At 60.1% G+C, this 109,174-nt stretch overlaps 4 protein-coding genes and 1 long non-coding RNA gene across 24 annotated transcripts; 2 read left to right on the plus strand and 3 right to left on the minus strand.

Annotated features, from left to right (window-relative positions):
* Nucleotides 1–10,872: 10,872 nt before the first annotated feature.
* TP73 (tumor protein p73) lies at nucleotides 10,873–80,168 on the minus strand. Of its 10 annotated transcripts, none has more exons than XM_033844554.2 (14): nucleotides 80,017–80,162; nucleotides 57,814–57,902; nucleotides 57,288–57,408; nucleotides 30,800–31,048; nucleotides 18,573–18,759; nucleotides 18,107–18,222; nucleotides 16,465–16,574; nucleotides 16,015–16,157; nucleotides 15,573–15,661; nucleotides 14,687–14,808; nucleotides 14,097–14,269; nucleotides 13,694–13,832; nucleotides 13,232–13,325; nucleotides 11,395–11,875 (listed from the first exon to the last, which is right to left on the minus strand). In XM_033844554.2, the coding sequence occupies exons 2-14, from the start codon at nucleotides 57,870–57,872 to the stop codon at nucleotides 11,537–11,539; spliced, it is 1,941 nt and encodes a 646-aa protein (XP_033700445.1). In that variant the 5' UTR covers nucleotides 57,873–57,902; nucleotides 80,017–80,162; the 3' UTR covers nucleotides 11,395–11,536. The 10 variants fall into 10 exon arrangements, with proteins under 10 accessions (XP_033700434.1, XP_033700443.1, XP_033700454.1 ...); XM_033844562.2 differs by having other exon boundaries at nucleotides 14,097–14,245; nucleotides 80,017–80,161; XM_033844543.2 differs by lacking the exon at nucleotides 13,232–13,325 and having other exon boundaries at nucleotides 10,873–11,875; nucleotides 13,788–13,832; nucleotides 80,017–80,163.
* Nucleotides 22,413–24,713, minus strand: LOC141277147 (uncharacterized). Its single transcript, XM_073795867.1, has 3 exons — nucleotides 24,549–24,713; nucleotides 22,825–24,412; nucleotides 22,413–22,515 (listed from the first exon to the last, which is right to left on the minus strand). The coding sequence occupies exons 1-2, from the start codon at nucleotides 24,711–24,713 to the stop codon at nucleotides 23,492–23,494; spliced, it is 1,086 nt and encodes a 361-aa protein (XP_073651968.1). The 3' UTR covers nucleotides 22,413–22,515; nucleotides 22,825–23,491.
* Nucleotides 31,006–42,865, plus strand: LOC117309030 (uncharacterized). Of its 2 annotated transcripts, none has more exons than XR_004523281.2 (3): nucleotides 31,006–34,251; nucleotides 34,795–38,590; nucleotides 41,626–42,865. It is a non-coding gene; the product is annotated as an uncharacterized lncRNA (long non-coding RNA). The 2 variants fall into 2 exon arrangements; XR_012328377.1 differs by having other exon boundaries at nucleotides 34,795–35,292; nucleotides 37,256–42,865.
* Nucleotides 80,169–81,880: 1,712 nt separating the features above from the next.
* Nucleotides 81,881–99,059, plus strand: WRAP73 (WD repeat containing, antisense to TP73). 9 transcript variants are annotated; one of them, XM_073797105.1, is made up of 13 exons: nucleotides 81,889–82,787; nucleotides 85,634–85,802; nucleotides 86,087–86,239; nucleotides 86,737–86,853; nucleotides 93,255–93,327; nucleotides 94,562–94,665; nucleotides 95,388–95,474; nucleotides 95,749–96,045; nucleotides 97,049–97,154; nucleotides 97,526–97,669; nucleotides 97,778–97,903; nucleotides 98,273–98,464; nucleotides 98,699–99,059. In XM_073797105.1, exons 2-13 carry the CDS (start codon nucleotides 85,737–85,739, stop codon nucleotides 98,839–98,841), a joined length of 1,608 nt encoding a protein of 535 aa, XP_073653206.1. In that variant the 5' UTR covers nucleotides 81,889–82,787; nucleotides 85,634–85,736; the 3' UTR covers nucleotides 98,842–99,059. The 9 variants fall into 9 exon arrangements, with proteins under 9 accessions (XP_073653215.1, XP_073653212.1, XP_073653220.1 ...); XM_019930981.3 differs by lacking the exon at nucleotides 85,634–85,802 and having other exon boundaries at nucleotides 81,894–82,787; nucleotides 95,749–95,883; nucleotides 95,968–96,045; XM_073797097.1 differs by lacking the exon at nucleotides 85,634–85,802 and having other exon boundaries at nucleotides 81,890–82,787.
* A 1,365-nt stretch (nucleotides 99,060–100,424) lies between these two features.
* On the minus strand, nucleotides 100,425–104,075 carry TPRG1L (tumor protein p63 regulated 1 like). 2 transcript variants are annotated; one of them, XM_019930985.3, is made up of 5 exons: nucleotides 103,761–104,075; nucleotides 103,565–103,659; nucleotides 103,312–103,488; nucleotides 102,331–102,484; nucleotides 100,425–100,981 (listed from the first exon to the last, which is right to left on the minus strand). In XM_019930985.3, exons 1-5 carry the CDS (start codon nucleotides 103,971–103,973, stop codon nucleotides 100,787–100,789), a joined length of 834 nt encoding a protein of 277 aa, XP_019786544.2. In that variant the 5' UTR covers nucleotides 103,974–104,075; the 3' UTR covers nucleotides 100,425–100,786. The 2 variants fall into 2 exon arrangements, with proteins under 2 accessions (XP_019786544.2, XP_019786545.2); XM_019930986.3 differs by having other exon boundaries at nucleotides 103,565–103,656; nucleotides 103,761–104,074.
* Between the last annotated feature and the right edge of the window lie 5,099 nt (nucleotides 104,076–109,174).

The raw sequence follows: 109,174 nt of genomic DNA on the forward strand, positions 1-109,174 counted from the left end.
TGTACTTTCGTCAAAAATTCATCTCTCTTCTGGTCCTTTGATCCATTTGCCTATTCCTTCCCCAACACCACAGTATCTTGATTACTACAGCTGTCCAGTAAGTCGGGGTGAAATGAGGTAGCCTGAGCCCTCCAACTTGTTCACTTTCAACGTTGTTTTGCTTATTCTAGATCCTTTCCCATTCCATGTAAATTTTAGAATCACCTTGCTGGTTTCTACAGCAAAAATCCTGTTAGCATTTTGATTGGAATTGCCTCAAATTTGTAGATCAGTCTGGGGAGAGTTGACATCTTCATGATAGTGGGTCATGACCTATCTCTGCATTTATCTAGGTCGTCTTTGATTACTTTCATCACTGTTGTGTACTTTTCAGTGTTCAGATCTTATGCGTGTTTTGTTAGAATTTTTGGTGCTGTTGCAGATGGTACTTTTTTATTTTCCATTTTTAGTTTTTCATCGCTAGTATATAGAAGTACAATTGATTTTTGTATAACTGACCTTGAATTCTGTGATCTTACTAAACTCACTTGTTCCCTTCCTTTGTTGTGGATTCTCTGTGATCTTCTGTGTTGACAACCGTGTTGTTTGTGAATAGAGACAGTTTTCCTCCTTTCTAGCCAGTGTGCTTCTTTTTCTTGCCTAATTGCACTAGCAAGGACCTGCCATGTGATGTAGGATAGGAGTGATGAGAGCCTCCTTTTGTGCCCAGCCCTAGGGCTGAAGCATTCTGCCTTTTACCATGGGTGCGGTGCCAGCTGTAAGCTCTATCAGGTTGAGATCATTGCCTTCTGTTCCCACTCTGCTGAGAGTTTTCATCAGGACTGGAGGCTGAATTTTGTCAAGTGCATTTTCTGCACCATTTGAGATCATGGATGATTGATCTAATGTCGAACCAGCCTTGCATTCCTGGGATAAGCCCACTGGATCCTGCTGTATTACCCTTTTTTATACCTTTTTGGATTCCATTTGCTAAATTTTTAAAGAATTTTTGTCTGCATTCATGAGAGGTATTCCTCTATAGTTGTTGTTGTTGTTTGGTAATATCTTTAACTGGTTTTGGTTTCAGGGGAATGCTTGCCCCATGGAATGAGTTGGGTGTGTTCCCCTCTTCACTTTTTCTGGAAGTGTTTGTGTAGAATAGGCACTCATTTCTCTTTAACGTGAAAAGCATTCTCAGCGCCCCAGGCTGTCCAAAACAGAGACCAGCTCTGGTTTGCCAACCCTTGTCTCTTAAGATAGAAGCAAGGTCACTGTAACTTCCTAAGCTGAAGATTTCCGTATTCTACAAAAGGAGCTGAGTTAAGGCTCTGAAGTCATAAACTTTTATTCAGGAACCACAGGCTGACAGTTGCTTGTGGAAAAGAAGTTTTAGGAACGTTTCAGGGATCCTTGCTTAAGGCCACAGATAATGCTTCTCCCAGAAGTGTCCCCACCCCTGGGACTGACTTCCTGGCCCATTCTGGGGACAGGAATGTTCACCTACAAAATGGGCCTCTGTGCATCTCATGCTGGGTGCTTCTCTTTGAGGCCTGGCATCGTCCTCAGAGGTTCATCATTCGGCATTTGCACTTTGGTGATCTCAGAAAATGAGACCACATTTGGTCATCCATAGGGGCCACAGATTCAAGCCACTCTGCAGGGTCCCACCCTGGCTCGGTCCCCTGAGAGTCGTGTGACCCTGGGTGCCTTTCTCACCCTCGGCCGCATTAGAGAAAAGGAAGCTGGTCCCTGTGTCAGCAGCGCCCCCTTAACAGTACGTGCTCAGGCACGAACGTTAGTTCTTGTCATTGCTCTGGGTGACCACTTCGTAGCCGATAATGACATAATCTCAGTGTCCAGGCTGTCGAGTCCATCAACATGCTGGCATCAAGACATAGACTTTGGGCTTCCCTGGTGGCGCAGTGGTTGAGAGTCCACCTGCCGATGCAGGGGACACGGGTTTGTGCCCCGGTCCGGGAGGATCCCACATGCCGCGGAGCGGCTGGGCCCGTGAGCCATGGCCACTGAGCTTGCGCGTCCGGAGCCTGTGCTCCGCAACGGGAGGGGCCGCGGCTGTGAGAGGCCCGCGTATCACAGGAAAAAAAAAAAAAGACATAGACTTTCATTGTCTTGGGATTCTGTTGTAAGTGGTGCCCTCGGCCCCAGGGAAGCACCTGCAGCAGTTTGAAGGGAGAAAAGCAGCAGGGAGTCGGAGGCCTCAGTCAGGAATTCGTCCATTGAAATCCCCTGTGGACGCTGGCGGAATGACAGCCACTCTGCAGGGGCAGAGCATCTGCACATCAGAGAGATGTTTATTTGGATTTAGTTGGTTTTGTAATATTATGTTTAGTTTATAGAATAGTTTTAATTTAATTATATAAGAGGAATTAGTGGGGTTTCCTTGGTGGTGCAATGGTTGAGAATCCGCCTGTCAACTCAGGGGACACGGGTTCGAGCCCTGGTCCGGGAAGATCCCACATGCCGTGGAGCAACTAAGCCCGTGCGCCACAACTACTGAGCCTGCGCTCTAGAGCCCGCAAGCCACAACTACTGAAGCCCACGTACCACAACTACTGAAGCCCGTGCACCTAGAGCCCGTGCTCCACAACAAGAGAAGCCACCGCAATGAGAAGCCTGCGCGCCGCAACGAAGAGTAGCCCCCGCTCGCCTCAACTAGAGAAAGCCCGTGCGCAGCAACGAAGAGCCAACGCCGCCACACACACAAAAAAAGAATAAATAAAATAAATAAATTTTAAAAATATTTTTTGAAAAAAGAGGAATTAGTGCCTGGTTTTATGTTATGTAGGTTATATTTAAAATAATTTGTCAATGTTGGGAATTCGTGAGAATTTCTTTTTCAAGTTGTCTGTATCTTATTCAAGTTTGAGAAATACTGATAGAAATTACATCTGCATTTACAAATTTTGAGGTGGATGTAATTTTTCCCCTGCCTTGTCCTGTCCCGTTAAAGCAGTGTGCCCGACTTCGCTCACCAGGAATAAGGCTCTGGATGACAGCTGCCCAGCCCAGGGTGGTCTGTGGCTGTAGAGAAAAGCAGGCTGGGGTTCCAGTCTGTGGCCTTCCACTCTCCGTGCTGTGACCCTTGCTTCCCTGCTTGCGATCTCCAGGGAAGGGTGTGCTCTGCGAGAGCCTGCCCTGCTTGGACGGGCAGATGGCAGGGTCCAGCTTCGATGAGGCTGACAGGTGCAGCAGGCCTCTGGTCTGTGTATTTTACAAATAAGAGCATCCTCCTAGCGATTTTTAAATGTTTAAAATAAAATTATGTGAAATACTCATAGTACTTTTTAAAAAATACCAACCTGCAATTTCTAAATGAGATTCTCATTTCCAGGAGTGAGGGATAGATATAATTATTGACTTTTTTGTTTGGCTATTACTTGTTCTAAAGAGACCTGGTAGGGACTTCCCTGGCAGTCCAGTGGTTAAGGTTCCATGCTTCCACTGCAAGGGCTGTGGGTTCAATCCCTGGTTGGGGAACTAAGATTCCACATGCTGCATGGCACAGTCGAAAGGGAGGAAGGAGAAGGAAGGAAGGAAGGAAGGAAGGAAGAAAGAAAGAAAGAAAGAAAGAAAGAAAGGAAGGAAGGAGGGAGGAAGGAAGAAAAGGAAAGAAAGAAAGAAAGCAAGAAAGAAAGAAAGAAAGAAAAAGAAAAGGAAAGAAAGAAAGAAAGAAAGAAAGAAAGAAAGAAAGAAAGAAAGAAAGAAAGAAAGAAAGAAAGAAAAAGAAAGAAAGGAAGGAAGGAAGGAAGGAAGCAAAGAAAGAAAAGAAAGGAAGGAAGAGACCCGGTAGTAGGAGGGTGTCACACGGGAGAAAAGCAGACTTCTGGGGGGTGGGTGGGGGGAGTCCAGCCACAGTCCAAGCCTGTGTTGCGACTGTGGGCTGCCCTCTGGGGCCGATTCTGTCTTCCTCGAGATGCACATACTTCAGGTCACCTGATTGCTGCTGGACCAGAGTGTAGCAAGTGTTTCCTCATTGCCAGAAGCCATGCTGGTGTAACTGGGGGAGAAGCAGAAAGGCCTTTGCTCCCAGGAGCTCACGATCTGAAATGGGGGCAGCTACCGAAGTCAGCAGCCTGTATCTCATCCCAGAGACCACACAGGGTTTGGAACATCGGGATGCAGAAAGGATGGGGTTGGGATTTAAGTAAAGTGGCTGGCGTGCTGCCTGCCGCCTTGCTGCACCCCATGGGCAGGGCTGTTAGTAGCCCATCAGAATGTACGTGTTTGGGAAGGTTTTGAGGGCCGTGGCCCAGAGCCCAGCTGGCCAGATGCACTTCTCCGGTAGATGGGCAGTGGGGACGGGGCTGCCTGGTGTCCATCCTTGCCTTCCAGGTCCTCTGACCCGGCTCTCCAGTTCCTGCACAAGAAGGTCCGAGATGGCCATGCCCCGGGGAGGGTCCCTCAGGTCACTGCCGTCAGCAGTCTGTACCCAGGAGCCTCTCCGGGTTTCCTGAGGACGTCAGGTCGGGGACGCACGGTGGGGAGCGCCCGTAGCCACGCTCCGGACGCCAGGGGGTCTCCCCCTTGTGTCCAGGTAGGATTTTCTACAGCGTTGCCGTGCATGACGTGGACATTGACGTGGACATTGACGTGCACATTGACGTGGACATTGACGTGGACATTGACGTGGACATTGTCAGCGCGTTGCCTGGAGAATCCATGTTTGCCCTGGGGAGCACCCCCTGCCCGGGTGAGAGTGCGGCTTTCCTTGCAAGGTCCTCCCCCCAGCATCTGGGCTGTAGCCCCAGTTGGTGACCCTGTACAGGACGCCACAGCCCCCAGCCCCCCATTTGAGGAGCGAGTAAAGTGATGCGGGACATGATGCATAAAACGGTTTCGAGGGGTCGCGGCTGAGCCGGGTGACCTCACTGAACTCGTCAGCTGCTCCCCAGAGGCTCTGTTAAAAGAGGTGTCGAGCCAGAAGCAGTTCACATCTGTGAACTGAGAGATTCGTTCTTTCAGTAAACGTTCCTCCAGCCCCCGCCGTGAGACAGGCCGTGTGCAGCCTCTGAGGGGGCAGAGGCCCGTGTCCGAGGGAAAGGGCAGCCGGCGGGGCGCGCAGAGGCGCTGTGGGCGGCATCCCGGGCAGGCGGGGGCGGGGGCGGGGGCCGAGGATGCTCTGAAGCCGCGATACGCGCCGCTCGCCCCTGAGCGGGACCCCTTCTGCTGGTCTTCCCCGTGGGCTCCCAGCGAATGCAGTCAGCTGGCTGGTGGCCTGCCGGCAACTGTCTTGCAATCACGTGGGTTCTCTTTTTTTTTTTTTTTTTTTTTTTGCGGTACGCAGGCCTCTCACTGCTGTGGCCTCTCCCGTTGCGGAGCACAGGCTCCGGACGCGCAGGTTCAGCGGCCATGGCTCACGGGCCCAGCTGCTCCGCGGCATGTGGGATCCTCCCGGACCAGGGCACGAACCCGTGTCCCCTGCATCGGCAGGCGGACTCTCAACCACTGCGCCACCAGGGAAGCCCCACGTGGGTTCTCTTCTGTGTGGTCTCAGGGCAGCCCCTCCTTGGGTCTCCCCGGCAGGGTGACCCCACTTCTGACGGCATCTCAGGGCCCCCAAGGGCACAAGAGTGGAAGCAGCTGGGCCTCTCAAGGCTCGGGCCCTGAGCTGGCACGGCACCATTTCCGTGGCGTCCTGTGGGTTGTGGCAGGTCCCAGGGCCGGGGACTGCCTGAGGGTGTGAGTACCCTCGGGCAGTCCCGAGGGAGGTGGGGACATCGGGGCCACCAGTGCAGCGGACGCGCACAGTAAGAGCTGGTCAGACGTCGGAGGGAGGGCGGGAAGAAGGGCCCGGTCAGGGAATGAGGCACCCTGGGGGGCCCAGGCTCAGCTGTGTCACCCTGAACCGCAGGAGATGGGGCAGGGAGGGGGGCCCGAGGGTCAGCCCATGGCTGTGGTCGGGGTCCTGGTCTCTCCAGGCTGCCTGGGAACGTACGTGGTAGGTGACACCCACGAGGCTCACCCGTGTGCGTGTTTGGGCCAGGACTGAAGGTGACGTCTGCTCCCCAGCCGGCTGGCTGAGCAGGTGTGCGGGAGCCGCGCGTGTGGGAGACCAGAGCCCGCCTGGGACAGCACGTCTGGGGCTCCGGCATGGGGGACTTGTCGTGCTGTGTCGCACTGCTGGCTCTCAAGGAGTTCTGTTCTGCTTGGCCCTGAGCTCGATGGCCCGTCTCTCGTCCTGTTGGAGTGAAGCCCGTGAGTCGTCTGTGCTCTTGGCCCTCATCCCCCCTCCATCCTCATGCCACCTAGTTGCCCCGCGGCACGTGAGATCTCAGTTCCCCATCCAGGGATCAAACCCACATCCCCTGCACTGGAAGGCGGATTCTTTACTGCTGGACCACAGGGAAGTCCCCAAAGTTGTTTGTTTGAAATAATCATTGGCACTGCATGTATTTTAGGTGCCATCCTGTAGGTGTCCCTTTAGGGTTGTGTGAATACACCCCGTTGCCTGAAGCGTCATCAGAAATGTTTTAGCTCTGAAGCCTGTGACACGATAGTTACTCCACATTCCTGGGGTCGGGTGAATTTCAGGTGTCCTTGAAGAAAGTGGCTGGGGAGGGAGACCGGATGACCCCGGGGGAGGGATGTGTCAAGAAGAGTCCGTGGGCCTCCCCGGCGCACCAGCCCAGGAGGCCCGTGACCTCTCCATGGCCCCGTGGCCCCAGACAAAGAAGGAATGTCCTGTCCCTGCTTGGGGTCTAGGTTTTCACCCTAACTCTGCTTAAACACACTCTGTCCAAGGGAAGAAGCTCCTGCAGTCACCGGAGAGCTGCTCGTCGGGACACTCCAGGTGGCCGCAGCCTCACAGCAGTCCTGGTGGAGCCGGTCAGCCATGGACCTTCAGCACGAAGCGATCGAGGCCCGTGCAGTCAAGACAGAAGCACCATGAGCCACGGCGCGGCTCGAACACCGGGGCCCTGCCTGAGATCTGACAGCCCGTCCCCACGTACCCGATGCTGGGAGAGATGGGACCTTTGGTGACCTTATCCTTTGGAGACCGAGTGTGTTTCGTTACTGGGGTAACGGGATTGCTTAGGACATGATGTCAGAGCCAGGAGGCAGAGGTTGGCATTGCTGCTCTGTTTGGAGCCTGGGCCTGGTGAGTGAGGGACGCCCTTCCGGCAGGGTCTCCTCCGCAGGGGTCCTGGGAAGAACGCAGGGCAGGAATTGGGCCTCGTGAACTGGCCGGAAGCTGCAGCTCCCGCCCTGAGCAGCTCCTCTTCTGTGTGGTGAGCAAAGCGAAGGCTGGTTCAGCATCTGAGACCGTGTGCCATGCACTCGGGGCTGCAGGTTCCCCTGGGCCCTCGGGGCAGTTGTAGCCGTCTTTAAAAACCAAACCACTTTCTTGAAGCATCTGTGAGTTTGGGCACAATATATAATGCAGCACTATTCTTAGGAAATGTGATACTAAAGAATCATTTTTTTAAATTCTTGCCTGAATATATAGCCTTTCTCTTTGGGTGCCCATGGGGAGAGGAGGGGATGCTGTTTCCTCCCGAGGGGCCGTGGCCTCCTCTGCCCCCTGGTGGCTACTCGGGGCAGTGTCCCCAGAGCCCAGTGCCTTGCAAAGTGCCAGGTCTGCTCTGAACCCAGGTTATCTTTCAAAAATTACACGTCAGCCTATGGGAGATGTTTTTATATATTTGAACGTAAGTGTGTATTTTAAAAGTACCCTAGTTTTTAAAAAAAGGTTTTTTTTCAACAAAGATATTAAAATCGCCTTGTGCTGAACACACTAGCATTACCGTGCTCACCCCTCAAAGGGCTGGTTTCAGGGCCCTGTTGTGATGGCGGTGGCAGTCTCTTTCTAATTAAGCTTCCCGAGTCCTTGTTCCGTCCAGTCCTGAGGTGCTGGCGTCAGTGATGCGGATTCCTGTCACCGCAGTGGGGCGGGGACAGCTCACTGTCACATGAGGTTGTCGGCTCTGGGGAAGGGACTGAGAGGTGCGGGGAGAAGGGGGCATCCAGAGCCCCACCCAGGAAACTGGGGCCAGGGAGGTGGGCGGGGCTCCATCTCGCCTTGTCCTGCTAGGTTTCAGCCCCACGTCTAGAAAGACCCTGGCCTACCTCGAGGTTGAACGGGTTTTGAGAGCCCTCCTTTTGCTGTACCAAGTCCCCAGTCCCTTATTCACAGGTCTGACATCCAGAAACCTGAAGCCTGGAGGGACGGAATGACGCCCGGTGCCCTGGAGCCTGCGCTGGGCTGAACCGAGCTCCTGAGTTTTGCAGAGGAACATGAACTTCAACTCGAAACAACTGGAGGACTGTCTACAGGGACGCCCCGAAGACTTCCTAAAGTCGGACCCGGCCCCTGCTCTTAGGAGGCCTGAGGTGGCTGGGCCGCAGCCAGTCCCGTGAGCTTAGCTGGCGGCGCTCGGACAGAACCGGGTGTCGGTCCTCAGGCTGTCCTTGGACTCGAGTCCCCGCGAGGCACACGGCTCTGAGGCGCAGGGGAGGATGGTGCCTGGGGGTGCATCACACTCACCGAAAACACGGGACAAACCCAGATGGGGCGCCGCTGGGTGTGTGTGTTTGTGTCATGTGTGCTCTCGTCTTTGTATCTGATTCAGTCATAAGTGTCAGTCGTCGGAACATGTGCTTTATTATGTTACAAAACCAAAAATTCCCACCAAAGCACAGCTAAAAAAATACCACATTTTCCTAAGGTTACATTCCCAAGAGAAGGTAATAATATTGTTGGGATAGATCCGTCAATACCGCCTGAAGAAGCATCGCCCGACGTTAACGACAGGGTGGGTGTTTTTTTAAACCTTAAACCGTTAAAGCACTTTAACCGGTGAAACAGAAGCAGGTGTTTGTGTCTGCAAGGCTGGCATGTCCGAGGGGACAGCGACACCGCATTCTTGGTCCCTGCATGTTGGGGACCAGGGCCACTGAAGAAGCCACCCAAACCTGGGCGGGGTGACCGCCCCCAGCAGCCGGGAGGAGCCGGTTGGGACCGGGCAGCTGTGCTCAGCCCGGCCGGCGTCCATGAGGCCCAGCCCAGCCCTCTCCCGGCCGCTTCCCTCCTGCCTCTTCACAGGTTTATCTTCTCGTGATCTTTGAGTTTCGTGCAGCCCGTCTTTGCTCCTGTCGCTGTGCGTGTTCCAACCACGAGGAAGTCCCCATCGGCTCAGTTCTCACGGCCGCTCCACCGTCAGCTCCGGGAGCAAAGGCCCAGGAGCCGCGGGGGCTCATCACGTGGGCCGAAGGGGCGGGGAGCCTGTGCTGGGCCCTCTGGGAGGATGCGTCTCCCCTCCCTCCGGGTTGGGGGTACGCCCGGCCCGTGCCTGCACGTCGCAGCCCCCGGACTTTGGGAGCACCCTGGGGCCCCCGTGGCCTCCCCACCAGCCGATAGGATGAGCCTGAGGGACAGTCCCGGGAGCCCCGGGCACTCAGCTGCTCCTCTGTCAGGTTCGTGGGCCCCAGGGGAGCTGGGGGGAGGGCCTGCAGCTCCCAACGGGGCACGACTCGGGGGCCCAGCGTGTGCCACTGGAGCAAGAGCCGGACACCACGGCAGCGGCTGTGACCCAGGGCTCAGAGCCAGCGCTCTGTGCTTCACCTTCCTTGTCGGGCGGCCTTGTGAGGGTGTCAAGAGGAAACGGGACGGCGCAACGGCCGGTCAGGCGCCGCCAGGGCGTGTGTCCGGGTTGCCGGGCGACCGCAGGCCCCCGGAAGCTGAGCCCGCCCCCCGTCCCCGGGGGCGGTTGGTCTGTTCCCTGTGGCTCTCAGGCCTGGCTGCAGGCGGGGCCTCCTGGGCGCTGAGGACACCCCCTTCCGCCCCCAAGGGGGTCCCCAGGGAGCGCATGGTGGGGGGAGGGGGTGCTACCCTGGACACAGGCACCTGCCTTCGCACAAACGCTTTTTCAAATAAGGAGAGCTGCTGCTCAGTGTTTACGCTCGATGTCCAGGATGAAGCCCTGGTCTGGAGGCCTCCTGCCAGGGGGCCAGGGGCAGAGCCGGCCCTGGGGCTCCGTCCCCTGCTGGCCGGTCCCTGAGCCACTTAGTACAGCTGACACCCCTCTCTCTGCCCAGTGCCCGCCTCCGCAGAGCCTGGGAACCTAACAAGGGAACTGGAACTTGAACACCCAGTCTTGAGAGCTCGGCGTTTGAGTGGACCTGTGTGAGGTCCGCTGCTTCCTAACCTCCCCGGGCCGGGGGCTTGGGGGGTGGTTATAGCAACAGGAAAACCCCCAAAGGGCGACTAGGGCTCCATCTGCACCGCCCCCTGGCCTGGGGGCCTTGGACAGGAGGGCCCAGACCGCAGGACTAACCACAGCGACCCAGGCAGAGTGAGGGACAGAGAGATGCTACGAAAGCAGTAGGCAGCGTCTCAGCGCACGCATTAGTCAGGAGTCCCTTCATCCCGCCTGCCTGGAGCAAGGGGCGTTGCTTCATCCCCTCTTCCACCACCCTCTGTGGTCTTGTTTCCGGCCCTGAAGTTCTCTGGCTACAGCAGCTCAGAAGGCTTCTTGCAGATGGAAATGTCCCCACCAGCTAGGGTGCTGACGCTGTCCCCCCCCAGCCCGCTGACTCCTTGGGGTGTCCCGTAAAGGCCTGGACCCCCTCCACCTGCCTCAGTGCTGTCCCCACGAGGACAGGAGGGCCTCTCCCGCACAGAGCCGGCCTCCCAGGGAGCAGAGTGGGGCCACGGCTGCAGGTGGTGGGCTCTGCCCTCCTATGCCTGCCTCCCGTCCCGCACGCGGAAGCAAGTGACCTACCCCTGCCTGGTATGGACCCCGCCTGGTTTGCCCCTCGGCTTTCTTAGCCCATCTTGTTTACACAGGCCTGGGAAGACGGGCATCCCGCTAGGCTGACCCAACGTGAATGTTAAGAACGAAAGTTAATTTAAAAAAAGGCTCACCCACCATGTAGAAAAGGGCATCATTTTATCAAATATTGACACTTTCCAGTGGTCTGGGGAGCCTGCCGTCCGTGTCTATGCTAAGAGGGCCACTGGAGAGACGGGCTGCAGCCAGCGGCGTTGGCACGGGTGCTGGCTGGAGGCCGCCGACCAGGAGTTTCCTTGCCTCCCCGATTCCAGTGAAACTCTGGTTTTTGTTTGGGGCAGGAAGTGGGAGGTGGCTGCAGTAGGCTTTGCACCAGCGGTCAGGGGTGCAAGGGCAGACTGACCCTCAAGACCAGCAGAGGGACAGCCTCAGGCAGAGATGTGGTCTGGAACCTTGACCCGAGAACAGGAGTGTCTAGGTACAAGCACCGAGCCGGGTTGCTACCCAGAGCCAGAGACATCGGAAAATACTTTTTGGCAGTCGGTCAGCAGAGCCCCAGGAAGGCAAGGCAGGGAGGGGGAGGCCCCCCGGACCCCTGGAGGATGGGTCCTGGGCGCGCAGCTCCGGGAGCTCCTCCTCAGGGGCATCCCCCTGCCCAAGTCCCTTTCCCGGCACAGCCCAGAGGTCCTGCCTCCCAAGGCAGTTGGTGACAAAAAGGAAGCAGACATCCAGCGCGGCTCCCGGGGCTCTCTGCTCTCTGGGTCGGTAGCACCGGGTCGGGGGGCCCTGGATGTGCCGGCCCCACCTCAGTTGGCCTCGCTCTCCGTGAACTCCTCTTTGATGGACTGTTTGCGGGACTTGCAGTCCGGGAGGTCGAAGCCGAAGTCGGCCCACTCGTCGGGCCCCGCACCCCCAGCCGGGCCCCCGCGGTTGGGGATGGTGATGGTGTGGCGCACGCGGAAGTGCACGGCCTCCATGACCCGCTGCCGCTGCAGCTCCCCCGAGCCCCCGATGGCGATGGTGGCCGCGTTGCTGCTGGAGCGGATCAGCTGCTGCGCGCCATAGTCGTGGCTCTGCTTCAGGTCCTGGAGGCCCCTCCAGATGGTCATTCGGTGCTGGTCCGGGATCTTCAGGGCCCCCAGGTCCTGCAAGCGTAGCGCACACGGCCGCCCCTGTCAGAGGGCTCAGCGGCAGGCTCTGCCCTCTCCCCCTCCCGCCAGGGGCTCCGCCTGCCCCCGCACAGCCATCGTGGGACCACCAGGAGGGAGGCGAGGAACCCACACCCCAAGGGCCACCTGTCCGGGCACTGGACGGTGCGGGGGAAGCAGATAGTGCGGTCGGAGGAGGGGCAGTGCTGGGCCTGCCCTGTGCCTGGTGGTCTGGCCGCACTGAATTCTGCCCCAGACAGGTGGCAGGAGAGCTAAGAAGTGACGTGTGGGGACGGGGGGTGGGGGGGTGGGGTGCTGAGGCCACTCCTGGGCCCTGAGCACAGTCAGAGTGACAGATGGAGCTCCCCTCTCCCCGCACGCCGGAACCTAGAGGGCGGGCGCCCCCCCCACCCCCCCCACCCCGGCAAGGGCAGAGCAGATTCTCAGGCTCCTGTCGCCCGCTCCCTCCCCACCCCGCCGGCCAGGCACAGCATCTGCTGGTGAGGCAGGGTTAACATGCACTGAGCTAGCCCAGTAGGGGTTAGCTGCCTGGAACAAGAGGGGTTGTTCCCTAGGGAGGGCATTAGTGGACACACAACAAGGCAGCCCTCTAAGCCACTGGCCCCAGCTCCCTCTGGCAAACCCGCATCTCTGCCCTGTGGCCTTGGCTGGGCACGAGCCTGGACGGGCCTCTGACCCGGAGCCGGCTGCAGAGCAGGGGCTGCGGAGACTCCAGCCCGCTGAGCTGGAGCCCCCCAGGATCCGGCCGACAGCTGTGTCTCCCGGGCTCTGGCTAATAGTCATTACACTCAAGGCAACACCAGGCTACGAGTGCTCGTTGCTGGGACTCCTGTTTAACCTAAAGACAAGCCCTGGCTGTGAGGTCAGGAGTCAGGATGCCAAGGGCGGGGCACTCGTACCCCGCACATCCTGGACCAGACGTTCAGTTGCCGTGCGTGCACGGCAGGCAGTTTGGGCCTCAGCTTCCCCCTGTGTCAATGGCTCTGAGCTAGACCAGCCCCAGGACCCTTCCGGCCTTCGCCTTCTGCACTTCTTCGTGCCTTGGAGACAGCCAGTCCCCCAAATCAAAGGCAGCCGGGTCACAGGAGACAGGACTCAAGTCCAAATGAGGGGCCCCGGCGAGTCCCGTCCAGCCGCATGGAGCCGGATGTCAGCACATAGATCGGGCTGCCGGTGGGAAGGTTTTCTAAATTCTCCAGCCCTCCCTTACACGGGGAGGACAGGACACGGAGGGACTGCCCCAGCAAGGGGAGAAAGCTCCCTGCCCCGCGGACAGGGCCCTGCGCTGGTCTGGGGGTGGGCTCCCTGCACCTGCCCTGCCGGGGCCGTTACCTCTATCGTTAGGTTCTGCAGGTGGTAAATGTTCTGTAACCCCTGGGAGGTGAAATACTCGATGCAGTTTGGACACCCCAAGCCTGTTAAAAAACTGCAGAGAGAATTGGGGAAATAAAGCAGCATTAACTTCTAAGAACCTGGCTGTGCGGCCCGTCTGGGTGGGAACTGGCCACCCCACAGGTCGCCCCTGGCCAGCGGTGGCCGCGGTGCCGGGGACGCGCTCACCGGGGCACAGCCTCCAGGAACCCCTGGCTTTTTTGCTCTCCCTCCGAGCACCTGCTGGATGCTCACTCCCGACATCCCTCTGCCCCTGTCTGTTCTCAAGACGGCAGAGCGTTAGAGCACAGGCTGCGAGGGGCAGCAGGCAGAGACCGCCCCCCGGCTGGGGGCCAGGCGACCAGGAGCCACCAGGGCTGAGGTTAGTGGGTGAGTGGCAGTGGCCGGCAGCGGCCCACGTACCTGACCAGGCTGGGGTCGGCGTGGTAGGGGGGTGGCGGGGTACAGTGGGACCCCGAGACCATGGACTGGGAGCTGGGGCCGCCGTTTATCTCACCGTTGGCTGGCAGGGCGTGGCCGTGGTTGTTGAGTATCCCGGGGCCTGGGTGGGAGGCAGGTGGGACGGTCAGAGGGGGCCGGGCCGGGCGTCCCAGGCTGTGCGGGGCAGGCTCGTAACGCTCGGCCCTCCCCAAGACCGGGAGTGGACAGACGAGACCGTCCGTGGCCGGGCCTCCTGTTCCTGGGCGGGAGCTGCTGGAGGGAGCAGCCGTCGAGAGCCCCGCGTGGCCCTGAGCTGGGGAGTCTGGAGCCCGGCCGCCCGCTGAGCCTCCCCGCCCATCCCGGCCACGCTGCCCGCGCCACTCACCCATGGGCCCCAGGCTGGGCGCGGCCGCCGAGCCGTGCAGGGGAGGCTGGCCCACCAGCTGGTTGACGGAGGGCAGCTTGTTGACAGCCCCGTGCGCTTTGCTCACGGGCGAGAGGACGGGCCCGTAGGACGGAGGCTGCAGGTGGCCCCTGCTTGGAAGGGACAGCTGGGGTCTGTAAGAAGCACCTCCACATGTAAAGCCCCCCTGCTGCGGGGGCCTGGAGCCCCCGCCCTGTGCTGAGGTGTCAGAGCGCCCGCCTCCGCGCCCAGCCTCCCTGCCGGACGGTGGCCACACTTGGCCACGGGCCCGCTGGCAGGCAGGACCCGGGCGATGGGTGGGAGGGGGTGGGGCCCCTGGAACCGGCCCCGCTCTTGGTGGGTCGGCGTCCCTCCCACCACCGCCCCTCGCCTTCACTCGGGAGACGTTTGGGCTGAGACGCCGCAGTTCAGGGAAGGCCTCCCGGGGGATGAGACGCCAAGCGCGGCCTGGTGCTGCTGGCACCGTCCCTGCTGGGTCGCCCTGCCCCATCCTTCTCCCCAGGGCAGCTGGGCAGGACGGGCAGCCTGGGGGCGGGAGGGGCTGCACTCACGGCCTCTGCAGGAGCTGCTGCTGCTGCCGGTAGGACTCGACCAGCTGCTGGGGCACCAGCTCCATCAACTCCAGGCTCTCCTTGACCTTCATCAGGATTTCAAAGTTCTCCCGGCCCCGCACCTGAGCACGGAGAGGTGGACCCTCTGCCCAGGTGCGTGTGGGCACCGCCCAGCCCCAGCCCCCCCGCGCGGCGAAGCGTCTCTCCTTTCTCGGGGCTCCCCAGTCCCCCACGGGCCGGGAGTCCCCCAACCCTACTCTCCTCTCCCAGGAAGCAGGTCTGGGGGAGTCTGGTGGGCGGGTCTCCTGTCTGCACAAACCACGCCCGCCCCTTCCTACCCTTGGGACTTTGCCTCGCGGCCCACCTCCCCCTCCCACAGCTCAGCACACTTGGGGTGCTGGACAAATACGGGGCTTTTAGAGCAAGGAACTCATTCCTTCTCTTTTTTGGAACTCATTCTTGAAAGACTCAAAAAATGATAAGCTCACGTCACGGATACCAGTCCTAGCAGAGCAGGTGGGGTTTTATCCGAGCTGGAATGGCCGCATCACGCCACAGGCTGTAAACTCACTTTGGTGATGTGGCTGGGGCCTGCCGGGCTGTGGGAGCGTGGGATTCCTGGCACGTGCCCTACCCGGCGGTGGGGAGACCTGCACTGCCCCACACGCTGTACCACTGTATCTACGGCGACACTCCTGCGCTGGGAGCTGCGTCAGGCCAGCTCTCCCTCTCTGAGAGCTGGTTCTCCCTTCTAGGCCCTGCAGCCTGCAGAGCTCGGGGTCTCAGGTCTCGGATGTGCCAGGCTGCACCTGCCACCCTGGGGGCCCCAGGACCCCCCCCACTCCCCGCTGCCCCAGCCTGGGGGCCGCAGACGCGGCGCGCTCACGTGGATGTAGTAGGTTTCCTCGTCCCCGTGCCGCTTCTTCTTCCCGTTGGTGCTCAGGGCAGGGAGAGCAGGGGGGCTCTGCTTGAAGGCTGGCAGGGGGGGCGGGGTGGGGCAGCTTCGTGAGCAGGCAGGGAGGAGGGGCCACGCGCAGGTTAGCCAAGCCGACCCCGCCCCCCGGCGTGAGCCGACCTTCCCAAGGTGCCCCTTGTGGACAGGCCCGGAGACCGGTCACCCACTCGGATGAGCAAACCCGGGCGGCCACCCACACTGGACGGAGGGCACCGGGGGCGGCCACGCAGGCGGGGCTGGCTCTGTCCCCCGGACACAGGCTCGTGCGTTTCCCCCGAGCCCCGAGACAGGTCCAGCTGCGTCCTAGGGTGGCCTGGCTCTGACGTTCCAGGGTGGCCCTCCAGCCCCGCACCCCCGGCCCGGCCCTGCTCACCGCGCTTGCTGGCAGCCCCGCTCCTGGCAGCGCTCTCGTTCAGGGCCTGCTGTTCGCGGAAGTGGTCTTCATCCGCCTTGCGGTCTCGGCCAGGACAGGCACAGATGCGGCCCTCGAAGGACCGGCGGCCCAGCACCTGTCCGCTGTCCAGGGGCACAGCCGGGACCGTGAGCCTTGGGGCCCACCGTCCCCACCCACCTCGGACCCCACAGGACCGGCCTTGATGGGCCGAGGGCTCAGGGCTGAGTGCCCAGCTGCTCTGGGACGCCAGGTGCCCTGCGTCCCTCCCGAGGCAGCTCCTGCCCCAGCAGCCCTTCCCAGCACGTGGCCTGCAGGGCCTGCACCTCCCCTTACTCATGGCCTCCCTGTCTCTCCAGCAAGCGCCCCAGAAGCACGGGCCCAAGTCCCTGCCCCGATGCCCCCCCCAACCCCCGCGTCCGGCAGACTCACTCCCGCGTCTCCAGGGTAATGATGATGAGGATGGGCCTCCGGTTCATGCCCCCGACACAGCTGCTGTTGCACATGAAGTTGTACAGGATGGTGGTGAACTCTGTCCCCACCTGCCACAGGAGGGTCAGGAAGAAGCTGTGCTGTGAGCACGTGGACCCCAGTCCACAGGGCTGGGGGCTCTTGGGCTTCCAGGCACCTGCCCCTCGCGTCTCTGGGTAGGCAAGGGGGAGCTGGGCCCTGTCCTGTGGTCCTCTGCTGTCTATCCACCCATCCACCACCCATCCCCCACCCACCCATCCACCTACCTAGCCAGCCAGCCACACAGTAAGTACACTGAGTACCGAGTGCTGTGCTGGCTCTGGAACCGAGAGCCTTGGTCTGGCTGTTCCAACCACCTCCCCGGCACAGGCTGGGGGTTGGCGCCGGAGGCTGAGTGTGGGCAGGCACATACACAGGCCTCTGTGGGCACAGCCGTGGGCTTTGCAAACTGGGGGCTCTTCTGGGCAGTGGGGTGCATGGCACAGCTCTGGCAGAGGGGGGACCAGAGCCGTCCGAGTGGGCTCCCAGCACACACACTTGTTCCGGGGAGTTTGTGGAGACAGTGAGATGTGAACCCGGGACCCTTGACCAGTGGGCATCCCAGTACCACAAAATGGGCAGTTCTCACGGTCTCTCTGGGTCAGGATGATGGCTTAGGAAACCTGGCCTTTCACAAAACTGCTGGCACGTGTTAGCCACCAGGGGGCGGGAGAGACCTGCTTTCCTGGTCCTGGAGGTGCCAGTGAGGCTCCGGGGAGGGAAGGCAGGGTGGTGAGCCCTCCCCGGGCCCCGCCAATGTAAGGGCTGTTCCTAGGGAACCACAGGGGGTCCTGAGGGACCAGGTACAGCGATGGGGTCTGGAAGGGGGGTGCCTGGAGGACGGGGTACAATTCTGGGCAGGGGGCAAGGGCGTCTCAGACCCAGACAGAGGAAAGGTGAGGGCTCGCCGTCACCCGCCCACCCTGGGAAGCATGGCCCACAAGGCGCACTGCTGGGACTCGGTCTCCACCTGCCATCCTGGCAGCCCCACCCCACCGTCACTGGTTGGTGCCACCCCGACTTCTCTCCACCCCAGCTTTTTACCCCAGTCCGGCTCGCACATGAGCCCCAGAACCTTCTGCTGCCTTCAGGTCAAAGTCAGACCCCCAGGGTCTCTCCGCCCCCGCCCACCTCTTGCAACAATCCCCCACAGCCTCCCCCACACCTCCGGGCCCTGCAGTGCTGTGCCCCCGACCGCAGGTCTCTCCTCTCCCCGCGGCCCCCCAGCTCTACCCGGGCTAACTCCTCCTGACCTCAGCCCCTCCATCCCCCAGAGCCCAGGCCGGGCCGTAGGAAACAGACAGGCAGGAAGAGGGGACGCAGGGCCGGGCTGAGGCCCAAGGGTCAGCAGGCCCACCCCCTACTGTAAAGCAAGGGATGTGGATGCCTAGAGAGGGCCGGAGGGGACCCCCCCAGCCCCGCCCACAGCTAGGCAGAGTAGGTGGTCAGAGCCCCACCCACAGGCAAGGGAGGGATGGACATGAGGTCGGGGGAGGATCTGCACAGCTCGGGGACACTTGGGAAGTGACCCGAGGGGTCTCTGCCCCGAAGTCCTGCCCCCTACCTGCGGGGGCTCGTAGGGCACCATGACGCTCTGCCTGCCGGTGACGGGGTCGTCCACGTACTGTGAAAGGTTGTTGCCCTCCACGCGGATGAGGTGGCTGGCGGGGGCAGACTGTCCTGCCGAGAGGGGACGCCGCTTCAGAGGTGCCAGCCGGGGTCTGCGCCCCTGTGCCGGGCGCATCGCAGGGGACTCGGGCCTCCCAGTGGGACTCAGACCCGCCGGCAGCCCTCATGCACCCGGGGCACTTGGCCCAGCAGCCCTGCTCCCCGCTCACCTGCGGGCACCGGCACCCAAGGCCCCAAGCAGAGCTGGCAGGACACGGAACTGGGGAGGGGATGCTGAGCCCACCTGTCAGCCCCTCGCATCGGACCTGCCGCCGCCAGGAAGGAGGCCCCGGCCAGCCCTCTCCTTCCTGGCTGGGGCGCCGGCTGCTGAGTGCAGGAGTGGGTGGGGCAGGGACACTCACCTTCGTTGAAGTCCCGCCCGAGCTCGTGGTTGGGGCAGCGCTTCACGACCTCGGTCACGTGCTCCGCCTTCTTGTAGATGGGCATGGCGCGGATGACAGTGCCCGGAGGCGGCGGGGTGGACACCTTGATCTGGATGGGGCACGTCTTGGCGATTTGGCAGTAAAGCTTCTTTAGCAGAGGAGAATACTGCAGGGGGTGGGGACCGGGGTGAGGCTGGCCGTCCCAACTGCACACCCTCGCCTGCTGTGTCCCCCACCAGGAGTCCCGGCCACCGCATGCCTGACCCTCAGCTGAACACCTCTGGGCTTCCTTCCCTCAAAGAGCCTCTCCCCGGCACCCACCCATCAGTGTCTGGCTGGTGTGGGCTCAGTGAGAGCAGCTGCTCTGAGTGCCCCGTGCAGCCAGGCTGAGACGCTTATCCACCTGGATCTCATGGGTTGGAGAGGTAGGTACCATTAGGTCCATTCTATGGATGAGGACAGTAAAGGCCAGGATGGTGAGAAGGAGCTGCTGGAGAGCAGGGCTGGGACGGGGGCAGGGAGCCAGGTCCAGTGCATCAAGCCTGCGAACCTTAAGCCCCCGGACTGCAGTAGTTTGAAGGGGGGAGGGTACAGCCTCATGTCTGGGGTTTTAAAAGCCTCGAGTTAGGTTTTCTGCCCTCTGTACAGAGGAAACGTGCACAGGGACTCCCTGGACCATCCTCTGAGGGGCCAGCCCTTTGGCTTACTTCTGGCCACTGCGGGTGGCGGTCTTTGACCTTGAAGCCCCAGGACCCCCAGCCCAAGACCTTGACCCGGGGAGGATCAGATGACTCCCGGGCCACCTGAAGGGGCCTCCAGGGCGAGCGCCCAGAGGTCCAGGTGGCCCACCCGAGGACCCAGGCCGGCTCTCACGAGTTCAAAGTGCCCCTTGATGGAAGGGTCCCTTGGAAACAGGGGTGCCCACTCGTTTCCAAGCTGGCTGGGGGGATCCATCAGGGCTCCTCATGGCCCCATCCCCCAGGGACAGTGGGGAACATCAGGGTCTCAGAGTCCCAGGATGCTTCCTGTCATGCCACAGCCCTGGGCCCCCCACAAGCCCCCGGGGACTCAGAGTTACTCCAGCCACAGGGTCCTGGAGAGCCCCCCATCGCATCCCACCATGGTTGTCAGGGAAATTGAGGCTGGAGACAGGGTTGCTGCAGACCAGAGGACGAGCAGGTCTGATCCCACCTTTGCTGAGGAAGCTGGGGCCTGACACCCTGACCCTCTGGCCACCAAGGGACACACTGGACCCTCAGAGCCCTTGGCCCTGAGCAGTGCAAGATGTCCTTCCTCTGATGAGCTGCAACCCAGCTGGAAATGCTGACCTGGGATGGGGTCTGAGGGGGCTCGGGGACAAGCCCAAGCTGGGGTCTCCCTAGTGGTGTCCTGGGGGATTGGGACCCTGTCCAACTCCCTCAGCGGTGACTTCAGGGCGAGCCCCCTTAGGCCCCTATCATGGAAGGGAATTGGATGCCCACAGGGCTTGTCGCCTCCCGGGTACCCCATCCACCTGTGCCTGCGACCCTGCTTCGGCAGGAAGGGACACCCCCCATGGGTGTAGGTGGGCCCTCAGTGGGCTTGGGGCCACACGGGGGGCCAGTCCTGCTTCCCAGGGAGGTGACCGCTGACCTCCTGGGTCCCCACCACTATAGATGCTGCCCCTTCACTCCCCGAAGCACCAGTCTGGGAGATAAGCTGAGCTTGTCCTGAGCTGAGTCCTGTCCTGAGGGCCGTGCCCAGGGCAGCAGCAGCCCAGCCCAGAGCAAACACCAGTTGCCAGTTTAGTGCCCAGCTCTCTCGTCCACCACGTGTGAGGCTTCGGGACCCGTCCCTGACCTGAGACAAGTGTGCAGTTAGTTTCCAGAGGAAACTGCCTGGTGAGTGGCATGGAGGAGCTCCAGGGGCCTACTTGGGGGACTTCCTGGAAGCGGAGGGCCCCCCAGGGAATGGCGGGCCTCAGCTGGACTCCAGGGACCTGAACACAAGCAGCGTGGAGGGAGAGGCTGGGATCCCGAGAGCCGTCCACTCGGCAAGCCTTTGTTGAGCGCCTCGTGTTTGCCAGCCCCTCAGCTCACCAAGGAAAGTGGACAGAGCCCCCCAGCCCCCAGAAGAAACTAGACTCATAGGAGGCTCACGCCTGAATGCCACGCGGCCTCACCGGGGCCTCCTGCAGCGTTGGTGGATTCCAAAGGGTGCTTCTTCCCCTGCAGGTGTCCCACCTGCCTGCAGAGGGTCCAGCGAATGAGGTGACCAGGGCTGGGGGGGGCGTGTTGAGGACCCACAGAGAGCTGCCTGGGCTGGGGGGTGGTCAGCAAGGGGAGAGGTGTCGGAGGCCTGGCCACTGTGTTGCGGTTTTGGCTCTGGGTTTGATAGCTGGGATGCCTGAAACCACTGGACACCTCCCCGCGTCTTGATCGCTGGCCTGTGATGTGCCGCTACATGGAACACCCCTGAACCTTGCCCACTGTGGAAGCGCCCGCACGCGTTCCTGTGCTTCCTCATCTCCAGGTGAGGTGGCTCCTGGCCTCCGGTGTGAGCAGGGGCAGTGGGTTCAAGTCCAAGGCTGTGGCTAGGGACGGATGGAGCCGAACGGGCCCCCAAGGGCATGCTGGCCCCGCAGTCCCCTCTCCAACGTCGACCAACCACCGCAGGCAGCCCCAAGGAGGGAATGGATGGAGCCAGGCTCCAGGCGCAGCCTTGGGAGGCGCAAAGCTGCAGCCCCCTCCCCAGGCTCCCTGTTCGCCGCCACGTGGCTTCAGAGCCCCCGCCCCCACCAGCGCAGCCTTTCCCTCTGGCCTGCCTGCCCCAGACCCACTGGCCACCTCCTCCGGAGCTGTGCACGCCCCGCCCCTGGGAGGAGCTGCTGGGAGCTGTCCCTGGTACCGAGGGCAGCGGCCGCCTGACCGCCCCTCCGAAAGCCGAAAGCCAAAAGCCGAAAGCCGGCTCGGCTGGGAGCGCAGAGCTGCCTGGGGTGCCTCACCCCGGCTGGCTGGCGATGAGCGTGGACAGAGGAGCCCCCTCCCTCTGCGCCCCGGCAAGGCCCCCGACGGCCTTGGGTGGCCCGCTCCCCTAGTAGTGTCCCCAGCCCAGTACTGCCCTCAGCTGGCTGTTCACGCTGCCCTTGGGCACACACGCGGTCAGGCCCCAGCCCCCCAGCAGGGGCTGGACCCACGGACGCCCAGCCTGGCCCAAGTCGCGCAGCGTCAGGGAGGGGTGCCTGAGGCCTCCCCACCCTGGTAGCATCAGGTGGTGACACCTGCGGCCACTGGGCTGCAGGGCAGGAAGGAAGCCTGGGAGGGGGAGGGGGTAGGCCTGGATAGCCAAACCTGGGGTTGGGGGCACGGTGGGACCTGGAGGGAATGAAGGAGCCCCCCACCCCCTCCCCTAGATCCTTCTTCTCCTCCCAGAGCTCCGGGGCCTCAGGCCGCCCCGGGCACGGGGCAGGGAGGAGGAGGGCGCCTGGGTCCTCATCTGTTTTGTAAAAAAGGTCACGGGCGATGCTTCTTCTCGCCCTCCCTCCCTCCTGCCTCTCCTTCCCTCCCTCCTGCCTCTCCTTCCCTAGAACCGCTAGATGGATGTGTTTCAACAGATTCTGAGCTGATAAAATCTTATTTATCTTCGGCGGTTGACACAGAGCCGTCAGGACTTGCCTGTTCGGGGATGCGTGAGTTCCTTCGTGTTTGCAGGAAATGGTTTGCCCAGACGCTGGTGTGTGCCCATCCTGCCTCCACCCGGTTCCTCTCCTCCGATCCACCCCACCCCCCCAGTCCACGATAGGCCCGGCCCAGCCTGGCTGGGAGCCTCGGGCCTGGCAGGGCTGGTGCAGGGGGTGGTGGGCAGAGGGTGGCGGGCGCGGCGTGGTGGCTGTTAATTTCCTCGCGCCTGCTCCCCTGCAGCTGGGTGCCCGGCACGGGCAGGTCTGGGCAGAAGGAGAGTGGAGAGGTGATAATAACTTGTCTGTCATTTTCCAGGGACGTGTAGCATCTTGCAAACCGCAAATACCGTTAACCAGCTCGGGTGAATCTGTTACGACAGATTCTGGAAGACGGGGCCTGCGGTGGGGCTTTATTTTACTGATTTTTTCATGGACCACTTTTATCTGCTATCCGCGCGTGCGTGTGTGCGTGCGTGTGTGTGTGCGTGTGCGGGCGCTCACACCCACATTTCTCTCCTCTCTTGGGTTACAGACCCTTTGAGGACCTCCCCAAGGCCACAGACCCTCACTCACCGTAGAAAAGCCCTTGTGTCTTCACTCAGCAGAGAGTGGCCAGAAGCATGGGGGGCTCTGACAGGTGTCAGGGAGGTGACCGGCCTGGGGCGTGACCATCACCCCAAGCCTGCTTCAGAGCACCCACACTCAGAAGGCAGTGAGGGTCCACCTGGCTGCGGGCCTGGTGGTTGGAGGCTCCGGGGGCCCCCTGGCTCCAGAGGGGGGCCACAGCCGGTGCCTGGCCAGCAGATAAAGGAGGCTGCTCCGGCCCCCCCCTTTTCTGTCAAGATGCCGTGGGATGAGTCTCAGTCCCGACTCCAAAGGGCCTTGTCGATCCACTGGCCCCCCATGAGCAGTGGGGGAGGGGGTCTTGCACACAGGGGGTCCCATTGTTATCACTCACACTCTGGCCCCAGCCGGAAGCTCCTTCCCAGGGCCCGGCCCTTCCTTTCGCTTCAGCGACACCCTCACGGGCAGGGTGAGGTGAGCCTGGGCCTCCCTCTGTTCCTTGTTCCGTAACCCAGGCCCAACATCTGGCCACCCCCAGACCCTGAGGAGGGGGTGAGCAGTACATGTTCTGAGCCCTCGGGACAGGCCGGGCTTGCAGGGAGCCCCAGAACTCCTGCCAGCGGCCACCCCTCCCACCCCCAGGGCACAAAGAGCGTCGACGGCCCAAGCAGCACACTCAGCCAGCCAGGCCCAGACGTGGCCCCTGTGCCCGGCGTCCCTGCAGCAGGCGGCGTCCCCCCGCTGGCCCCTGTGCCCGGCGTCCCTGCGGCAGGCGGCGTCCCCCCGCTGGCCTCACAGAGAGAGCCTCAGCCAGGCCCAGACGTGGCCCCTGTGCCCAGCGTCCCTGCGGCAGGGGGCGTCCCCCCGCTGGCCCCTGTGCCCGGCGTCCCTGCGGCAGGCGGCATCCCCCCGCTGGCCCCTGTGCCCGGCGTCCCTGCGGCAGGCGGCATCCCCCCGCTGGCCCCTGTGCCCGGCGTCCCTGCGGCAGGCGGCATCCCCCCGCTGGCCTCACAGAGAGAGCCTCAGCCAGGTCCAGACGTGGCCCCTGTGCCCGGCGTCCCTGCGGCAGGGGGCGTCCCCCAGCTGGCCCCTGTGCCCGGCGTCCCTGCGGCAGGGGGCGTCCCCCAGCTGGCCCCTGTGCCCGGCGTCCCTGCGGCAGGGGGCGTCCCCCAGCTGGCCCCTGTGCCCGGCGTCCCTGCGGCAGGCGGCATCCCCCCGCTGGCCCCTGTGCCCGGCGTCCCTGCGGCAGGCGGCATCCCCCCGCTGGCCTCACAGAGAGAGCCTCAGCCAGGTCCAGACGTGGCCCCTGTGCCCGGCGTCCCTGCGGCAGGGGGCGTCCCCCAGCTGGCCCCTGTGCCCGGCGTCCCTGCGGCAGGGGGCGTCCCCCAGCTGGCCCCTGTGCCCGGCGTCCCTGCGGCAGGCGGCATCCTCCCGCTGGCCTCACAGAGAGAGCACTCTGGCAAGAGCCCAGCCAGCAGGGCTGTGGGCCGGGCCTCAGAACTGCCCGGCACGGGGCGGCGTGGGGAGGCTGCCCACCAGCCCAGCTCTGCCCAGCCCCGGGAGGGCCCCCTTGACGGCCAGGGGAAGGAGGTCCCCACTATGCTCACCCCATCCCACTTGCAGCCGTTTGAGCCGGCCTGGCCTTGTGAGCACGGTGACTGCAAGGGTCAGTGGGCACCTTCCGCTCACGGGACAGTCCAGGAGCCTCTGCCTTTGGGCCCACCATGCTGGACATGACCACTGTCCAGTGTGGGCAATTCCTTCCCCCCAGCACCCTGCAGCTTCCAGATGGCCTGGGGCTGGACCAGCAGCAGGAGGCAGGGGGGATGGCGGGAGGGGAGGTCAGGCTGTGGCCGCAGCTGTAGCAGATACTCAAGGTGGCCTCTCCGGAGGGCCATCGTGTCAGCCCCGACGGGAGCCCTGAGGATGGGCCCTCCTGTCTCTGACCTTCCTGCCACGGCAGCTGCAGGTAAGTCCCCAGTTCAGGACCACAGGCAAAGCCACGCCCTCCAGCCAGGAAGCAGTGAGTGCCTCTCTTCACTAAATCAGCTCCACTCCCGGCCAGCAGGAGAGGAGCCCCCGGGGACCTGCATGCCCTGGACACGCGGGGTGGTCACTTTTCAGCGTTTAGTACAGTTGGCTGCCATCGAGGTTTTCACTGGAACCTGTAAGTATCCGGCGAAGCATCTGGGGCAGGGAGCGCTGTGGCTTCTACACATCTGGCCCCACAGCACATGGCGGCTCCCATCACATCAGCACCACCCTGGTGCATCCTCTCCGAGGCCCTGGAGGCACTGGCTTCCCCCTCACGACACGGGGACCCACGGAGGAAGGGGGCGCCTCGCCCTGGGCAGGTCTGCGATCCTGGGGGAGCCTGCCTCCAGGCCACTGCGTGTTTCCCCCAACAGCCTCTGACTGCTCACTTCACCGAACCCTGGGCACCTCTCACGGGGACCTTCCTGCCCTAGAATGAGCTGCAGCACACTCACAGTCCCGATCGTGGCGGGTGGGATTTCAGGGCCTGGGATCCATGAGCTTGAGCTTGGCTTCCAAGGTTGGGATCTGAGAAAACCCCAAAGCAGATTTCCCTGGCAACCAACCACAGGGACGCACCCAGCTCGGAAGCCAAGCTCCAACCCGCTCCCCCAGGGCCAAGGTCCAGGGCACTCAGGACCCCCTGGCTGCAGCAGCGGCTCTAGGAGAAGCTGGGGCGAGAGCTCCCCTTCGGGCCTCACTTTCCCAGCTAGATAGGGAAAGGTGGGGCGGGAACAGGGGCCAGGTTCAGGTGCGAGAAGAGGAAGGGGGGGGGTCCCAGGTCCTCCCGGCCTGTTGCTACGTTTACCTCTGAGCCTGGTCAGCCCTGGAGCGTTGTAATGATAAAGTGTTCTGTATAATAGAGGAATACGTATAAAGGAATTTTCATCAGTCAGTTAAAATAAGGCTGCGAAGGCAAACTGGGCAGACTCTCCCCGCCCAGTGGCAGCTGTCACTCACTCACTGACACACAGTAGTCGCAGGCTTGCTGGGCCAGCTGATCCCCACCAGGGCAGGCCCTGGACCTCTTAGGGGTCAGCCCCCCTCACCACTGGGTCCTGGGGGGGTCCCTGGACCCACCCCTCGGAGCCGAGAGGAGGCTGCTCCTTTGACGCGCTCCACAGAGGGGCACAGGCTGCGCCCCCCACAAGCTGCGTGATGAAAGCCAGGGGTCAGGCTGCCGGGGCTCAGACCCCCGCTCCACCCTTTGCTGACGGGCGACCTTGAGCAGGGACCTGCCCTCCCGAGCCTCAGTTTCCTTATCCGTAAAGTGAGGAGGACATGAGCGCCTACAACATGTACCGGGGGCTCGGGCGGGCTACCCACGCAGGGGCCCTGCAAGGGCTCTGTCTGCGCACCAGCCAGACACCCTAGAATCCACAGAGCTGCGTCCAATTTGGAAACAAGCCCCAGACAAGAGAGGACTCTTGGTAAAACGTCTATCGCGTCATGCCCTGCCCACAGCCCCGCACCTGGGAGCTGGAGCCCTGTCCCTGGGCCTCCCCGCGCCTCCCCTGCAAGAACCTCAGAGCTGGGGGGGGGCTGCCCTGGGACCCCTTGGCGGCAGGGACTCGGGGCCCCTTTCAGGGCCCTCCGGGCTGAGTTCTGTGACCTCCAGGCGCAGGGCTCCCCCGCTGCTTGAGGGGACCCCCACCTTGGGCCGCGAGCCGGGGCATTGACCCCCCAGGACCAGCCGCAGGGAGCGCACCCCCCGCGGAGCTCCGCACAGGGCAAGCGTTTGCTGAAGATTCTCCCCAGTTTCGCCTGAATACTCGGTGGTTCACCTCTACAATGAACACTGTTAGGACTCTTCCCTCAGCTTCAAATACATATAATTGCTTCTGGTGCCAGTAAAAGGTATTAATTCCACTCATGCATTCCATAAACTTTTAGGATAACGCAATTGATACCACGATCATGTTGGGACACCTCCACTATTATTCTCCTACTTGCAAACCTCCGAGGGGCTGGAAAGTTTTCTCCCGAATCCATTAGCATTGACTCAGCCACATTCTACCCAGGAAGCCCTCGTAGAGCCTTTGCGTTTCCCAGGCCCCCTCCCACGTGTTTCTGGGGCAGGGGTGGGACGGGAGGGCATTCACATCACATGGGCCAGCTCGCCCCCAGGACAGACGGATGGACACACACCCCGTCGGATGCGGGGGCAGCTGGAGGTCACTCAGAGGGCTGTGTTCAGGCTTGGGGGCTGGCTGGAGGCCCCCAGGGACAAGCTGTGTGCCCTCGCACCCGTGCGCACCCGTGCGTACCCGCGTCATCTCGCCTCATGGCAGCCTTCCCTGAGGGCCATCAGCAGTGCCCACAGATGCCCAGCTGGGCCAGGGCTCCAACCACACCGTGCCTGCCTGCTGACCTTGGAGCCCCTCCCCAAACCTCCAGAACATCAAGGACAGCCCCTTCCCTGGAGAGGCTCAGGCTGGGAGCAGGCCCCACACTGCCAACCCACGGGGGCCCCGGGGATGGGAGTGGCCATCAGGGCCCAGAGGCCAACCCGCCATGTCCCGGGGAGGGTGTGCAACAGGACCCAGGCACCCGGCACTGCCATCCCTGTCCGGGCTCCACCCGTCCACTGGCCCAAAGAACATCAGTGCCCGGGGTCCCGGGCCCTTGCTCACAGCTGTGATCTCTCACGGCGTCTGTCTCTCTCCAAAGCCCAGACGGCCCCGAAAGAACAAGCCTCGGCCAGGACGCTCGGAAACAGCGACCGCTGGCGGGGCGTTACCGAACCCCTGTGACACCGCGACCCCGCCGGCCACAGTGCCATCTCATGCTGCCCCCGCTCCTGGCTACAGGTCCCTCCGGCGGCTCAGTTACCTGCTACCCGCCTCCTCCTGACTCCTGTGGGAGGGGAGGGGCTGTCAGAACCCTGGGCAGCGACCAGGAGGGGCCTGCGGGCCTGTGTGCGCAAGTACACGTGTACAGTGTCTGCGTGTGTGCATGTCTGCACATGTGTCTGCACGTCTGCCTGTGTGTGCATGTCTGCACACGTGTTCGTGTTTGTGCATGCATGTACGAGTGTTGTGTGCACGCATACGTGCACACACGCCTGTGAGCTGAAGGCTCCGGGCCCCTCTGCCCCCAAAGAATGCAGGCGTGAGAGCTGAAGTCAAGGGACACAGGTCAAAGCAGATGAAGCGCCCGGCGCTGGGGGGACTCCCAGGAGGCCTTGGCCGAGCAGAAGCCAAAGACCCATAAACAGCTGTGGCCACGTGGGGGCCGCTGAGAGTGTGTTTCCTGAGCAGGAAGAGGAGAGAAGGCAGCAGTCAGTTTGGAACTGCACTTGAGAAAAATACGAATTATCTATCAGTTACCAGCCGGCTGGCGTAGCGGGGCCGCGCACGGCACGGCGCGGAGGCCCGGAGGGCAAGCCGGGCGGCAAGTCTGGGCACCGCCCGCACAGCCAGGCCCCCAGAGCTGCAAGCAGGCGGGATGCCCAGGGGTCCCCGTGAGCCGGCCGCCTGTCCCCCACCCCGCCCGGGCAAGGCAGGGAGCCTGCAGGGGTGGGGTCTGCCCCCAGAGCCGAGGCGCCATGAATCTCATTACGGATGTTTGTCCCACCTCCACCCCCGCATGGAGAAGGGCTGGGGAGGGCGTCTGGGCACAAGCAGCTGCACCCTCCTCCTCAGCTCCGCTCCGCGAGCCCTCAGCGGGGGTGCAGGTGGAGGTGCCCAGGCTGGGAGGGAGGTGTCCACTGCTCGGGCACCGGGGGAAGCAAGGCTGGGGTTGGAGACACAGCTGCTCAGACAAATGAGCCTTCCCCTGCCCTCTGGTGCAGCCGCTGGGCTGCCTCTGTCCTAGACAACAGGCCACCCCACGGGGCCACTTAGGGCCAGCACAACTGTGACCAAGCCATGAGCCCCTCCAGCCCTGAGGCCACACACCTGGCAGGGGGTGGTGGAGGCAACCAGGAGGGGGCGGCTCCCGTCCCTCCCTGAGGACCAGCTCAGACCATCCCAGGTGCTCAAAGCCCCCCAGATGCTACAGACCCCATCAGCATCCTCAAACAATGGACAGGAAGGGAGCCAGGACCCCCCCCCCCGCCCTGCCCAAGCTGCCTACCAGGACTCCCACGGGGCCAGCAACTCAGGCCCTGATGACAGAACGTCAGTGAAGGAGGGACCGGGACCCTCCCCCTTAGAACGGAGAGAAAGGGCTTAGGGAGCAAAAGTCAGAATGTGGAATAGGGGCAGTAGTGAGCCTCCTGTCACTAGAGACGTGCAAGTGTAGCGATGCCTCGAGGGCCAGACCTCAAAGCAGGGGTGTGGGGAGCAGGACCCCACAGGCAATAAAGAAGCTCCTGCAGGTGCAGCTTTGGCTAAACAACCTTGTCCAGGAGGACCAGGCTCCATGGCAGCCCACCCCCACCCCCATCATCCAAGGAAATAATGAAGATGCCGGCGCCGACTGCGCTAAGCCCATCCCGGTTAAGCCTTATCACCTCCACCAATGGAGATGGAGTGAAGATTCCCAGATGAGGACATCTGGGCACTGACGGGAGCAGATGCCCCTCTCGGCCACTGGAAGCCCTGGAGTCAGTCTGAGCCTTGACTCAGCAATGGGTCGGCAGCTGCGGGAGCCCATGGCTCAGGCAAGAACCAGAGGTAGCTGCAGGGGGCCGTCCAGGCTGCCTGCCTCCCCGCCCCACCTCTGGCCACCCCAGGAGTGCGGGAGAGCCACAGCCTGGCCAGCAAGCAGTGGGGGCAGTGGGAACCGGTTCTCAAAGCGGCAGGACCTCGGTGTCACCAGCTCAGCACTCCCTCGGGGGCAGGAGGGAGTGCATCCACCCTGCATGGACTCCTTTGCTCCAGGGTCCTTTCCCAGGGGCCCGGTGTGAGCACGGAGCTGCTGTTCCCAGAGGAGGGGATGTGGCCCCACGGCCAGGACCGCCAGAGCCAGGCTCACTCTCCCCTCCTGGGGGCGGGCAGACCTGGAGGGTCCTTGGCGCACCCTTTCCTGCCCAATGCCTTAGGCTCCGAGGCAAGCCGGCAGTGTATCCGGGGGTCTTGGTGTCCCTAACCCTTTACTCTGCCCTAGCGGGGACATCAGGCAGCACCTTCCTCTCCCAGCCGCAGTATGGACAGTGCAGTTCGGTGGTTGGGAGCACAGCCGCAGGAGCCAGCCACCAGGTTCCCATGCCAGTGCCCCCACTTACCACCTGCATAACCCTGAGCGGGCCACGTCCCCTCCCTGTGCCTCGGCGTCCTGGACTCTGACATGGGACAATAGTAGATTCTACCTCGTGGCTGCAGGCAGTTTCAAGGGTTTACACAACCTCAGAGAGGGCAACAGCAGATCACAGCTCTCGGGGAGCAGCCGTGGGTGTGGGGGATGTTACAAGCTTGGCAAAATCTCGACCATCTCGACAGGGAGGTCAGATTGTTCCCAAGGGCACGGTGGCAGGACCTGGGGTCCGCGGCACTGCGGCTCCATCCCTGACACCCATGCTTGGAGATGACAGCCCAGAGAGGGAGTGGGCAAAGCTGAAACCCGCCTACAACAGACACTTCTGGCCAGCCCTGCACTGCCTGGAGGAGGTGGCCTCCGTGGGCCCCGGCGCCAGCCTCAGACAGCTCCAGGTGTCAGAGCTGTGAGCCTGCTGCCCACCCAGGACAGGATTCAAGCCAGAGCCCCCACTGAGCTCAGGGATGCCGGCCAGACAGTCCTCGTGAGAAGGGTCTGCCTCTGTCTTCGCCAGGGGGAGGGGCATGTCCATCTCCTCTGGGGCCCTGTGGGAGGCTGGCCCACTCTGGCCACGCGGCTGTCCGAGGGGCGGGCACGCCCAGACTGTCCGGCCCCGAGACCCGCCTCCCGGCCGGGTGGGAGCCCTGAGCGGACACGGATGTGCACGGTGCCATCCCTGGGTGCCAAGGTCGCGGGCAGCCCTCCCCACCATGCGCCCCTCAGGGGACCGCCGGAGCCGGGCGCCACTCACCGTCCAGGTGGCCGACTTGGCTGTGCTCGACTGCTGGAAGGTCACCTCGAAGTGGTGCGGGCCGGGGTAGTCGGTGTTGGAGGGGATGACAGGCGCGGGCGACATGGTGTCGAAGGTGGAGCTGGGCTGCGCGTAGGGCGAGTGGGTGGGCACGTTAGCGCTAGCGGCGTGCTCCGGGGCGTAGGGGCTGCCTGGGGCCGCGCGGCTGCTCATCTGGTCCATGGTGCTGCTCAGCAAATGGAACTGGGACTGGCAGGAAGGGGAGGAGGGAAGGGGGAGACACACAGTCAGGCTGGAGAGTGGAAGCCATCCCGTCCGGGAGGTGTCCTGTTACAGGAGCCTTAAAGGGCCAGCAGCTCAGTCATCCCAAATATTTCCTCGGGGGGGTGGGGGGGGCCCACCTGACAGGTCACTACTTGTGTTGGGATAAACTGACATATTCACCTCGCCCTCCCCTCTCCATCAGCCTCCCAGTGCCTGGGCTCCTGGGGCTCCGCCGAGCACACCTGGAGGGGACCGGCCTGCGGGGGGGCGGCTCCCAGCCCCGACTGACACCCTGGGTGCCCGGCTGCACTCCCCAGGGGCAGCACCCGGCCCAGGGAGCCACGCCTCCTACTGTCACCGTTACAGCTCAAGCTGGGGAGACCCCACCCCCGGGAGCAGGGCAGAGGGCGGCCCCCGCGCGCAGGGTGGGCACACCCCAGGCTCCGGTGCAGGGGCTGTCTGCCCAAGAGGCTTTGGGAGGCCAGATGTGGCCCCTCGGTCCAGCCCCGTAGGTGGTGGGGCAGAGCTGGGGGCTGAAGGACGGTGGCTGAGGCCACCTGCGAAGGGCCTCTGTACGACGACAGGCTACCTTCATCCCCCGCACCTGAACGACCCCCAGTTCCCCCCGCTAGCAGCTCTGCCTGGTCCACACCCTCTGCCCACCCCAGGGCACTGGCAGCCTAGCCCCCTCCGGGGCCACACACAGAAGGAACAGGAGCTCCTAGCCTCGTGGTGTGGGCGTGTCCCCTGGTCACCCCCTGTGGGGTCCGGACCAGCAGCCCTTGTCAGGAGCTTAAGGGAGGCCCCGGCGAGGAAGGGAGGGGGCGGGCGCCGGCCCACGCTTCCGCGTCTTGAATCCGGGGCAGAGCAGGTCTCCCCTGGAGGGCTGGCAGGGAAGACCCACCTTGGCAATCAGGAGGCTTCCAACAGGAGGGCGACACAGTAGCTGACACGGGCCAGACCTGCTCTAACCGCAAATGTTTAAACAGCTCCTCTCTGTGCCAGCCAGGCTCGGAGGGAGGGCGGGCGCTACTGCCCCCGATGTGCAGATGCGGACACTGAGGCTTGGTGTGGGGATGGCAACGCCGGGGGTCCGTGAACTGGGGGGACTTGCATCTGGCGGGCAGAGGGCCTGGAGTCCCCCTAGAGGGGTGGAGGGGAGAGGCAGACCGGACAGCGGGCGAGGGGCCCCTTTGCTCTGCACCCACTTCTGCGAGGCAAGCACTCTGTCCCCTCAAGTTCCTTGGATGGTGGGGAGAACCCCGGCCGTGGGGCGACCCCAGTGCTCAGCTCCCTCTTGCACGTCAGGAGGGCTGGGCTCCATAACCTAGAGGCCCCTGCAGCTCGGCACCCAGGAGGCACACCCGTGTCCGCATCACAGAGCCCCCCGGGCCCCCTCCCGACCTGGGGAGGGAAACCCTCTCCTGAGGTCTGCCCAGCCTGGAGGAAGCTCAGCACAGGTGACGACCGAGGGGGAGGGAGGTGACGGGTGATGGACGACAGGCGGCTGAGTCTTACCAAAGCCGCTTCCCGCCCCCCCAGCCCCGTTCCTCCTGCCCCCACCGTGCCTCCCTCAGATGCTCCAGCCCTGACGGCCCGCTGCCACCCAGTGCGGACCAGCCGTCAGGCCCTACCCCATGCCCTCCCCGCTGGGGACAGCCAGCCTGGGCAACGCCGTCAGGGGGTTGGCACAAGGCCCCGGCCGAAACTGCCGCCTGACAGATCCCTTGGGTGGCTCTCAGGCTTTTCTATTTGAACCTCCAGGGCCATTCCCCCCACCCTGTAAACCTAGGGCCCCAACACCAGTGGGATGGGCGCCCCCTGCCGGGCAGACCCCACTTCCCCGCCCCACTAAGGCCACCTTCCCTGGTCGGCGGTCCCCTCAAAGGCCTTCCTAACTTCCTGAGGCTTCGCCTGGAAGACGAAGGAGGCTCAGTGCCCACTGCCTCGCCTGCCTTGCAGGTGGAGAAACAGATGCCGAGTCCGTGCCACGGAATGTTATTCCTCCAGCATCAGGAAGAAACAAGCTACTGATGCTACAGCCCGGAGGAGATGCAAAAACACGCCACACGAAGGCGCCCACACGAAAACTCACACGCCATACGGTTCCCTTTACATGAAAGTCCAGGGATGGCAAACCCACAGGGACAGACGCAGATGGGGGCGGCCAGGGCTGGGGTGGGGCTTCGGGGTGACAGCTAAGGTGCAGGGGTCCCTTCTGAGGCCATGAAAACGCTCTCAAATGGACTGTGGTGATGGGTCCATATACCTGTGAATTGTTTTAACTGGAGTAGAGTTGATTTAATGCTGTGGTAGCATCCGCTGTACAGCAAAGCGATTCAGTTATACACACACATGCGCGGTCTTTTTCATGTTCTTTTCCATGATGGTTTATCACAGGATATTGAATATAGTTCCCTGCGCTCTACAGGAGGACTTTGTTTTTTGTCCACCCTGTAAATAATAGTTTGCATCTGCTAATCCCAAACTCCCAACCCTTCCCTACCCTGCACTCCCCACCTTGGCAACTCTAAGTCTGTTCTCGAAGTCTGTGAGTCTGTTTTGTGAATATATTTTAAAAATACTGAATTGTATACTTTAAGTCGGTGAATTGTGTGGTATGCCAATTATAACTCAATAAAAACAACTGAGGGACCCGGCCAAGCCTCACCTCTCCTGGCCCGGGCCATTGTGGGCGTGAGGGGAGTGACAGCCAACGCCTCCAGAGGGCCCGGGTGGGGGCCCCACGTGCTTTCACACCCCCTTGCTCCAGGACGGCACTGCTCTGCGTCCCCCCCACTTACGCCTCCCCACTGGACTTCAGACCCGACAAGGACAGACCTTGTCCCACGGGTCATCAACGTACCCCTGCACGGGCACAGAAAACGTGGCCAGTGTGAACTGAGCTGTGCTGTGGACATAAGGGCACAGACCCCAAGGACTTAGTGCCAGTGGAAAGAATAGAATAAAATATCTCATTCACAATTTCATATTGATCACTTGCTGAAATGAGCGTAGTTTGGGAAAAGCAAAATGAATTCTTGAATTCTTTTCAGTGTTTCTTTTCACCATTTTTAATGTGGCTGCAAGAAAATGCAACGTTACATGTGTGGCTTGTGTCCCACTTCTACTGGATGGCCGGCACTGGACAGGGTCCTCCATCAGTGGCCAGTGAGGGACTCGCAACTGTAACTATTGTTATTGCTTTTATTATTATTAATTATTAGCACGTCCTTCGGGGTTTTAGCGCATTTCTCTTTACAGAGTGGTTACGCAGGAGGGCTGCTGAGTGAGAGAGCAAGTGGGCACAGGGATGGAGGGATGGAGGGATGGAGGGGGGATGGAGGGATGGACGAATGGATGGATAGACGGGTGGATGATGGATGGATGGGTGGATGAATGGATGGAGGGAGGGAGGGAGGGAGCGGGGAGAGAGAGAGGGAGGGGGAGGGAGGGATGAATGGCTGGATGGAGGGAGGGAGGGAGCGGGGAGAGAGAGAGGGAGGGGGAGGGAGGGATGAATGGCTGGATGGAGGGAGGGAGGTATGGATGGATAGATAGATGCGTGGGGCAGCAGGATGCCCCCCACTCCACCATACAAATGCCCAGGAATGAGGACGGGATGTGAGCCTGCTTCTCCCACTTGCAGGAGGCTGAGAACCTGGTGGGTCCTGGGGGGAGGGGTCCCAGCCTGCCAACCCAACCCCCCAGAGATCTCCTTTCTCTTCTAGGTGATGAGCACGACCCCTCTGGAGGGTCTTCCCTTTCGCTCCACCAAGGGCTGCAGGGAGCCTTCCACATCCCTAGCAAGGACAGCCCAGCCTGGGGTTTCATGTCTGTTCCCCCGGCTCCATCCCCAACAGGAGCACGGTCCAGGCCAGCAGAGCAAACTGCCCCTGCCTCCCAGTTCAGGGGAAGGGGGAGGCAACCCCACGACGACAACCGTGTTCAGGGGAAGGGGGAGGCAGCCCCACGACGACAACCGTGTTCAGATTTTAACTTGTCCACATTCTTTACAGATCTGAGGCGAGTGCCAGGGAATTAGTCATTGAACCAAAAGGAGCAGGGCTGATAGGATCTCCACGCCCAGCAGCCACAAAGCAAGAGGGAGCCTGGAGGCTTCCAGCGGGCCGCCGGCCGCCACAAGGAGTCCTAATGGGATGTGGGACCGCTGCATCCCTCGTCCAGCAAGGGTCTCATCTCCTCTCCTCTCGCTCCAGCTCTCCAAGGTGTCAGGCTCAGGGGCCTCCTGTGGTCTGGGGGCCTGGGGAGCCCCCCTTCTCTGCGGGAGCCTGATGACACTAGCCTTGTGCTGGGCGGATGCTGTCGGGGCAGACCGCCAGTGCCGCTCCTTCCCTCCGTCCTGCTTCCCCAGGGACACCCCTGCCCACACCCGGAGAGACGGAGAGACAGCGAGACAGCAGAGACGTCGGTCCCCCTGGTTTCCCTGAGGCTTTGAGCGCAGATTAGGAAGTGTTGCATCCTCACCTCGAAAGGCCCTTCCTTCCCTACCCACAGGGAACTTTGCGTTTCCTCCCCCGCCAGGCAGGGAGCTTTGCTGGGGCCACCCCCACACAGACCCAGCTGCTAAACAGGGGAGTCTGGACCCCAGGGGAGGCCAGTGTTGTGCCCAAGGCGGCTGCACCCAAGCCGGCAGGGGTAGGGGTTCTCCAGAACCAGAGGCCCCCGGAAGCTGAGACGAGACCCGCTTGGCAACAGGGAGGAACTCAGGCAAGACCAGGGCGTTTTTGGTTTGTTTGGCTTTCAATAAGAACTCCCAAGAGAGTGGGCTGATTGGGGCACGCCTGGCCCGCGGCGGCCCACATGTGCCTACATGCGTGCGCAGGGCTCCTGGGCCCGACCCAAGGAGGGCCGCGAGCGAGCGGGAGTCGGGAGCCAGCGGGTGGCCTCTCCCCAGCATCCCCGGAAGCGCCAGGCCTGCCTCTGAGCCTCGGAGGCCCCTACGCCCAGTACGCTGGGCTGGAGTTCTGGGAGGGGGTCTCGGGCTTCCCTCTCAGATCTCAGTGCCTCCGGCGGAGCAGGACGGTGCCCTGGGGGCCCCTCTCTCCAGCCCCTCCAAGGCGGTCCATCCATTTGCTCCACAAACTGTTCTGAGGCTCTCTGTCAACTTAGAGCCAGATGCTGGGCCGGGGGAGGGGGGTCAGACTGCCCTCCCGGTACGGGCCGGGCCGTCTGCAAACCCACACCGTGTGCCTGGGTTTACGTCCCAGCCTCCGCAGGGCAGCCAGGCTTGCTCCTGGGGTCAGCGTCTCTCAGGCAGGAATCCAGCATGGCCTATTTTTGCTCCATGTCAGGCAAGGGCGCACCTTGGGCCCCTCTGGGGGGCCATGTGCACACGTGTGCTCTCACGCAGGGCCCAGAACACGCGCAGAGATGGGGCGCCGGGCTTAGACCTCAAGTGTGGCCACCCATCTGCAGAGGGAGGAGGCTGAATGGGGCGGGGCTGAGGGGGTCCCCGCCCCTGAACGGACATCCCGCTCGGCCGCTGCCAAAGCCTCCGGAGTCCCAGGGAAAGGAGGAGGCTTCCCGAGGAGCTGCGGAGAGAGGTCCAAAGGGGGCTGCCCCGGGGCCCAGGTCCCGCCCAACCCCAGCCCCGCCACCATGTCCCCAGCCCCCAGCCTCAGGGGCCTCTTGCCCAGTCCCTGCAGATCTGCTGCGGGCCTTCCCGCACACAGGTTAGCCCCAGACTGGACGCTCAGAAACTCCGGGCTGAATGAACCAGACCCTGGAACTCCCAAGTAGGCCCCCCGAATCACACAGGCCCACTGTACCCACTCCTGTGCTGGGCGCACTCTGCGGCCCAAGGCAGCTCCAGCCCATGGCAGCCCTTCCAGGAGACCCCGTGGCAGTGACCACACTGCGCCAACCAGCACCCCTGCCAGTGCACGGGGGCTGGCCAGCTCCCCGTGAGGGCAGGGAGGCGGCTCCCCGGCACCCTCCTCTGACCCCCACAGATGGCCGTCCCAGCCAGCCTTCTCCAGGGCCTGGGCTCTTCCCGCTTCACCAGGTCGACCCTTTCGTTGTGAGCTGGATTTTGTGGGTTTAGAAGTATCCCATTTTATGTGATTATCTATGTAGAATTTGTAAACCATCTCAAATGATTTGGGGGGATGTACCTGGGAAATAAACTGTCTTTGACAGTCTGTGTCCCCATTCCCTCCTGATCTCTAGCCTCCCTGCATCCACGACCACCTTCAGCAAGGCTCCAGGACGCTAAGATTAGACGAGGACCGTGCAGACGGGCTGCGACGCGCAGTCAGGGGACCCAGCACAGATTTACACTGAGGCGCCACACGTGCTCTCTGGAGTAAAACTTATCTTTTTGGTGAACGTGGCAACAGAAAAACTTGTCAGTAAAGTTTAAAACGACTCTGGTTATGTCCCCAGGGGCTTACGGTTTCAGGCTGCCTCACCCAGTGGAGGGGACTCGAAGCCAGGCCAAGCGGGGGCAACTGGGGAATGCGGAGCTCAAACACTGGCTCAGGAAGCATCTGTCCGTCCCGGCCGCAAGGACACAAAGATTCGAAAGACAGGACTCGCTCGCCTTTGGGCAGTGATAACAGCTCCCAGGAAGCCCCAGTTTCCGGCCTCCTTTCGGCACTGCAGGTCCACACACAGGGCCTTTTCTCGTGCTAGTCACCTACTCCCGATACTGTCTCTCCTACCTGTACCACCTCTCAAGGATCACCTCCTCCCTGAAGCCACCCAGGCTCTCTCCACCTGTTCTGGTGTTCAAGGACTTCCTCTGCTGCTTCTCTGGGTTCAGTAACATGATGATGCACACCCCTGTGGGTTTGCATCCGTGCCCACCTCTTACCAACGGCGTCTGTGAGGGCCCAGCAGTTAATACACTGAGAAGCCGAGAATGGCGCCCGACACCCGGAATGCGTAGACGTGTCTGCTGTCGTTCCTACCGGCTCCCTCTCCCCCTACCTGCCCCCAGGTGGGCATGGATGGCCACGGTCCTGGGAGCTGCCACATGCATGGCTATCGCAGAAACACTGGTTCTGGCTCCTTCTTTTCTAAGCCATGGGACGGCCAGCTCACTCATCTTGCATTCTTCTGCATTTCCGGCAGAAATGGAGGTTTCATGCTTTTAATGTTCTTTCAAGGTGTGGTCAGAAGACCATTACTCAGGGCGCCCGCCCAGGGATCTGAGGGCCCATCTCGGGGTGGGGGGGCCCCCTGGGAGGTTTGACCTTTTCTGGCAGCTTGGGCCCATGCCCCCCCCCCCCAGTGCTACTTCAGTTCAGCAGAGAATGATCCAGTAGGTCATAGTGTACCCTTCCCTCCACGCCCAGAAAGGATCAGGAGGGACTCAGCAAGGGACAGAAACGACAGGACAACTCGAAAGCGCAAAGGAGGCTGCCCGGCGGCAAGGGCAGACTGGCAGCCAGCGTGAACAGGGACCCAAGATGGGACACGTAATTACAGAATCCCCACTGTCCAGGGAGCAGGGTCGGGAGAGAGAAACCTCTCCTCAGCACGGAAGCCCCGAGCTCAGAGGTGAGAGGCTTCTGCTAAGCTAATATCTCTCCACCAGAGTGTACAACCCATCCCGACACCTTCCTCCTATTCCAGCTCCTATTTCTGCATTGAGAACCTGCTGAGTGTCCAGGACACCTGCAGCTCACACGGGCAGCTGTCCAGCCGTTCAGTCCATGGTGCCCAAAGTGTGCGCCACGGCACGACTGCAGACCTAATCGGAGCCTTGAGGACAGCCAGCGTGTGAGGCGAATCTTGGAGAGAGAAGTGGCACGGAACGCTTGCTAACCAGGAGCTCCTGTCCCCACAGGAGCCAAGCTAGCTGGCAGTGGGCGGTGAGGGGAGAGGACCTGCCTCTGGCTCTTTAAAATGGGCCCCCTTCTGGCAGAGGGCAGGGTGGAGGGGGACAGTCTGACAAAGAGCTGACCCCTCCCTGTCAGGCAGGGATGAAGTTTCGCCCTGTGAGACAGAGCTCTGGTCCTGCCTCCAGGGAGTGCTGGGGTCCCCGCCCATCCCAGGGCACCCAGCCACCATTGGCCTGTTCCATCCCTGGCTTTTCCAAGTGGCCCAGCTGCATGGCTTGGCCACTGCCTACTCTGTTCTCGAGAGGAGGCCGCGAGACCTGGAGACAGTGGCCGAGCAGCAGAACGCTTGCCCCCTGGGTCCCAGGGCGCCCATGCTGCCGCTGGTTTGCCCGTGGGGCTGGGTTGGGGCTGAACTGCCGGATTCTAGAGAAGCCAGGAGTGTCCCTGGGGGGCACTTTCCGGGACTGCACCTGTGTCCCTGCTCCTTCCAGGAGGGTCATGTATTTTTTTTTTTAATAGATGAAATTTGGACCTTTTTTATTCCATAAAGGGTTGGGTCTTTTTATCCCTTTCTTATGAAAGGGTTGGAGAAGTTATTTTTTTGGTTTGGGTTTTGGGTTTTTTTGGCTGCGTTGGGTCCTTGTTGCTGCACGTGGGCTTTTCTCTAGTTGCAGCAAGCGGGGGATGCTCTTCGTTGCGGTGCACGGGCTTCTCATTGCGGTGGCTTCTCTTGTTGCAGAGCACGGGCTCCAGGTGCACGGGGTTCAGTAGTTGTGGCACATGGGCTCAGTAGTTGTGGCTCACGGCCTCAGTAGTTGTGGCGCACGGGCTTAGTCGCTCCGCGGCATGTGGGATCTTCCCAGACCAGGGCTCGAACCCGTGTCCCCTGCATTGGCAGGCGGATTCTTAACCCCTGCGCCACCAGGGAAGTCCCAGCCTGTGCGTTTTTAACAGAGGAGGGTCTTGCGAGCAGCAGTATTTAAGGTCCCACCAGACTGAAAGGAACTAAAGGATCAAGGTTTGTCTTTTTTAATTGGGGGAGGGGAGCATCCCTTTTCCTCTGGCCATAAGCCTCCAAAATAACTGTCCACGCCTTTGTGAAGCCACAGCAAATGCTCCACGGCACCCTGGCTAAGCGCGTGCAGTATCTCACACCCGTGACCCTCAGCTCTTTCTAGAATCTGAAGCAGGTCTCCCCGGCTGCTCTGTGCAGAGCCAGCAAGTTGGCGGCAGCTGGCCTGGGCTTCCTGCTGAGGCTCCTCTCACTCTGGGACCTCAGCCAGGCTTACAAGGATCAGGCAGGGGACCCTCGAGACCCCAGAAGGGGAGGCCCGGCTGCCGGGGAGGCCCTATCGCTGTCCTCCACGCTTTCCCTGAGACCCCTGACAACGGGGAGTGAGGATGTTTCCCAAAAAAACCCCAAGAAGCCCCAATGCAGCTCCAAGCAAAATCTACCCGTGACCTTCCCAGATGTGCAAGGTGGCGACCCACCAGCCTGAAGTTTCACAGTTCCTCCCAACTCCCTCCCTCCCGCCGTCCCTCCAGAGCTCGCTGGGTCCCAGCGGACATGCCCATGCTGCCTACCCCTGCGCTGTCTGTTGCACCCCACTTCCCCTGCGGCTTTCAGCACCCACCATGCATCTAGCGCTGCCCCAGGGCCTGCAGAGTGCCCTCACAGCCCTGAGGGAACAGGCTCCAGGCTGCCCCCCAAGGTCAGCCTCTGTGCACCGGTATTCAAGTTGCCCAAGGCCCATTGCAAGGCCTGGCTGTGTGGTCCAGCAGGGGACCTCTTTGCAAAAATTGGAAATATGGTAAATACAGTAAGTCCCCTACATAACAAACGAGTTCCATTCCAAGGGCGCGTTCATAAGTCCAATTTGTTCGTTAAGTCCAACAAAGTTAGCCTAGGTACCCAACTAACACAATCGGCTGTACAGCACTGTCCTGTAATAGGTTTATAATACTTTTCACACAACTAATACATAAAAAACAAACACAAGGGACTTCCCTGGTGGCGCAGTGCATAAAACTCCACGCTCGATCCCTGGTCAGGGAACTAGATCCCACATGCATGCCGCAACTACGAGTTCACATGCCACAACTAAGAAGCTGGTGAGCCGCAACTAAGGAGCCTGCGTGCCACAACTAAGACCCGGTGCAACCAAATAAATAAATTAATTAAAAAAAATAAAAAGTTAAAAAAAAACAAACACAAAAAATAAAGAAAACATTTTTAGGGCTTCCCGGGGGCGCAGTGGTTGAGAGTCCGCCCGCCGATGCAGGGGACACGGGTTCGTGCCCCGGTCCGGGAGGATCCCACATGCCGCGGAGCAGCTGGGCCTGTGAGCCATGCCCGCTGAGCCTGCGCGTCCGGAGCCTGTGCTCCGCAACGGGAGAGGCCACAACAGTGAGAGGCCCGCGTACCGCAAAAAAAAAAAAAACAAAAAAACATTTTTAATCTTACAGTACAGTCCCTTGAAAAGTACAGTAGTACAGTACAACAGCTGAAATACAGGGGCTGGCGTCGAGTGAACAGGCAAGAAGAGTTACTGACTGGAGGAGGGAGAGGAGGTGGGAGAGGGTAGAGCTGAAGGATCGTCAGCTGTAGGAGACGGAGGGCGAGCTGCAATGTCACTCACGCCTGATGCTGATGGCACAGGTTTTGGTTCCTTGCTGGATTCAATTCCATCTACCCTCCTGAAAAAATGATCCAGCGATGTCTGGGTAGTAGCTCTTTTTTTCTCGTCCTAGATGACACGGTAGCACTGGATTGCATTCTGAACGGCTGCTGCAACCTTCACGTACTGTTCTACATTTGCGTCCTGTGCCTCAAATCCTAACAGCGCCTCCTCAAATATAGAAAATCCCCTGCCATTTCCTGCATCGTGACTCTCTTCGGTTCTTCAGTTACTTCTTCCTCTTGTCTCTCCTGGAGCTTCTCAACAGGACCAGCTACATCACCGCTGCTTTACGCTTGCTTCCGGACACGCTGGGCTTGAAATAAAGGTACTGTACTACTGTACTCGATTCAGTCCTGTACAGTAAAGTACACAGAAGCACAACCGCTTGTAGAGAACGCACGCGTCCTCTACAACGTACAATGGACGTACAATGTACGCCAGACACGTGAACTAACTCACGTGATTGGACACAAGAACGCACGTTCGTGTCTTTGGAAGTTCGCAGCTCGAAGGTTCGTATGTAAGGGGACTTACTGTAGTGTTATCTGCGTCTTCGTCATGGGACCAGAGTGTGCATCCAAATAGGAGGGGGGCTGGGTGCAAAGGTCACCAGGTGGAGCCCCCTGCCCCCCGCGCTCTGCCGGGCCCCCTGCCCTGTGGCCCCTCCCCATTCCCCTCCTGCTCAACTGTCACCTCCTGCAGTGAGGCCCCCAGCCCATCACTCCCACTTCAGGTACAGCACCTCCTGACCCAAGCTTCTACCCTGCGTGACCCAGTTCATCCTGTTCCTGTGCTGGGGAAAGGTTAGGGTTAGGGTTAGAGTGGGGCAGACATGCGTCTGTTTGTCACCACTGTCACCCCAGGTTTGAGGCCCTGGGGTCTGATCTCAGAGGCTCTACCTGGGGAGGGTCGGCCAGGTGCCCCTCCTCTGGCGTTCTCTGTCTGCTCTGACCCCCAGTGTCCCCGTGCTCCCCGGAGGATACCAAAACCAGACTTTCAAAAAATAGAGAATGAAACTTCCAACTCCGTGATCTTCGCTGGCAGGCATGTCTGGGCTTGGGTGCAACCTCGCCCAGAGGTAAGTGACTGACAGGCCGTCTAGGCTCTGGCTGGGAGATAACCCGTCCCACTCGGAGCAGGACCTCCATCCCGCTGGTATTTCCCACAGCATCTCCAGGAGTCTGTGATTAAACGGATGGAAATGCCAACAAGATTCGACTTGTGCTTGGGGGGAAGGCTCCCTCTCCTCCTGAAAATATGCACATACGCTCTCTCCTCTCACGGGGCCTTGCCCAATCCTAGTCAGGGCCATGTGGAACTTTCCACACCTTGCTCTGGGCTGCCAGGGAGGCGTGTGCCTGCAGGACCTGCAGCCGGAGCCTCCGCCTGCAGACGGCGCTGCGGAGACAGTGAGGGCGCAGCCTGGACCCGAAAGCCTCCACAGGGTCCCCCGGGGGGTCTGGAGTCTCAGGCTGCGCCCTTGCCAGGCTCTGCGGAGCTGCCAGGAAACAGGCAGGTGACCCATGGGATGCAGAGATTTTTTTTTTAACCATCAGGAAACGAGCCCAGTCCACGTCCCACCTCCCAGCATGCTGAGAGCCTGGAAGGAAAGTGGGGAGCTTGGTGATCTGTCACAGGCCCAGCTCGAGGGGTATGGCAGGGGTATGGGCTCCTCTCACCTCCCTGAGCACCACTGGGGGGCGGTCTGCCCTCACCCCCTGCCTGCGCCCCCAGAGCCTGAGCCACGTGTCCCCTGACATCCTTTAATCCATCCACCACTCTGTCCGTCTGTCTGTCCATCCTGTAGACGCTAAGCATGCCCCGCCTGCACCAGACACTGAGGACACCAAGGGGGCCATCACGGGGAGGCGGCCCTCCTCAGTGGGGACAGTTGTGACAAGTGCAACGAAGGGGCAGGGAGGGTGCTGCGGGATGGCACAGAGGGGAGGAGGGGGCAGCCCACAGAACTGGGGACGGCCTGGACTTACTCAGTGAGTCCTGAGGGCCGACCCCGGCCCCTCCCTCCAGCTCTGAAGCCAGGACCAGCTTCCCGGCAGGGGGTGCAGCTCAGCCCTTCAACACACATCTCCCGGGCACCGCCCAGGCCCTGGGAGACAGCGGTGGGCACAGAGACGCAGCCCGTACCCTGCACCCTCCAGCCTCCAGAGCTTAACTCCCATGAGGGGACAGCAGAGAAGCAGCGAACCAGGCTTCAGAACAGGCTGACGGCAAAGGAAGAAGACAAAAGCAACCCAGCGGGGGGCGGCCGGGCCAGGGGTGCTCCTCCAGGAAGATGCCACCACCTGCCCAGGCACTGGGGAGGTCTAGACCCAGATGTCTGAGAGGGCCAGAGAGCCGCGGGGCCGAGGGCGGGACATTGCTCAGAGGAGCAGAACCCTCCCTCCGGGAGCCCACGGGGGACTGAACGCAGGAGGGACCCTCTAGCTCCGAGTCGAGTGGGAGCAGCACGGGGCCAGCACGATGCCGGTCAGGCTGACAGGCCCTAAAGAGCGGGATGCTGGGCGCCGCAGGAGGGGCCCAGGAACAGCTCCCAGGTGCTGGCCAAGTGAAAGAAGGAAGGAAGGTGGATTTTCCGCCAGCTGAGAAGGGACAGTCACCCATGGGGGGCAGAGGGGGATGTATTACGTGGAAGTGGGGATGCCAGAGGGCTGGCGCTGCGGGGATAGAACTAGAACCTGGCGAAGGGGCAGGAGGCCGGGCCAGCGAGCCCGGCTGATGGGGCGACCCCTCTGTCCCCCTGAATCAGGCTCCGGCATCTCCTTCCGGAAAGGTCAGTCCCTCCCCGAGCCCCGAGAGCCTTGTACCCTCTCAGCGCGCGGTAGGGAGAGGCTGCTGCTCTGTCCCCAGCCCAGGGCCTACCTGCTCCCAGTTCAGCTCTGTCCTCTCCCAGTCACGGAACGGGACTGCCTCCTGCCAGGTCCCCAGAGGCCCGTCCTTTTTCTGTCCTCGTCGCCTCCCACCTCCCAGCATCGTGCCGCCCTTCCCCCCGCTTCCCAGGCCGCCCCTCTTGTCTGCTTGGTGGCGTCTCTCCCTGTGCTCGGCTCCGACCCTCTCCCTGCGTGGGGCCCCACCCCGCCCTGACTGTGAACCCCACCTGTGCCAGACTCCCCAGTGGTCACCTCCACCCACACGCTCCAGCACGCAGGACTCCTGCCCCGAGGTGTCCAAGCGCTGCCCCAGCCAATGCGCCCCGGCTCCGCACCGCCCTCCCATCCGCGAGGCTCCAGAAGCCTGGGCGTTGGCCTCGGTCCTCTCCTGCCCTTATTCCAGAGATCAAACAGCCTCCCTCTCACCGATCACTTCCCACCACCTCCCGTGATGCCTCCATTCCACTGGGCGGCCCTTGTTGGGCTCGACCTGCTTTGCCCGCACCGCACATCCCCTCCCTCCCTCCCTCCCGCGGCTTCAGAAACTCCACGCTTACTTCCATCCCACCTCCCACGGTCCTCCGTCTGCTGCTTGCGTCTCACACACGGCACAGTCAACGCAGAACGCTTACTTTTCACCCCAAATCCCACTTCTTCAGTTTCCCAGCTGAATAAGTGATCATTCCCTTCACCCAGTCACCTGGGTCCAAACCCCCAGCCCATCAGCAGACCCCGTCCGTCTGGAACCCCAGGGCTCTCAGCCCCTCCCCTGCTCCCACCGGGTCCAAGGTGCCTACATCCCTCTCCATCCCGGGCCTCCAGCCGGCTCCCAGCCTTGCCCTGCCCTCCTGTGGTCTGCTCTCAGCACTGCAGCCCAGGCAGCCTCTAGAACTCACGAGGGATCACGCCCTCCTCCTGTGTGCCCTCATAGGCAGTAGCAGGCACTCAGCAAATATTTCTTAAAGCACTGATTGACTTTTCCCTCCTGGGGTCCTCCTGTCCAAGGCTGCCCCTCCTATAGGAGCTGTCCCGTCCGTAGCGACAGGTGGGACCCTGCTCCAGGTTGCAGGGGAGACCCAAGTGCTGTGCCCTCCCGTGCTACCCCAGCTCAGGGCACACACCTACGACGCCCACCATGGGCCTGGCCCATGGGACTGTGGCATGGGGCCAGGCCCAGTCACCCGAGACCAAGCCTTCGATGACCCTGCGGCCCAGATGGACCTGGGCCCGTCAACAGAGGCAGGCATGGGGGAGCCAGTGCTGTCCAGCACAGCCCTTCTCATCTCTTGCAAGTCTAAACTGATACACAGTGAAACAGGAGCCTGGGAGGCGGCTGGTGGGGTCCCTGGATGCCCACCCAAAAGAGGAGTGGACGGGGAAAGTTGGAGAGTCTGGGTACTCTCCGCGCTCATCCCATCTGAGAAGGGGCCCATGGGGCGTGCCCCTGACTCCCTTCTGCCCCGTGAGCTGCTGGTCTGTGTAGGTGGGAGAAGATGCTTGGACCAGCAGTAAGCCCACCCCGGCACCAGCTGAAGGACCCCAGTAAGTGGGCCACGGCAGGGGGCTGTCCAGCCCTGACCGGGAAGCTGTGGGCCGTTGGCACAGCGTGGGCTACGGGCAGCAGCATCAGAACCGGGGCTCAGAATGGTGGGTCCCGGGGAGCTTCCCTGGTGGTCCAGCGGTTAAGACTCTGTGCTCCCCATGCAGGGCGCCTGGGTTCGATCCCTGGTCGATCCCTGGTCAGGGAACTAGATCCTACATGCCGCAACTAAAGGTCCCGGTGCAGCCAAATAAATAAATAAATATTTTTTTTAAAAAAGAGGTGGGGCTTCCCTGGTGGCGCAGGGGTTGAGAGTCCGCCTGCCGATGCAGGGGACACGGGTTCGTGCCCCGGTCCGGGAAGATCCCACGTGCCATGGAGCGGCTGTTCCCGTGAGCCATGGCCGCTGAGCCTGCGTGTCCGGAGCCTGTGCTCCGCAGTGGGAGAGGCCACAACAGTGAGAGGCCCGCATACCGCAAAAAAAAAAAAAAAAAAAAAAGAGGTAAAGAAAAAAAAGAAAGGTGGGTCCCACAGGAGACCCAGGCAGGGGCCCCGACAGCATCCTGCAGCTCCACGCCCCCTTCCCTGCCCAGTGGGCTCGCGATAACCACAAAGGCGACCGCACGACCTCAAGTTCAACCCTTTTTGTTCATACCACTTCCCCTCTGCATGCAGTGGTAAGATCACAGATACTCTCCCTCCGGGACGGAAACGGAGACACTTTCACAGATCCGTGCGACCCAGCCCAGCCCAGCTGGCCTGGAAGGGGCTCCAGCAGCCTCTACCTGCCATGAGAGCTGCTCTAGGCACTTGCTGACCGAACGAATGAACAGGCCACGGTCATCCTGGGTCTACAGGAAGCCGGGTGATGATGAGATTGGCCATTGCTGGTCCCCAGGGTGGGGCGGCGGCGGCAGCAGGGTGGACGCCAGCGGCCCCCTGCTGCCGACAGCTCCTGCAGGAAGGCGACGCTCCAAGGCCCGGAGCCGGGGTGGGGGGGGCCCGTGCCTCCCATCACGGACCCCTCCCACTCCCTGAAAGGCGATGAGCTGCAGCCTCGGCTGACTTACACCGAGACACCCATTTCGTTCGAGAGAAAAGATTATACCAGAGTCCTGCGTGTCCACGGGGCTTCTCAGCTGGCCGGGCAGGGACACTGGTCTCCAGGTCCCCGGGCCTCTGGCTCTGCCTTGGGTTCCGTGTATGACTACAGACCCCCAGGCAGCAGGGAGACAGTCCCTCCCGGCTCACGCACCATCTTCATGGAGAGGCTGGGGGTACAAGGCTGCTCCCCGGGGAGCCCCTGGCCACTGTATGAGCCCAGTGACAGGTGCTAGTGGGTAAATGAGTCAGTAACGGAATAAGTGACAGAAGGGAGCCATGAGGACTCTAGCTGTGGCCCGCCCGGGGCTGCACCCTTTTCCAGGGCTGGGTTTCAGATGAAAAGCTCATGCCGTGGGTGGGAGAGGCCATGAAGCTTCCAGATGTGAATGAACGGAGCCAGTGCCTGGGTCAGCCCGTGTAGACGGGCCGTACACCCCTCACCCCTCCTGGGTCCCCCACACACGGCATTACTCTTCCCATGGCCTTGCCTGGGGACACCCACCTGCAGGCACAAAGACACGTACCTGTTCCAACACACAATGCGAACAAGAGCACACACACCCACTGTCACTCACACGCTCAGACACGCACACACAAACACACCTTTGGGCGCGCACAGGGCCAAGGGACCGCAGCTCTTTGTGGCTCTGCGCTCATGGCTCCTGTCCTCCACCCGCAGAGCTTGGCGACACCTGGACTCTGTCCAGCTGTCCATCCCAACCCTCTGCCCGCTGCTGGGTCTCCCACAGGGCAGGTGGTACCCGTGGCCCCCACGCCATCCACCTCCCCGGCAGGAAAAAGGCCCGATGGGGAGCAGCTGAGCCCCAGCTCAACCTGCTCAACTAGCAGCCTGGTGACCACTGGCCCCAGGGACTGGGCACACCTGGAAATGAGACCAGGTTCCCGGGGCTCAGGCCACAGGGGCCAGGCACAAGCTGCGGTCCCTTCCTTCCCTCTGCCCGGCCCACCGCCATCGTGAGGGGCAACAGGACACCTCGAAGCCAGCTTTCTGTGAGCCCCTGACCCGCAGCTTGGCCGGCAGGAAACACTCCTGCCCCCACAGCCAAATGAGCAGCTTCCCAGGTGAGGATGCTCTTGTCCTGGGAGCAGGTGGTGGCAGCCCAACAGCCAGCCAGAGCCCAGGGAGCAAAGACAGCCTCCAGGGTACACTGAGCTCCTGCAGCCGGGGGCAGGGCCGGGCAGGTGGGGCAGCCCGCCCTGAGCCTCAGACAGCCCAAAGCCGGGGAGTGAGGGAAACCTGCACGTCTCTGGGGAAGGCCACCAGCTGACCGGACTCTCACCCACCCTCCTCCCCCTGGCTGTCGGTCCTGCCCAGCCAGTGGGCACTGGTCCCCAGAGCTTCTGAGGATGGGCAGGCTCCTGCCTCCGCGCCTGGGGCCGGCCCCAGCCCGTCGGCGCCTCCTGCCTGCCTCTGCTCACCCTGGATGGCGGCATCCCCTCCGGCCCCAGGTGCCGAGCAGGGCGACAGACAAGAGAATGCCCCGTGCATCCTCCACCACGGCAAAAGCCCCGCCAAGGCCCCCTGAAAAGGATGCACGACGCGCACCTACCGAGGCGAAGTGCTGCACGGGGTCACTGACGTACAGCATGGTGGGCGCACGGGGGTCTGCACACGCCGGGGAGCTGGCGTGCTGCGGGGCGAGGCATGGGGATGGGCGGCCGGGGAGCCGGGGGCAGGGGTGCGGCTGCCCGGCAGGGTGGACCCAGGCAGAGAGGCTCCGTGGCTAGGCGGGCAGAAGCACAGGACGCTGCAGAACATGTGGGCTGGCCGTGGGCACTTTGGCCCTCTCCATCTGCCTTGGTCCTGTCAACTAGCTGCATCTAACAACAAAACGGGCGGCCCACCCCTTTATTCCTCATGACTATTCATCAAAGTCCAGGGCAGGCCTCAGCTTGCCCACTGCTGGGTCGGACCGCACCAAGGCGGCTGCGCAGGGAGGGGGCGGCCGCGGGGCCATGGGCCACCTCTGCAGTGAGGCTGCGCCTGGCTCCTTCTGAGATGCTGCCTACGGGAGGCCCTGGGGGCCACAGGCCTCCACCCCAGAGCATCAGGGGGCCAGCCCGGGCCCTCAAGAGCTCGGGAGGCAGAGCCAGGCCACCGGGCAGGGAACAGATGGCGCTTCCGGCCCTGCGCCCAGGGTGGAGCGAATCTCACTCCTGCCTAGGGAATGTGGTGGCCCTCCAGGGCTGCTCCAAAGGGCTGAGCAGAGACGAGACGCACTCAGGGAGGTTTGCTGCCTGCGGAACCCCACAGGGAGCCTGGCAACGGAGTGAGCATCTGGGTGTGGCCCAACGCAGCCCAGAGCCCGCACCCCAGACACTGCCCGGCCTGCCGCTGGCCGTGTCCCCACTGCTGCCGAGCCCCCGGAGTGAGAGGGAGGTGGTCCAGAAGGAGGACCGCTGGAGCCCCGCCCATCGCAGTGCATGGACGGCACTGCCCTCAGCACTGCCAGGGGCTCAGAGATGGGGGCCTGCCTCCCCGGCGGCTTCGCGGTGCTCACAGCCACTCCCTTTCTGGAGGACCAACCACTGTAACTTAACCGTCTTTGACACCAAGTTGGCACAGGGGCTGGGATCATCCCTGGGAGATCAACCGGGCCCAGATCACGTGAAAGTGGATGTGAAGTTTCCAAGCCCCCAGAGCCCAGCTGCTTCCATCCCCCAAGGAGAGCTTAAAAACTCGCAAGGTGCCGAGAAGACGGCATGTAGACCCCGTCTCTCTCCCGGCCTGTCCTCGGCACATCCCGGGGAGCTGGGAGCAGCGGGGTTGCACAGAGGGAGGCCAGCCCGAGGAGCCCGTGACGTGTCCAGCCCCCCAGCTCCTCTGGCTGAGGGAAAGGGGGATCCCAGGCAGGGGACGTGCAGCCAGGCGCTGCCCCCAAGGGGCTGGGCCGGGAGCCCCCGGCTCAGGCTCTGGGCGCCTCGGCGGCTGCAGCCAGAAACACAGCTCAGCACATGCGGCCTGAGCCCCCGTGACTGCGTGTGGCCATCGCTGTTACTCCCAATGCACAGGTGTCCCCCACTCACAATGAGACATCAAGGTTTGGGGGGCAGACCGATGTTCAGGAAGGGGGTCTGCAGCGGGGCCCCGGCTGCAAGTTCTGGCCAGAGGCAGCGGCCGAGAGCCTTCCTAACAGGATGTCCGCAGGCGGGAAGGCCGGGGTGGGGTGGGGGAGGGGGGGAGGGGGGGAGACTGTCGGTCAGTGAGATTCCCATGGGTGTTGCCAGGGCTTCTCCCAAGAGGGCCGGGGGGCTTGGCAGGTGGCTGGATGGAGGGACACACAGGCAGGTAGGAGAGGAGGGGGAGGGCCTGGGCTCAAGCACAGGGCGTTGCGCAACATGGGGTAAAATTCGAGTTGATCAGAAGCGACGCTGTCTGGGTGGGCCTGACTAATCAGGGCAGCCTCCTCCTGATGGCCTCAGGAGCAAACCGCCAGGCTGTGGAGGGCCCGCGTGGCAGGGTGCGGCGGGCGGCCTCTAGAAGCCGAGAACAGTGGCCCTGGGCCAATGGCCAGTGAGAACCTGAAACTGAGCTCTGCCAACAGCCAGGGCCTGGAAGAGGTCCCGGCCTCAGACAAGATGGCAGAGTCCTCACTGATACTTTGAGTACAGCCTGGTGAGACCCTGAGCAGGGGGCCCAGTGGGGACACGCAGGACTCCCGACCCACAGAAGCCGTGAGACAATAAACAGGTGCTGCTTTAAGCCCCTCCGTTGGCGGTGACGTGTCACGCAGCACAGCTGAGTAATGCAGCAGGGGAGCGAGCAGGCAGGCAAAGACCTTGGGCAGAAGACGGCCAGGGCTCCGCGGGACCCTGGACGGCTGGCGCGGCCGAAGGGCAGCCTTGGCCTCGGTCTGCACTCGGGCTCAGGCCTGCAGGGCACAAGGCAGGGCCCAGGAGGGGCTGGCCACACGTGTGCCCAGACTGGAGGCTGCCCACAGGGAGGCAGGGTCAGGTCGGGAAGACCTCCTCTCTTGAGCCCTGCTGGAAGCACTGAAGGCCCAGGTGCCACGCCACCCACACTGCGGGGGCACCTGTGGCCTGAGAACCAGCACGGTCCCCACAGCGTGAGCCTGGGCCAGACTGGGATTCCCAGCGTGGACGAGAGCACGTTTCCAGCTCTCAAAGTGCCGGAGCTCCGGCACCTGCCCCAGAGCATCACCCACTTCCTGCGCATTTATCCAAAATCCTGGCCATCCTGGGACAGGGAAGGGGGAGCCGGGGCCCCTGTCCCCAGGAACTCTTCCTGGCTTAGTCCTCAGCTGCCAGCGCTGCCCTCCCAAGTCACCCCGCCGGGCCCGCGGCACCTGCTCTTCTGAGTTTAACCTACCGGGACCCCACCTCACTGACTACTTCCGCAGGACTCGCGGCAGCAGGGCAGGGGGGATATTTTCTTGCACGGCCCACCTGTGCAGGAAGGGGTGAGTCACCAGAAGGGCACCAGTGATGTGTCAACTCCAGGTCAAACTCCTCACACCACCTGCGGACACCCACAGGCAGGTGGCTCTGTGATCAGGTGGCTCTGTGATCCGGTAGCTGGCGGGGCTCACCGTCCCTGAGCTCCGGCCCTACGTCCTCGGGGCGGCAGGCCCTCCCTCAGCGCACCGGATCCCTCTGGGGGCTGGCTTTGTTCTCTGACAATGCCTGCTCCAGGGAGTGTACTACCGGACTGCGCCCTCCTTGCTCCCAGGCCTGGGGAGAAATGCCCCCTCCCCAGGCCAGGAAGGCCTGTCCTGCGTGACCGCTGGGGTCTCAAGGTCCCGAGTGGCTGCAGGTTCTAACCCTGGTGTCTGTCCCCTGCGTAGCTCACTGGGCACCTGGGGAGGGGCCGGCAGGGCTCCAGGGTGGATCAGCCCCCAGACACAGCCCCCTCTACGGCCCAGGCGCCCACAACAGCTGTCACCGGAGAAAGGCGCCGGGAGAGGCGGGAAGGGATGCAGGGAGGGGGCAGGCATGGGCAGCCAGGGTGGCAGGAGGTGCTCAGACTCCGGGAGGATGGGCGGGAGAGACAGGGAAGGGATGGTCAGGGAGGAGAGCCCGCCAGCCTCAACCTCAACCTCAACCAGCCCCATCCTCAACCGAGCTCCCCTTTCCTCCATCTCAACCGTTCGTGCACCGTCACAGCTGGCCAGAAACCTGCCCCCTTCCATTTTTTTGGAGGCTTTCGGGATCCCAGTGCCCCCATCAGGGATCGAACCCAGGCCCCTCGGCGGTGAAAGCACCAAGTCCTAACCACTGGACCGGCAAGGAAGTCCCCCTGCCCCCGTTTTGTCCTGAGGGACACTGAGAATCAGAAAGCCTGGATGGCCCAAAGCCCAGGCCCAGACCCAGCACGGGGTGCATACGGCCGCTGCCTGCTCGGGACCCCATGAGCACTCACCATGGGGGGCTTCATCCTGTCCATGCTCCTCTCAGACTGTGAGGGCCTCCAGGGCCAGGGGAGACCCTACAAGGTTCCCCTTGTCACCACACCCGCCGGGGGCCCAGGAGTCACCTCCCACCTCGTGTCCTCTGGGCAGCCCTCATTTCGAGCCCACAGGAGGCCGGGTGTTCCCCTCTCTCCCCTTGAAGGAGGTGGGGGCCTATTTTATAGGTGCCTGTCATGGGTGAGCCGCCGGGGGTCTACAGGAACAGCTAGAACTGGAGGCCACCACACAGGGCAGGAGCTCCACCGAAGGGCCCCAAGGTGGACCTGGGGCGCCGGGTCCTTCCCGGGCACAGCGGGCTCTGGGGCTGGAAGCAGCTGCTCCCGGGCCCTCCCTGGCTCCACTGTTCTGGGTTCCAGGGGGAACAGCTCTCTTAAACTCAGCCCTTGTCCCTGGTCTCAGCATCACGTCTAGTGTTTGTCATGCGTTCCTACAGGTCAGGCACCATCAATCTTCCTCGCAACCTTGGCTTAGATCCTCACTGGCCCATTCTACAGACAAGAAAACTGAGGCCCAGAGGGTCAAATAACTCTCCAAGCAAAGAAGAGGCAGGGGTGGGATCTGACCTCCGAGCCCCCGATGCCCTTTGCACCATCTCGGCCCTGTGGTGCGGTGGACCCTGGCTGCAACGACCTCAGGGAGCTCAGCGTCCCCACCAAGAACCTGTGCTCTGGGACTCCTCCAAGGCCGAGGGGCCAAGTGCTCCCATAGGGGCCCTTCTCCTTCTCCTTTAACTGCCCGACTCGGCTTCCTCAGCTGCCCAGCATGGGAGGAGGGTGGCCCGAGGCCCCACAGGGCTGGCGGAGCCTCTGCTGGGACCCCATACGGCCTGTCACCCCAGGTCCCCAAGTGAGGGCACCGAGGCTCAGAGACATGGGGACTCGAACCCGGGACAGACTGGCTCCTCGGGCGAGGCCCCTCCCACTCCGCCTGTTCCCACCGGCCACTGAAGCAGCGGTTAAGGGCGTCCCGGGGGTCCGCAACGGCCTGTTTCCTGACAGGGCCGGGGTGCTGCTCAGGAACCTGCAGGTCCGGCAGGAAGTAATCTGCTTGGTCACCAAGGCAACCGAGCAGGGTGGAGACCCAAGGCCCCCAGACCACAGTGTGTGCCACCCGCAAGGACCAGTGTCCCCCGATGCGACGGCTGTGCCTGCCTCGGCCTCAGCCTTTTCCTGGATGAGCCCCACGACCCGGCTGGGGGGGTGGCCCCAGAGCCCGGGGCTGGGGTACGGGCACCCTTCATCTCAGAGGACAGCGGCCAGAGGGAGCGGCATGGGGGCCCGTGTGTGTGTGCGTGTGTGTGCACGAGTGCACGCACGCGTTCACATGGGCCTGAATCGTGACTACAGGGCGGGTGGCGAGTGCGAACTTTTGACTCTACAGCTGCTGCTTTCTTGACCTGGAGCCTGGCCTGGGGAGCACTTGACCTGTTACCAGCCTGGAGGAGGGGCTACCCCCCTCCCCGCTGAGCCCCAGGCTTTCCCTGATGAGGGACCTGCTGGTGGGTGGGAATGGAGCCACGGGGGTGGGGCTGAGGCACTCAGGAGTCCCCACCCGCACCCCAGCATCACCAGGTCACCCTCAGCAGCACAGCGTCTGCCAGGGCTGTTTTCTGGCCAGAAGGTCAGGTCTTCTCAGCCTCCAGTCTGGACTTTAAGACAACAGCACCCAGTTCAACTCTGCGGGGCTTCCTGCCTGCACCCTGGACTCCGTGGGCCCCTGCTCCAGGCCTCTGGACGCATCAGGCAGAGGCCCTTCTGCAAGGCAGCTAGGCAGTGGGCTCTGCAGCCAGCTGCCCAGCTGTCCAGCTGTGTCTCTGAGCCTCGCCTTTCCCTCTGGGCTGCGCTGGGCTACATGAGGGTGAGGGCTGGGCTACACGATGTCAGGCAGGGGTCAGGATGCGGCGTTCGGAGGGGGCCTGGCTCCCCACACCTACCCCTGCCCCCAGCCAGGGCCAGCGTGGTTCTGGGCACCCCCACCTCTGGGAACCTGCAGGACTTTTACTAAGAGGCGTGGCACTAGCTGAGAGACTCGGCCCTCTTGTTGGCAGAGGTGAGAGGCCCCATCCTGGTTACCCCACAGCTGGTGAGAGGGGTGTCCTGCCCTCCCTGGCCCAGACCTTCTCAGCATCAGACATCCTCCCTGGAGGGGGGGCGTCCCACCCCACAGGAGCCCAGAGCTGGTCCGCTCCTGACACTGGGTCGTTGGGGTCTCCTGGGCCTACTGCCCTCCAGGGGGTGAGCTGGGCAGCTGGGAGGAGGGGAGGTGGAGGCTCCTGCAACTACAGAGACAGGCCTCTTAGGAGACCGCATTCAGAGGCCCTCCCTCCCTGGAGCCTGGGGGCAGCTCCTGTCCCTCCCCAGAGTGGATGTAGGGTGAGTGTCTGACAATTTGCTTTTTTTTTTTTTTTTTTGCGGTACGCGGGCCTCTCACTGTTGTGGCCTCTCCCAGGCTCCAGACGCGCAGGCTCAGCGGCCATGGCTCACGGGCCCAGCCGCCCCGCGGCATGTGGGATCCTCCCGGACCGGGGCACGAACCCGCGTCCCCTGCATCGGCAGGCGGGCTCTCAACCACTGCGCCACCAGGGAAGCCCTGCCTGACAATTTGCTTTTTGATTGTAAAGTAAGTGCCTGACATTAGGCTGTGGATGGGTGAGGCGCCCACTTCAAAGACATGCACCTCGACAGCTATACAACTATAGGTCAAGAGCCCAGCTGCCTCATCCCCGAAGGCTCCCGTTCAGAAAGCCCTGGGTGACCAGATAATGGACCTTGGAGTGACCCCACTTCTCCCTTTCACAGTTTAATTCCACTGTTATGTTTTAAATTCACCAATAACGAATCAACCCCCCAAACCCTAGGCACCCCATCCTCAGCCCCAATAAAGGCAGAGCCCTGGGTCTCCTCTCTCTCTCTCTCTTTCTCTCCCCCGCCATCCCACCCCGCAGTGCAGGTAGCAGGGCTCAGGTGAACACCCCAGGCATCCTAGCCCAGAGCATCACTATTGACAGGTTGAGACCCACCCACGACAGTGGCACCAGGACGCTGATGTCCAGGAGGGGCGACTGGGACCGTGAAAGGTCAGGACCCTTGGCCCCTGGGGAAATGTTGGCAGACAGGAAATGGTCCAAAGGGACAGGGCAGCACTACCTGGCCCTGCCCAGGCCCAGCGTCTGCCTCGGCTTCCTCACCTGTAAAATGGGACTATAACAGGCAGATGTTTCTGCTCTGATGGTGTCCTGAGCAGAGGCAGGAGGCCTGGGCTGGGCAGGCAGATTCCTCAGGGCCACTCTGAGAGGATCCTCAGAAGCAAGGATGTCACAGGGAGCTCACTGCTCCCCAGACCCCCACCTGCCCCAGTTGCGACTGCCCGAGCAGGTGCCTTCTCCTTGCCCCATGCGGGCCAGCGGGCCCTGGGCCAGCCCAGCATCCGAGACGGACACTGACGTAGGACGTAGGGACCCTTCCTCATCCCCCACCCCCTATACCCTGACTCGTTCCCACGACCGGAGCCCCCATCTTCTCCACTGTTCACCAGATGCCTTGGACGGGTGTGTGTTGGGGTGAGGGCTCTGATCTGGAAGGGGGCTTTAGGGAGAGGGGCCCAGACTCTGAGCGCCCCCCCGCCTCCAGAGTTCCCAGCTCCGTCTCCCTCCTGCACCCTGGCCCTGGCCTGGTGTGGTGCCCCAAGGCCACTGTGCTGGGCTGTGGGGGCCAGCGGCCATCCAGTGAGCCGCCATCCAGGGGGCCCCCATCTGGGGAGCTGCAAGCGGCAGATCCAGGTGCTTCCCTCACGCACTTAGCCAAGGTCCCACAACAAGTCCCCGTCTGAAGGAGCTGCACAGCAAGCCTGTGGGCAGGACGGAGCAGCCCCGGGTCCCGCAGAGGCTGTCCCAAGGAGGTGACCACAGGGGGCGCTGGGGACGGCAGGCGTCGCTGGGCCTCCCCGGGGCCAGGGGTCCTCATACACCCTCTTGTGTCTCTCCTGCCCCCCACCTCCTGGCCCACCAGTGCCTGGCAGTGGGCGGCCAGGGAGAGAGACAGGAGTGTGGCCACCACCCGGTTATCACAACCCTCCTCCAGCGTGGCAAGGCCTGAGACGCCGCAGGGCTGGCGGCTGTCAGGGCCTCAGGTGCCCCTGCATCCCCCACCCAGCCTCCCTCCTCTGGAAACAGCAGCGCAAGCTTCCTTCGGGGCGCTCTTCCCCATAAGTCAGTGCGGGTGGTGGGCAGAGCCCACACCACTCCACTCCATCCTGACCCTGTCTCAGGGGACCCAGGCCATCAGAGGCACAGGGATGGCTCAGCGATAGGCATTCAGAGGTAGGCATGCTGGACTCTGGGCAAAGAGGGGTCCTTCCCCACAGGGAGGGGGATGATGATGGAGCCTACCATGAGAGGAGACGCTGCCTAAGAACAAAGCCACCACGGGGGAAGCAGAGCAAGAGACAGAGAGGCAGCTGTTTGAACACCTGGATCCAGCCATGCCTGAATTCATTCATACACCTAGAACCAGCCATGCCTGAAAGCCTTCCTACACCTGGATCCAGCCATGCCTGAAGGCCTTCCTACACCTGGACTGACAGTTACATGAGCTGATACATCTTCCACTTTGCCATCTGAAATGTGCTGACAAACCCAGAGAGGAAGCCGTACACCTGAGAGCCTGTTTCCTGGTTCTGCAGGCTCCCAGGACAGGACAGTCCACATTCACTGCCCCTACCCCGAGTCCTCCGCAGAGGGCAGCCCACTCACCATGACAGAAGTGGTCATGCCCTGCAGGTGGAAGACATCCATGCTGGCCTCCGCACCGCCCACCACCTCATCATTCCCCTGGCCCGGCTGGGGAAGGTCGAAGTAGGTGCTGTCCGGCTCCCTAGACAGAAGAGGGAAACAGAACAGAGAGCACAGCCATCAGCCCAGATGGCCCAGGCCTGGAGCTCAAGGCCAGCCCGCAGCTCCCGGGGGGGGGCCTCCCTCTCCCACCTCCACGGATTCCTTCAGCCCCTTGTCTCCTCCACTCCTTCCCTGACCCTCAGCCCCTGCGGCCTCCGGCCCCCTTACCCTACCAGCCTCTCCAGGGCTGGTGTGAGTGCCAGGCTGGCGTGGCCACACACAGGCTTTGTCCCCTGGACCCAACCCCTCTGGAGGGCTGGTCAGAGGAAGAAGCCCAGACATTGGACCCTGCGTCCCCAGGAGAAAGCCCAAGGCAGCAGCTCCCTGTCCAGCCCCCGAGTCCATCGCAGCCCCCGAGTCCAGCGGGCTCAGACGAGGTACTCACAGAGAGCTCCAGAGGTGCTGGAACGTGGCCCCCTCGTCGGTGGCGGTGGACTGCGACATCTTCCCACTCCCGGCCGAGGGCAGCTTGCTCTGCAGGAGGAAAGGACAAGAGTGCGGGTTGGGAGGGCATCCTCTGCGCTCCTCAACCAGCATCCTCGGGCCCAGGTGGTAGGCGGGGCCGACAAGGACCACCTGAGGACACCCTGGCGTGCTAACCAGGCACACGCCCTTCACCCAGCCCCTCCCTTCATCCTGCCCTCTCTGGGGGTGGGAACTGAGGCCTGGGGGTGGGCAGCCTGGCTTCAGACCCGGCTGGGGGCCTGGGCAGCAGGAGCTTCTCAAAGCCGCCACCCGTGAAATGGGGGTGACAGCAGCATCCCCTCATGGGGCTGCTGCAGGGCCCCTTGGGAGCACGAATTTCAAGTCTCTACTAGATAAGTCAGAAAGAGAAAGACAAATACCATATGAAATCACTTACATGTGGACTCTAAAAAAAAATGACACAAATGAACTTATATACGAAACCAAAACAAACTCACATAGAGAACAGACTTGTGGTTGCCCAGGGGGAGGGGGCTGGGGGAGGGATGAGAGTGGGAGTTTAGAGTGAGCAGCTACAAACTAGTATGTATAAACAGGTGAACAACAAGGTCCTACTGTACAGCACAGGGAATTATACTCAATATCCTGTGATAAACTGTAATGGAAAAGAATATGAAAAAGAATGCATACATGTGCGTAACTGAGTCACTTTGCTGTACAGCAGAAATTAACACTACTTTGCAGTTCAACTACACTTCAATAAAAAATAAATTAAAAACTAAAACAAAAGAAAAAAATAAAGTCTCTGCTGTGCCCGGGTCATAATTACACTGGAACACGCGTGGTCATTATTATTACGAACTGTATCTCTAGGTTTGGCCTGGGGGGTGGCTCAAGCCAGGTTTGGGGGCTCCTGAGGCCCCAGCAGCTGGCGACAGCTTAGATCCCAGGTGCCCCCGGGAAGGGCGTGTGCAGGGCGCACCGGAGGCTGGAGCTGAGGCCCTGGTACGAGCCTGGCTATGCCCGATTGCTGCAGGCTGGGCGGCCTTTCACCTCTGATGTGGGATCCTTGCGTACGGCCTGGACACAAAAGCAGCGTCAACCCCACGAGGCAGCCGCCAAGGCCGAGGCCGAGAAGCTTCTGTCACTGGAGGGGTCACTGCACGAGTGGCCCCCCTTCAAGGAGATGCCCAGGGCTTGGGGCATCCTGACTCAGTGCCCGCTGGCCTTTGTCCCCACTGTCACCCCTCCTGAGGGCCTCCATGCCCACCCGAAACAGCCACCCAGGAGGAGGTGGCGGTGACCACACCGGGCAGATCTTGAACCCTTAGCCTACGGTAGGGGGGAGGGGCAGGGAAACCAGAGCCCACCCTGCCCACTGCCCCCACCCAGGCCAAGGTGATGTCTCCCCTGGGCCAGCCTCCAGGCTCTTGGCAAGGGGCCACGGGAATCAGCTTGGCCACCGCCTGGCAGGGCCCAAGCGGGCAGGCCCGGGCCCAAGCGGGCAGGCCCAGACCTGCCCACGGCCGTCGGGGGAGGGAGGGTGCGGCCTGCAACCTTTCGGACAGACTTCGTCTGTTCCCAGGCGGTGGGCCCCGAGAGAGGCCGGTGGCCTGTTCCCGGGGCTGCCACGTGCCAGGCCACAGTCCCTGGAGCAGCGGCACGAGCTGGGAGGGGCCGGGCGGGGCCGAGCGAGGATGGCCGGGACAAAGAGCTTGGAAAGTGCTGGCCACAGACCAACTCTCCAGCAGGCTCGGAGGCCACTCCACCCACTCTCAGGAGACCAGGGCTCAGAGAGGTTATGTGACATGCCGAGGTCACACAGCATAGCTGTAAGTGCAGGGACAACCAAGTGGTTTTCTCAGAATTGGAAATTAACGTAGTCATGCCTCCTCCCCCCTTCACCTCAAACCCTCAGCACACAATCCACAGGATTTTAACAAGAGGCGGGTCAGCGCTCACTTGCATGCCTCCTGTGCTGGGGAGATCACTCCTATCCTGGGCTGAGCTATCCAAAACCCAGCAGAGCTGAGTAAGGCGTGGAGCTGGCCATGTGGTAACGCAGAACGGGGTGGACTTGGTAGGAAGCAGAACATGCCGGCCGGAGCAGGTCACTGTGCCAAAGCTGGGCGGAAACGCACCCTCACCCACTCTCCAAGGCTGGTCCTTTTTGGATGAGCAGAGATTAGTCAGAGGGGCCTCTTGGTGTGGGCAGGGTGTACCAACACGAGGCTCAACTGGCCCAGGCCATTTGGTCCCACCCCCTTCATTTTGCTAATGGACCATCTAAGCCCAGAGACAGACAACGCCTTGACTAACATCACACAGCAAGTGGACGGCAAGATCCTGTCCCTGGTCACGGCAGCACCATTCGCAACAGTGGAAAGGTGGAAACGGCCCGAAGGTGCATCAACGGATGAACAAATAAACAAAGCCTGGTCGGTCCACACGCTGGAATATTACTCCATCATGAAAAGCAATGATCGCGCACACCGGCCATGTCACTATGAACCTCGGAACATCATGCTGAGTGAAAGAGCCACGTGCTATACGAGTCCATTTATGAGACGTCCGGAACAGCTGAGTCCACAGAGGCGAAAGGCAGACTGGCGGTTGCAGGGGCTGGGGGCAGGGCATGGGGGGAGACTGCTGGAGTAAGACAGGGGCGATGGTTGCCCGACACTGTGAATGAGCTAAACACCACTGGAGGGTTTGCTGTAAAGGGGTTAGCTTTATGTTACGTGAATTTCACCTCAATAAATCTGCATGGAAGTTAAAGACAGTTTCTCCGAAAGCCCAGCCCCAGTTCTCAGCAGCCCCTGCCGCCCAGCATCTGGGGAGGCAAGTCAGCACTGGGAATCTCCCCGAGGCCCCCTCCCTCCCCTGGCTCCCACACCTCCCTCCCCACAGAACAGCCGGGAGGGGGGACAGAGGCCCGCACTCTGGGGGACACAACCAGCATTTTCACCCCACCCCCTGCTTCACCCCAAGCTGCCGGGGTCAGAGGCGCCTGCACCACACAGGCCGGCTCTGGCTCGGTGACAGACCTGCAGGTGCCCGGCCCTCTGGGGAAGCGGTGGAGGGGGGGGTGTCCTACACCCACCCCACCAGCCCTCACCACCAGGACTGAAGACGGAGACTGCTCAGCCTTACTGATGCAAGGGGTGGTCCCGGGTCACCAAACTCCACTGCCTTCAGCAGATCCTGCTGCCTCTGCCCCCAGTACACCCTCAGACCCAGGACTCTGTGTCTGCTTTTAGCCAACACCCCAGGACTCACAGTGACTCTAGGACAGACCTCCCCGCCCGCCGTGGGGCGGGGAGAGCAACACACAGGTTCACCTCACCCACTGAGGGGCCCCTTTGGCTGTGTCCACCCGAGGACGGCACCAGCCTCTGACGGTGACTCCCACACAGGTTCTCCATCGGCAAAACGGGTCCAGAAACCTGCCCTGCCCAGAGGGCCTGGAGGACTTGACCCAGGAAGCCATGCAGCGCCCATACCTCCAACTTCCCTGGAAAACTCTGCAGAGCAGGCTGCACTGGGCTATGAGTGACAGAGCCGCAGACCTGGTTCCGGCAGGCGCCAGGGAGCACCCGCCTGGGCCGGAGCTGGGCGTGAGGAAGCAGCACAACTGATGTCCGGCCTCAGGCTGCCCCCCGCAACTGGAACCTCCCCCAGAGCTCCATGGGCCCAGCCCTCTCTCCCCTAGGGCAGGGACAGTATATTCCCTTTACTCACTAGCAGCATTTCGGCCAAGGTGGCCAAGGTTTGCAGAGGTGAGAAAAAGAAAGCAATTCTAAAATCACTTCCTGCAAATTAAATCCAGTTTCCCCGACATGCACTTCAAATTTGGAAATGTGCTCACGGTGGAAACTGCTTTTGCAAACGACGCGAATCATTTAAAAAATCGCGTGTGTGAGGGGAGACTGACTTTCGATGACACCTCTTCAGGTGGCATTAATGATGCCACGAAGTGCACATGCACGGTGGACAGCTTTGCTTTTCCATGAAGTTGCTCTGGGAAAAAAAATGCAGCCTGTTGCACCAGGAGGGGTCCAGTCCTGGTCAGGGCCGGTCTCCAAGGGAGACGTGGGTGTGAGAAGGTGGGGTACGGTGCTGGTGGGGGCTGGACTCAAGGAATCCCTGAGCCCCAGCCCACAGGGAACTGCCGAGTCAGAGGCAGCCCGAGAAGGGCAACGTGTGGCCCCTTCTCACAGCAGCTGGGCCGGGGCTCAGGCACCTCCGACCTGCCCCAGCTCCCCGTGGGCTGGGGCCACCAACACCAGTTCACCTCAAGGAATTTCCAGCAAAAATTTTTGACCCTGGAGAGGCGGGGCAGGGGCTGTGTGGCCCACACACTCAACTCAAGCTGGAGTGGAGACACAGCCCCACACCCCACTGACTTTGGGTGGCTGGGGGATGCCCCGAGGTCTCTGAGAGCCCCCCAGGGAGGGGATGCAGTCCCACATCCTGCAGCGCACCACGGCAGAGGTTCCAGCCCAGAGGTCCGGTGCCGCAGGGGAGAAGCGGGCCAGCTGCTGCCGGGGCCCCAGGCCCCCACACTGCCCTGTCGGGCAGGAACCGCCACCCCGGGGCAGGTGCTCAGAGGCCCAAGCTACCAAGGGTCCCGGCTGGGACTCGAGCCGCAGCCCAGACAGCTGGAGACCTTGCCCCACAAGCGAGTGCAGACCTTCTGCCCCAGGCTGGTGGGAGCTGGAGGCCCCGGGGGGCAGCAGCTGTTCCTTGGCCGGCTCTGCTCGACCCTCTGACCTCGTCCTCCACAAATCCCGGCGAGAGCTACAGCCTGCCGTGGGCTCCTGGCCCTGTTCCCACAGGTCCCCTTCTGCCCCCGGCCCTGTCCCCTCACACCCCAGCCAGGGCGGCCTCCACGCTCAGCTTTGGTCCACCGTCCACTCCCCACCCCATCCTTGTCCTGCCAGGCCAGGCTTCCTCCAGGAAGCCACTGTCCTCCCCGACTCCAGGTCAGGACGCCCCTTATCTTGCCCCCCCATCACCTGGCAGGTGGCAGAGCACAGACAGCCCTTCAGCTACGTGGCCCCCACGGGCAGCCCCATTGGTTGGGCAGGACTTTGAGGCCTCTGGTTTCCCTGTCCCCTGGGCCCACCCCTGCCCAGGGCCCCGAAACCAGCTTCCGTAAACTGGGGTCCTTGTGATCCTCCCAGAAGGGACACCCCATCCACAGAGGGAGGCCCCCACCCACCTGCAAGAGCCCTGGTCCAGAGTGGACGCCTGGCCCGCGTGCAGAGAAGGACAGCTTGGGGCACACGCCCCTCCTCCACGGCCATCTGGATGCCAGCTTTGGGGGAGGGCGTGCGGCCCCATTCAGTTTAGTGGGGAAAGACCCGACGAACTCCACCCTGCCACCCACCCCGAAACAATCCATCTTGATGGTCCTCAGTCACATACTGGTTATTCCGGTGGGTCCGTCCCCGGTTATTTCAGTAAACAATGGCGGATTGAAATCCAAGGGGCAGATAAACCTACACCATCTCAGGAGGGACCCTTCCCATCCCCTGTGGCCTTGTCTTGAGGGGACAGCAGAACGTCCCAGCGTCCAGAAGTCCCCCTACCTGGGCAGAGGGGTCAGGCGGCCATCACACAGGGTCACAGGAGGCAGGAGGCCCTGCTGTGACATGGCGCTGTCCCCAGGCGGCGGCCCAGCCGAATTCCAGCAGGACACCCGGCGCCCAGCCTCCTGGGCCCTTGGAGCTGAGGGGCCTCTGTGACCTCAGCCAACCCCGGGAACGGGAGGCCCTCGCCCGGTGGGGCTGGGGCAGGAGTCCCCCCTGGAATGGTGGCCAGGAGCGTGTCACCCTCAGAGAGCAAAGGACAGTGGCATCTTCACCTGCCCCTCCCGCCCGCGCCCGGCCACGTGGCCACGGAAGCCTGCGCAGCCTCTGTCCTCGCTGGCCCTGCAGGGGCTGGGGTGGGGTTAGGACAGGACCCTCGGCCAGGGCGGCACCTGGGTCTCCTGCGGAGAGACTGGGCCTGCGGGGCCTGGGAGGAGGGCACGGCCGAGGCCAACGTCACCCTTGGTGGGGGGGGGGCTCCCTGCTCCCCCTCTGCCTGCTCAGGGGAAGCCCCGCACTGATGGTGAGAGACAAATTTAGCCTCCCCACCCTGGGGCAGGGTGCGCTTGTGAAATACGAAAACAGCTGGAGGTGCCCGATTAAGCCGCCCTCTCTCCCTCCTGGGCTGGGGCCCGTGGGGAGGCGGGGGACGCAGAGCCTGGGAGCGGCCCCAGGAATCCCCCAGCCCTGCTGCCTCTTACCTCGGTCCCGGTCCCGCAGCCAGGCCAGGGGCAGGGACGGCCTCCCTCCGGCACCTGGGCCCGGCCTGGAGCACCGTGGGGTTGCCCAGCAGTTTCTGTTTGAATCTGACGGTTGGTCTAGAACCCACGTGGGGCAGGGAGCTGGGTGGCGGCCCTCTAACCACGTGGGCCTCACGTACTTCTGGAAGGAAATGGCTGACCAATCCCCCAGGGCTGCCAGGCTCCAGACCTTTGCTGGGAGGGGCTCTCGGCCGAGCTAAGGGTTGGGGACCCAGTGGCGCATGCCCCCACGCCCCCTCACCCTACCACTGCCACGCCCAGCTTCCTGGTGGAGGAACTCACGCGGCCAAACCAAACAAAAAAACGCTGGAGCACGGCTGAGCCGCGCCATGTCCCCGCAGGGCAGTGCACCACGCAGCTCATTTCACTGACCGACATGGAGCCGTGCACAGAGAGGTTAGGTCACCCACCCAAGGGCACACAGCTGGTCAGAGCAGGGAGTCCAACCCGGCAGCTAGCTCTAACGTCCTTGTTCTTGACCTCGCCCTCTACCTGGCCTCTCTAGGAGGTGAGCAAAGGAGGTCCAGCCCCTCTCCGGCCTGCCTTCTCACCACACGCCGCTGGGAAGTCCCTGGTCCACCCCTACTTCTTCACCCACACAATGAGGCCCTACCCACATCCGGTCCCCGCCCCCCCACCCCCCATCCCGGCCTCCACCCCCAACAAATGCAGGTCAGACCTGGACCCAGGCTTCCTGTCCCTTGGTTTTCTGCTCTGCAGCTCCACCCTGCCTGCCACACTCCCGGCCACCCCCCCCCCCGCATCCACATAGCCCACCTCTGCACCTCTGCCACTCTGCTCTGTAGCTGTGTGGCCCCTGGCCCGGTGTCTTGCCCATTCTGAGCCTGTTTCCTGTGATGTGTGGAAAAAGCCAAAGCACTCAGCAGGGCGCTGACACAGGCACAGATTGGAGCTCGAGAGACGGGAGTGAGTTGCAATTGACCAGTGGTTACTGAGGATCAGGGTACAGTGGAGGAAGAAGAATAAACCTGCCCTGGTCCCAGGGGCAGCAGAGGGCAGAGGCCAGGTCTGTCCCTGGTTCAGCTGCAGGGACCTCCCCATCAGTGGTCTCTCTAAGACCGAGGCACCTGCAGAAGGATGAGTGGGACCCAGCACTCCATGGCAGCAGAAACCCAGGGGTAAGAGACAACCCACCCGCTAGAGGCAAAATAATGGATTCCTACTGGGGCCGGAAGCTGGCACAGTGCCCCTGAGCTTGGAGATGCCGCGATCCCACCTGCGTCACCATGTGGGGAGGCTTCCACGGCAGCACCCAGCCACCTGTTGGGGGGGCCTGACTGGAGGAGTGAGAGCAGAAGTGAGGGTGTCGGTGAGGGAGGTTCAGACCAGCATGGGGCACAGGAAGGGGACCCAGGAGGCGGGCAGCTGCAGGGCTGGGAGCCTCATGAGGCTGGAGAGGAAGAGACGCTTGACGGTAGAGCAGGTGTCTGAGCTTTCAGCCATGGCGCGTTCCAAGTGAGCGCCAAGGGTGGCCAGGATTGGACAGAGGAGTGGCTGGGCACATCCTGGACTTCTCCGTCTCACTGCCCACCTCCAACCCCGCCTCCACAGGGATCTAGAATCCGGCAGTCCCACCCACAAGGCCACCCTAGTCCCAGATCCCCTCAGCCCCCCACCCCCGCCCCCGTAAGGGCAGCAGCCTCTCAGCCAGGCTCCCCGCTTCTGCCTCAGCGGATGGACCAACAGTGGCCAGATGTAGGTGAGGCCATACGCCCCACCCCTGTACCCCCCCACCCGGTGGAAGAAGTCAACTACACGATGACAGACTGTAGCTATGACATAAGGTGTCATAACTCTGAGAACCGGCCTCAGGGAACTCCCTGGCGGTCCAGTGGTTAAGCCTCCGCGATGCCACTACAGGGGGCACAGGTTCGATCCCTGTTTGGGGAGCTAAGATCCCGCATGCCGTGCAGTGCAGCCAAGACAAAAACACAAACAGACAGAACTGGCCTCAAAGAAATGGGAACGAACTGACCCCGGAACTGAAGACTAGCTGTGCTTAAATCAATCAGGATGACGCTGGTCAGACCACCACATGACCAATTGCAAGGTGGCCGTCAGAGCTGACTGTGCTGTTTCTGCAGGGAGCCCCTCCCTCCGTCTACAAAAGCTCTCAGCCCCGGTTGTCAGTTGGGGGCGGTGGGTGGGAGTCAGCCCTTGGGGGATTCGGAGGACATGGAGCCCTTGCTCCGAAATAAAGCAACCTCTCCTTTCCACCGGCCTGGCCCTTTTTTGGCTTTTGAGCGGCGAGCAGCCAGACCCCGCTTTCGGTAACACTCTCACCCACCCGGCTGCCAGGCACCCCTGCCGTTTCCGTCCGTCTCCTCCAAGGCTCCCCTCCTCCCCTCTTGAGGGTCCCACCTCTACATGCCAGTGCGCCATGCTCTGTCCTCCAGAATCTTCTCTTCCCCGGACAAGCATCTGTGCTCCTTCAACCATGCTCTGCACGGTCATTCCCAAACCATTGGCCCCGCCTGGCCACCCTTCTCCAGACTCCTCCACATTCCTTGAAGGGAACCCACTCAGCTGTGTCCCCGCCCTGTGTAGACTCCTTGCCTCCTACCCTGGGGTCCTCACTATGGGCCCAGGACGCACTAATTTCCTGAACTCTCTACCCATCCCCACTCAGCTCCCCGCCCCCGCCCCGTCCATCGGGGCCGTGATTTTTTTTTCCGAACTCCATCTGACTCATGAGTTCCACTCCTCTCTGGTTCTGAAGTCAGCTGACCTCTGACGTGACTTCAGCCAAGTTGCCATGGCATTGGTCCATCCATCGCTCACTCACTCCAGGAACATCTGTCCCAGAGAGCCACCTCTGTGCCGCCCGCCTCCGTATCTCCCACGTGCCCCCATCCCATCCCCTGGGCCTGGGGCTCTTTCCGATAACGACACCCAGCATCTATCGTGTGCTCACGCAGTGCCAACCCCAGCCTGGAGTCCTCTGTATTCCTTGATTTCAGTCTTCAAAGTAACCCCGAGACAAAGGTACTGCTGCGTCCCACGTTCCAGATGTTCTTACAGAAGCGCAGAGCGAGGGGACCGCTTGCCCAGGGCCACTCAGCTCAGAAGTGCCAAGGCTGGATTTGAGCCCAACTCTGGTGAGGATCCACTTAACCCCTTCCCACCAGGCAGCCCCACCCTCCGGGGGCCTCTCTTGGGAGGCAGAGAAGAGAACCAGCCTTTCCCCCCCCAGTGTGAAGGGCACCCTGAGCGGTGTGGACAGGCCCAGGGTCAGCCCAAGGGTAAATGAAGGTCCACATGATTGTCATTTTCGGTTTCACAAGCTGGGAGAAGGGGCACCGATGCGGCAGAGCTCAGCCCAGGACAGGCCCTGACGGCCCTTCAGGTCAGGGGGCGGCAGGAATAGCCAGGTGGGCTGGAGAGGGGACAGGATGCCCAGAGGCCTTGGCCACAGGAAGGGCGCTGGACCTGCAGCCGTGGGCCTCGGGGAGCGAAGAGGGGGGCTCGGCTCCCAGAGGGATGCAGTGGGATTTGGGTGAGGAAGGTCACCCGCGGGGCACATCGTGGGCTTGGCGAACCCAGAGGCTGGTGGTCAGCGAGGCAGGCCTCGGCTGGGTCCTGGTGAGGCGGTGGGGGCATGGGCCGCAGGGACGCAAGAGGGGGCAGGAAGGGATGAGGACCCCCCCTGCCAAGCCGATCCACGTCGGGTTAATGCACTTCTGAGCTCAGCCCTCAACTGGCTGTAGACTCAGGCGCCTTCAGCCACCCTCCAGCTGCGTGCACGGTCAGGCCTCTGTCTTCTCATCCGGAGAAGAGGGAAGTCACACCCACCATGCAGGGCTGACCTACACAGAAGCCTCTAGCAGGACTCCCGGGGTGTCTTGGGGTGCAAACGCGGCTCCTGTCTGACCTCTGGAGCCGTTTGGAAATCTGCTATCAGTTGTGTCAGTCAAACCCTCATCCCCCTTTCCACTCAAGCTCCAGAGGCTACTTCCTGAACCAGCCACTGGCGTCCAGCCCCTGCCAGCACCATCGACACACACGCACACGTGCGGGCACACACGTGTGTACACACCTGCACACGCACACGTGCGGGCACACACGTGTGTACACACCTGCACACGCACACGTGCAGGCACACACGTGTGCACACACCTGCACGCGCACAGGCACACACATGTACACACACCTGCACACGCACACGTGCAGGCACACACGTGTACACACACCTGCACATGCACACACTCTGCCTTCATCACGGTGAATCCCCCACCCCAGCCCCTCCGCTCAAGTATGTGGCCCCAGAGGCTCCCTGGGCGCCCCGCCGCGTAGGTGGGACTGCAGTGGCCGGCGGGCAGCACAGGGAGCCGTCTCCTGCTGCCCAGGTCTCAGTGATGCCTGGGAGGCAGCCGGGTGAGGGCCAGGGTGGCCAGGGCGGGCTCCGGGGCCCCCGGTGGGTGAGCGAGCCGGGGAAAGCCGTTCTGGGCTGGCCCCGCGGGGCTGAGGAATGGTGGCCCCCAGCCGGGACAAGCCTGGCCATGTGGCCAGGGCAGGGCCTCTTTGGCAGGAAGTGGAGAGAGTTCCGGTGGGTCCATGGGGCGGCAGCACCAGAGTGACTTCTGTTCCACCCCCCCCACCCCCGGGCCATGCAAATTGCCCCGCACCCCCCTGGGGGCAGATGGCAGTGCCACACAGCAGTGGCTTCTCCAGCTTGCCCGAGTCCCATCAGGGGACCCACAGGCATGGCCTCCCCGCTATGGCCCATCTGCCACCGCTGCCCCCAGGACACCCTGTTTCCAAGCGCCGGGTGGGAGCCAGTAGGGAGGGGCCTCTGCACCCCTGGGTGGCCCCAGGGAGCCCCAACTGGCACCTGAAAGAGGAGGGCCAGCCCGAGCCAAGCCTACCTTGGCGGAGCCTGGGCCCTGGAGGGTCTGTGAGGAGGGGGACAGCTGGGAGGCCCTCGGCTAGGCAGGCGGTGGCGGCAGCGTCCCGGTCGCCTAGGCGATGACTTTGGAGCCCTGGAAGCAGCGTGGCGGGCCTGGAGCCTCGGGGCAGACGGGGCGGAGCGTGGCCAGGAGCCCTGGGGCCAGCGGCCAGCCTGTGTCCCCTGCTCCGGATGGATGCCACGCCCTCTGCACAGTGACCCAGAGGCAGCCCCGCCCGCGGGGAGTAGAGCTGGAGGCATGGAAGCCGGAGGGGAGCCGCCGACTCCACTGTGTCTGTGTCCTTTTCTTCTCCTCCTCTTTGTCGAAACTCAGAAACACACTCAGAAGCAGAGAGACTGGTGCAATGAATCCACTGATCTGTCCCCTGGCCCCAACATCAGTCTGTCCACCAGCCAAAGCCAATTCTACAAATTCTATCATTTCACCTGTGGTACATCAGTAGGTGCTTCAAACGGACAAGGACCCATCTATGTCGACATCAGGTCCAACCATGAAATTGCTGATATTCAGCTCCTTCTCTCCTACCAACACACACACACACACACACACACACACAGAGTAAATTCAGATAATTCAACAGAATACACAGCCACAATACCACATTCTGAATTTCCAGGACCTGTTTTTAACTGCTGGCCAGAAGAACTTGGAGGACACAGGTTTGGCAGACTAATCCATGTCATACACACTGTCCCTTCCCTCCCCCACGGCGGGCAGCAGCGCAGAAGGCTTAGCCCAGCTCTGGGCGGACACGGTAAGGGGGACATTGCAGGTGGGATTAAGGACCTGGAGATGGCAGCCCCTAGGTTATCTGGGTGGGCCCAGGGTCACCAGCAAGGGTCCTCACAGAGGCAGGCAGGACGCTGGGGAGGAGAGAAGGTGCTGAGCTGTGGCTCTGCAGAGGGAGAACGGGGCCGCGAGCCAAGGAACGCGGGCGCCTCTAGAAGCCAGAAAAGGCAAGAAACAGATTCTGCCCTGGAGCCTCCGGAAGGAGGCAGCCCCGCCAGCACCCGGACTTCAGTCCAGTGAGACTGATCTCAGCCATCTGGCCCCCAGAACAGAGGAAAACAAGTCCGTGGTGCTGTAAGCCACTGAGTTTGTGGTAATTTGTTACAGCAGCCGTAGGAAACGGATACAGTCTCACGTAACACAAATTTGGGAAGCATCATTTGCAGGGATCTTCCCATTTCCCGGGGCCCCTGGAACGGGCATTAGTGCCGCATTAAGTCTGAGGAGAAACCCCTGGGGTGTAAGACGCTTTTGCAGAATAGCAGCCCTGGGCTGGACAGAAAGGCGGTGACTGAAGACACGGCCAGCACGGGAGCCAAAGCCCTCGCCCTTCCGGGACGTCACACACACCCGTGCAGCCGTGAGGCGTTATGACCACACAGCGAGAGTGAGTACTGGGGGGAGGCAGGTGTTTCCTGGTCCTGGCAAAAGAGGCGGAGAAGCCAGAGGGATGCCAAGGCTCCCCCTGCCCCCACCCCGGGCTCTGCCAGCCACCCCCAGCCAGCTGATGGCCACAGTGGGCAGGTCTTCGTTGAAGCCAAGCCCCTACTGCCCATTCTCAAGCCGAGACGGATGCATCTCACCATCCTGAGCTCCGGTGGGGTGACCTCCTGGCCCACCCTTCCCCCCTCCCCTCCCCCTCCCCCATGGAGACAGGAAAGTCCTGAGTTCCGGGAGGCTGGGGCCCCACCCTCAGGACTGGGACGGGTGACAAACTCTGCTCTTCCTCAGCAGAAACAAGGATGTCAGAGACCAAAGATGGGTGGGTGACCCTTGAGTGACGGTCACAGCTGGACCTCTGGCCATCAGTTCTGGGTAGGGCATTCAACAAGGAGTTCAACCAGTATTTCGTACCCCTTCTCCCAACATGAGGCACGACTAGAAAGCTCCTCCTTGCCGAGGCCGGAACCCAGGGTCAGCCCAGGTGTGAGCACCAGGGCAAGGCCTCTGCTCATCACCACGGAGAGGACGGCGGGAGCCTTGCAGCTACCAGCTCCTTTCACTTCCCTTCTGCAGCCAGAACAGATGGCCGCGCGGCATCTGTTCATTCTCGCACAGTTCTGTGGCTCAGGAGTCGGAGTCCAAAAAGAGAGAGTTTTATGAGACTGAAGTCAAGGTGCTGGCGGGGTTGTCCCTTCTGGAGACTCCAGGACAACATCTGTGTCCTTGCTTCTTCAGCTTCTAGAAGCCGCCTGCATTCCTCGGCTCCGGGCCCCTCCCCCCATCTTGAACTGCCGCTCTCCACCCTCTGCCTCCATCCCATCTTCTCTCTGGCTCCAGCCCTCCGGCCTCCCTCTCAGAGGGACTTTGTGATGACACTGGGCCACCCAGATTCCCCAGGGTCGTCATCCCCCATCTCCAGTCCTGGATTTAATCCCGTCCGTTTCCCTGTGAAGTAAGTCACAGGTTCTGGGGATCAGGACCTTTGGGGGGCCATTCTTCTGCCTTCCATAAATGTCCTTCATTCCAAGACACATCCTGGGGGCCCGCTGTGCGGGGTTATAGCTAAAACTGCTCTGCGCCTTTAAGCAGAAACCCCTGCTCCCTGCAGGGTGGCGGCTGTGTGGTTGCGGGGCGGGGGCAGCAGAGGGGCGTTCGAGGCCCGCCCCACACCCCTCCCACCTCCCTCCTGCTCTTAACCTTTCCCAGCAGCCCCTCCCCGTACAAGGATAAGTTCCCAAAAATGTGTCTGAAAGTCGACAGTAGCCGGATCTCCGTGAACCCTCGCTGCCCCACCTGACACGTGACTCCCCGCGCACGCATGGAGCCCTGGACGTGGCACTTGACAAACACGAACCATTTAGCCATCACGTCAACCCAGGAGAAAGACTGCCATCTCCGTTTTACAGATGAGGCCACTGGTGCACAGAGAGGCTGAGGAACCTATCCAACGTCACACAGCACAGCTGGGCCTAAAACCCATTAGGAAATAAACATCTGACTAAACTACCCATTTCAGATGCGTCCCGCGCAACGCACTTCCCGTGTTTCCTGGGATGCGCTTGTTTTTCAGGACTGAACCACCATCGCAGGCGCAGGGGACTCCAGGAGCAGTTTGACCAAACTTCTGACTCACCTGCTGTGTGTCCCGCAACCTTCTCCCCGCCGCCCATGTTAGTTTCCAAATGCTGGCAGGACGGGCTTGGAAAAGCTGCTGCCCCAAAGCTGCCCAGAGGTCCTGCCATCTCAGCTCCGGGCACAGCCCATCCTGGTCCCGGTGCTCAAGACCCGTCCCCGCCTGTGGCCGTGAACAAAGGACGCTCTGGGCCACGCTTGCTCCCAGGGGCCCTCGGCAGGGGGAGGCTTGGGCTCCAGCAAGCGCCCTGCTTCCCCTTTCGCTGCCTGGCCTCTGAGGAGCAGGCATCTTGGTTTTAAGCTGATATCACTGAGGGTCAAGGCTGTGGGCTCTTAGCCCCCAGAACAGAGCCTGGTAAACTGTGGGCGCTCAGGAATGAATGACAAGTGATGGAAGGATGGATGGATGGATGGATGAAGAGTTAAGGCCCCTGTAGAATACTGCTCCACATCCCTTTTCTTTTTCTTTTTCTTTTTTTTTTTGTTTTTTTGCGGTACGCGGGCCTCTCACTGTCGTGGCCTCTCCCGTTGCGGAGCACAGGCTCCGGACGCGCACGCTCAGCGGCCATGGCTCACGGGCCCAGCCGCTCCGCGGCATGTGGGATCTTCCCGGACCGGGGCACGAACCCGCGTCCCCTGCATCGGCAGGCGGACTCTCAACCACTGCGCCACCAGGGAAGCCCCACATCCCTTTTCTGAACTTTGAAATCCAAAAAGCTCAGAAAACCCAAAGCCTTTCCTTAGGTCTGGGGCCCACGCCACTGGGCGGACGGACACAAGGCTCTTCGTGGTCTTTGTTGCCGTTTAGGGTAAACATCTGTGTGTGTCGTTGCAGAAACATGGGTGAGCTCGATTGTGGAGCGCTCCTATCAGATCCCTTTGTAGTGTTATAAGACAAACAACTCAGATACTATGTTACTTTTCTAAAATGGAAAAATATTCATCTGAATTCTGAAATATCAGGGGCTCAGGGTTAACTTGGACCATAAGGTGGGGAGGCCACACCAATTCTTCATAAGCCCCAGGGCCCGGCTATACCCCGAGACACCCAGATAAGGGTCCCTCCCTGGGACAACTGAGTGCTGAGCTGGTCACATCCTCTCCTTACGGGGAAGGTATTTTCCACTCATCGACCAAAGCCGACTTTTGACAGGTCGCATGGCAGATCTGCGCTGGCTGATTCCAAAGTCGGCCACGCTCGCCGTGACTTCTGTCACTTTTTACCTCTGTGGATTTTTTTGTCAACGAAATGCTGTCGAGTAGCAAAAATTTCAAAAGGTCCAGGCAGGGCCAATCTGATCTCTCCCACTCCATCTCTCCCAGACACGGCTCCTGTCCCTGGAGGCACAGCTGCCATCACTTCTAGGGAGAGTGGATTCGTCAGGAGGAGAGAAACGGAATGGAAAGAGGTTTAATGACAGCAGAGGAAAGAAAGAGGAAGTCGGCAACCTGAGGTTCTGTTGGCCACTCAAAATGACCCTGGCCAGAGAGTCCCCAAAACTCTGAAAAGACAGCCTGCCAGGATCGCAGGCGCTACCCACACTCTACTCACATGGGGTCTTTCTTACACTTTCTTTAACCTGCATGTTCCACTGTCAAGAGTAGACTCTTACTCTTATTCTCATCCTTTTCAAACATCACGTGGACCAGATGACGATTAGGCGGTGTTCTTGGAATTACACTGACCTCAATCTTCCAATTGTCTCTTTGGCTATTTTTATCAGAATGCATTATTTTCACATTAATCCAGTTAGCGTCCTGTTTACCAATACCTCGTTTTCAATTTGCAGCTTCATTCTAAAGGCTCGGGGAGACTTTCACAGCCCGTGTTCTCCTCCTTCATTACTGCCAAGTAATTAGGCAAGGAGCATCCCTGATCAGAAACTAAGAAGCCAGGAGCAAGTTGCAGCTTGCCTGACTCCGAAAGAAAAAAAAGAAGATGGAGTCTCTCCTAATTACGGGGGGGTTTTGTTGGTTGTCACTGAGCGAGAGAAGCAGAGGAGGTGCGAGTAAAAAGGAGAGGGGCCTTTAATTACAGTGCCTTGCAAATCACAGCGCAGTAAATACCTAGGGGTTCCTCCTCTGATCTGCATACTAATGAGTAGCTACCCTTCTTCGGTCTGGTGGGGAATTGTGCTAAATTTGCATTGCGCATAATGCAAACGACCGAGGACCCTAAGTGCGGAGCAGCCTGGTGCAGAGAGGGTGATTGGATTTGTTTATTTGTGTCCTGCTTGGGAAGCACAGGCTTCTAAAACGGCGAGCACAGCTTTCCCTCCTGTAGGCCCAAAGGCTCTGCAGAGACCCCTCTCCGTGGCCGACAGACACTCTTCAAGCCACCCGCTCCTACATCAACACACGGGGCCCCGGGCTGCCCTCCTGGTCCCCATGCTGGCCTGTCCCCCACACATGTGGAAGCGGCCTCCGTCTGGCAAATGGGCACTGCCCAGGTGAGCCCGGAGGCCGGGAGGCTGCCAAAGAGAAACCCCAGGGACTTTCTCCCCACGCGTCTCAGCCCTGACGGAGAAAACAGCCCAGGAACCACGTCTAAAATCGCAGGAAACCAGGCAGGAGGGGTGAGAGGGATCTCCTCTGCCCGCTCCGAAGGACCTCTCGCAAGCCAGGCATCCCTGCCCCCAGGAGAAGCCACCTGCCCAATTAGCCAGGGGCTTCCCCAGATGCCCGCCCCACAGGGCCTGGCACCTCGGAGCAGGGGGTGAGCAATTAGAGCCCCCGGCCCCTCCCCACAGGCACCCAGGGCCTCAGGGAGTGACCTGCTGGCTGGCGCTGGGCGGGGACACACCACGGACAGGTCCCTCCCACGTGCAGCCACCCCGAGCAGGACCACAAAGGAGGGACCCCTGGGCACCCAGCCCAGCCCTGCCGCCCAGAGCCCTGCACCCAGGCTGGTGAGAGGCAGGATGGGTGATGCCCAGGTGCTCTGTGCCTGCCTGTTGGGGACGGAGGGGCTGGACCAGCCTTCCCGGGGCACCTTGTGTCTGCCCTCCGGGGCTGTCAGGTGTGTTCCCACGGGCCACTCAGAGGAGCCCCGGCTCGGGCTCCTACAGCGAGGAGGCAGGTGTGTGCCCCACCCCCCTGGGCGAAGAGCCTGGGGACCTGACCGAGGCGCGGAGCAGCTATCTGGACCACCAGCCCAGGGCCCTGCCCGCTGCGCCCTCAGTCCTCGGTGTGCCGGGCGTGGGCGGCCAGACCAGCCCCTGCGTCCGATTTAGTCACTTGATCCGAGCTTTTCAGCTTCACATCTGCAAGTGGGGTGAGCGCCCGGATGCGTGTATATCAGAGGGGGCACGTATGAATATCTATTGTCATGGTTATAACTCGTCCTCGGACCCAAAACACGGACCGGGAGAACAGAAGAGGCGGGCGGGGCTGAAGCACGGTTCTCCCTCCGGGGGCCCCGCCCCCCCCAGCTCCCAGGTCCGTTCCGGGGCTCACTCTTTGGGGAACATGATTCCAAGTCCAAGGTCCACAGAGTGTCCCAGCCACAGACCCTCTGGTGCCGCCCGAAACGTCCACTCCACGGCCCTGAGACCTGGCCTCGGGACCCCCATCTCCTCTCTCCGAGCCTAGCAGAGCCCTCCCTGCTGCTGGACCTCTCTCCTGGGTCCGGTTCCCTCCGAGGCTCCTCCCCAATCCTCCACCGCCCGCAGGCTGAACGTCCCGCCCGCCTGCCCACCTCTAAGCGCCTCTCTGGCACCGATAGCCCAAAGCCGCTGTGTGTGTGTCTGTTCTCCCTCCCTACTCTGGGGGCTGTGGTGACCCACGCAGTCCCCAGGGAGAGGGGGTGCTGGGGTTTGAAGCCTGCCTTCCAGGGTGCAGGGGCTGTAGATATGTGGGGAGGGGTGGCATGAGGAAGAGCCCGTAAGCTCGGGGAGCGGCCCCTGCACCCTTGGCTGTGCTTAGAACAGACTGGGGTGTCCCTTGTGCCTCTTTGAGCAAAGAGGGACGTGGCTTAGAACGTTTCCTCACCTTTTGTGTCCTGGCCCCTGGGCAGCCCGAAGGCTTAGGACTGCTTCTCAGAAGAATATTTCAGGGAGTTCCCTGGTGGCCTAGTGGGCGGCCCGGGTTCGATCCCTGGGCAGGGAACTGAGATCCCTCAAGCCACGCGGTGCAGGCCAAAAAAAAAAAAAAAAAAAAAAAAAAAAATTACAAAGGAAACCAATTACACTGAATTATGGTTATTCTAGTGGGTTGAATGGCAACCCCCCCCCAAAAGATATGTCTACCCAGAGCCTTAGAAATGAGGGCCTTTGCAGATGTGTAAGATAAAGATCTGAAGATGGGATCACCCTGGATTAGCGTGGGCCCTAAATCCAGTGACAAGTGTCCTTATAAAGGCAGCAAAGGGGAGACACAGACACAGAGAGAAGCCCGTGTGAACACGGAGGCAGGGATTGGGGTGCTGCGTCTACAAGCCCAGGAAGCTGGAGTGAGACGCAGACGGATTCCGCCTCAGAGCCTCCAGAGGGAACCAGCCCTGCCCACACCTGGATCTGGGGCTCCTGGACTCCAGACCCTGAGAGAATGTGTTTTTTTTTTAAATTGTTTTAAGCCCCCTAGTTCGTGGTCACCTGCTATGGCAGCCCCAGGAAACTAACACAGTTATGATGATATTTTAAAGCAAATTTGGGGGAATTCCCTGGCGGTCCAGTGGTTAGGACTCCGCGCTTTCACTGCCGAGGGCGCAGGATCAATCCCTGGTCGGGGAACTAAGATTCCACAAGCCGTGTGGCTCAGGCAAACTAAAAATAGAATAAAAGCACATTTGTGAGATGGTGATGGTGGGGCCGCAGGCCGCACGTCTGGCGACTCGTTTCAACTCAGTGACAAGCACAAACGAAATTTTGCGATGTCCGTAGCAGCTGCCACGCACACTGAAAATATCAGTGATTCCGTTGGGAAGAAGCTTTGTTCTCTTTGGGTCTCTGATTCGGGGGAGCATCTCCAGGAAAAGAAAGCACTTTTGAGGAGCAAATGTCTGGTCTGCAAAGGAATACCCCAGCCAGAGAGTGGACACGAAGGGTGGGGACAGATGGAAAGTTTACGCCCACTGGTGCAGACTCTCAGAGCCGGCTTCGGTGAAAGCTGTCTTTAACCTGAAGCCCGACGAGCAGAGGGAGATTTTCTTGTACAGAATCAATTTTCCTCTGCGTTACACACAGAGAAACGATTGTCCCGGCGTCCTATGTAACCTACTTAAGGCAAATTAAAAACAGAAGAGACATTGTACGTTCTGGTTACACACAAATGGATGCTGCTAGCTCCAGATGTGTTTTCCATGTTCTAGAAATCCGGGCAGGACATGGGATCACCTGACAGCAATTTGCAGGGGTAAATTGTCACACAGTGTCCTGGGGACACAATCCCCATCATAGTTAGGCCTTTACCGTCCAGACAGAAGCATGGTCGGGGTGACAAGGGACCACACCTCTCGGTTTCTTTTTTCCTTTTTGCTGTGCGAAACTAAATCATCAGAAAATGACTCGTGTTAAAACACTGACTCAGCACTCGCACAGAAACGCCCAAATTGGAAAATAAGGATGTGCCCTTACCTTTTATGGGGGCTGGACAGAAGAAACGCACAACTGAAGAATGTTTCTGGGTTTTGCTTTTTGGAGTTTTCTTTGCAAACCCAAAGTTCAACCTGTGTGCAATATCTTTTATACAAGTCTCTGGAGGATAAATTCCCCTTGAGTTTGGTGACCGGAAACTGTCTCCCAGTTAGATGAACATGCAGCTTCCTTTCAGCCACCAACGAAATGATTTCCCTTTTGGGGTCAGAATCTTGGGATGAATGCCGTCCTTGGCTACAGGCAGGACCTCCGCCAGGTCCTGTCCCCAAATTCTCAGCCTCTCCTTTTCCTCGCCATCTTGGCTGTGTCCTTTGCATCCCACTTGTGGATGTGGGTAATACCCTATAAATAACTATTAAAGGAGGCATTCTTGCTGCAGTACCCCTGACAGAGGCCATCAGCCTCCACCCAAACCACAGGCAGATTCCTGCCTCCCTGCCGGCCATTCCGTTCCCCCCACCCGCTCCCAGGGGAGACCTGTTGGCTACTAGGAAACTGTGCCCTCCACCTCGCCAAGGACTTCTGGTTCTCCAGTCTCTGGCGCAGCACCAACAGCCGGCACTACGGGGCCCACGTGTGGGCGCCAGGCATCATTCTAAGAACTTTAGACGTGGCATCTTGGTTACTGTTCTCTCAATCCTCTGGGGCAGGGGCTATTACCGCCCTTTTTTACAAATGGGTAAACTGAGGCTTGGAGTGGTTAGGTAACTTGCTCAAGGTCCCTGACTTGTAAGTGGCGAAGAGGGGATTTGAACCCTAACATTCTGACCTCCACACCCACACGATTAACCACTGCACCATACTGGCCCTTCCATGGGGCTGCCCTGCGGAATTTGTTCTCCAGAACCTTCACCAGGACTTCGAGACAGGGCTGAGCTTCCTGCGCCCGTTCCTCTGGTAGCCTCCTGCTGACACCCTGACAGCTTCTGGTACCCGCACACCTTTTTGTCTTATTTTTAAAATCACATGCATACTCCATACATTCACAGGTGGCAAGTTTTTAAATACTGTCTTTTCGTTCTCAAGACAATTCTTTTTACACTTTTACTGAGTAAATCGAAAGATGGGTGCTGGATTTTTGGTATACAGTGCATTTCCCCCCAAAGCTAATTATTAAGGTTAATACAAATAAACAGCAACAACGTCAGCAAACAAAACAAAAGAAAACCATTGAGCTGATGGCTCCCAAATGTCCAGTATTTAATAAACAGGCCACAGGATACTTGGACCAAATGACCTCTGGTGAGAGATGAACAGCACACCTCCCCCGCCCGCCCCCACCCCCAGCCCCTTGCTGATTGACAATGGTCTACCTGTCACCCAGGTATTCATGTAGACACGTGCATACTTTGTGCAAATCCACTTAGGGAGCAGACAAAACTACGAGCTGAGTAAGAAGGTAATAACAACTACCCCCCACCCGGCAATCCAGGGCCTAAAAGGAGGGTGAGTGCGAGGCCAGGAGGATCCGGAGAGAAAGGATCCAGGAAAGAGGTGTCACTTCTGGCCAGGCCGGCGGCCCAGGGACCACATTCTGACCCATCCTCTCCCCAGCTGGAACAGACTCAGGAAGCAGACAGGTGGGGCACCCGGGCCAGCTCAGGGCCGCCAAGAGATGCCGCTCTGGAACCTGGCTCCCTGGGACCAGCTTAGGGGGCATGCCCAGTTTTCCGGGTCCAGGGGAAGACCTGGGTTTCACTCAGCCTTGTGAGGAGTGGGGCGGCTAACGCCTCCAGATCGGTAACAGCCCTCGCAGGTGCAGAGGGAGTGGGGGCCGGCAGGGAGGGGCTCGTCAGCAACAGGCGCCTGCACCCCCGAATGAGCCTCTCCCCGGGGTCGCGTTCTCCATGTCCCCTTGAAGCGGAGGTGGAGAGGAGTTAACCCCAGGCAGGCCCTCTGGGAATCCCAGGGAGGCTGCTCCAGGCCCCAAAGGCCGCCGCACTGCTGGCAGGACGCCGCATCTCCTGGCCGGCTGGACTCCGACCCGGGCTCCCCGCCGCCCCACGTGCCCCGCCCCACGAGCTGGTCGGACGCGGGGTAGCCTCCATGTCACCCTCTCTCGAGTTCGTGCACGCGGTCTCCTCTAACCGCCTCCCAGCTTCAGAGCCGCGAGCCAGTGCGCCGGCTGCCCTGAGCTCAGGCCCCGCCGGCGGAGCCCAACCGCGCCCAAGCCCCTCGCGCCAGGTCCCCGCGCTGCCTACCTGGTGCCGTCGGAGCCCCAGGAAGCTATGCCCTAGCCCGCCCCGGCTTAGCCGCGTAACCCCTTCGGGGGCGCAAGGCAGGCGCGGGCCGAGAGGCGGGTGCAGCTGGGCGGGCGCGGGCGCGGGCGCGGGCGCGGGCGGGGAGGCAGGGCGGGCGCGGGCCGCCGAGGCGGGTTATATGGGCGCGGGGAGGGGAGGCGCCGCGGGGAGGGGTGGCCGCGGGCGTTAGCGCCTTCCGTAGCCGGCCGGCGGGAAGGCAGCGCGGGCCGCTCAGCCGTTGGCAGGAGGAGCGCTGGGCGGCGGGGCCAGGCTGGGGCCAAGGTTGCAGCCCGGCGCTCCGCCCCCCCAGCTGGCCGCGTCCGAGTCGGGGTCCCGGGGCACGCTCCGCCCCGCCTCCTTCCCGCCGCCTTTTGGCGCGCGTCGCCCCTGTCGGCCCCGGCGGGGCCTGCCTCGGGCTGATCGCGGGCAGGGCGCCGGGGCCCTGCTGCTGCGGAGATGGGACGGCGACCCTCGACCGGCTTGGGAGCGAGGGCAAGGGCGCACGGAAACCGGGGTGTGGGGCAGAGATGCAGACTCCGCGTCCCGACGCCTTCCTTTCCCCGAGACATCGCATCTTCCGGGTCTCCCTCCTCCTCCCCCACTGGCGCCGGGCGCTGGGGATCCAAGGGAAAGGGGAAGGGCCGCGCACCGTAGGGACGCCGCCACCCAGGTCTGCGGAGTGTCCGCATTGGCTGTGACCTGCTAGGGACAGGGGTGAAGGTCGCGACCCCAGGATCCGGGGTTAAATGGAGCCGCTTGCTTCCGGGTGGTACTAGCCGGGCTCCTTCGCCCCGGAGGGCGCGCCACCTACACCGCTCACCCAGCGGAGGTCACGGCCTCGCTTCGGCCCCGGCCCGCATTACGGATCCGCGGGGACCCTCTGGACGCGACTCTCGGCCCCAGCCTGCTTTCTTCCTGGGCGGAGGATGTGACCACGGCCCCCAGGGAATAATAATTCTATAAGCAAACACTCCCGGGTCGCCGCCGCCTCCCATCCCGCCCCCGGCCCCCGGGGCCGGATTCCGTTTCGCGTTGCGCAGGTACGCACGGGTGTCCAAGGCGACACGTGGGTCGTGCACTGGGGATTGCTTTCTACGCGCAGAGACCGCCTCAGGCGAAGACTTCCCTCAGGCCCCGACACCTGTGGCTCCATGGTTCGCGTCCCCCGCAGGGCAGACGGGTTCTTCAGGGCTCTCACCCAGTCCTAGGGCCTCGGCTGGAGAACCCGACGCGCTGGCGAATTTTGAAGGCTCTAGGCGGCGGGCACGTGCTGTACGCTGCCTTCTGGTGCTCAAGGGACCCGTTATCTCCCTCCGACCGAGGCTCCCAGGCGAGGGGAACCCACGCGGCAATGTTGCCGTGGAACTGTGCGCAGCCCCGGACTGGTGCACGGCGTCCGCACCTCACCTGGCCCGTCTGGCTGACTGCCACACACCTTTATGGCTAACCTACTGTTTGCAAGGTGCGGGGTAAGGGGGGGAGCCCAAAGACGAATCACACAGGGTTTGATCTGGCCAGGGAAAAAGAAAAGGCCGGCACCGCCGAGCAGGACGCCTGTACGCATCCCCTACCCGTTCGTTCTGGGAAGTCGGTGGGCTTCCGCAGGGCGAAGACGCGGGCCCGGCTCGCGGAGGTGCGAGGAGGACCCGGGCCGGGTCTCGATTCTCAGAACTCAGGGGCGGGGTTGGGTGTCAGGGTCCGTGTCATCTTGGGGCGGCAGAGGCGCCGGCAGGGCCTGGCGGGGGTGTGGGGGGAGGCTGATGTTGGGTGAAGAGGACCCGGAGTCCCTAGTGGGCGAGGGGACAAGGCCCTCACGGGGCAGGCAAGGTCGGCAGAGCCAGCGCCGACACAGCTGCTCGCTCCCGTCCGTGCGGAGGGCGGGTGCGGCGGGGCCCCGGGTCCGGACCCGGGTGTCCTTCTCCTCCTCGCGGGTCCGAGCACAGGTGCACGCGTGAGATGGACAAGAGGGTGCGCGCGATCCACGCGCTCTCCGTGCGGAGCAAGCGTCAAATTCGTTACTTCCTGGATCAGAGCAGCTCCTGAGCGTGAAGTGAGGGCCTTGCTGCAGGCATAGTTGCCGGATTTAGCCAAAAGACAAACAAAGAAAAACGAATATTTATTCATACTCCATGTATAAAATATAATATACGTATTATGCGCTATATTATATATTCTATACGCAAGCACATGTTTATGTTTGAATACATTTACATGTAAATATGTCTTTACATTAAATATAAATATATGAATATAAATACACAGACACACAGGACGCCAGTTAAATTTGAATTTCAGATAAGGGGGTAGTTTTTCAGCATAAATACGTGCCATGTGGTATTTGGGAACATATTTATCCTAGAAAATGATTCGTTGTTTACGTGAAATTCAGTTTAAGTGCACTTTCTGCATTTTATCTGACAACCCTAGCTGAAGGGGACTTCCCCACACCCGAGCACCGGCGTAAATCCCGGGTGGGACAAAACGCCGCGTCTCCTTTAAGGCGCGGCGGCGCGCGGGGTGCCGGGTGGCGAACTACAAGCCCCACAATGCACGCGTCCGCCCGGAGCCCTGACTGGCTGCGGCGCTCGTCCTCCGTCACTTCCGGTCGCGGAGGGGCGGTTGCGGCGGGCTGGGTTTCGCGGTCGTGGGGTCCAGCGGCCGCCATGAACTTCTCCGAGGCGTTCAAGCTCTCCAGCCTGCTCTGCAAGTTCTCCCCGGACGGCAAGTATCTGGTGAGCGGCCGCGGGGCCTGGGCCGAGGGTGGGCCCTCAGCGGGGAGGCGCCTGTCCTCACCGGGAGGCGGGGATCCAGGGAGCGGAGAGCGGGGCGGCCGCTGGGCCTGGATGGAGGGAGCTCGAGGGTCTGCAGGTGTGGGCCCCGGGCAGGTGCTGCAGACAGGTGACCCTGGGAAGGGGACCTGGGAAGATGCTGCAGCCTGGGAACCCAGGAAGCCGCCTGATGCCTGCACCTGGGTTTCCATCTGTTAAAGGCAGGTAAAAGCAATGCTGCTTTCACAGATTTGAGGACACAGGAGATATCGGATTGTTGTTAGTTTGTCACAAAAGGCACGTATATAGTCTACCAGTTGGCTGTAAACTGGTGCAGTGGTGCAGCTGCTTGTTGTCGCCTTTCCCAGCCCTCTTCACCCGTTTCTACTACATGCCAGATGAATAATTTAGATAACAGCATTCTATGCGCAGATAAAGAGAGTTGTCCGCACTCCTGAGATTTGAGCTGCTGATTCCATGGGTGGCAGAATGCTTCTGACATCACTGAGCTGTCTTGTACATGAAAGTTAAGTTTTGAAATATACCAGCGTGACCCGTGTATATCCTCAGAATCTTAGGGTGAGGGCATGTGGTGGGTGAGGGATCATTGGCATTGGAAAGACATGAAGAAGAAAAATTATGCTTTATAGAAAGTGTACTCAGTTTCACTAATTAGTAACTGATGCTTCCTGATTCTTTTTTCAGTTCGAGTTTTGTTAACATTCCTTTCATCCTTATCTAGTTCTTTGAGGATGGATGTACACGTTTGCCTTCTTTGTGGAGGTTTTATTCTAAACCACATAATGTGGCATTCAGCTCCAAAATACAAAATGTCTTTAGCTTAAGTGGCACCCCAAAAAACCTTGGTATATTCAAAATACTCCCGCATACGTTAGGGGTTCCCCCCCCCCTTTGGTCATTTATGAAAATTCTAGTGAATTATGAAGAGAGATTATATTTCCTCATTTAATTTTGGCACTTTTTTGGGTTTTACACCAAAATAATCAGATCTTTCTGATTTAAATATCGTGAGCGCTAGACAGTACTGTTACTGGAACCATGTTCTTCAAAGCTCTGTCCTAGGTGCTGGAGAAAGTAGGGCCATGTTGCCATTTTTAATATCTTGCAACAGATCTGATAAGGTTTTTCCAAGTGTTGCTACAAACATTCCATTTTGTAAGGAGTTTATTGTAACTGATCACAGCTTTCAGAGCTACAATATGAAAAGATAGGCATGGGACACATAGTATTTCTAATCTGCAATCCCTCCCCTACTCTCCTTTTCCCATGCAAAACTCATGTGGCTTTTTTTTTTTTTTTTTGGTCTGTGTTGGGTCTTCGTTGCTGCGTGCGGGCTTTTCTCTAGTTGCAGCGAGCGGGGGCTACTCTTCGTTGCAGTGCACGGGCTCTAGGCGTGCAGGCTTCAGTAGTTGTGGCACACGGGCTTCAGTAGTTGTGGCTCACGGTCTCTAGAGCACAGGCTCAGTATTTGTGGCGCAGGCTCAGTATTTGTGGCGCACGGGCTTAGTTGCTCTGTGGCATGTGGGATCTTCCCAGACCAGGGCTCGAACCCGTGTCCCCTGCATTGGCAGGCGGATTCTTAACCACCGTGCCACCAGGCAAGTCCCTCTTGTGGCTTTTTTTTAATGGGAGTTTATAAAACAAAAATCCAATAATCCAGTTTGACCTTGATAAATACAAAAATGAAACAATTAACATTGAAAAGTCAGTTCTTGATTTTTGAACTGTGAGGTACTGTCCTATTAGCAGGTACGTTTACTCAATCATAGAAATTATTTGCTTGGATTTGGATATTATTAACAAATATAGACATAAAGTAACTGTATCTTTAAGAAACCTGTATTAACACTTAAACTTTCCAGAGTCAGGATTAGGAATAAGTTAATGTGGGTGTGTAAGAACCCCCCAGCCCTTCCTCCTATGAGTCCCACACGACTGCCACACTCAACACTTCTGACACATCTGGTCACCAACCGTGTGGGGTTTTTTCCCCACACCAAGCAGTTGTCCACCACGCCAGCTGGGTGTCCTACAGTTTGACTCAATTCCGACACTGTCTACCTGGAGAGAGCGCCAGGTCCAACAGGTTAAGGGCTCAGTCCCACAAGACTGCTTCCTCCCCCTTCAGACGCCAATTGTGGGTCCAGGTTGTCACCTGTGCGTCTGACCAACTGGCTATAGGTCAGAGGTTCCATGATGTCCTCTTCGGGTTCCATTCATTTGCTAGAGTGACTCACAGCACTCAGAGAAACACGTTTACCAGTTTATTAAAGGATATGGTGAGGGACACGCATGAGCAGCCAGATGAAGAGGTCCACAGGGTGAGGCCCGGGGGGCCCTGAGTGCAGGAGCGTCTGTCCCTGTGAATCTGGGGTGCGTCACCCTCCGTGTCTGGTTGTGCTCACCCCCCTGGAAGCTCCGAACCCCGTATTAGTGGGATTTTACGGGGCCTTCATCGCATGGGCCTGAGCCATCATTAACTCCATTTTTAGTCCTTTTCGCCGAAGAGAAAGCGGGGGTGGGGCTGAAATTTCCAAGCTTCTAATCTTGGCTTGGTCTTCCGGGTGGCAGCCCCATCCAGGAGCCCACCCAGAGTTGCCGCTCTAGAACAAAAGACGCTCCTGTCACCCAGGAAATTGCACAGGTTTCGTTCAGGAGCCCTGTGTCGGGACCTGAGGGCAGAGACCAACATGTCTCTTCTGTTCTCTCATCATAGGTCAATGAGCATTTATGAAGCGTCCTTACACCTGCAGAATTTCAAACCTGTATGTTGCCTTTCTGTTGCTTAGGCTCCAAGTCAGACATTGAACAGAAGGGAACTGCGCCTCTGGGGTCGTTCTCCCCCGCAGCCCTGCACCTCCCTGCTCACTCCTTACAGCTTGTCTGCAGGTGATGGAAGCAGAGAGGATTGGGTTGTTCACAGATGGGCCTCTCCGCAGTGCCGTTTCCTGCTTCAGGGTTAGTCACACAGTGAAGAAAGTAGAACCTGACTCCAGTAGAGAGTTTGCAAATAATACTTTCTCCGGGGATTCAACAGTTTGGGCACCTGGTTTGTACATTTCAGTTTTATCTTCCATTAACGCCTCTTTGTTGAGAACAGGCTGTCCACGTGATGAGCACGAGGCCATCTAGGCAGGCGGCGTGTGTGCAGGGAGAGAAGGAGGCAGCCCCTGGCTGGAGGGCTGCGCCGAGAGCACCCTCCTGCAGAGCCCACACCGCCCGCCTCTCTCCTCCCTCTCCAGGCTTCCTGCGTCCAGTACCGGTTAGTGGTCCGGGATGCCAACACCCTCCAGATCTGCCAGCTGTACACGTGCCTGGACCAGATCCAGCACATCGAGTGGTCGGCCGACTCGCTCTTCATCCTGTGTGCCCTCTACAAGCGGGGGCTGGTGCAGGTTTGCGGCCCGAGGCTCGGACGCCCCCCGTCCCGGAGCGTAGCCCCCGCGAAGGGCCTCGTCCTGTGCCCTGCCGGTCTGGAAGAAGAGGCAGCACAGCTCAAAGGCCGTTAATAGTTCGCTCATAGTTTAAGATAGTTTAAGATAAGAAGACACTTAAGTGTCCTTGATCTGTAACCAAGTTAACTCAGTAACAGGCAGTGTTCAGAGGGCAGCCCGGCAACTCGCTCGTCCTGTGTGGGAGCGCTGAGATGTGTCTTGTTGTAGACCCCGCACCTAACTAAGTGAGGTCTCAGGGACAGCAGAGGGGTGCCCCCTTCGAAGCACGACAACACGCTGTCACCGAGTAGCGCGCCTTACCTCTGCAGTGCAACCCGGGCCCAGCCCTTTGTGCTGGAAGGTTCCGAGGGCTCGCCCATGTTCGCCGCCACGCAGCTCTTGGCCGGTTGGCTTCAAGCCTGCGTAGCGCCTGACTCGTCCCTCTCTTGTGACTGTAGGTGTGGTCTTTGGAGCAGCCAGAGTGGCACTGCAAAATAGACGAGGGTTCGGCAGGGCTGGTGGCTTCCTGCTGGAGCCCCGATGGGCGCCACATCCTCAACACGACGGAATTCCACGTGAGTGGGACGCCCCGAAGGCCCCCTCCTCCTGAATTGCTTGGGAGCATTAGAGTGGGTGGTTTGGGGGGAAGGGTATACGTCGTAAGTGGTCAGAGCATTATAAGCCCATGAGTGTTGTTGTATAATCTTTTTGCCCAGTTTTAATGAAAAGAAAAGATTTTTTTAAAAGAACAGCTTAAATTATATTTTTAAGGATTTAAACAGGTTCTTTGATTCAACAATTGAAAATGAACTTCAGGATGAACAAATTTACATCTTTCCCTCAAGACATCTGATCTGTGTGTTTCTAACCTCTTCATTCATTTCCTCTTCAAGCCTTGGACTTACTTGGGACATGGGGCCCTGGGCAGGAGCTCTGAGCGCGAAGAACATTTGAAGTCTGACAGTAAATCAGAGGTAGCTCGGGTGGTGTGAGCTCATCTCGTCAGTGTGTCACATTAGGGGATCAGGGAAGGCTGGGGTGGTGTGAACACATCTCGTCAGCGTGTCACATTAGGGGATCAGGGAAGGCTGGGGTGGTGTGAACACATCTCGTCAGCGTGTCACATTAGGGGATCAGGGAAGGCTGGGGTGGTGTGAACACATCTCGTCATTATATTGAGTTTGATGTCTGCCAGTTTAGGCCATTGGGGAGGGAGACAGCAAGTGAAGGGCGCCTGGTTTCTCCACGTTACACACGTTGACATTTTACAGGGCTGTTGGAGAGAACTTGAGCTGTTCATACAGCCTCATCTAAAAGGCTTCATGCTTATAATTCTTCAGGCCCAAATCCAGCCCCCAGACAGGCACCTGTCAGTGTGAAAGAGAAACCGTGCTCTTTGGACAAGGTTCACCGACAGGCAGCCTGCGCGCTGCCCTGAGGCCTGAGGACAGAGCGCTCAGGCCTGCAGGGTGTCTGTGGGCCCCACCTCAGCCCGCGGGGCTCCTCGCTCTGCATTTTGCATTAAGCACATCCTTACTTACCTCAAGGTCTTATCTGTGTGTGCGCGTGTGTGTGCAGACACCGTACACTATGGTGTGCGTTTGTCTAAAGTTTGCTTAAATGAATTCATACTCTGTGTTCTGTTGTGGTTCTTTCTTCCCCCTCGATATCGTTTTTGAGATTCATCCACGTCGAGGGTTTGACTGCTTCTTTCAGTCCTTGTAGGGAAAGTCATGCCACGGTTTATGCAGCCACCCTGCTGGTGCTGGGCATTGGAGCTGTTGCGGTCCATGCTGCAGGGAATGGACTGTGGGCGTCTGCTCCAGCCCGTATCCAGGCGTTCTCTCTCGGACGTTTGGGGAGGGGAGGTCGCCTGGTTGTGGGAGATGCGGTTTGATCAGGATGTGAAACGGATGCCAGTCCAGTAGAACTGCAGTGGTACTGCACTGTGGTTTGCATTTTCATTTCTCTAAGTATTGGTGACGTCGAGTTTCCATATCTTATTTTATACACACCCACGCACACACTTAATTTAAATATGTATTTCAGGTTCACGTGGAGTTTATAGTGGTCGTGTCAGGAGTGTATCCATTTTTATCTGTTCCCAACAGGATTTGTTAAGAAGTGCGTCTTTACCACCTGTCTCGAGAACTGAATTTCTTTACACCGACGCGATCGGTCCCGATTTTCCATTCTGTGCCGTCGTCGGCCCGTCTCCCTCCTGTGTTACAGGATGTTAACGTGTAACAGGGCTGTGCCCTCCTCGCTGCCTCTGCTCTGCCAGGTTTCCTCGTGTGTTTTTGAGGCTCTGTTACTAGAGCTGTTCCAGGTTTCATGGTGAACTGAGCCTTTTATTATTATAAACGGTTCTTCGCGTCTCATAGTTTCTTCTGTTCTGCAGCGTGTTTTGTCAGATGATGGCGTCAAACGCCATCCTTCCGTGGTTTGGCCTTTCAGGGTATATCTTTTTCATCCTTTGACTTTCAGCCTTTCCGTATCCTTAAATTTTAGTATGTATGTTGTAAATAGCCTGTAGTTGTCTTAAAAAAATAAACCCCGACCGGAAAACCTTTTCTTCTATCTCAATAAAGCCAATTGGAGCTACTTATGAACAGCAACATTCACCCGCTTTAAGCGTGTGGACCGTGAGCTGGGACACGTAGCTGCCGCCCTGGTGGGCATGGAGCGTGCTGACACCACCCAGTGGGCACCTCCCGCCCTCCAGGCATCCTGCTGCCCCCCTCCGGCCTGCTTCCTGGCGCTCTTGGTTTGCGGTTCAGATCCCATGTGGGAGGGGCCACGTGGCTTGCAGACTTTTGTGTTTGGCTCCCATCGCTCGGCCTCATGCTCTTCTTGAAATCCGTCCGCGTCTGTGGGCATCAGCTCCGGTTTCTCGGAGCTGAGTGGTGTCCCCGTGTGGATTCCCCACCCTGTGTGTGTATCACCCACTGGCCGATGGAGCTGTCGTGAATATCCTCACAGGGCTGTCTGCGGACGCGGGTTTTTCTTTCTCTCGGGTAAAAACCTGGAGTGGGGGGTGCCGGGAGGTGTATGTTTACAGCTTAAGAAACCGCGGACTCTTTTCCGCAGTAGCTGTGCCGTTTAGCCTTCCCCCCAACAGGGCAGGAGTTTGTTCCATAGTCTCACCAACGCTGCTCATCACAGCCCCTTCTGTTAGGCAGTCTGATGTGTGCTGGTGTCTCATTGTGGGTTTTCTTGGTGATTTCCATATGACTGATAATACTAAGCGTCTTTTGTGTGCCCATCATCCTATAACTCTTGTCTGTTCGTATCATCCGTCCGTTTCTTTATTAGGCCGTTTGTCCTTTTGTTGAGCTGTAAGGTTCTGGTTACAAGTTCTTTGTCAGATACATGTTTAGTAAATATTCTCTCCTGGTCTCTGGCTTGTTTTTACATTTTGTTAACAGTTTCTTTTAAAGAGCAGTCTTTCATTTTGACGGGGTCTAATGGGTCAATTTTTTCTTTTATCATTTGTGCACTTTGTGTCTAAAGAAATCCCTGCCCAGCCCAAGATCACAGTTTCTTCTGTTTTCTTTTAGAGTTTCTATGATGTCAGCTGCTAAGTGCAGATGTGGGATTTGTCTTGAATTTCTGTCCTTTCCCCACTTTGCACCTTTGTCAGAAATCAGCTGCCCGTAGGTATGTGGGGCTGTTTCTGGACTCTGTGTTGTTACATCGATCTCTTAGTCTGTCTTTGTGCCAATACCACGTGCTCCGGATCACTAAAGCTTAATAGTAGGTCTGGAAACCCAAATCAGTGTGTTTTCCAGTTTTGTCCTTCTTCAAAGTCGTTTTGGCCATTCTGGGTCTTTAGTATTTCCGTATCCATTTTGGAATAAATTAGTCAATTTCTAAAAAAAAAAAAGAAATTGTGCCAGAATTTTAAAGTTGAGATTGCGTTGAACCTGTAGAGCAATTGGGGATAACGGCCATCTTAACAGTACTGAGTCTTTGGATCCATGAACATAGGATACTTTTCGTTTTCTTAAGTCTTTAAATTATTTTTCTAAGCGGTATTTTCATTGGATAGATCTTGTACATACTTTATAGAATTTATTCCAAAGTTTTCCATTTTGTTGTATCAGCTCTTGACTCTGCTTCAGTCCAGGGGAAGGGCCAAGGGTGTTCACGCAGGTGTACGTGTGTAAACCGGGAGGAACTGGACCTCTGAATGCATTCCCACTTCTAACAAGAGAGGGAAGCCACGCACATCCATACTGATAAAGAACTCGGTGGGCTGCTCTCAGTTTGCTGTGTTCCTTTTTTTTTTTTTGTGGTACGCGGGCCTCTCACTGTCGTGGCCTCTCCCGTTGTGGAGCACAGGCTCCGGACGCGCAGGCTCAGCGGCCATGGCTCACGGGCCCAGCCGCTCTGCGGCATGTGGGATCTTCCCGGACCGGGGCACGAACCCGCGTCCCCTGCATCGGCAGGCGACTCTCAACCACTGTGCCACCAGGGAAGCCCTGCTGTGTTTCTTGAGTTAATTTTCCAAACAATCTCTGAGTTGGAAAACGTCATTTTAAGTATTTTTGCTTAAGTACTGGAATTTTCCAGGTCACCGGCAGCAGTGATCAAGTAATAAAAATGTACTTATTTTTTACGTCAAGACAGCTAGAAAGTGTTGTGGGAAAGGAGATGAGCCAAGGAACTCTTTCTCAAAAGTGACTGTTCTCTGGCGAGATTAGCGTTTCAGTTCACCCTTAAATGTGGCAACGCCTGAAAGCACAGCCCAGCCCAGAGGGGGGTCCTGCTGAAGGGCCGACACCTTGGAAGGACCCTTGGTGGTGACGGTGATGCCGTGGGACCAGACCTGAAATCCCAGGTCAAGGCCCCCTGGCCTCCGCTTTCCCGCCGCAGGGTGTGCGGGTGAGCACAGAAGCGGGCCTGGTCGGCGGCCCTCTGGGAGCCTGCCCTTCGGCCACCTCTGGCCTGTCCTCCTGCGCTCTCCCCTCCTGTGGTGCTGCCACCTCCTCGAGCTCACGGAGGGGAGGCGGGTGTTTATCTGCCTCTTTCTCACTGCATTTGTTAAGGTTACACACAGTTGGGTTTCTTTTAACGGTTTTTGATGGGGGATGGCTTTTGACGGGGGATGGCGGGTAAAAATCAGGCTTAGGTGCTTTGTGTCTTTTCTGCCTTTAACAGAGAAGTGTGGATGGGGCAGGGGGTGGGGGGCTCCCAGTCAGGAGCTCCCTGGGCCTTCCCTCCTCTCCCTCACTCACCTGGAGGACAGGTGTTCCAGGCCAGATGGCGCCGGCTGTGCGTGTCCAGGTGGATTTAACACCCAGACCTGCTGGGCTGGGAAGCGTGTGCCTTTCCACCCTCCCTGGGCTCCGAGAGCAGGTTTTACAGGGAACAAGCCTGTCGTCAGGGTGGGCCTCGCTCCTGGGCCGTGCCGCGTCTGCGCGCCCTGGTGCCTTTGCCTTAGATGGACAAGCGCTTTACCTTGAGTACAGCCCCAAGTGCTGCCAACCCTGCAGCTTGTCTGCATCCCTCGTGTCCCCAAATGCCGCGTGAGCTTTTCACAGAGGCAGTTCAGGACATCAGATTCTTCCATCAGATTCTTTTCTTTCCTAAGAGACAATGTGGAGAAAATGCAGTTAATTCATTTTTTAAACCTCCTAAGCTAAAAAAGAAAAAGGGCCTAGCTTGCAGGAATCACACTGGTACAGAAACGCGGGGCCCTGCGTTTTACTTCATGTGAAGTCCCACAGTTTTTAAAGCTATGCTTATTTGATGAAAGCAGTTTTCCAGCCCGTGTTCCTTACCTCACAACCACGCCTGGTAAACACAGCTTCGTCCGTGTCCACTGGCCTGGGGGCTGCGGGAGCTGGAGGTGGCAGGGCACCCACTTACCTTCCCTGACGGCCGATGGGAATGGTGTGGACATGCTTTTCCGAAACAGACATTTGGAAACTCCGGTCAAGGGTGACTGTTCACGTTGAGGCTCCGAGGGGGTCTGGGGCGGCTCCAGCAGCCCTCCCCATGCCTGGGTGCGGGGGCCTTGCCTGCTCACAGGGCCGGGGTGACAGTGCGTCCCCCTCCACCGACCCCGAGCGCAGCTCCCCGAGCCCAGGCGTCCATCCCTGGCGCACTCGCCGGTCCCTCACTGACATGTCTGCTTCCTGCCGTTTGCAACAGCCCGGGCAGCTGTCGCTACCTGCGCGATGTGCCCACGGTGGGTCCCCCAGAAATCTCCCGCAGAGGCCTCCATGCGCGGAGTCGGGCCACTTCCCGTCCCTGCCAGCCTGGGGCTGCCCGGTGAGGCAGAGCTGCTCGCCCTTCATCTGCTTCAGAGGACTGAGGAGCGTCCCGTGTGGCTTCCCTCCTAGACGTGTTTCTCTAAGCAGCGTGTTTAGGGTTATTATTATGTGAGAACTGTGACTACGGCATCCCCCACCCTTATCCGCAGGGGATGCCTTCCAGGACCCCGTGGATACCTGAAACCCCTGCAGTGCTGGACCCTCTATATGCTGCTGTTTCCTGTACAGACGTGACTGTGATACAACATAAATGAGGCCGAGAAGGAGGGATGACAGTACTTTGAACTACAATGAACTTGTATTTAACTTTGTGTCACTCAGATAATGTTGTCACAAAATGAAAACCAAGGACCAGGAGCGTTAAATTTAACAAACATGGGACTTCCCTGGCAGTCCAGTGGTGGTTAGGACTCTGCGCTCTCACTGCCGTGGCCCGGGTTCCATCCCTGGTCAGGGAACTAAGATCCCACAAGCCGCCTGGCGCAGCCAAAAAAAATTTAAATGTAACAATCATAAGATGTGAGTTTGACACCCGTCTTCAGGCAGAAAACACCACGGGACCGCTGACGCGGGAACTGCTGTGGGAATCTCTCGCTTGGGCGCTGACGATCTGGTGTAAGACTTGGAATGGACTCTCCAAAGATGCTAAATATATGCTGTTTCCTTTCTCTTTTCCCTCCCTTTGCCCCTGGCAGCTGCGGATAACTGTCTGGTCCTTGTGCACAAAGTCCGTGTCCTACATCAAGTACCCTAAGGCTTGTCAGCAGGGTGAGTCGGCCAGAGGTACTCAGAAGCCATTCCTCTGTCGTGGTTTGGGGCTTGGGGACCTTTTTACCTTGGAAAATTTCAAACACAGGCAAGAGCTGCCTCGGCCGTGTGTCAGCTCATAGCCAGTGTTTTTCCTCTGTACCCGCCCCCCCCCAGACCTCCTAGTGAGTACTTCATCTGTGACCATTCCCACCTGTGTCTCTAGGGCTTCTCCTGTACGCGACGCCAGTGACTAAGGAGGGTATATTGTCCTTTAGGACGTCAAAGAAGAAGGACTTACACGTAAACCCCTTACATCTGCTGCCTGACTGGGTGCTCAGGTCCCTCCAGTTCATGTCAGTCTCGCACCCCCACCTCACACACCGGATTCTGAACCGAATCCTCCATTGACTTAACTCTGTGAGGCCTGGAGTGGGGAAGTGGCGACCTGTCCCACCTGGACATCACCGACGAGGGCCAGAGGCATGTGTCCTCTGTGCCGGCGGGGAGCCCGCCCCCGCGGGTTTAGCTGGGCCAGTCGGGTGCCCCACTGTCTTGAGTCCTGAAGTTACATGGCGGTATTTCAGTTAAGAAACAGAAAGAAGCAGTACATAGTTTGAATGATTTTTCCATTTTTTTCTCTTGCCGTCAGCAGTTTGAACCTCACATGTGAATGGTGTGCAATTGTACACTTATTTTTTATTTTTATAGTTTGAATATCAGTGTCTCTCCAGATGACACACACCCTTCTTGGTGGAAATGACAGCTCTGTCATTTAGGTGTTCTTTTGACCCATGAGGTATGAAATGTGGCCACGGGCTCGGTTCGCTAATACGGACCGAGAAAGTACAGTCTGGTTGCAGCCAGATTCTTACCTTGAATTGACTTCTTCCAAATTTAAATTCAAAAATAAAAATAGGAAATGTCATGACAAGCCTGCTCCGAACCAGCTGAATTTCCTGCGGTTAATTTCCTAAGAACACAACACTCCGTAGGGCACCGCACTTCCCAGTAATGGATTGGGGCTCGTCGGGGCTCAGGTCACTGTATTTCTCGCAGGTTCACTGCAGGTCAGAAGTCTGAGCAAGGGTGTGGAGACCCCGCCCTTTGTAGACACACACTCCCTGCTACAGACGCCGGGCTCTGTGTGCCACGTCCCCCTCTTCAGACCTCTGCTTTCTCTTTCTCGTTCTAACTTGAAAACCACTGCTGCAATCTGCTTCTCGATCCTGGGACCTTTCACTCTTCTCGGCAGGAATAACCTTTACCAGGGACGGCCGCTACCTGGCGCTGGCCGAGAGACGGGACTGCAAAGACTACGTGAGCATCTTGGTCTGCAGCGACTGGCAGCTTCTGCGGGTGAGACTTGTCCCCACCTGGGAGCCGAGTGGCCCCGGGGCGTGGGGGGAGGGGAGGAGTGCATTGTCTGAGGTTCCAGGGCATCTTCCGTGGTATGGAGCGATGTGATTCCACATTCCCAAAGGCCGGTGCTGCCTGTAACCACGTGGCACGCACACCGGCAGGCGTTCGTAGGATGTGTTGAGATGACGCGTGCTTGCGGTGTGTTCACAGTTAACAGGCCACCAGGTTGGTGCCGCCTCCCTTCCTGTTGGTTCCGTGGTATTTGCATACGTGTGGCTGCATCAGGCGGAAGAGTGAGCCGGAGTTTAACACTGAGCACGTTCCTGCGTGGGGCAGGAGGCCATGGACACAGACGCACAGGGCCGGGCAGGACCCCCGGATGCCACCAGACAGAGGCCTCCTCGATGGGGCAGGGGTGTCCTGGGAGGGTCTTGCCTGGGCTGGTCTTAAAGGCACAAGACTCAGCCAGGCAAGAAGCAGGTACAGGCGCGGGGCGGACGGAGGCCTGAGCCACGTCGCAGCCCGTGTGCCCGGCCTGCAACCTCCCCAGCGCTCAGGCCGGACGGCACAGCAGGAGGACACGGCTGTACACGTTTCTGTCCGTGTCCAGATGAGGATATTAAATACTGAATGTGTTAACACATCAGTTACAAAATAAACGTTCGTGTATCTGTTGAAAACATTTTCAATTTCATCTCTCCCCCGCCCGCCTCGGCAAGCACTTTGACACGGACACGCAGGACCTGGCCGGGATCGAGTGGGCCCCCAACGGCTGCGTGCTGGCCGCCTGGGACTCCTGCCTGGAGGTAGACAGCCCACTCGGGACCCTTTCTGCTCTAAGCGCCGACGCCAGTATTTCTCTCACGGCCTCCGAACGCCGAGCGCATTAACTGCGTCTTTCAGACGTCGAGCCGAGGAGCTTGTTAGCACCCGGTTCCCCCTCCCACCGTGTTACCGCTTGGCTCCCCTAGTTGTGGTCCCACGTCCCCGTTTCCCACCGCCGTCGGGGAGGGCAGTGTCCCCGCCCCGAGTCTCACTGCCTCCGCTCTGGGTTCAGTAACAATTTCAATGTCTCGGCAGTACAAGATCCTGCTCTACTCCCTGGACGGCCGGCTGCTGTCTGCGTTCTGTGCTTACGAGTGGTCCCTGGGCATCAAGTCCGTGGCCTGGAGCCCCAGCAGTCAGTTCCTGGCAGTCGGGAGCTACGACGGAAAGGTGGGAGGGCGTCCTCGGGGTGAAGCCCACGGCCAGTGCCCCAGCGGCTCTGACCACGTGGCTTCCACCCGCCCCCCGCCACAGGTGCGGATTCTTAACCACGTGACGTGGAAAATGATCACAGAATTCGGGCATCCCGCGACCATTAATAATCCCAAAATAGTAAGTCTGGAAGCACGTTTCTGTGTGAACAGTATTTGGGGAAGGGGGTCGAAAACTGCTCTCTCACTTTCTGTTACTTATGGTGCTACAGGTCCTTACGTCCCCATAACCTTCTGATACTGTAACATTTCAATCGTCAGACTTGCCCAGTGGCCTTTGTTTCTCCTGCCACGTTCCCAGGGGGTCCAAAGTGGTGTCCTTCCCCTCCCCAGCCCCCAGCCCTGCGGCTCGCTCTGGGACCAGCTCCTGCTCTGTGCTGTGAACAGGGTCCCCTGCCTGCAGGCGCCAAGCATCTGCACCCACTGTGCTCTGGGCCAGTCGGAGAAGAGCAGGCAGACCCTTGCCCCATGGAGTCTGGGCCAGGGCTGGGAGGGCTGGTGTCTCCCCCGGGTGGGTAGGGAGGCTGCCTGCCGAGGGGTCCTGGGGCAGACACAGGGAGGAGGTGACGCAGGGTTTGGGGAGGAGCAATTCCGGCAGTAGGAACAGGCACAGGAGTGCAGAGGCCCTGAGGTGGGAACAAGCATCCGTTTATTCAGCAGGCGCCGGTCTGGGTGCTCGGAGACCTTGGGACCCGGAGAGACACCCCGCCTCGGGGGGGACAGCAGGGATGGGGACAGACACCCTAGTGAGTTGTCTGCTGGTGAGGGACCTAAGATGGGTGAGTGGTGAGGAGAGAAGCAGCCCTGACGCCGGCAGGGACTGGAGGACCTGCTGGAGCTGCAGGAACAGGACTGGAAGGCGGCCGGGTCGGGTGGCGCCGCCCCAGGCCTCACAGGGTTCGCCGGAGGTCCTTCCACCCCGCGGCTGGTGCGGTCTGAAGGTGTCAGGCCGCTCGTCCTTTCCGTCAGGCCTCCGGTGACGCACGCCGCCTCGCTCCTGGCCCGTCTGTCACCCGTCCCCACTGAAGTGCTGGCCCGGGGGTGAGACCTCGTGGAGAGTGCCCAGGAGGGCGCGGTGAGCGGGGCCGCGGCTGCACATCCTGCCTGGGCCGTCTGTCTTCCAGGTGGTGTACAAGGAGGCCGAGAAGAGCCCGCCACTGGTGCTGGGCCGCCTGGCCTTCCCTCCGCCCAGAGCAGCGGCTGGACCCCTGTCCTCCACGGAGAGCGAATGTGAGCAGCTGGGCCCGGGGTGGGGGCCTTTCTCTTCCTCCCCTTTCCTTTCCTTTTATTATGGAAAAAAGAGTTCTCTGGGTCCAGGTAGATTCCAGACGCTCCTTGTTGTTGTTTCGAATCCTCTCCTTTCCTGCGATGCCTGGTACCCAGCGTCTCTCTTAGCTGTGAGCCAGCAGGCCACCTGGCCACTGGCTCTGTTGACTGAATACAAGCCCTGGGAATCCTCATTTGACGGCTGGTCCTCTGAGGGCGACTTTTTAATGAACACTGACTTCCTTGGGTGAGCAGGGCCCTCAAAGGGCTCAGGGAGACACCGCAGCTGTGTCGGGGACCTGGGACGTTACTCGTCTGTAAAATGGCATAATTAGGGCGTCAGAGGAGCCACTGGGACGGCCACCAGGCCCTGCAGTGGTACCTGGCCCGTCGCAGCTCCAGAAACACGGCCTCGCAGGGGAGGGCGCGAGGACAGGCCTTGTGCGCCGCGGCCAGTTTCCCACCGAGCCCTGTTTTCCGTAAGACCCTGCCCTGTGTTTGCTTCTCGCCCCGCAGGGGGTTGTGGGCAGGACCGCAGGCCCTCGCCCCGCGGGGAGGCTCAGGGTGCTCTCTCTTTTGACGCCCAGACGAGGTTGCCTCGGTGCCGGTCTCCTTACAGACGCTGAAGCCTGCCGCCGACAGAGCCAACCCCAGGATCGGCATCGGGGCGCTGGCCTTCAGTCCCGACAACTGCTTCCTGGCGACGAGGAGTGGTCAGTGGCCCGTCCACGTGTGTGTGCTGTCCCCTCACCGCTCCCTCGGGGCCGGGCAGTCGAATGGCTTGAAAGGAGAGTCGGGGTGCGGGTCTCCCGCACGTGCTTCCCCCTGTCCTGCTGCAGAAGCGTCTCGGGTCACTGGGCCCATCGGAGCAGCAGCCGCTCAGCCGCTGCGCCTCCGGCCCTGGCCTCTGCTCCCTCTACGTCCCTCTTTGGGAAGGAGCAGGGCTCAGGCCGACAGGACTCCCGTGTGTGCCAGGCAGCCCCGGGGAGGGCCCCCCGCCACTGAGACCCCAGGCAGCATCCGTCCTCAGGCGTGAGCGGCTCGGGGACTCAAGCGGGCCTGTTCATGTCTTCCTTCCTTAGACAGCGTCCCCACCGCCGTCTGGATCTGGGACATCCAGAAGCTGAGGCTGCTCGCGGTGCTGGAGCAGCTGTCCGCCGTGCGCTGCTTCCAGTGGGACCCGCGGCAGGCCCGGCTGGCCATCTGCACGGGGGGCGGCAAGGTGTACCTGTGGTCGCCGGCGGGCTGCGTGTCGGTGCAGGTACCCGGGGAAGGTGAGCGCAAGCGGGGACGCGAGCAAACGCGGCCTCGAGCAGAAGGTGAAAGCCCTTCTCAGGAGGCACCTTCGCATAAACCTCAGGGCCACCGGGTGTGCGCACTTGACTGGGGCCTGCGGCGTTTAGCGTCCCAGGCCAGGGGGAGCCTTCCCACCCGCTGAACTCTGGCGCTCCAGCTGGGTCACCCTGGAACGCTGGTCTATCCTGCTCTAACCTCCTTGCTTCCTCCAGGTGACTTCCAGGTGCTCTCCGTGTGCTGGCACCTGAGTGGGGACTCCCTGGCCCTCCTCAGCAAGGACCACTTCTGCCTGTGCTTCCTGGAGACGGAGCAGGGGGTCGGCACAGCCTTCGGGCAGAGGGGTGACCACACGTAGGACCCGTGCACGATCAGGCCCACGTGGCTCAAGGTGGGAGACCTTGGCTTGTGTTGGCCGTGGGAAAGGAGCAGAGCTTCTTGGTGCTGCGTCTCCCACTGGGGTGGCCCGGAGGAAGCGTTTTGCTTCTGTTTTTCTATAGCAAGCCATTTTTGTTAATACGTATGGTATAAAACTAATTTTTGTTACTTAAAATAAATATTTGCTAATTCATAAAATGTCTCGTGCTTACTTTCTTCAAAGGTTTAGGTCACGGGAAAGTTTTCTAGGTCAGTTTTAAGTTTGGGGTTCACTGTCTTAGGGAAACTGTGCCCCAAGCGGCCAGTCCCCCTCACACAAGACCCGTTCTGCTCGGAGCCTCCATTCTGTCACTGAACGCTTTGGAGAGCGGCCTGTGGGTCCCATGGGGCCTGTTCCGGAGAGGAGGGGAGCCCTGAGCACCCGGGGTGGGGTTGTACCTCCAAGGGAGGCTGGAGCTGCAGGCCCTGGGGCGGCTGGGTCAAGGTCGGCTCCCCGCAGGGACCGTCCGCTCTGGCTGTCCACCTGGAACAATCCGGGTGCTTCAGGAAGGCGGCCAGGGCTGAGAAGGCTGGTGGGGGAAGGAGGGTTTGTCACCCTAGGTAGAGGCTGGGCAGTGCACACCACTCCCTGGTGGCCATGAGGGGAGCGAGTGGCACAGAACCCTCACTGTGCACACAGCAAAGGGCTCAAGACCAGCGCACAGAACAGCTCATGCTCTAAGATCCTCTCACTTAACAGGACACTTGCTTGGCGGTTGCACCTATTTTAATAACTTTAAGAAAGGAATGACACCCACTGTTTTCATGTTTCAACTCAGATTTTAAATGTCTTTACTACAAGACCGAAAGCAAAGGCTCAGGACCCAGGCGGAGCTGTGAGGCAGCCTTTCGATGTGGACGGGACCCTGCATCTGAATCACGGCCATGCTGACCACAGCTACGCCAGAGTCAGAAATAATGAGGAGGAACCGGCGGGCCAGCAGCTAAATCCTCAACAGGCGCTCCCAGGCAGACGGCTCAGCCGTGGACGGAACGACGACTCCCCCGGGCTGGTGTCTAGGGGCGAGCTGCGTCAGGAGACTCTGATGTGGTTCCTTTTCAGAAGTGCATTCTTTACAAGCAAACTAAGCAATTCCCTTTTTAAATACGAATATGACAATACAAACTAAACCGAGTTGACAAAATTGTGTGCAAAGAACTCATCAATGTGACTTTCTCAGACTAATGACTTGTCTTAAAATGATTTCCTGTAAACCTTTTTGGGCCTGGGAAAGATGCCATTAGTAGTATTAACACAATATAGGTTAATTTTAGAAAAAGGGTGACTGACTTTAGGCCGAACACGTATTTCCACAAAAGCCAGCGTCCGTCCGTTCAGGAGCTGACAAGGCAGACCGTCTCTTGATGAGCTCGTGCCTGCTGGCTTCTTTCAAATTAGCTTTAAGAAAGTGGATTCAATCTCCAAATACAGATTTGGACACCACCTGTAAACCACCACAGGCGCTGCGTCTCAGGTGCCTCCTGGGTGTAGCGATCTACGTAGCTGCGCTGCTGACAGGGCCATTGCACTGGAATCACGCAACGTTTATTATTAACATGCTCCAGGGCTGGGGTGGGAGGGACCACGGGAAGCCAGATGGAGACCCCAGCGGTGGGGGGCACGGAAACTGAGGTTCTAGGAAGCAGATACCGGCCAGGACGGTGACAGCGACATTCATTCTGCTTTGTCTGGAGCTCACGTGACCAGACGCCCAGTATCCAGCTGAAGTATGTGGTCCATCTGACTATGCTAATCGTGCCCAGACCCCTACAGGTAAGGGGCTCGGACCCTGCCAGCGGCAGTGGGGCTGGCCAGAGGCCTGACGCCCCCAGGGTCCCATCGGCCTGGCTCTCCCAGGGAAGGGACCCGCGTGCGCGTGCGGGGCCTAGAAGCCGATTTTGCCTCTGGTCATGGAATAGCCCAGCTTAGCCTCGTTGTTGATGAAGGACATCAGCCCCACATAGGTCTCGATCAGGAGGGGGCACTCCAAGACCAGCACGCCGCCAGCCTGGCCCGGCAGAGGACTCTCCTTCTGGGCTTTTTTGACAGCTTGGATTAACAGAGCTTTGAAGCCATCCAGCTGTAAAGAGAAGACAGGGAGCTTGATCAGATGATCCCCCACGCGTCTGTGTCAGCCCGTCCCCACCCTGGAGAGACGCCTGCCCAGACGCATCCAGCAGCCCTTGGGCTCATCTCCTCCGCGTCACCCTCCAAGTGTCACACCTCACCTCTGCGCTCACCTGTGACTGGCTACAGCCAGTCCTCACGGGCCTCACTCTGCCGGTCGACGTGGCTTTGCCGTAGTGACCCACCTACTCCTCCCCACCACCCACCAGGCGGTGAGCAGGCCAAGGTGCACAGCTGGCAAGTGGGGGCCTGTCGCCAGTCCTGGACCCGGCTCTCACCACCCCAAGGCCTCCTCTCCTGCTGAGCACGCAGACTGCCCAGCTCTACCATGGGCGGGGGTCACCTGCCACACCCCGAAGCCCTTCTGGGCCCTTCTCCAAGACGACCACAGCCACAGAGGACCCCACCGTAGAGCTACGCTGACCAGCAGCTGCTAACTACACGGGGCTATTTAGACGTAAGTTAACAAACTTTTAAAAACCAAAAGTTTATTTGGGGCTTCCCCAATGGCGCAGTGGTTAAGAATCCGCCTGCCAGTGCAGGGGACACAGGTTCGAGCCCTGGTCCGGGAAGATCCCACATGCCGCGGAGCAACTAAGCCCATGCACCACAACTACTGAGCCTGTGCTCTAGAGCCTGCAAGCCACAACTACTGAGCCCACGTGCCACAACTACTGAAGCCTGCGTGCCAAGAGCCCGTGCTCTGCAACAAGAGAAGCCACCACAATGAGAAGCTCATGCACCACAGTAAAGAGTAGCCCCGGGGGCTTCCCTGGGGGCGCAGTGGTTGAGAATCTGCCTGCTAATGCAGGGGACATGGGTTCGAGTCCTGGTCTGGGAGGATCCCACATGCCGCGGAGCAACTAGGCCCATGAGTCACAACTACTGAGCCTGTGCGTCTGGCGCCTGTGCTCCGCAACGAGAGGCCGCGATAGTGAGAGGCCCGCGCACCGCGATGAAGCGTGGCCCCCGCTCGCCACAACTAGAGAAAGCCCTCGCACAGAAAAGAAGACCCAGAACAGCAAAAATAAATTAATTAATTAATAAACTCCTACCCCCAACATCTTCTAAAAAAAAAGAGTAGCCCCGGCTCACGGCAACTAGAGAAAGCCCGCACACAGCAATACAGCCAAAAAAAGAAAAACTAAATAAATAAATTTATGGGAAAAAAAAAGTTTATTTTCTCTGTTTAGCCACTGTTCAAGTGCTCAGCAGCCCCGTGTGGCCACCGTCCTGGGCAGCACAGGCCTGGAACGTTCCCGTCCCACTGGGCGGTGCTGCTGTTGCTGTGTGTGTTCTTACTTGGCACAGAGACGCCGTCTTCTCGTCCATGCCAGCCATCGGGTGCTCTATGAACGTGGTGTACGGCACATTGGTGGACCAGGGGTTCCATCTGCTTATGAAGGACGGGCGGCTCTGCTTGTCCCACTGGATGCGAATCCCAAAACCTTCTCGCCTACCGAGTGGGAAGAAAGGGACCAGACCTCACACAGCAGGCCATGGCGCCCCCGAGCACCTGCTCAGTCGTGGGTGTGAGATTAAAAAGCTGTGCCACCGGTAAAGATAAGACCGATGACATTTCACAACAGTGAAGGGCCCGTGGGGCTTGACGGGAATGGCGTGTCTAATAACGACAGCTTTCAGCACTTTAAAGTGTGACAAACTGAAAGCACTGTCTTAGTTGTGCTAACTAAACGAGTAATGTTTTTCAAGTTTAAATCCTTTTCCCTGAGCATCTTATTGTTGGCCAAAATTTTGAGCTTATCTTAGCTTCCTGAATTCCCTCCCCAAATCTCTTCATCAAAACTCTGAAATATACCGTTTAATTCAACTGAGTATACTGATGGCCAGGTTTCTCATGTTTCAGAAACCTCCCTAACAGATGAAGATCAGCTCTTGAAAACTGGCCATCAAACGTTTCCAAATTTAATCTTCAGTAATATCTGCAAATCAAAGCGACACACTACCTTTTTCTTTTAAAAATTAACCACAACAGAGCTTGAGGTGATAGGTGTAATCCTTTCTTGGCGGGAGTAAAATGCTGAGTGTGGCTCTTATCTGAAGAATACCCACGTCGGGCCTATTTTAACGTACCCTGAGTTCATTTTACTACAAGCCTAATAACTGTCTCTTGTGCCAGAATTCCTTCTAACGCACCCTGTGGGGCACAAGTCACCTGTCTCTACACTCTGTTGCTGTTGAAGCAAGACATTCACTGGAGGCTGGTTTCGGAAGCGCTGACTGGGAGGCCTTGGTGGCGGGCTCTCTGTTCAACACACTTACTTATTGAGCGATTTCGGGGGAAACTGGAATTCTCCGTAGGAGATGGTGTCCACCGCGTTTAAGGCTACCCTGACCACCTGCTGGCACTGCAGGCTGATGAAGTCGTATTTACAGATGAGCAGCGCCTGGTCGGTGATGAGCACCAGCCGCTCCTTTTCGTTGTTCCAGTGATCGACCCTGCGGGCGGCAGCGGTTACTTCGGCGCCCGGGGCGCACAGGCGCCCGGGCCCCTCCCCAGCGCGCGCCCCCTTACTCGGTCAGCAGCCACACCCCCTGGATGTCGCCGTCCTCCACGGGCCGGACCACCATGCGGATCTCCTCCACCGCCTGCTCGATGGTGCCAGGCTGCTGGGAGCGTGCGGGGCGGGCCGGGGGCGGAAGTCACAGGTCACGCCCGCTCGCCCGCTCCGCCCACCCACGCCCTCTCCCGCCCCCGCTCCCAGCCTCACCCGGAACACGAAATACTCCTTGACGCGGGCGCGCCGCGTGGGGTCGTGGACATTGAGCGGCCACAGCGTCTGTCGCAGCGGAGTGCCCGTCCCCAGCCGCCCCCCGCCGCCGCCACCACCGACGCTGCCGCCCGGCCCGACTTCCTCGTCAGCCGCCAGCAGCGCCGTGGGGCTCGTGCCCGCCGAGTCCACCGAGTCCCGCAGCTGCATCATCGCCGCGCCCGCCACCGAGCGAACCCGGACCGGACCCAACTCGGCCGCCGCCGCCGCCGCCGCTGCCGCCTGAGTCGGGCCCTCGGCCCCCGCCCCCGGGCCCGCTCCGCGCTGAGGCCCGCCGCGATTGGCTCCGCCTCGCCAGCCCCGCCTCAGGCTCCGCCTCCTCCCCCCCTCCGGCCCTCGCTATTGGATCGTCCCCAGCTGTCTTCCGCGATTGGTCCTGCCCGCCGCCGTTCACAATCGCTCCCGCCCTTCGCTGCGCCGGAAGAGCGCGCCGCGCGCACGCCCACTTCCTGTTTACGCGTCGAGGAAGGGCGGGGCCCAGGCAGGTTGCCAAGGCGACGCGGAAGGCCCGGGGGAGACGGGAGTCATGTGCCGAGCGCTCCTCCCACAGTAAATCGGGTGCTCGCCCGCCCCCACCCCGCAGGGTGCGGCGGGCTGCTGGGGACGTTCTGGATCCCAGACCTGAGGCACGACGTCCACGCCCCTATATTCAGCTTCGGCTGAAGTGCAGCGGACCTCCGGGATGGGACCCCGGCTCCTACCCAGAGTGACCGCCCCCTGGACTGGGACTCTTTCCGCCCAGGGTGATCGCCCCCTGGATGCGGACCCCTGCCGGGGGAGACCACTTCCCTGGACGCACCTCCTGCCCGGTGTGACCACCACCCGGACTAGCACTCCCCCCAGAGTGTCAACATTGCACAGCAGGGGCAGCGCGGGCTTCGGGGACTGGAGGAGCGGCGGCCCGCGGAGCAGAGCTCTTTCCTGAGCACCCCCGCCTTTCTGACCGCGGGTTCATGGATGGAGCGACGGGGACATGGGCCCAGGGCTGTGCTAAATGCAGACGTGCTCCCCGCGCCTAGGGAGCAGCGCTCCCGACCCTGCTCCACGGAAGGGGACACCGAGGCACGGGGCCTCGTCACTCCATCAAGGGCCGAACCAGGATTCCTTGTTGCTGCCTCTGCTCTTCTTCTCCCGGCACTAGAATTGGATCTTTTCTTGCTCTGAGTGATCTTGCCTGCAGCTAGCGGCACCCTGGGCAGCTGCAGGCCCTGCCAGGGACCTCAGCTCCCTGGTCTTGGCACCCACAGACTCCAGGGCAACCTCATCTTCATCCACCTTGACCCGTTGTCTTGGAGACACAAGGGCTGTATCCATGACAATTTACAAATGTCAGCACCTGTTATCTTCACCCGGTTGGTCACTTTGGCCTTCCACTGCCTCTAGTCACACCCCAGATTACTCCCCCCACCAGAAAGGCTTCTCGACTCACCCCTACTGTATCCATCCTCCAATACTCAGTTTAGAGCCCTGTCCCCAGGAGACACTGCCATTAACTACCCTCACTGCTAGTTCTTTGCTGTTTCATATAATCGTCGGCTCCACGCGTGCCGGGCAACCTGCTCTGTGTGTGTGTGTGTATGTCTGTGTGTGTGTCTGTGTGTGTTTCTGTGCCCTGTTAGGCAATTTCGAGAAGCCAGCTCCTGGCGTATGACTGCGCTTTGGAGTTTATAACCCCTTTCTTAATTCTTTGAATTTCACGAGAGCCCAGGGCTGTAAATGCTCTCTTGTATACATGCTACAGTTGCAGAAACAGGTCTGGAGAGTTCTGCCCAGGTGCCCGAGGCCGCCAGCTGGTGCGGCCGTGCTGATTAGCCAAAGCCCTCCTGGCTTGTGCAGACTTGGATGCCATCCCGGTCTGTGAACAATTGCAGGGTGGCTGGCCTTCCTTCCCAGGACGTCCCTCGAGGGAGGGTGCTGAGCTCTGCACACAGCAGGTCCTCAGCCTCCCCCTCGCTCCTCTACCTGGACGTCAGCAGCCACAGAAACAGGAGGGACGAAAGTACCACAGATACCGAAATAGCTTTGGTACTTTGCTTCCTGGAAAGACTAAGGTCTCAGAGAGGGCTGGGTGTGCAAAAAGAGGCAGCAGCCTGCTTCTAGCCCCCTGGCCTGCTGAGGTGGGGTGGGGACAGCTGCTGCCTCCCCCTGGGGACCAGGGGCCAGGTCACACCCACCTGGGGCCCTGCCCTGTGGGGAGAGGGAGCCCCCTTCTCTGGTAGCCACAGCCCCTGGCTGAGTCTGTTCTGCTGGTTCCCACAGGGTGGGCCTGAGTCGGGCCCCTGAAAGGCAGTCTAAGCCATTTGGGCTTGGGGTGCCCACTGACCCCTCTCCTGAGTCCCCTTATTATAGGGGCTCAGCAACGGCAGCTGGGCATGTGGACTCACGGCAGGGGCTTGAATCCTGGCTCCCCTACTTCTGTCCACTGGACTTGGACACTCATGCTATGTCTGCCTCAGTTTCCTTTTTTTACTGAGTAGGGATGATAATAGTTCCTGCTCCCCCATGGCTGTCGGGAGGAGTCAGTGAGTCAAGACCTGGGTTGTGCACAGCGCCCTGCACAGCCCGTGCCACCTCAGTGTCGGTTGCTAACTGTGGTCATGCTGTTCACTGAGGCTCTGCTGAGGGCCAGGTATATTGCAAATACTGCCTGTGCTCGTGCATGAGGCGCCGTATTACCCCCTTCAACCGAAGAGAAAACAGTCCTAGAGAGCTTGTCACTTTGCGAAGGTCACACAGCTACAGAGAGCAGGGGCCCTGGATTCCAGAGCCTGTGCCCCAGCGCCCACCCTCGCCCTTGTGCCAGTGGCTCCTGGGGGCAGACAGAGGAGAGCCGTCCTCCACCGGATTCGCCGGGAGCCCACGTGGTGCTCACTCATGCTCAGACGCAGTGACGGCACAACTTCACAGCGACCTTGATCAGGGTCATCTCAGCGGAGATGAGAAGGGGGCCACTGGCACAAGGGGCCACTGGCACAAGGGGGCCACAGGGGTTGAGGCTGAAGGCTGGGAGTGGGGAGGGTACAAAGGGGACAGCAGTGATGCTGGCAGGTGGCAGCGGTGTGGGGATGGAAGAGGCCTGGTCATTTTGGCGGGATGGCCAGCCCCCGAGGGCCCTGAATCCGGTACTTAACCTTCCTGCTTCTCTTTCCTCATCTGGAGGGCGGGGATGATGAAACGTGGCTCCCAGGCTGTCACAAGCCTCTGACCAGCTCACATGTGCCAAGAGGACTACCTCGTGCCCTGTGCAGCCCTGGTTCCAGGTGCCCCGTGGGTGTCCGTGGAGTCAAGGATGGGAGTGAGAAACGGGACGAGGGCCCATGAATGGACCTGGCTCCTGGCAGAAGATGAGGGGCTGGAACCTGGAGCCCAGGGGTCGGGGCTCGCTTAGGGCAGGAGGACACCATCTGCTCAGGGACAGATGGAGAGAGCTGAGGACAGTTATGGACAGGTCGGTGTGGGATGCGGATGCAGTGGGGGAGGAGGGGGTACTGAGAGGTTCTGGGACATCCGCTCTCTTCAGGGGGGCTGGGAAGATGGAGCCGGGAATTTGGGTGAGGACGCTTGGTTCAGAGTAGCAGTGATGAGCAAAGAAGCTGATGAGGGCCGGTGTGGGGACCACTGGGCTGCAGGGAGACCTCAGGCACGTTCACAGTGGAGCCTTCCACCTGGCAGCTGGTGGGAGTGGGAGAAACCAGTAGCTAGACTGGTCAAGACTGGGGGTTTGCCGGGTAGCTGTGGTCAGAGGCAAGGGGGAAAGGGGAGGCCAAGATCCCACAAGGGAGTATTTATAGGGGTCACAGATGTTGCCCCACTTGGGAGCTAACGGGCTAGCCCGCCACGGTTTCAGGGATGCTGCAGAAGACACGTGAGCCCAGGTCAGAGGCAGAGGACTGCTGTTCACAGGGAAGCAACGTCCAGGGTGCCAGCGGGTGTCTGGAGGATGCTACCCACGGTGGCCGCATCACAAGAGGGGAACCGGGGGCCTGTGAACAAGCTTGGTCCTCGCCCCTCCAGGTCCCTCTCTGACCAACGGCCCCGGGAAAGGTGGTCAGGGTCTGGTGCCTGCTCCTGGCGTGCCCGGCAGGACGTGCAGGAGTGTCTCCCAGCAGGGTCAACGGGGTGGACCTCGAGTCCAGTTCCTGGTCTGGCGGCAGTGGATCCAACGGGGACTGGTGACCGGGAGAAGGTCATCAAGAGGACATGACTGCCGTTGGCCCTCGAGGCAATTAGAGTGTTGACGAAAATAATCAGTAAACAATCTAATATAGGGATCGACACAGAAAGACAAGTATCATACGATACCGCTTATATGTGGAATCTAAAAAGAATGGTACAGATGAACTTACTCACAAAACAGAAGTAGAGTCATGGGTGTATTAGAAAACAAACTTATAGTTACCAGGGGGAAAGCCTGGGAGGGGGACAAATGGGGAGACCGGGACTGACAAATACACACTACGATATATTAAATAGATAACTAATAAAACCTACTGGACAGCACAGGGAACTCTACTCAATACTCTGTAATGACCGATATGGGAAAAGAATCTAAAAAAGAGTGGATATGTGTAGATGGATAACTGATTCACTTTGCTGTACCCCTGAAACTAGCACAAAATTGTAAATCAACTAGACTCCAGTAAAAAATTTTTTTAAATCTAATATAGGAATAGAAAAGAGTTTTATCTGAGCCAAGCTGAGGACTGTAGCCCAGAAGCAGCCTCTCAGATAGCTCTGAGCAGCAGCTTGGGAGAAGCAGGGTTTTCAGCACAGTTTTATATCTTGTCAGAACAACAACATCAAACACGTCAGGGCTGCATTCCTTCAGGGTTTCAAAACACCAGATCAGCCTGTTCACAGCGAGTCCGGATGGTCTTGGCACCTGGGAAGGGATGCTGCCCGCGTGCCTGAGCTTTTAGTGGATGTGGAGGGGGCGGGGCAGGGAAACTGCAGGTCCACAAACTCAAGAGATAACTAGGCAGAGAACTGAGCATCTGTTCGCTGACACACAGCGCTGGGTGCTGTGCTCGTTTCCTGGGGCTGCGTCCCAAAGTGCCACAGACTGGGAGGCTTCAACAGCAGAAATTTGTCCTCTCACAGTCTGGGGGCCGGAAGTCCAAGGTCGAGGTGTCTGCAGGGCCGCACTCCCCCTGAAACCTGTAGGGGAAACTCTCCTGCCTCTTCCAGCCTCTGGCGGTTGCCGGCATTCCTGGGCATTCCTGAGCTTGTGGGCACGTCACCCCAGTCCCCGCCTCTGTCTCCACGTGGCTGTCTCCTCCCTGTGATTCTCTCTCCTCTTCATGTTGGACTCAGGCCCGCCCTTCTGTCCTCATCTTTTATTTTTTAAAATTAAT

Source organism: Tursiops truncatus, chromosome 1 (genome assembly GCF_011762595.2).
Source record: "Tursiops truncatus isolate mTurTru1 chromosome 1, mTurTru1.mat.Y, whole genome shotgun sequence".
Taxonomy (NCBI): Eukaryota; Metazoa; Chordata; class Mammalia; order Artiodactyla; family Delphinidae; genus Tursiops; species Tursiops truncatus.

What these genes read in the sequence shown, in the direction of transcription:
- TP73 (XM_033844543.2), bottom strand. Translation starts at nt 57,872, where the DNA reads ATGTCGCAGTCCACCGCCACCGACGAGGGGGCCACGTTCCAGCACCTC. An exon ending in CCAAGTCGGCCACCTGGACG is followed by an intron (nt 18,760 to 30,799) that starts GTGAGTGGCGCC and finishes CACCCCCTGCAG; the next exon opens with TATTCTCCTCTGCTAAAGAA. An exon ending in AGGAAACCTACTACATCCAC is followed by an intron (nt 14,809 to 15,572) that starts GTGAGCGCGCCG and finishes CTCCGTGCTCAG; the next exon opens with GTGCGGGGCCGGGAGAACTT.
- LOC141277147 (XM_073795867.1), bottom strand. Translation starts at nt 24,713, where the DNA reads ATGGCCCTCCGGAGAGGCCACCTTGAGTATCTGCTACAGCTGCGGCCA. An exon ending in CCACACTGGACAGTGGTCAT is followed by an intron (nt 24,413 to 24,548) that starts GTCCAGCATGGT and finishes GGGTGAGCATAG; the next exon opens with TGGGGACCTCCTTCCCCTGG.
- TPRG1L (XM_019930985.3), bottom strand. Translation starts at nt 103,973, where the DNA reads ATGATGCAGCTGCGGGACTCGGTGGACTCGGCGGGCACGAGCCCCACG. An exon ending in AGGAGTATTTCGTGTTCCGG is followed by an intron (nt 103,660 to 103,760) that starts GTGAGGCTGGGA and finishes GCACGCTCCCAG; the next exon opens with CAGCCTGGCACCATCGAGCA. An exon ending in GGGGTGTGGCTGCTGACCGA is followed by an intron (nt 103,489 to 103,564) that starts GTAAGGGGGCGC and finishes TGCCGCCCGCAG; the next exon opens with GGTCGATCACTGGAACAACG.
- WRAP73 (XM_073797097.1), top strand. Translation starts at nt 82,602, where the DNA reads ATGCACGCGTCCGCCCGGAGCCCTGACTGGCTGCGGCGCTCGTCCTCC. An exon ending in CTTCCTGGCGACGAGGAGTG is followed by an intron (nt 97,904 to 98,272) that starts GTCAGTGGCCCG and finishes TTCCTTCCTTAG; the next exon opens with ACAGCGTCCCCACCGCCGTC. An exon ending in GGTGCAGGTACCCGGGGAAG is followed by an intron (nt 98,465 to 98,698) that starts GTGAGCGCAAGC and finishes TGCTTCCTCCAG; the next exon opens with GTGACTTCCAGGTGCTCTCC.